Genomic DNA, 144,179 nt, shown 5'->3' with positions numbered 1-144,179 from the left:
AGTAACGCTGCATCTACTAAACTACTCCACAATGGGCCTCATTATAAGTGTGTCGGTCCAGAAACAACAGTGCCGGTAAGCCAGAGGCACTGTTGTTACCAGACCAGCACACTAAAGGTCTGCCTGGCATGTCTGACCATGCCGGGCAGAGCAACCACGGTAACCAGACCATAACGGAAGCACCAGCACAGTTATTAACAGTGTTGGTGCCTTCGTGGTCCCCGCTCCCATAGAGTCCTATGGGACCCTTTGGAAATTGGGAGTAACAGAATTACCGGCGCCTGACTTCCTGGCCACCGGGGTTGTAATACCCCGGTGTTACCGGGGAGTCAGGCGCTGGTAATCTTTTTTGGGTCTGGCAGCAAGCTTACTGCTAGACCCGTAATGAGGCTCAATGTCTCTCTGGCATTCTAACCATAGACCCTAGAACTTGAAGTTGTTTATCTCACCCATCAGACTAATAAAACCACCTTAGATCAGCATGGGGACCTGCATGGAGAATGTTCACTCAGGCTCCTGTCATGAATATGCACCCTTTTCTCTATTTAGAGGAAGCCACAAAATAATGGTCATGTCCCCATGCTGTGGTTGAAGGCTTTGTATGACTTTGAAGGGGATTGGATGCAGCATTTTTTAGGACACAGAAAGTCTTCAAATTATCCACCAGAGTAGCAGGACTAACATTGACAAAACTCCCAGGTCCAGGCAGTTTGACAAGCTTTTTAAAGGTGTCTTTTGCATGATAAGTTACATTTTATATCCTATATTTAATAGCATCCTAAATAGTTATTAAATTTCAGACTTGTGTAGAGGAAATACAATGACTTCAATTCAAAAAAGATGCTGCTCACATAGATTATCTTTTTAGACCCTTTTATTAAACCTATCCTGGCAGAGTTTTAAGTGTGAAAAAGTAAGAATCTTATTCAAGTATAAAAAGCATGTTTGCAGAATTGCTTTTCCAACATTAATTTTATTTTATTTTATTGTTTAAAGCACAGACCTAGCTTGAGAGCAGCACAAGGCTTCAGGACAGATTGCACAGGAGCAGACAATGCAGGCTCATAGGGGTCTTCTAAACTGGTTTGGCAAGTATGGTCAGAAATTCATAAAGTAGAGAGAGCCACTACCTGGGCTAAGTTAGAATCTTGAAGTATCTTAAGGGGTCTATTTATAGCATAACTGTATCTCTCCACTTAAATAACTACATCCAAATTAAAAATACAAAGCATGGATTTTTAAACCTTTGTTTATCTGTCAGGTGTCACTAATTAATTGGGTGAGGACTATGTTTTGCCCTACATCTTGATCACTTTTCCTGACAGATTTTACAAAATATTTGCTTAGATAGCAGGCTCATTATATACTGATGACATTGTCAATGTGTATCTATTATTTTGCAGAGGCAACTATGAATATAGGTAGAAAGCATTCTAGAATATTGGGGTCAGATGCTGCTTATTTAAGAACGTACCCTCAGATACCCTAGAACACAGTTTTGTAATACCAGCAAACACACTACAATGTTGATACCTTATTATCAACCTTCAACCAAACCATGAAGGAATTGGTAGATGTAAGACTATGTGAAAACAAGAAAAATGCTGGTAAAAACATATAAACCCGAGGACTGCTGTCATGACCACTGTCAGGGGCCACAAACTGTGCCACAAGCAAGCTCCCACAATTACTCTAAGGGCCTCAAAGTTCAGCAAAAAGGCTCCTGGAGCCAGTCCTGGCGCATCTGGCACCAGGCTCATATACTGTAAGGTGATACGTACCAGGCTTACTTTCAATTGACTACATGGGTCTTTGTATCCAAAATGGAAGCACCCACACAGCCTAGTTCTAAGAACCAAGCCATGCGGTCTAGTGTTTTGGGTGTGGCAGGCCTGGAACTACTTTCCCTGGTACTACTTTACCTGGGCTATATAAACCACACCCTGCCTGCAGAACACGCTTCGCGTTATTCTGCAACCAGCAGAGTGACGCTCACCGTGTCCAGCTCCTGGTCTTCCGCATCTTCCTGTAGTCCTGCAAGAACAAGAACAAGATTATTCTGTCTTACTTGAGAAAACACCATCCAGCATTCAGCATCTCAACCGGGCTGCAATCTGTGGAAACCGAGAGAAGAAGAAACATCACTCACCTGTGAGTACTAGCTTAAGGACTTCTGGCGAACCACTACCACAGCTGCTGCTCGAACATCGCGACCTGCAATAACGAGAAAAGGAAAAACAATATTAGAACGCGCGCGCTTCTAAAACATCGAATTCATCAGTCTTACCTGAATTCCATCGCGCTACGCCGCGCTTCCATCCGGAGAACCACAGCAACATCTGCAAAGGAAAAAGAGACATATTCAGGGTCGCTTCAATATTAAATAACCGCACAGCGATGTACTTACCTTAACGGATTCCGAGGGCAAGTTTTTCATCGCGCTCCCATCCACTCACAGCACCACAGCGGCCTCTGAGGAGAAGAAGAAGAAAACACAGGTTAGATTTAAAAGACAATAAAGGCGCTGCGCTTCTCGCTTTCTCTTACCTAGAAACGTGCCTCCCTATTCGGCATGTCAGCATCAAGGCCTTCACATCTGAAAGGAAGGAGATAAAGACATTAACAAATTCCCACCATAAACAGAACAGAGACGTACAATTAACAAACCTACCTGCCTACCAGCAGATTCAGGGTCAAAGCAGGCCTGGGCCCAAGGAAGGTGTACTGCACCAGTGAAGCAACTCGGGCAGCTCGCCAACAAACATCAAGTGCCCCTGCACAAGAAACGCAGGACGGATAGCTCACCCTACAAATAACTAAGATTCATTATTCAGCACTGGGCAACTACGCATCCAGGTTTCCAGATCTCAGAGCCTTCCAGACGCCCCCGGGGATATCTGGTGAGCGCAACAACCGCCTCACCTTAATGGCATGATGTTGTACATGCTGGGAACTCATCACTGAATCGCAGAAGCTGCTAACAGGAATCAAGCTCTCTTTGTGCCAGTCAAACACTGTTCCAAGACATTGATTTACCCAGTAATTGAAGTTTTCACAGAAAAATGTAACACAGTTAACACATTTTCCATCACCAACATATATAAAATCAGGCAACATATCGCTCACGATCGGCCCTCATGCAACACATCCCCAGACATCCTTCGCAACCCTTACTTACAAGGACTTCACTGATACTCTTCCATCACCAACATTGGCCTCATACGAGGACCATCCTTACCACTGCCATCATGAACTGTTCTCAAAATCCACCCTTACTCCAGACTCCAAAAAGTCAATGTCTCACTCGATCTGGCCAATTTCCTGGGCACCTTAAAAATAGGGGTAATTTGCCCAATCCCTAGAAACCCCACTCTAGACTCAGATGACCTTGCTAAATACAGACCAATCAATATCCTTTGGGTCATTGGTAAAATCATAGAGAAGGCAGTTGCCAATCAACTCTATAATTGGATTAACCAATATGACCTGATACATGACTACATATGTGGATGTAGTCCTAGTTGTAGCATGGAAACTTCAACATCCAGGTCATTCATGATGCTCTCCAAATCACAAATAAATATGACTCTTGCCTCTTGGTTTTCCTAAACCTCTCTGTCTTGTTGAACACGGTTGACCATTGCAAACATACAAGCCTACTCTTAGATAGAATGTGGTTCATAGGGACAGTGCTCAACTGGTTTGTCTCCTATCTCTTGGAGAATACATAGCAGTTCAGATGTGTAACTTCAGTTCCGACCATTACCCAGTCACCTGATCAGTACTACAGTGATCAGTACTTTCCCCTATCATCTTCAGTTTCTGTATGGAAAACTGTGATTGCACTCAAGAGATGTCATGCCGCAGAATTGCCTCAACACCATCCAAGTGTGAATAACAAGCACCTACCTGAAGCTCAGCCCCAGCAAAACTGAATTGGTACTATCCATCTAAATAGGAGGTCATCCAAGGGTGGACAAATGAAATGCACCTTGATGTATTCACACCTCAGTTGGCCCCATGTGCAAAATCACTTTGGTTCATTGACAGTAATCTCCTTCTAGAAACATATCAACTGAAAAGCCCTAAACTGTGTGATATCAACAAGCACATCTCCAGAAGATACTTTCCTTTCACCTGACGATTTCAGAATTGCAGTCAAGACCATAGGTACCTCATGTCTCAGTGACAGAATCCCATCTAGCAAGGAAGGGATAGCCTGAGCCATTTTGATTTTTATTACATACAATGATGCAGGTAATTCTGTTTCTGAAAGGTAGGTCTGATAATCTGACCAACTGCTCTATTCTAAAATGATAAAGCAAACATGTGTATTTGCTCAAATAATCTCCTGACACCATCAGCCCCAGATTCAGGTTCAAATGTCACAAGCGCATTTGTGGCAGCTGTTGGAACACAAAGTGGCAGCTGGTAGAGGTGGCTGTTTAACTGCCTGTGCCTTTGATACACATTATAATAATTTTGTAACATACGCAGCCTGATGGCACATTAAACTGGCACATTAAACTGTAAATTTAATCCATGCATAATTGTGTCATGGAACTGCTTCGATCACACATTTATACAGCCACAGCAATTTGATATCATACTATTGTCAATTCTATGAGCAGGGCACAACTATGACAGAGCAATGTGTGTTTGCTGTCTGGCCTGACTGTCTCTACAGCGGTACCTTTTGACCCTCTTACTGAAGGGGTAACACTTTCCTTCAAGGTACATAAACACTTGCGGTAGAAGGTGCTTGAAAGCCAGCACTGACATAACAAAGCCACACTAACAAGGGTTTGACCGCTGGAGTCCCATTAAAGTCAAGAGATATAGGAAGGGGTCTGTCAAACACCACAGTGTCCACATGGTGGTTGCAATGGCATCTAGCAGATCGAGTACAGAACAGCACAGTAGACTACTTTTCCCAGTTTCCCAAGCACGCCGCACATGCATCAGCTGATGAGCTACATTGTGTCGGCCTCGGAAGGTGGAGGGTGTGGCCCTGGCTGCTTCTCTGTGCTCCTCAACTGTGCTAACAAGTATTGAGTAGCTGGTGAACAGTTATTTTTGGTTTTTGGATTGTCTTTTGGATTGCTCTGACGCCTGTTTCCTGCTTCCTCGAATAGTTTGGATCAAAGGACTTGGGTAAAACTGGATGAACTCGGATTTCTGCAAAACAAATTGAACTTTGGAACACCCTCTTCTGGATTTGGTGCTTTGGACTGTTTTTTCTTATGGAACGGTCTGTGGGTTCTTCAATATCTTGGAAATGCCTTCTTGGTGACTGTTTCTTGCCTCCTCCTTTTTTTCCCCTTGTGTAGTGCATCCTCGTGCCATCTGGGTTTAGGTCGCTGCCTTTTTTATTCTTTTCTGGGTTTCTTCACTCCCAACACCCTCGGTCAATGATCAGACTGTTATTTTACTGGCCAGACCTGCTCCTCACCTACTCCATGTATTTGATAAGGGGACTGCTAGTTCATGCTTTATTATTCACAGTATATTTTGTTTCATTTACAGCTTGGAGAGAGCTGGGTGGTGCACCTCCTTAACTTCCTTTTGCTCAATCGCTCGGTTAGTGGAGTTAGTGGCATTCTCCCTGGCTAATAGATTGAGAAGGTGGCCAATCACTTAAACTGGGACCTTTGTGCCTAACAGATTGAGGAGCCTTTTCCACATGAACTGATAATGGAGGCCATATCCTCACTCATACAGGAGATGCCCTGATAAGGGGAAATGATGAAGGTATCGAAACCCATTTCAAGGCCCAAGCCTGTGACGAGGGAGAGTCGAGATCGAACTGCTGCCCCTCACCCCAGACAGATGAAAAGACAGAGCAGCGGGGAGAACGGGGAGCGCGCTCATCATTTGCACCAGAATCCAACGCACCTAAGGGTGACAAATATGCTGAAAAACACCCACTTCACCAACATTGCAACTTCCATGCTACATTATAATCAATGCAGCAATACCAGAATCTACAAAACACAAGAATCCCTGTTTAAAGGCTTGCAGATGCCTATATGAGTTAACCTGATCTAATTGCACAGTGTAAAGCCATGTTTCAGGAAGATCACAGCCAAGTGCATTTGTCTCACTGAACACCAGCCGCAGTGGGGATTCGTGCTGACTTCAGCAATGCTCCTCGCAAACCCAGGAGCAGCCAAGGTCGTACAGTAAGATAAGATTGCTTTCTTTGAATGACAGTGAACTCTGGCAGACAGAACATCCAGAGCCCAGTGTTTTTTCCTGGGAACGAAAGACATTTTCGCAAGACTCACACACCATTTGAAACATAATTGTAACAGGAATGGCTCAGCTCTGGCCAATGAACACTGAGAGCCCAGAGGCGAAAAGCCTGTTTCAGCTAAAAGTGATGGGAACAGATTCATACTGCAACAATTTTAGAATTAGGTAATGGGGGTGGCGCAGCTAAACCAAACCACTGACGCAAAAGTCCTAATGTCCAATGGTCAGGCTTCCTATAAGGGCTACATAGGTAACCTATCACTTAGCAGCCAATAGCAGGACGAGATAGGTTTCTGGGAGCTGGTCCAATTCTGTGAGGTCAGCCGGCAGTGTGTTACAAAGCTGGCTTGCAAGCCAGCCCCGGGGGAGACGGAGCCTGGGTCTTTGCTGTGCACAAAGCTCTCTGTGTGTTTTTCTTTTCTCTGCTGCCCAGAAATAAACGCAGTTTGGAACATGTGGCTGCCTGCTTGGGACTCTGCTGCATTTCTTTGGTCAAATTGGGAGGTGTTGGGGTCTCCCATAGCCCGGACCCCCAGAAGCCCGGGTGGGGGTCCAACTTCTCCCCAACACCCGAGACCTGGAACTCCTTGATTTGACAAAGGGCGACACCAGTGTCCTAGATTATACAATATGTTTCTATCGGCTGGCTGCAGAGACAGCTTAGCTAGAACAGAAAAAGGCTGCCGTCTTTTATAGGGGTATCAAAGATGGAAATGAGGACCTGTTATCAGTGGTACTGCCCATCCCTACTTCCTATCTGGATTTGGTAGATGTGGTCCCCCAAGTTGATGCCGGTCATACTGAGAGGAAGAGGGAAGTACAATCATCCCTTCTGTTTGACCAGTTGCGGGAGTCCACACCTTACTGAACCACCCCCTGAGCCCATGCAAATAGGAAGAATTAGTGGCTTGTTAACCGCAGCTGTGAAAGAGAGAAGGCACGCAGCCAGCACCTGCTATTATTGAGGGAAAACTGGACATTTCATTAAAGAATGTCCACAGAGACCCAAAAGACCCAATGGTTTTTCAGAAGGCTCATTCATAAACTGGGTGCCTGGATGAGCCTAACTCTTGTTCACCCTCATCGTTCTAGAAACCTCACGTCCTATGTTTTGATCGTTTTGGTTCTTTTCTCATTTTCTTCACTCCCAAAATAGTTTGTAATCAGTCAGACATTTCTTCTACTAGCCTGGACCTACTCCTCACCTATTCCAGGTATTTGATAAGGGTACTGGGGAATTAGAGTAATAAGGGGACTGATATTTCATGCTTTATGATTCCCCATATATTTTGTTTCCTTTACAGCTTGGAGAGAGCCTGGCAGCGCACAACCTGAACTTTCTTTTCCCCTGTCTATCTGTTAGTGGAGTTAGTTGCATTTCTCCCTGGTTGATAGATTGGAAGAAGGCCAATCAGTGCATCTGGGACCTTTGTGCTTAACAGGGACAGAGTTAGAGTAGCCAGACGATAGAGGGGGCAGAGAGATGGGTTTGACCATCTTGGTTTCTGTCAGGGCTCCCTACAACTTCCTGTCCCCTTATTTCTTGCTGGACAAGGCACTCTGGCTGTGATGGCAAAGGACACTTGTTACAACAGTCTGCATTGGGTCCCTTACAGCAAGCTTGCTTTGAACCAATCCCCGGTTATCTTTACATTTTAAGGAGAAGGGAATCCATCCTTCTTTGCTTCATCTTTGGACTCTAAAGACAATAAGAAGGATTCAATTGACCTCTGTTGGGAGTACAGTCTACTGCAAAGTCCTCTGCCAAAGAGGTACATTCAGAAGGCATCCAAGGCAGAGGCAAGCTCTGACCCCTAAACATCCATGAAAAAGTGAGGGTTAACTGCTGAGGCCTCTCTGCTGCCTGCACTGGAACCAGTACCCTGTTCACTGGAGATGAAGGACCCAGTGTAGGTGGCAGCCCAATTCCTGCAGTGGAAGCGCAGTATTAAAGGACTCCCCTTGTCCCGGAGAAGCTGTAATGGGCCTTCCGTCAACCCAGAAAACCAGTAGCAGCTTGAAACCCTGTTTCATTGCCACAAGACATCTTCAAGTGGATTGTCTATACTCAAGGCCCTTTGAACCTCCACAGGATCCACTGTGCTGCTTTGGGCATTCCATGCAACTTCCAATCACTTGTAGCACTTTGAGCCATCCTGATGCCAGCTCGACCCATTGAAGCAGACCGACTCATTTTGACCCAATCGCAGACTCAACATCATGAGAGCAAGTGACTCAAGTGCTGACTTGATTGCTGGAAGCCATCAACTCACCTGTTTCAAATGTCCACTCAACCCAGCATAGTCAACATCGTTATGCCGACTCAATCACCACCTCCAAACTGTTGCAAGCCATTGTCTCAACCGTCTCGAACACCAATGCAAACAGGAGCCTACACCTTTGATCCCATACAATACCAACTGGTAGTTGGACTCCATTGACTCAAACATCTCGACATCGGCTAGATTGCACCGAAAGAGTGTAGAAAATGTAAAGGTACCGTGAAGAGACCCTGTCTCCATGTGCAACCTTTTTGGATGATAGTGACTTTTAAGCCACTTTCTCTACCTTTTTCTATATGAGCTTACCCTTGAAAGTTGGCATTTTTAGAAACAGTAAAACATCTCCACCGTAAAACACAGCCCTACTTAGCATTATATAGTGGTGCACAATGTGTAAGCGGGCTGCCAATTCTAAGGGAGCTGCTTTCACATGCTATGATGCTGCAAGCAATATTCAAAGACTGCCCAAACATTTGTAGGTGATGTCATTAATATTGGAGTGCTGGACAATTTCATAAATGTATAGTCAATGTGACAGCATTATCAGAATGTTTTTTCTGTCTAATGGTTGTCAGATTGTCAGAATTTACTTTTCTTTTTAAAAATTCTTTCATTGGGAAATTCACTCCATCTACCCTCATGTGGTGTTTCCCTTCTCAAATGTCTTTCTGGACATTTTGATACATTCTCTACATGTCAAAATGCAGTGTCAGGGATCTCTTTATCCTCACAATGTCTCTTGGATATCTCAGTACCTTTACTACATTTGCCAGATTGGACCATCACAGCTCCCAATATCACAATGGGCCGTACTACAAGGTTGGCTGCTAAAACTCAATTACTGTTACCGTCGCTTGTAATGTTCATCCTCCTTGAACTTTCCTCTGCTTTTGACACAGGCAATCACACCATCCTGATCAATCGACTCAGTGAGAACCTGGGCCTCACGGATCAGGCCCTGGAGTGGCTGACCTTTTTCCTTCTGGACTGACCATCACAGGTCCAACTTGTGTCTTTTCTCTCCATCTCCTCTCTCTCTCTCTACATGTGGTATCCAACAGGGCTCCCACCTCTCACCGTGGCTCTTCAATCTCTACATGGCCCTTTTGGCCCACCTAATCTCTACCTTCTGCTCCAACTTTCAGTGTTATGCGGATGACACGCAGCTTTCTTTCAGGCTCCCTACAGCCTCCTCCCTTCTCTCATGCATTCCTGACTGTCTATCCACGATTCAGGAGTGGTGCGCCTCTAATGATCTCTGCCTTAATGCCAGTGAGACTGAGATCCTTCGCATCTCGATACCTGCTACCGCTTTTCCTCTCTCACTCTGGCCGCCCTCTTTGGGCCGTCTTCCTTCACCTTCCTGTGAGGCAAAAAACATTGAGGTCATCTTTTACTCCACTCTCTACTTCTCTCCTCACATCACTGACCTTTCCAAGAAGGCTCATTACCAGCTGCACCTCCTCAAAGGTACTCTGCCTTTTCTCACTTTCCCAAAGAAGCTCATTGTCGCCAGAGCCCTGGTTCTCTCTAGGTTGGACTACTATAACAGCCTCTTTCTCAATCTCCCTTCCTCTACTATCTGCCCTCTGCAACTAATTCAGAACAGGACTGAGAGAATTATCCTTGGTCTCAAGCGCAGGGACCATATCTCTCCAGCCCTGACATCTCTCCACTGGCTCCTGGTGGCTGCAGGGATCAAGTTCATGACCCTCTGCACCGTCCATAAGGCTTTCTGGAGCCGGGGCCTGCACTACATCCAAGACTCTCTTCCTAAATATCTTCCTTCTCAAGCCCTTCGCTCTGCTGCCTCAAACTCTCTGAGGGTCAGGCACTTGTCCAGGCAGAGGGTAGGGGAAGATCACTTTCCTATGCAGGTGCCTCCCTCTGGAATGGTCTCAAACTTGAGCCGGACCACCTGAAGTTCCAGAAGCAGCTCAAGACTTGCCTTTTCTCCTCTGCTTTCTCTCTATCCATCCCCTGCTGAACTCTCTCCCTAGTTGCGTGCTGCGCTGATTGGTTGCTTGGATACCCTCAGATTCTAACTGGGTACCAGGATCTGGTATGACCAGTCTCCTCAGCAATGCCTGCGGGTCTGTTGCGCACTATGGGCTGTAACTGTAACCTCTACAGTCCCCTGCCTCCTTGCACTTACCGAGAGCCGCGCTGCCCTGGCTGCACTTGGTCAGACCACAAAAGTGATGGGTGGAAGGTTTTGAATGACCCTTAACCACTGGCATTGCTCTGGGCAACCTTCCACACCACTGTGTTTTAGCCCGACTGCGCCATTGCAAAAGGGGTCCAGCCAAATGCAAATCAGTCAGGTACTTCCACCAATGGTAGCAGCCCAGCCCGAACTGCTAGGCCATGTCCCCTCTGCATGGAAACACAAGCAATCCCAGGCATGTTTCGCCCTTGTTGGGCCTCCTCAGTGAGGTGCAGCTTGGTTCCCTATGGCGCAGCGAGCAAGTGACCCACGTCTGGGCATACCCTCTCTCACATAGTGAGACAAACTATAACCACAAAAGTGATGGGTGGAAGGTTTTGAATTAATCTGTCGACTTCTGCTGGCCTTTTTCCCCAAAGTCCCGTTTCTCCACCACCTCCTCCTCCTCACCTGCAGTTCCGGAACCTGAACTGGAGAATGACTGTGTTCTTCGGGCATTGTAATCTTTCGCCTGTTTTTTTTAGAAGAGAGTGTCTCTCCCGAAATTAAGCCACAATGGAAGCTTTATGAACCAGCACCCCTGGTGACTTCCTTCCAGAAGGAGACAAGAATAAAGGGGGAAAAAGCCTAATCCGGCATAAAAAACACCTGCGTTGGAAGGATCCAGAGTAATTCCAGCTGAGAATCGCCACGAAAGTGAAGGGTAGATGGGCTCCTATGGCTGTGAGGCAAAGGGTAGCCAGTTGAGTGGTCAAGGCAGCAATGACAGGACAGAAACTCCTGTAGAGACACAGCACCGTATCGGGAGGAAGCAAGGAGACCAGAGAGATAGGAATGCGGAAGGCAAGCAAAAACGCTACTGTGAGGGGCAGCGAGATGGTGAAAGAGCCCACGGCTCAGAAAGAGAAAGAGAGAGAGAGAGAGAGAGAGAGAGAGAGAGAGAGAGAGCGGCGGAGAGCCGCGGAGTATGCTGGCCGCCACCAGGAGGAAAAGGTAAGGGACACAGAACCACAACTGCAGGGAACAGAAAGAATAGCAAGAAAGTGAAAGATAGGTTCCTATCAAGGAACAAGAGAAAACGTACGAGCGTTGTGCACCCGAGGCAGTGAGGTGCACAATGGGCATGGCTAAAGTACGCATCTAGTGTGTGTGGAAAACACTAGACCGATGCTTGTGGCTGTGGTAGAACGTGGCAGGAAAACTAATGGCCACCCAGACGCCTTCTGGACCACAGGTGCCATGGCAAGAGGCACATGACAGTATCTTAACCACTGGCAGTGCTCTGGGCAACCTTCCACACCATTGTTTCTTTAGCCCATCTGCGCCATTGCAAAAGGGGTCCAGACATATGCAAATCAGTCAGGTACTGCCACCAATGGTAGCAGCACATCCTGAACTGCTAGGCCAGGTCCCCTCTGCATGGAAACACAAGCAACCCCAGACACATTTCGGCCTTGTTGGGCCTCCTCAGTGAGGTGCAGCTTGGTTCCCTATGTCACAGAGAGCAAAGGACCCACGTCTGTGTCTCACATAGTGAGCCAAATATTAACGACAAAAGTGATGGGTGGAAGGTGTTGAATGAATCTTAAACACTGGCATTGCTCTGGTCAACCTTCCACACCATCGTTTTTTAGCCCATCTAAGACATTGCAAAAGGGATCCAGCCATATGCAAATCAGTCAGGTACGGCCACCAATGGTGGCAGCCCAGCCCGAACTGCTAGGTCAGGTCCCCTCTGCATGGAAACACATGCAACCCCAGACATGTTTCGGCCTTGTTGGGCCTCCTCAGTGAGGTGCAGATTGGTTCCCTATGGCGCAGCGAGCAAGGGACCCACGTCTGGGCATACCCTCTCACACATAGTGAGACAAACTATAACCAAAAAAGTAAAGTGATGGGTGGAAGGTTTTAAATTAATCTTAACCACTGGCATTGCTCTGGGCAACCTTCCACACCACTGTTTTTTAGCCCATCTGCACCATTGCAAAAGGGGTCCAGCCATATGCAAATCAGTCAGGTACTGCCACCAATGGTTGCAGCCCAGCCCAAACTGCTAGGCCAGGTCCCCACTGCATGCAAACACAAGCAACTCCAGACATGTTTCGGCCTTATTGGGCCTCTTCAGTGAGGTGCAGGTTAGTTCCCCATGGCGCAGCAAGCAAGGGACCCACGTCTAGGCATACCCTCTCTCACATAGTGAGACAAACTATAACCATGAAAGAGATGGGTGGAAGGTTTTGAATGAATCTTAGCCACTGGCATTGCTCTGGGTAACCTTCCACACCACAGTTTTTTAGCCTGTCTGTGCCATTGCAAAAGGGGTCCAGCCATATGCAAATCAGTCAGGTACTGCCACCAATGGTAGCAGCCCAGCCCCAACTGCTAGGCCAGGTCCCCTCTGCATAGAAACACAAGCAACCCGAGACATGTTTCAGCCTTGTTGGGCCTCCACAGTGAGGTGCAGCTTGGTTCCCTATGGCGCAGAGAGCAAGGGACTCACGTCTGGGTATACCCTCTCTCACATAGTGAAACAAACTATAACTACAAAAGTGATGGGTGGAAGGTTTTGAATGAATCGTAACCAATGGCATTGCTCTGGGCAACCTTCCACACCACTGTTTTTAGCCTGTCTTCACCATTGCAAAAGGGGTCCAGCCATATGCAAATCAGTCAGATACTGCCACCAATGGTAGCAGCCCAACCCAAACTGCTAGGCCAGGTCCCCTCTCCTTTTTGGTTTGCACTTACTCAGAGCAATGCTGCCCTGATCGCACTTTCCCTTTCCCTCCCCCTTGCACGATCTGAATGACACAAGGCCTAGTAAGATCGCTTGTCTTGTCTTCCCTCTGTGCCCTCCCTTGTCTTCTCCCGCCTAGAAACACATGTGTACAGGCGTTATAAATGACTTATCATATCATATCATACTATGAAATGTAATTGTACTTAATTTATCAACCTCAGAAGAATGAACTGCTGGTTCAGCCCTGCTGAAATATGAACTTGGAAAGTGCAGACTGGCAAATGTCAGATTTGAGCTGTTAACCAATTGTGACACAGTATGCTGTTTAACCCACTGGACAGTTAAAAAGAAACATGTATTAGGATTTCTAACAAGCACCCTCTCCTGCCCCATCAAGTCCTTTTTTGAAACAAAATGAAACAATAATCTTATCATGTTTACTAGTGGGTCATGCCATTTTCTTCCTTCTAATCACTGTAATAATAAGTCAGAAATATATTATAAGAAAGCCGAGAAGCTTAAGTGCTCACCAATGGGATTTATGTGTAGTCTAAAGGGCCCAGGTTTTACTCCTATAACCACTCAAATGCTCCTACATTGCATAAAGGAACTCAAGACTCTTCGGAGAGTACCCAGGAATTACTTCCAACCTGGTATTGTTAGGTATATGTCACCCCTGTAGTATGGAATAGCCAGTCTACTATATAACCTGTAAACTCTCCTTCAGCCAACGTATGTTAACCCCAGATTAATTCTAGATCAGCTCTTGCCTTTTAGCTAGGTTCGTGCTATATAAATACATATACAAATACTCGCAGTGCACTGAATATGATATTCATTTGAAAAAGGCTTGACCCATGTGCCAGGGTCAGTGATTAGGCATTATTAATACATATGATGCAAAATGTGCAGGTACTCCATGAGGATCAAAAGTGAATAATAGTAATTATTGCAATGAGTCTAAACAACTCAGATGGTCTTCAATATCAAAACATATACACCCTACCTAAGAGCAGCTGTAAAAATCCAGCCATAAAAAGTCACTTGCCGCCTCAATACTTCACACACGCAGGGCACACCATTTCTTACTTGCCAAGGGTCAATAATCACTAGCCACTGAAAATGTTGAGCCCTGCTATGAGGCTCTCAATATATACATACATTCTCCCTGTATTGATTCAATATAATTAAACAAAATCCATGAAGGTAATGCAATATCATCTCTTGCTACCTCTATAGGGATTTCAGTATCAACTTAGAACTTTAGCATGAACGGAATTATCATGCCTGTAGGTTGCTCGATAATAATATAAATTGCCTATGCCACTGTTAATATAATCCTGCACAAGAGCTGTGATGGTGACACCAGTATAATCACACATCATCCGAAGGTCAAATAATCACTCATTATCCTTCATGGATAACAATACACATACAAACACAAGGACTAGTAAAATGATAATATCATCACAGAGATCTGGGGGGCTTCAATAGCAACACAGAGCATTCGCATGTTGACCTCAAGATCATCACATACAATCCCTGTGGGAACTTCAATAACATCAAACAATTCTTCTGGGTATTTCAAGATCATCCCACACCCCATGCTTTTAGGGTCTTACGCATCATTACACAGCATCTCTTTGGGATTTCAGACCAAACACCATCCCTATAGAATTTTCAATATCATCTCACATCATTCCTGTGGGTAGTTCACTAGGGCTCCAGTATTATCACACATTCCACACAGGGATTACAGCATAATCACACACCATCCCAGCACAGACTTCTTCATTGTCACACAACTTCCTTGTGGGGACTTCAACATCATCCCACACAATCCCTGTGGGGACTTCAAGTACATCAAACAATACTTCTGGTATTGCAAGATAGTCTCACACCGATGCTTTTAGGGTCTTAACCATCATTACACACCATCTCTTTAGGGATTTCAGATCAAACACCATTCTGATGGAATTTTCAACATCATTGCACATCAGTCCTGTGGGTAGTTCACTATTATCAGTCAACATTCCTGTAAGGACTACAGTAACATCACAATTTCCACTCAGGGATTAGAGCATTATCACATACCATCCCTGCACCGACTTATTCATTGTAACACAACTTTCTTGTGGGGACTTCAATATCATCACACACCTTCCTTGTGGGGACTTCAATATTGTCACACACCATAATTTTATGGATAAATGCATCATCTCGCATCATCACTTAAGGAACTTCACGTCAGCTGAAATCATCCCTCTGGGGTCTTCAATATCTTTACATATCCCTTTGCTTTGTGGGAAGTTCATTATCAATGATCATGAACCATGAGTGTTAACCTTAATATTGTCCCATTGAAGATCTGTGACAATATCAGTATAAATACTCAAGAGTCTAGATGTATGTTATCATCTGGCGCCTTCCTTCATTATCATCACAAACATTACCTTGGAAAACAAATATCATGAATTACAGTCTCAATGGGACATCAGAATCATTACACACTATCCCGGCAGGGACTTCATTATCATTGTACAGCATCCCTCAGAAAATTACAAAATTAATCAAACACCATCTCCTGTTGAGTTTTTAATAGCATCCCTCTGTTTACGTCAATAGTATCAAACAACATTCCTGTAAGGCCTTTAGTATTGTGAGGAGTCAGTAATGCGAGGCGGACAACTGTTTGAAGATCTTTCAAAATATGCCATTTTATTTTGAAAGAAAATCTATTAAAATGCCTCATTTTCCCTACTCTGTTGAGGAATTCCCTGCCTATTCTAAAAGCTAAGGGAACACACTCTTAACATAGGGCAACTGGGCCTCACACTAAGCAACAAACATAAATAAAATGTACGGCAATTGAACAGGACATGAATTATATATCATGTCTTCAAGGACCTTCTAGTGTGCTGAGTGATCTCCCTTCCCCAGGATTTAAAGTCACTTCATGAAATTGTTCAATCATAGAAAGAAAATGTCTTGGGTTATTTCTTGATGATTTTTGAAGTCAAAACAAAAGTTCATCAACAAAAGGTTCCAATAGTAACAAATCTCATGAATTGGGTAGTGTTTTTCACTTCTGGAAAAAATAGCCACAATGGAAATCCTGGCCACAATACTTTATCACTCCCATAGGTAGATTTGCCATGCTGTTAATGTTACACAGTTCTTGATTAACAATTAGGACTTCTTGAATTATAGCCTTGATATTGAAAAGGGCATGCTTATCAGAATGCCTTTTCAATACTGCTACTTCTACTTCAACAATGATTCTTCTACTTGCTTTACCATGAGAACAGACACCTCTTGTTCCACAGTATTTCACCTTGGCTTCAACAACTGCATCATAGCATCTACTGACAACCAGATAAACCTCTTTAGTTCTAGGGCTTTGGACTACTGCGACAGCTTCAATGACTCTTAAACGCAAGGTTATTGCATCCAAAGATGGCCGCCGTTCATTCCATCTGACCTGGAGATCACCTCACTACTTGCTGGGCATGCCGTCCTGCTAATTGGAACTTGCCACCATAACTACCAATCAGGCAACGCCGGCAGGTGAAGTCGTCCTCTCCCACAAAGGTCTCACAACTAAGGCTACTCATGTCCGATCCTGTCGAAGCCTGGAGAAGCGGAGACCGAAGGAACTCTGCAAGGTGACTTTCTCATGCGTGTCTGTGCTCTTATCACTCTGTGCTACTGTATAGGCATTATCTAACCTGTGTATACGGGACACGTTGTAACCAAAGACTCACATGCCGGTATTACACCTTTCCTCCCCAGGGCAGAGTGCTGATCACCTGAAACGCTGCTTTAACTTGGCCATTGCATCCCATCCTGGCCCAATACTATGCACCTAGCCCACCCGAACCTCGTACTTGTCTTTATGCTATGCGCTGCAACCAACCCACTTTTATATGTATTGCAACTAGCTTACGCTATTTACCAGGTACAGCACCTAGCCTCCCTGACTTTGTGCATCGTATCTAGCATGACATAATGTTATGCACTGCTACCTGCCTGCTTCATCTGAATCTCTATTAAGCAAAGCCTGCCGTATATCTTGCGCATCTCACTATCGCACAACTGCTTTGAATCTTGACATTGTACAAAAGTGTTTGCTGCTTTACTTGCTCAATCTTTGCGTACTATTGCTTTTTTGAATCCTGACACTGCTGTTGAAAATGACTGCTGCCTTAGTCCATTCTAGCAAAGTACATTTAGCCGCATTGCTACCAAATCGTTTGTATGATTGGAGTTGCATGCTAACAATGGAAGCAACCATCTGACATCGTTGTTACGAGTTATTACTCATTGCAGACCTACTTAAGTTGCCTCACACTCCACTAGGATGCTATATGTACCTCCTCCTTACACGACTATCGTTTTTACTGCCCAACCTGTACCTATTACATAACTAGTCGCCTATGTATGCGCTTAGCATCCACTCTTCCTTTTATAAGAATAACTCTTAATTTTGAATTGCCTTATCTGTATGCTCAGCTGCTCAAATTTGAATTAGCCTATTTGTATGCAAAAGTGCTCACTGGCCCACTGCTTAATTCTGAATTAGTCTATTTGTATGGCGTTCTCTGACCCACTGCTTAATTTTGAATTAGCTTATTTGTATGGTGCTCTCTGGCCCACTGCTTAATTTTGAATTAGCCTATTTTCTCCCTGCCCTCACCTTATCCACTGTAACCATCAGCACCTCTACCAGCACACCACTGTAACCACCTTTCATGCCCTATGTGCTACCACTGTGTCTCTATAGCACTCCATGCACCTCGCCAGAGTGCCTGCCCTAATGCAAACACACGCCTCGCCTTGCATTGGTGTACACCCTCCCAGACTAAGGAGCCACCTAGCAATAGGTCTGGGCACCCACACCCTAGAGTCCCAACCTCAATCTACACAATCTTCTCTATCCTCAGTTACTTCCTCCTACTACATAGTGCCTAATTTCACCAAATTATGACCGCCAGCGCCAATAACACCAGACCCTGCATTACTACTCCTGGTCATCCAGCAGCCATGCCCATCAACAATACAGTTTGTTATAAAGGTGCATTCATCTTCCTCAAGACAGGCTTGGCCCGGCTATACTGCCCCAGACACCACCCCATGCCCTGACCCACGCCATTCCTTCCCAGCACTCCAGCCTTCCTGACCACACTACATCCCCACATCCAAACACTGCCGCTACTAGGCAGAACACACTGCACACACCTCTCCTCCAGAACTACACACAATATAGCCCAAACAAGACCCATCATTGCATCTAAATGAAATGACAGACTCTCAGCACTCACCCATCACCCACACCCCCACATCAAAATCCAGCACACCCCTCCTTGCCCCAACTCCACTACTATGCCTAAACCTTAGGTGACTCAGGAGAACCCCGACATTAGCTCTACTACCTCTAATGAGACCCCACAAAACGTACTTAACACCACAGCGACCCTCCGTCAGACCAATCTGACCCTGCCCTCTAGCTTGCCCAAAACGAGTCAGCTTCTATTAGGAGCCCTACTAAATGTCGGGTCCCTTAGTGCTTACCGAAACATGGCTACATACTGCCTCAGGCCCACAGATCACACTAGCAGTCCCCTCTGAGTACACCCTCCTTAGAGCAGATCGCTTAGATGCGATAGGTGGTGTAGTGGCCATTATCCACAAAACCTCACTACAATTTAGGGAATGTAAAATGGAATCACTTGCTGACTGCGAAGTCCTCGCTCTTGAGCTAGAAATCGGCCCTAAGGTAACAATTAACTTCCTAATAGTATACAGAGCACTCAGTGCCTTAAACAATCCAGACATAGACTTACCTCTCTTAATTACACCCTTTCTCAAACCCAAAACCAAGTACATCCTCCTAGGAGACCTCAATCTAGGTTACAATGACCCCATAGACAGCAAAGCAACAGACTGCCACAATGCATTCAGAGAGATGCAATTCACACAAATTTTGAATACCTCCACCCACTCCAAAGGTAGAATTCTCGACTGGGTACTCACCTTGAATACCGCAGTAACCATAGTAGACATCTTAAAGATGCAATGGACAGACCACTGCTTAATCAAATTTAACATAAACCTAGAAACAGACCCAATAGCTAAAATATGTAGCCCAGCACCCATTCAGGTCAGAAATGCACGCAATCTCACCCCTGAGAACTTAAATCTGTTACTTAACAACCTGCTAAATGCCAAACCGCTAGACAGTATTAATACAGAGAGCATCTCGGATCACTACCACCAATGATTGAAAACTGCGATAGATGAAGTAGCCCCTCTCAAAACCAAATTGCCCAAGCCTAAACGCAGTTCCCCTTGGTTCAATGACGAACTCATGGAACCCAGAAGGGAAAAAAGAGCCCTAGAACATTGATCCAGGAAAAACCACTCCCCAGAACTCCAAATCAAACTGCAACTATCCAAAGCTTATAATCATAGTGTACTCTCCCATAAAGCTGAATCGTTCAATAAACGTATCTCCAACACAAAAGAATTATTCACTATTATCAGAGAACTAGAATCCCCCATCATACCGACCAGCCCCATTAATAAAAGCCTGGTGCACCACCATTCAGGATGCTCTGTCCTCTAAAATGAATACACTCCAAAGCAAAATAGCCTTGCAAAAAAAGCTCCTAGAGCTCACAGCCGATGCTTCTCACCCTTCAGTTAATATCACTGGTCTGATGTACCCGAATTCCACTTCGCTCAAGTTACCAATTATCAGGTCCTTAAAACAGTAGCATCTCTTAAGCCTTCTAACTGCAAAGGCAACAGTTTTCCTGCTAAAGTAGTCAAAGACTGCGCCACCACACTAGCACCTATCCTCACCGATTTTGTTAATGAGTCTTTCAATTCTAGTGAAATACCAGCATCCATTAAAGTAGCATGGGTCACACCCCTACTCAAAAAACCTTCATTAGACCCAGCAATCCCCACGAATTACAGGCCCATCACAACAGTGCCATTTCTCCTCAAAATCATTGACAAAATAGCATAGACCCAAGTACAAACCCACCTAGAACAGAACACTTTCTAGGCGATAGACAATCAGGATTCCGTTCCAGTCACAGTACTGAGACCGCCCTTCTAGATTTAAAAAACCTTATGGTCTATATCAGGGATTCTGGTAAACTGTGCATCTTACTACTTCTAGACCTCTCTGCGGCTTTTGATTTAGTCAACCATGACAAATTATGCCAAACCCTAAACACCAACTTTCACTTCTCCAAGAAAGCCACTATTTGAATAAAATCCTTCCTATCTGACCGCACCTCAAGAGTCACCCTAGGGGAAGAAGAAGCTGATCCCATCCCTGTACCTTTGGGAGTACCACAAGGATCCTGTCTCTCCCCTACGCTTTACAACCCCTACACGAAATTACTCTTTGCGCATTCGATGCTATGGGAGTTATTTATACAAACTTTGCAGATGACACACAAATACTTTACCCATTACATGTAACCTCAAACAGGACACGGTTTGCATTAACAAAATCTACTCCCTCATCCAAAATTTGATGGCTAATAATAGTCTCTGCCTCAACAGAGAAAAAACTGAGATCCTCATAGTCGGCTCCCCAGCCAGACTCAGCAAACTCCACCCTGACTACACATCCATAAAGATAGACGGCACACCATCACTTATCTCACAAAGTCAAAACCCTAGGAGTTCACCTTGTCTCCAATCTCACCATAAATAACCATATTAGCGCTCATGCCTCCTCCACGGCATGTACAGCCAAACTCATCACACTAAGCAGGCCTCTCCTCTCCACTGAAAACTGACTGACACTTGCCAGAGCCCTTATCCTAACAAAGATAGACTTCTGCAACGTTCTACTGTTAGGTAGTTGAAAAAGGAATTTAAACAAACTGCAACTCCTCCAAAACAAAGCCCTTAGAGCAGCTCGGGGTATTAACAGAAGAAAGCATATTTCTCAACACAGAAAAGATTCTCACTGGCTTCCAGTACAAGCGAGAATTCTCCACAAAACTCTCACCATCACCCACAAATGCATCTCTGACAACGCCCATATCTATCTCAGTCGAAGCATTTCTCGCAAAATCACGGCCAGAACACTCAGATCCAGCACCAATGCACACCTACACATCCCACGCTTCACAATATCCAGAGCAGGCAACGCCAGCTTCCCCATAGCAGCTCCTTGCATCTGGAACTCGCTTCCCACCCACGTTAGCAACGAAACGTCCTTCCCAAAGTTTAAGAAACAACTAAAAACCTGGTTGTTTAACAAATACTAACAGCGTAAGTGCAACACAGCATGTTTCCTCAGTCTTTATGCTGCCAAATCTGCATGTACCTTGCGTTTATTTTGTGGAACCCACCTATCCTCTTCATACCTATGTAAATGCCTAAGATTCCCAAGATTGATGTAAGTTGCTCAAGGCACCTAAGATGTTTGTAACTGCCTAAAATTCCCAAGATATTTGTAAGGTTTTGATGTACTTTTACAACATGTGTACAAAGAACCATGTTGGTGTTATGAATACATGTTTGATTTGCAATTAAAAAATTATTTTATGTATATGTTTCACCTTTTTTTGGTGATTGAATCTTTGAAGGGTAGTTACTAACCAGTAAAGTGATTACACTTAATGAAAGATAAAGAAATAATAAGTCTATATGCCAGCTTTTTAGGCAAGGATACATATGTGAAATATGAAACTTTTTGTGGGACATTGATTCCCTTTGGAGTGCATTTGGGCTCACTGTGTAGCAATACATGGTTCTGGTTTCATTTAATTATTATCAAACCATCTTTAGAGGGCCTTGAGCACCCTCACAAATCATACCCTTGGGGCCTTCACATAATCACAAAATATGTGGTGCCTGTATTATATAATCCCAGGATCCATGTTGGAGGTTCCAAATAAATGAAGATCATCAACCCTTTTTCATCTTAATATTATAACACACAAACTCAATGAAATTAATAGTATAACTCAATGAACATGTCAACATATGTACATACCCTCTCAGATAGACTGTTAATATAATCATCATTATTTAGGACATTTTGGGCCCGATTCATAGAATCCAGTAGAGAAGTAGCATGTGCGCTGCATGCCGAGAAGGAGCTTGTGCCATGTGTGGCGCAAACCAGCAACTGCACGCCACACGTATTCATGGATTTCCCAAGGCATCAGTAGCCGTGGTGCAATGAATAGCTAGTAGCACCATTAACGCCTCCAACACAGCCCTGTGTGCAGGAAAAAGCCAGTGAAATGCCCAATGCGGCGCAAGGCCCTGCACCATCCATGGCCCAGGACACAGCCCCCCCTCGTAATCGCGTGAAAAATCAGAGCTTATCCAGCTTGTGGCAGCCAAATCATGTGGAAAGGGCCGCGCGTACCCCGCTCGTGCCAGCCAAATTTCGTGGAAAGGGCCATGCGTGCCACCGCAAAATCACGTACCCCGCTCGCGGCAGCAGAATCGCATGGAAAGGGCTGCACATACCCCCGTGAAATCGCATACCCCGCTCGCGCCAGCCAAATTTCATGGAAAGGGATGCGCATACCCTTGCAAAATAGTGTACCCTGCTTGCACCAGCCAAATCACGTGGAAAGGGCCACACGTACCCCCGTGGAATCACGTACCCCACTTGCGACAGCCAAATCGCATGGAAAGGGCCACGCATACCCCAGCCAAATCGCATACCCCGCTTGCGTCAGTCAAATTGCATGGAAAGGCCTGCACGTGCTGCCATCTGCCACGAACACACCCCGCAGGCAGCCCACACCACAACTGCCACCCCAACACCCGTGACCATACCCCACAGGCAGCCCACACCACATGGAACCCCCATCACCTGACACCATATACCGCAAGCAGGCCACCTGTGACCATACCCTGCAGGCAGCCCACTCCACAAGGGTCCCCCCAACACCCGTGACCTTACCCCACAGGCAGCCCACACCACAAGGGCCCCCAACACAGTTTACCTCCCTCTTTTGGCGAGCGCTCACGACAACCCTGGGTATTGACGGTAGATATTCAAGAGCCTACCACCCGCAGACGGATGGACAAACAGAACGCCTGAATGCTACTATGGAACAATATCTACGCTGCCTTACCAACCAACGACAGGGTACTTGGGTTTCTGTCTTAGTCTTTTTAGAATTTGCATACAACAATTCATTGCATACTGTCACCGGTATGTCTCCGTTTTATGCCATGTATGGTATGAATCCACGTTCCCTTCCGACTGAATTATTGAACTATCCTGCAGCACTTGCATGTGTGAGGGACTTATCGAGATGCACAAGATTGTTAGGCAGCATCTGCTGAAGGCTCAGGTGAGGATGAAGGAGTCTGAGGACACGCACAGATCCCCAGCCCCGGTTTAAAAACCGGGTATGAGGGTTTGGCTGTCCACACATAATCTACGATTGCCTGGTCGCAGGGCCTTGCTTCCACGGTTTGTAGGGCCACATAAGATATTGGATATTATCAATCCGGTGGCCACACGATTGGAACTCCCGTCAGCCTGGAAGATTCATCCGGTGTTCCATGTGTCTCTTATTAAACCCTGCCATACTTCTACCAGACTTCCATCTCGCCCACCTCCCGTTAGAGTTCATGGTTCTGATGAATACAAAGTGAACGCAATTCTGGGGACACAGATATGTAAGGGGAGATGATTTGACCTGGTAGATTGGAAAGGGTATGGTCCGGAAGATGGTACCTGGGAACTCACGGCTTATGTGCATGCTCCTGCTCTCTTGTCTCAATTCTGGTCTGCACGAAGGGTGAGGGCCTCTTTGGGGGAGGATACTGTCAGATCTCCATACCGTCTCACTACGGCATTAGGGAGAGTGCATACACCTTTAAAAAACAAGTTTAAGTCTGCCCGTAATAAACATACGTTTACTAGCAATCATGATCTGGACCGAAGGAGCAACAGTGATTGGTTGCTGAGGACGCAGCCAGTTGCTTGGAAGCTGGCCTGGCAACGCTGGCGTCCTTTGCACCGTAGGATGTTCCGGCCTGCGCTGAAAGCAACACGCAATCCAGTCACGTGATATGTTCCTCATAAGCTCCTCCCATCGACTCCTTCGGCAATTCTGAATAAGTTTCGGTGGCGTTGTAAGAATATTGCAATTCTGTTTCTTGGAAATTCCACTTCCTAGTTACCAGGACCTTTCCTTGCCCCTCTTACTGTTCTAGCTGTTATGACCACAGACCGCTCCTGAACTTGCCTTGGATTATGTTTGTACTTTGCTGCCTGCACCCTGCCTGACTACGGACCACTCCTAAACTTGCCTTGGATTATGTTTGTACTTCGCCGCTTGTACTCTGCCTGACTACAGACCGCTCCTGGATATCCTTTTCTGCCGGCTTTTCATCTCGCCATTCATAACAAGCAGCACAGACCTTTTGTTCTGCAATACTGAGCCACACACGTGGATATGGGAATTTTGAACCTTGGTTTTTCTTTGTTTTTTGCACTCAAGAGTACACGGACTAGAGACTTCTGGGTGTACTAGATTATTTTGTTATTCTGCTTTCCTCTGGATACAGACTTGGACTTCTTCGTGCCATGTGCTACTGCTGCTCTTTCAACTCTTCATTACCGTTGGACAGGAGTCCTTTATGGTAAGACATTTAACCTTGTATCAGATGACTCCTATTTAGCCAAACTCAGTTACTCATTCTGGTTTTCTCTTCACAGAGAAGATCAGGTGCCTGCTTCCCCTAACTCTCTTACCTTGATACTGCCATATTGTATGAATAGCAGGTTAGTGAGTGCAAAGTTCTGATGGTATATTGAAGTTTGCCTGTCTATTTGGTTACTGATAACATGCTTTGTTTTCAGTTTGGTGGTGTCTCCTTCTGCCTATCCTGTGTCCAAAACCGGCAGTGCCTGTGTCACCGGGCTCCTGTCTTTTCATTAATAACCATTCTGGTTGTAGTTTCTTAATAATCAGACAGGTACTTTAGTTGGAAGACTTTGTCTCCTACACGACAAGTCAACTCGCTCCATTTTTCAAGCATACGTGAACTCTGACAGACTCATAGGATGATTTCCGTGTCCGGAAGTCCAAGACACGTGTGGTGCATGTTGCTGTCACCAGGACACGTGGATCTGCGGCAGCAGTGTCATCAGCTGTCCCAAGCAGCCTGGGTGTGGAAGCTGCATGGCAGCTGCTGCTACCACCACCCTGGCTCAGGGTCACCCATCCAGGACTGGATTGGTCCCAGCCATTGTCAGCAAGCAACCAGCTACCAATACCTGCAGTCCGACCTTCGGTCATCACATCAGTGCCTCATTCCATTGGGCAGTCCACCTGCGCTTCAGCCCATACTGACCAGAGCGGCACAAGCCACTCAGGGTCCGCACCACCTCGCAAGAGGCAGAAGCATGCTCCAGTGGTACTGGCTGGTACCCCAGACACAGCTCAGGAGTCCCACACATCAAGGAAGAGGAGTTTCTGTGATGAGGAACTGGACGCACTTGTGGACTACGTGTTGAATCACGGCCGTGTCACGCTGGTGCAGTCAGGGAGCATATGTGTTGGCTGTCAACATTGTAATACCTATGTGTGTGGTCTATGCTGTTGACATGTGTGTTAATGTCTTCTTTTGATTTTCTGCAGGTGATGAGGAACTGGATGCAGTGGAGGAGGACGTGGAGGAGAGGGTGGAAGGGTTGATGGTTTCAGAGCCCCAATCAGGCACCAGTGGAGGCCGTGGTGTGGTAGCCCATGAAAATCCATTGGTGCTCTAGACCATCCTGGCCAGGGGTGTCTCTGAGTGCACCTCTGAGGAAGCCTATGCCTCTGGTGTGGAATCAGACATTGAACCCTCATTGCTGTCACAGTTGAGTGATCCTGCTGTGTATGCTGTTCTGTCCAACACACCTGCAAGGGGGGTAGACCCCCCATGGGGCCAGTCAGTGTTGGTACATCCATCTGTGGTGGTTACGCATGGAGGGTCACACTCCACCCTATTTGCTCCTGTTCCTGGGGCAGCTGAGCAAGGGAGGAATGCAGTCCTACAGCCATAGGCAGCACCAGCACAGCAAGGGCCAGGTATCCTTGGGCCCAGCAGGTTTGGTGTCCGGCAACGCAGTGGCCGTGTGCCACCCGGGAATTCTGTGAGGGAGAATTCCATGTATGCCATTGCACAGCACAAGGGGGCATCATGTGAGATATTGGCTCAGGGCGTGGAAAGGGTGGCCAATTTCATTCTTCCCTCCGAAAGGCAGATGGAGCTCCAGCAGCAGGCATTGCGGTCCACATGCCGCTTGCACAGGCTGGACATTTTGGCCGGCAACAGGGACTGATGGGCTGAACTGGGGGCTCTGCGCAGAGCCATAGAGGCAGAGGCCCACAGGGATGCCCTGAGGGAAGAGAACTCCTCCCTCAGATCTACTCTGGCAGCACTTGAGATGGCCTGCAGTAGACGGGCAGAACAGCAGATGGAGCAGCTGACACACAACCTCTCTGCTGATCTCCGTGCAACCCGGGAGGTCTTGCAGGCAGAGATCGGTGCATCACGTGAGGCCTTGCAGGCAGAACTCCGTGCATCATGTGTGGTGCTGCATGGGGACTTCGGTACCATCATTATGCAGAATCAAACCTTTCAGGCCTGCATGCTTGCTGCCATTGAGGAGCATACCAGGGCTATGCGTGGTCAACCTCCCTTACCACGCACACCTTCTAATGTTACACCAGAGGGTGCCGACAGCAGTGACAGCTCTTCCACTATAGGCTAGCCGTGCAGGCTATCAACCCATTGAGGGTTCTTTTTTTTTCTCAACATCCACACACGTGAGTGTTGAGGTGCACCCTGCACCTCCTCTCACCTGGGTGGTCCCCACCCCCCGGTCCACCATGGACATTTTTGATATCTATATTTTTTTGTTTGTTTGTTTCTTTATTAATGGGGATTCATGATTGTTTGTCCAATGCATGGTTAGCATGCATTTTGGTTTGTATATTAGTAAATGAGCATTTTTTTTATGTTACATCTTCATGTTTTACCTTGCCTATCTCCTTTATTGATGCCCTTCATGCTGTATGCATTACACGCCCCCTTTAGCTAGCAGAGACACACTCAAGATGGAGGGGTCCATGTGGTGGCTTTGTCACATTGAGGCACTTGTGCTATTGTGATTGGTCACTGTCTAACATTGTCACTGTTGGGTCCTGTGTTTATGATATGTTATGCTGGTAAATGGATGATCCTGTGTACGGCTTCATTTTGATGTGTCAGAAGGAATTGTTTCTGACCTATTTCCATTTGTCAAAGTGCACTTTGTGACAGTTGTGTCATGTGTTGTGCATTTACTTTGGACTTTTTACATTGTATGACATGGCGTGGTGTGTCGGCTGGGTGACATGGGTTGTGGGAGGGTTTAGGTGACATACCAGTATTTGGATGTGCTGTTTTGCATGGGGTTAGTGGCATACTGCATCTTGAATGTGTACCTTTTGGTCATACAGGATTGTGTTGGTTTAAGTAGCTAGGGATGCACACAATGTAGCACTTCCAAGAACACATTCTCAGGGTGGTAAGGTTGTGATAGTTGATTGCCTTTTTGTCATCATTGATTGTCACCTGGAATGTGGCAGGCCTGAGTGCACTCCACAGGGGTGGGATTTTAGGTGAAATATTGTGCCACAAGCTGGGTACGGGCTGCCTCACAATGTGCTCTTTTCCCTCCTGTGCACAGCGGGTGTGCATGTGGTTGGGGATGTAGGGGCACCACCATGTCCACCAATACGCCCTGCGGTGTTGCAACGTTGTGCAGGACACATGTTGCCACAATGATCCTGCACACTACTGGTGGTGCATATAGTAGCTGTCCACCAGAGAGGTCAAGGGAGCAGAAGCGTGACTTTAGCACTCCGAATTTGTGCTCCACTATGGCCCTGGTTTCAATATGGGCTGCGTTGTATCTTACCTGGGGTGGAGTGGTGTGGTTCCGTATTGGCATCATCATGTAGCTGCACTGTCCCCTGGGGAGGTGAGAATTGTTGTCATTAGTTGGGTTTGTCTATTTGTCTTTGTGTGACATGCATGCATGTGCACAGGCATTTGTACTCACCAATGAGTCATGTGTTGCCATGCCTCCCAGCTTCCAGGTCCCGGTGTAGGGGTGACATTCTGAATATGAAACTATCATGGGTGGACCCTGGATAGTTGGCATAGACAGAGGTAATGACTCCCTTGGCATCACATACAACCTGCATGTTGATGGAATGCCAGTGCTTGTGATTACGATAGATGTGCTCAGTGGCCGTAGGTGGATGTAGGGCCACATGGGTGCAATCAATGGCACCAAGCACCTTGGGGAATTGTGCCACCCCGTAAAAGTTCTGGACCACGGGCTGCCTTTCTGCGGGTGTTGTGGGTATGTATACGTGCCTGTGGACTGAGGTGCGTGCAGTCATGATTGCCAACACCTGGTGTAGGCAGCGTGACTGAGTGGGATGTGAGACACCCCCAACTATGGCAGTTGTCTGCTGAAATGACCCAGTGGCCAAAAAATGCAGTACATTGAGCACCTTTTCCAAGGGGCTCAGTGCTTGTGAGCACAGGGTGGGTGATGTGAGGTCATCCTCCCATTCAGTGACCAGGTCTAGGATGAAATGAGGTGAAACCCTATACCTGCCATAGGCCTGGTCATCAGGCATCCCAAAAAGGCTGGTCGTGGGTAAAAAAATGCGGGACCTGACTATCCTCCTCCTCCTCCTGCGGTGTCCCACGATCATTGCTGCAAGGAATGGTACATTCATCATAGCTGTATACGCGTGTTTGTGTTCACGCGTGCTTTTTATGCATTGTTTTAGATGCGCAGTGACGCTTATGCCTGCTTTCGCTTGGCGGACGTGTTTCTGGATTAGCGCGTCTTTTCTCACGCGCAGGAGAGCCCTGTTCAATTCCATGAATACGTGTTGTTAGCGCGTGTGTGGGCATTGTGAGTATTTTACAGCGGTACTTCCCACGTAATACCCACATATACGCTTGTTGTTCCCCATTCCACATGTTCCATCCCCTCTTTAGGTGTGTGCGCTGGACGGTGTGCGCCTTCACAGGGAGTCTCGCGCAAGGCGTTTGTGATGTCGCAGTGACGTGCTGGACCCATGCAGATTCAACGCAGGTCTCAAGTAAGCCACGCGCATTGTGTTCCATAAATTGGAAAATGGGCACTTGCGTGCGTTTTGCACGCATGCCCCCCGTTTTCGGGGCACATTTATTCCATGAATCACCACCTATGTATGTATCATCACAGATACCTGTGGGAACTTCCACATCATCAGAGCTTCAGCATCGTCAGAACACTGGCATCACCAGACCTTCAATATCATCAGTTATGTGATGACATCAACATTATCACCACACACCAGCCCCTAGTAGACCTCAATATCTGCATACAAGTTCCCTGTGGGGACATCTACAACACCACCATTCACCACTGAAAATATTAGTGTTATCAGACCCTATCCCTGTATCTTGCTTCAATATCATCACACACTTGACACCTTAAATATTAACACATAACATTACTGCAAAGACTTCAGTATCACCATGCACACTCATTGTGGGGGCTTAAATATCATAACACAAAAACCAGGCTGGTTCTTCATTAGACATCTGCTTGGGGTACTTTTTTTACAACCCCAATGCATATGGTACGTAACTCAGTATCATCACACATAAGGCATTTAAAGCATACAATCTGTGGAGACTTTTGAATCATCACACACACAATTGATGTGAAAACATCAATAGCAGCAAGCACCCCTTTGGTGGGACTTCAACTTAAACCTAAATATCACAGCACACCATATCTAGGGGGACTTCATCGTCTGTTTTATCCCCTCTTCATATTGTAGCATAATTGCAGATGTGTAGTGGTTAGACTGTTTTGCCACCATGGGAAGCACATTTTGAATCACAAAGAGAATGTACTTGTTTGGGATAGGTACATGGGAATGTGCAATGTATGGGAAGGTCATATCAGATGCTTCTATGTATATTCATAAAGCAATACATCTGCAGTGTAATTGCTACTTTCCTGCTAGTGTTTTTAACCCTGATACAGTGATATAATTTTGGTTTGGCAATTATCTACCACATGTTATTTAACAACCATCATAGTGAAAGGTTCTAGCAGCAGCCACTTTGGTGCTCTGAGCTTCCGAATAAATGAATGCTAACATGGCATAACACCACCTGTATGGAAAATCAGGCAGCTAAACCAACTGCTGATTTCAAAAACTGCAGTGAAGGGAAAAAAAAGTCACAATATTACTGGTTTTCTGTAGCTGCACCCAATCAATATACTGCAATGTTTAAGTATAGAATTCTTTGCACTAAAATAACACAGTTAATCAAATAGTTTATAATGATATTCTAAAAACAGCTAAAACGAACATTTGGAAAATAAACCATGGGCAAAAGTAAGAGCTTCATTTAATTTAATTAAAAGTACAAAATTGCATTCCATCAAACTTTGTATTCATCTAAAAGCACTTTTTCTTTTGAAAATATTCTTCTGCCTACTACTAGTTTGGGTGTCAGTTTGCTGAAGTGTATTTAAATTCCTGTGCGTTGAAGACTGCAGTACTGCCTCCGGTCCACGGGGCAGACCTGAATAAATAAATTCACACATCAAACTATACACAGGTCCCCAAAAGGCAATTTTTTCAAAAGTTTTAAAAATTGGCACATGTCTCTTTTAAGTCATCTTCAGTCATTTGGAATACGTTACCATGTGGGGACTTGCGTTTAGGTCCCCACAGTGAAATCAAGTCCCCACAGCATGTGCGTGTTTTCAAGAGGATAGTAAAAAAAAAACAAAAACACACACACACACACATACACCCTACCTGTACAGAGACTAGGAAAACAAATAAAGTCATAATAATCTACACCTGAAAGGCTTTCAGAGTGTCTATGTAATACAGTACAGCCCTTGATTAACTGCTGCTATATCTTCATTGAAATATCACTATAACAGTGGATGATGTCTCCCATGTCTAATTTAAGAAGAACAAATCAATTAAAGCAGCAAATACGTATTCAATACGACTTTTCCAACCTGAAGATAATAGTCATCTGCATAAATGAGACAGGATGTGAGAGGCTATTGAACCCAAGGGGACCTTTAAGGCGAGGTGGAGCTCTTATGGGAAGGATGGGGATGCAGCAATTACTCAAACATCAATAATAAGGTCGACTCAGGAAGTTGGCAAAAGGTATGCTGTTTTTTTTTAACAATTATCTAAAACAGGGAGTACAATGGACATCTATGGATGTCAATAGTATCAAGCTCAAAGATTTTCATAAAAAACATTCTTCTATAGTAAAACCTTGTCATCATTGACGTCATGCTATGTGGCAAATTGTAAAAACCTATGTGGGGGTGTGCTTGGGTAATGGGAAACATCTACATATACTTTCTTTGGGGTTTCATGTGATTGGGTCTCTACTATCAGGTGGGCAACTAAGCCCTCCCCTAGAGCAATTCATCCTCATAGTCACAAAATAAACGACAATCTATTGGTTGGCAAACTATAGGGCTCTTTGCTATGTCACCCTCTATCATAGGTTGGCACGCTTGTACCCGTCTGGAAAATTCCACTCGCTAGCAGCGCACAAGCTGCTACTCCAGGTGCTGGTGGGTTGGTCTTTACCAGGCCACCCGACCCAATTAGCCCAACATCTATCATCACTCAAGCTGTCTGTCATAAAATTAGCCTTTGAACATGGCCTTGTAGGCTCCACAAACTCATGGGAATAATAGGGAGTGAGCATTGTCTTATCCTCTGGTCGCTTTCTTAGCTATGCTCATGTCTATTTTCATCTAGGTCACCTGTATGAAGACCACGATTCGAGCATCAATTCAATATTAAATGATATTAAAACGAATGAAACTTTGCATTCATTGTCTCTCAGCTGCACCTTGGCCGTAGTTTGACTCATCTCTTGCATTCATTGTATCCTTTGAATATACAACCCGTTCTGGGCTGCACTGGCCTTCTTGACACTGGGCCAGACAATCCTCCTTGATTCTTTCTTGCTCATCAGCTAATAGTTGTTAACTGTGACACACTTCAGGCTTCCTGCTCATGAGATCCCAGTTTGTGAAAACACGATGTGGAATATCCAGATTTCTTATGCTTATATATATATATATTATAGATACCTTGGCGGCACCGCCTGCAGTCTATTATACTACGTATAGCTAGCTTCTATGATCACTTAGTCTAGTTGTGCTGCTGGTTCTGTACATTTATAAAATGATTTGCATTTTCTTCAGTGCTCTTCACACATGTAATCATACTGTGCCTCCTATACTGTATGAATATATGTATATTGGCCTAAGCCAAGTCGCTCTGTGAAGAAATCTGCGTTGCAAGGTCTTGACCTTAGATCAGTGTTATCCGCCATTTTAGGGTTATCCGCCATTTTTGATTCTCACTCTAAAGTCACCCTGTGTTCTAAAATGGTGGGCAGTGTCATTCTGAATGTTACATGGCCGTCTTGACCTCTGTGTACGAGTTAATGCCTAAACTGCCTGCAGGCCAAATGTTAGGGTCATGTACTGAGACCTTGTCCTTCGTTGACCTGTGTATTGAGGATTACCTGTACCATCGAAACTAATCCATGAACATATATTATGCACAATGCTGTTCGAACATCTAACGTGAACACTTGTTTTATTATATTGTCCAAGATGTGTACGAAGACTCTATGTGAAATCCGAAGAGACACTGTTGCTATTGTAACCTGTTGGCAAATGTATTAAGGATAATCCATATATGTATAGATGCATAAATTAGGAATTAACTCAGCATGAACCTCTAGCCAAAAGAAATGGTTAACTTGCAAGTGGGCTGAACATCAGATAACATACTGAATAAAAGGCACAACTATTCTGATGTACAGTCCTACTCACTTCCCACACCGAATGGGCTGGTATTCGCTGTGGTGAACTGTGGGCCTGATAGCTATTCGATACTTTGTTTCTTTGAAAACTGTTCATTTTCTTTGAATAAAGATCTGTGTATCTCTATAACCCATGGTTGGTGTATTTCCTTTTGGGGTATTCAGCCTCGATATCTTCTTTTTGCTTTCACAGTAACAGGTTTACTCGATTCTTTACTTCGCCATCGGATTCTATACGTTCTCTTTACGTGCATCATTATCTCTTCTCAGTGTGTCACGTTACATCATGTGATGTCACCAATCTGCTCTTTCATTCATCTTCCCCCGCTCTTCAGCCGTCTCCGTGATAACCTGGTTATCACTGATCAGGCCCTGGTTTGGCTGAACTCTTTCCTCTCCGATCGACCCTACCAGGTCCAACTTGGGTCCTTCCTCTATCTCTATCTCTATCTCTATCTCTATCTCTGGTGTTTCCCAGGGGTCTAAACTCTCTCCCTGGCTGTTCAACCAATACGTGGCACTTCTTGCCCACTGCACTGCCGCTCTCTGCTCAACTTTCAGTGCTATGCGGATGACACTCAACTCATTTTGAGGCTAACCTCTGCCACTTCCTGTCACACTACCAGCTGCACCTCCTCAGGGGTATTCTTCCTTTTCTCTCCTTCCCCCAGAAGCTCACTGTCTTCAGAACAGTGGTTCTCTCTAGGCTGGTCCCTGTCTCTTTTAGAGCTCACAGACACCATGCTGTCTTGCATATATGATCCACCCAAGACACAAAAAAACATTATTGATGGTGACTCTGTGCACTATATGTGTTAGATATGTTGTATTTGCTGAATGTCTGCCACAATTATGTTTAACAATCACTCTTTCTTTTCTAATACATTTCCAAAACAAAATGAATGTATTTTGATCTAAAATGTATATTATGAAATAGCAGTATTTCCTGAAAAATTCTAAATGTGTAAAATATGTTTGTGCACCTATTAGCATTAGCAAAATAATAAAAGCATGCTATGATGCACTCTTGAAGGGCTTTTCTTGCTCGTCTTTTTAGAATACCTATGACAGTTAGCCAAATAACAAAGCCACTGCCATACCTAACATGCGAAAGAATTTAGCCTTTACCAAATCACATAGGTAAACGGCTCCAAAGGAAATGGCAGGACGCCTTCCCACTTGTTTCAAGTATTATTAGCTCCTTAGTCCTTCCACTTGTACATGAGCTTACCCTTCAGTTATAAAAAATGGACAACGACAACAGCCTCTTTCTAAATCTGTTAGCTTCTACCCTCTGCCCTCTGCAACTCATGCAGAACAGGACTGTGAGACTTGTCCTTGGATTCAAGCCCAGGAATCGTTTCTCTATAGGACTGAAATCTCTGCACTGGCTCCCAGTGGCTGCGATGATTAAGTTCAAAGCCCTCTGCATTGTCCACAAGGCCTTCTAGGGCCTGGGGACTCAATAACTTCAATTCTCTCTTCCTAAATATCTTCCTTCTCGAGCTCTTCGCTCATCCGCCTCCAACTCCCTCAGGGTCAGTCGCTTCCCTAAGAAACTAGTTGGTGGAAGATCTTTTTCTTCAGCTACATTCTACGGTAGAAACTACATCCCTGGCATTCTCTTTTATCCTTGTTGCTAATAGACATAGCTCTCAACTCGCACGCTTTTGGCGGGTGTCACCCGCCTTGTAAAGGGCTGACTCACCCGCCAAGCCTCCTGCACGCCCATTCATTCCAATGGGCCTCTCACCTGCCAAAAACAAAATTGGGTGATTTCACCCGCCTTTGCAAGACAAATGGTTGAGAGCTATGAATAGATCGTTTTTACTGTGTTTTTAAATATAATTACATTTTAATTGTATTTTGGCTCTTAAATTGCTCTTAATTTGTTTTTGAAGTCGGCTGTACCTTCAGTAAATCTCCTTGAAGTCTTAGTGCTCAGTGCGAGTTAAATCAGAAGCTTCCCGCTTCTGCACACGCTCTTGGGTGTAAAAACCACAACCCCCAGCATTCCTGTAGTCCAGGGGCCTTTTTCCATCCAAGATCGGTGCAAACGCGCCGGCGTGAAAGCGTTGAGCCGATCTGTGCTGGTCCGGTGGTAAGGGGCTGCTTATTTTGCTGGCTGCTTTCCTAATTTTAGGTAAGTAACATGAGTGTTTTTGCAATTTTAGCTTTAATTGCAAAAGAAAGAGTGGACACCGAAAGGAGGACCGCTCATTTCTTCGAAATAGTAATGGCTACAGCTGCCAAACTGTGCACCCAACCCTGTGTACTCCATCGAATCTGGAGAAAGTTTTTTTTACTTCCAATAATGATAAACATATACAGGACCTGAGCACTGATATTATTCCTGATAAGAGGGACGCGTCGGCTATGGTTCCTGCGCTTAATAGCGTAGCAATGTCCGAAGCTTCCTGCCTGCCGGTTCCACTAGCTGATTGAACCCCGTTTAGTTTGTCAGAACAAAACACGAGGAACAAAAGAAGACTACTACCTCTTACACCAAGTTAAAACCCTCATTGTGAGCAACGTTAACCCCACGTACAAGCTAAATGCTTACTTCTTGACACCTGGTCCTTGGTGAAACATGCATCAGAGGTATCTTCTTATTTCACCTCACACAATATTGACATCTGTGCTGTTACTGAAACTTGGAACCTGTAGCAGCGGCTCCTATGCTTGCCCTAGCTGTGCCCCCTGGGTTTAATATTCTCTGCCGGGATAGGAGTGAAGTGAAAGGAGGAGGAGTAGCACTAATATTTAAAGACACACTCGATGTCTGGCGTATGGATATAAACTTAGACAATTGTGGAATTTTGCATGCTAAAATAAGAATTAACGCTGAAAATACTGTGAATGTTGTTCTACTCTATCAACCTACGCTTTTAATAAAGGATTTAGTAATCAGCTATCTGGTCGTCTTTTAACATTTTTAAAACCCTCTTCTAAAGTCTTGCTTTTGGGTGATTTTAGCTACTGGTTAGGAGATACTAGTGATGTGCAATCCAAATGACTGGATAGGGCCCTAACTAATTTACCCACACATATGAGAGGGAATGCTCTTGACTGGTTGTGGGGGCCTTAATATCACTCCTTCCAGCTTGGCTGTTAGTCATTGCCTTTGGTCGGACCAGTTTTTTAAAATTTATTTTGAGATTATCTCTGAAAGAAACGTTATAAATAAGAAACCTGTTCTCTCTACCATTCGCTGTAGAAATCTTAAAAAACGGACTCCGGCTGCCGTTGACCCATGGGTTCGTATCCTGAAGGAAAGGATTAACGATAAGTCTTCCGTTGATGAAATTACACTCATCTATACTATAGCACCATGGCGGAATAAGAAAATAGTCCGAAGAGTGGCTAACCCCTGGCACTCCCATGAATTACAGTTAATGAAAAGTAACAAAATTAAAGCCCTTTATACTTGGAAAAACTCACTTCTGGATTATGATAAAGAAACTTATAATATACTTGTAAAAAAAAATCAAAAATGCTGTCCTTTTAGCCAAAAGAGCCTTTCTTGATGACCAAATTGCTAAAGTTCAGTCTCAGCCCAAGGAGCTTTTTAAAGTGTTTAAAGAACTGGAAACGACGAAGAATAATAACAAGGACACAATTATCCGAGATGTTAAATCCAAGTCGCCATGCATGCCAAACTCTGCAAAATCAAAGATGGGATTATGCTGTCAAAAAAAAAAAAACCTTAACACAAACTGATTTTAATATTATCACCCCTATACCTAAGAGTTGGAAAGCAGATGAGCTCTTCTCGTTTAAACCCATTTGTGAGGCTGACCTTGCAGGGATTATAGAGAAGCTAAAACCTTCAAACTGTAAGGGGGATGTATGCCAGGCACTAGTGATCAAGGCATGCTCTGCCTCTCTGATCAAAACAATATGTAGGTTTGTAAATACCTCATTTAGAGACTGCTTGGTGCCAGCTTGTATTAAGCAATCCTGGGTTACCCCGCTGCTGAAAAAGCCTGGCCTTCTACCCAGTGATCCCTTAAACTACCAACCCATTTCAAATTCTCTGTTCCTGCTAAAGATACTAGATAGGGTGGTGTACATACATGTGCTTGCACATCTCGGATCTGTAGATATCTTGAACCAGAGACAATGTGGTTTTAGAGATAAACATGGGACAGAGACAGCCTTGTTGGACTTAAAGTCCAGACTTCTTTGACACATGGACCAGGGTAACACCAGCATGTTAATGGTACTTGACCTGTCTGCCGCCTTCAACGTGGTGGACCATAGAGCTCTGGTCACCAGGTTGGAGGAGGTAGCGGGTTTTGCAACCTTGGCAGCATGTTAGGTTAAATCATTCCTGGAAGGACATCAGTGGAGCGTAAGCAGCAACATAGCTGATGCTGATGCCATAGAGTTGACCCAAGGAGTCCCACAGGGAGCGTGTCTTTCGCCTATTTTTTACAACCTTCTTACATAACATTTCTGGATTTTTTGGATACCAATAGTATTGAATTTATGAATTACGCTGATGACACGCAATGTGTTATCCCCTCACCAGTGTTTTTTTCAGCAGATGAATTAAACAGGATCTACCATCTTATTCAAAATTGGATGTGTGCTAAGGGTCTAGCACTGAACACAAGTAAAACTAAGCTGATGATTGTCGAAAATGAGGCAAAAACTCACAACTTAGATGGACAGTACACGCAACTTCAAATTGAAGGCTGTAGTATAGAGATTAAGAAAAAGGTTAAGACACTAGGGTTCTATCAAGACTGCAACCTTAATATTAAGGCACAGGTCAGTGGTCTGGTGGCTGCTTTTTGTCAAAATCTAGTCAGGAATCCCGAGCACGCTCTTTAATAAGTTCAAGAATAGACTATTTTTGTAGTCTTCTGATCAGTCTATCTAATTGTGACATAAATAGACTGGAAGTTATGCAAAATAAAGCAGTTCGAGTTGTGGTGGATCGCAAGAGATCGGATCATATCTCGAATGCGAGAAGGGACCTACACTGCGAGAAGGGACCTACACTGGCTTCTGACTAAAGAAAGAATTCTATTCCGATCAATAGTTATATAATTTAATTGTATGAAGTATTTTGGTCAGGATACCTCAAGGATGAGTTGATACCTACATTTAGTAAATACAGCCTAAGGTCTAACAATGGCCCGCTGCTAAATATCCCTGTGTGTAGGCTGACTCAGGCAACAACTGGAGCCTTTTATTCAATGGCTCCTATTGCCTGGAATGGATTGGCCATTAAATTAAGAGAAGAAACCTCCATCAGAGTATTCAGAAAGGGCCTGAAAACCTTTCTTTTTAACTAATTCTGCTGGCTGGATTTACGAACCTCGAATTCTTTGTATTGTGTGCAGCCGTTTCATATATATTGTTGTTTGGTTAGCGCCCTTAAGCCTCCGGGTCAGTGGCCTTGCTCTACAAATCTTAAATAAATAAAAGTACACCCAGGGGAGCAATCAAACAATCAGTTGCATGCCTGCACTGCCCCGCACAATGAATGCAGTACTGGAAGGAGTGACAGTTCCTCAGGAATGTAATGTGCCTGCCCATGCCATCAGCAGCACCCATCAACAAAATAAAGGTAGGGAAACAATGTCTATGCACAGTCCAGCCTCAGGAAGAAATTTGAGCGCAGTCAGAAATATCATCGTAACCATCCTCATGTGCAGCTGCTATATGCTAAATTTGCATTCAATTTGCATTAAGGCTGACAGTGCACCTTCTCCCATATGACTTTGTAGGTTTCTCGAGAACTGATGGAAAGTGCTGCTGCCTGTTGGAAAACTGTCAGCCTGGCTTACTTTTCACACAAGGCTGTGCATGCATTGTTTAATGCAGTCATCTTTGGGGTGTGAAAGACAATGGACAGATTAGAGGGTGGGAATGTCCTCTTTACTATGAATATGTATACATGAGGGTAAAATACTGATTATGTGGCCATAAACGTGCATTGTTTTCACCTTCCTCTCTAACAAGGAGGGGAATTCATCAGAACACAGGAGCACACATCTGGTTAGAATGCCCAAATCTCACATTACTTTGACACTCTATGCCGAATCCATGCACAGTGCCCTATTCCGTGTCCAGGCTTCCCGATGTCTAAACTGGCAACAAAAATTCTAACATCACAGTTCTTCCACAGACACACACAAATTCACCTGAATCCAGCAATTAGACCTGGCGGTATTAATGGGGGGATATGGAGAGATTCGGCCAGGCATAGTGGAAATACACACTCCTAATCAATTCAACTACATGAATGGCACAGCAGGATTGCCCTTTCCTGCCACTTTTGAGTGCTCCAGGTTCTCCATCTCTTGGGGAATATTAAGAGTGTTTTCTCAGTGTGTGTCTGTCCTGCCAAAAAATAAAAATAGTTGGGGTTCAGCACTTTCACTGCTATTACTTCTAACCTAAATTTCCAGCGTTTTTTTTTTAGAGTACTCCTCCCCTGTTAACAAAACAACCTATGCTGCAATATGTGGCACCCCATAGCATTGAGCCCATCTTGCATTTTGCAGTGATGGATACATTGTTGAACCAAGCAGTCACAATGGAGTTTATAGATTTAATGTGATCCACAGGGTTTCTTCAACAAGCGATAGGGTCCAGTCTGCTGAGGGAATTGAATCAATGCTCAGGCGAGCCCTTGATGGACTTCATGGTCTTGAGCGGGCAATCAATGATGGTTGTGGTTTTTCCCTGAACTTATTAGATATGTCTGCACCCTTTGACACCATTGATCATGCACGATTACTATAATGCCTCGTGGGGGTGGTTATCAAAGACACAATACTAACCCGGTTAGGGCACTTTCAAGAAAACTGGAACTAGACTGTGTGCCCTTCCTTCTCCTTTATGATATGATATGGCATTTGTAACGCCCTGTCATGCCATAGATTTAGGTGCTTCTTGTAATCTCCAATGATATTCAGTCCGTACATTATCCTCTAACACAAGCTCCTGAGCCCAGTCCTGCTCCAGATTTACAATGTATGCCAATAACAATCTGCTCCGCATGAAACAGGGCTGGAATAAGTTTATAACTTCAAAGAGTGTCTGGTGGCAATTCACGAGTGCGTGAATTTGCAAAGGTTAAAACTGAACGCTGACAGGACAACTGAAATGGTGGCTGATGGTTTCAGCCATCTATGCTCAATGTAATAAGCTTCACGTGTTTCCACTTATGCTTGGGCAAAGAACCCGCTCCTTTAATTTGTCCCAGATTCCAACGCAGCAGCAAGTGTCTGCTTTTCCCAACTGAAAATCGAACATAATATCTTACCTTTTTCCGTCCCTATTAATTACGTTTTGGTTGACAATGTAATTTTCTTTAGATGTTGAACCACAACATTTCACTTCATCCTGGAATGTCAGTGTATCAGTATGTTGAAAATGGCTGAAGATAATTTGGAATGCCACTGCTTGTCTTTTAGCTGGGGAAAAAAGATCCAACCACATTTTCTCCAAAATGTATGGCTTTTGTGAAAATAAATATATGTACCATCAATGGGTCCAGGCTTTAGAGGCCTTTCGGTGATAGACTGCTCACCAACTATACATTTAACACCAGCAGGATTTAGATGTAGTCTTTCACAAATGTAAACGGGAAATTTGCTGCTTTCCAAATCTACAATATGGCCTGAATTGTCAAATACACACACATTCTATGGTAGTGCTCTTTGAGCTCAATGACGGCTTTGGAGGTTTGCACTCCCAAATCCACGGATATGCTCTGGGCTTGTAGACCATCTAAGACTTATTGTGATCTCCTGGGCAGTCGGTCAATGGAGATGCAGTGTGCAATCAATGAAGATGCTGCAGGCCTGTGTATTCTGATCTACAGAAGAGCTGTAGCTCTGATCTTTCTGATCCATAGGCATGCAATTTCAGATCCATTGAGGAGTTGTGGGCTTTCTTGCTGAGGTCCACAGACATGCTGCACCTATTTTAGAATGGATGAATATTCAGACCTTAAGTAGCTGGTTTGAATAATTCTGGGATTAAGGATTTATTTGAACAGAAAAACAAAGGGGGCGTGTTCACCGATGCAAGGAGCAAGGCAATAAAGCTTTTACTGCCATTGAAAGAGAGACTGTGTTTTGGTTTACCTAGTTGGGCTTGTTTCTGGGTCTAACGTACCAGTGGTTATCCTCTCTGTTAATTACGGATTTGATGTGGGCATAATGGTTGTTTGAATTCAGTGGTCTTAATTGGGCCAAATCTGACTAAAATCCCCACCACTTAGTATACTCGTCCTTTTTACATAGACTTCAATAATAGCCTGGCACTTAACACGTGTTGTATGTTGGGGTAGGGTATCAGAATGGTTGGTGGCAGGGTGAGGTGGTGGGGTGGGTTACAGGCGCTTGGGGGGAAACGCCCATTAAAAAAACACAGCGAAACAGCCTGGTCGAAAAATAGCCGCGAGGAAAACATGGGCAACCTCCCCACCAAGGCTAATCAAGCACACGCTATTGTATCACTTGAATCATGAGCTGCCCACAAGTAGAACAGTCCTGATAAAGAGGTGCTAAGAAGAGAAAACTAGTTCAATTAAAAGTGGAGAGACAATTTTGAGAGAAAACTCAGCTTAGCCATCTGTTGAATATAACATTTACTTCAGTACACACATTTACAAAGCTTGTGGAGTAGATGTGCACAGCTTAAGATATTTCTGGATGTCTGCATGTTTTTCACGGGTTCTTGAGGCTTATCAGTAGAATGAATGAGAACTCACAATAATTTGATTAGCTAGAACTAAGTATGCTTAAAGCGGTAGGCAGTGCAGATCTTTGAGGAATGTGCGATGTGGTCAGGTTTTCTGTGTCCTGTGATGTGGAGTGCTGCATTGCTGCATCGTGTTGCATGGCTTTCAGTGTCAGAGTTGTACATATACATTTGAACTCCAAATATGAAAAACAGGAAACGAACACATAAGCAGGCTTGTGCGTCCAACCACAAAGTGCTGTCACATATTGCAGACGTGTTGATGCTGGCCAGGCTCAGCTTGACAGCCTATCGTAGTGGGTAATCTTCTTCTTTGGTTGCTAGGCACTGAATGGTCGGCTGATTGCTGTTCACATGGGCCTGCAGGGCCGGCATTGCTCAATTGCATCTAAGGTTAGATTTTCTCAAGTCCTTAAAAAAAGGTGGAAGGACTCATTAACATACACAATGGGATGTGATGTCACCAGAAAATAGAATATATAGGTCAAATATGCAAATTTCATTCAATTGTCTTTGCTTAACCATACAAATTGCACGGGACAAATAAGCATTTTTCTTTCATAAAATCAAGATAAACAAAAAACCAATTGCGGATACTCTTTTGTTTTATTAGATTGTTTTTATTATTGTTCACAGTTGATGTAAACCAACTTTAAATCAACTTTTCAATACACAGATCATCAAAATCAATCAAGTACATTCCGATAGTAAACAATGTAAAATTAGAACATTCAATAACAGTGCAAAGCAAAAAAAAAACATAAGAAGATCAAAGCACAGGCAACTATTCATCACTCTAGGGATGTTCATTGAAGATATTCAAAGTTAATAAAAACTCCAACGTTGCCAAGGAGACCGACATACGGCCCCCCGAGAAAAACATTTCCAATAATGGGCCTGGGGTTAGATTTTAAAAAATCTTTAAATAAATGCTGTTAAAAAAGATGTCTCTGCACTACGAGCTCTTCACAAGAAACAAGCAGGTGCTTCAAATTTTCTATTTAATTCGGAATTTTGCAGAAGCAGCAGGTCCTTTTACTCTGTGGAATTTTCAGTCTTATACCGAGTACCTCTCTAGTTGGCCATAGATTCAATCAAAATCTTAGGAACAAAGCCCTGTGTTTGACTGAAGGAAATTTGATCAAATATGTGGCTGGCTGATTAAAAGATTTTAGCTCAAAAGTCCTCTTTTTAAAACAATCGTATTCAATAGCTTGTTCCCATGTGAGCCTCCAATCATATTGCCACAATTTAGTCTTGGCTCTGTCATAAGTAGATCTAACAAAATGTCAGCTTCTTTCATTGTCAAGAAGCATCGTTGTTTCCAGGTGGGCAGAGGTCTATCCTGATCAGAACTAAATAAAGAGTACATAGCAGCTAAAACCAAATTGTGGGATCCATCAGACGAATTACATTTCCTCTAGAAATTCATAAATCGCCACATAGAGATGATGTTCAAATCCAATAGGCCCAGTTCAAAACGTATAACTTCAATAGGAATACTAGGTAGTAGAATTAACCATTTCTTCCAGAAGAGACCTTCTAGTCTATTCCAGGAGGGTCCTGATTGAGGCATTTTGGACTCTGCTCCATATACTAACATAGGTACTACCTTCTGCTTATAAAAGGTAAGCACTGGGGTATAGGAAAACATTCCATATTTTCTCTGTATGATGGAGGCTTGCAAAGCAGCCAAGATTGCCTTGTTTCTGAGAACCAGAATATGGGGCTTGTTATCCATAGTATTGTTCATGTTTACACCCAGATATCGATATTCATTCACCAGCTCAAGAGGTATTTTATTTAAAAAGCACTTAAAAGAGCCACTCTTTGGTACCCTTTTTGCTTTAGAAACAAGAATCTTGGACTTCTCTATGCTAGCTAAATGATTCTCAGCGGCAAGCCTCTCGAATGCAGATATGGAATTTTAAAGGCCTCTAAGAGTCTGATCTAAAATCACAAGGTTGTCAGCATATAAAAGCCAAGGAAGGGGAAAAGAACCCAACCTTGCGGGTAAGAAGAAACCTTTCTCAAATATCTTGTATGAGAAGATGGTTTCCAGCCTTTATCAACAAATGATTAAAGCCCTGTGTGTTTCAAACCACTAGCCCGAGGGATATAGTCTGCTGCTTGTCGGCCAGTTAATTCAAAGGCTACCTAATAAATCCTGGTTCCCTGCCCCTTTGGTTGAATGATTTCCAATTGGTCTTGGCCCTTGGGAAGTCCACAAATTCACTCTGACGAGTGTTCTTGAGATGAGTCTGAGAGCAGGAGATTTTCAAAACCTGATGTGTACCTTTGTCCCGGAGGTGGTTATGAGGAGCTCCACCTTGCACAAAATTATAGGGGAAAGAGAAACGTTCCTCCCTCAGAACAAAGCTGGAATGATATAGGTGAGAAGAAGCTGCCAAAAATTCTGACACCACCAGACGGGATAGGATAAGTAATCGGACTCTGCCCAGGTCAGTATCAGATAAGTACTCAATCTGCTCAATGTCTGAGTACCGAGCCTCCACCAGACCAGGAGAATCAAACAAAAGATTCAAAATGCTAGGCCTGTTCAATAACACCCCCTGCACTCTAAAATCAGCGAGTGAAAAGGGGGAGCCCCAATTTTGGAGTCACTGTAGGCTGCTTGCTGAGGGATTGAGGGGGGGAGATGGAGAATGACCACTCCAATCCCCATCCTTCAAATGAGGATACTCACCGGCCAGGTTTGGTCTCTTCCCACTCCTCGAGCCTTACCTTTCATGATTAGCACAATGATACCTTGATCTAGAGTGATCAGACGGGATCCTCCCCGTAGATTTATCAATACATATGAGCCGGTTTCTTCTTTGCTCTAAAGTTAAGAACTCATCCCTATTGGGTGATATGTCTCTAAAAGATGATTCATCAGACATCTCTTCATGAGAGTTTGAGATATTCTTCCCCACTCCCTGGGAGTTGATTTTATGAGGCCGAAGAGGGGTAGAGGCTGTACCAAATTCATTGTGGTATTAACAAGATCAATTGCCTGGAGTAATTCATCCAAAGGCTCAGGATCCCATGAAGAAGGACCCGCAGAAAGCAGCCCCGAGACTATTGTCACCTTAAATTTGTTCCTACGTGGGATTTTGCTTTGCTGGGCCTGCACCTTGATGTCACAAGCTCCTTTTGAGGGGTGGGTAGCGTTCTTATAAGCTTACGCTAGCCAAACAAGGAGGAGCAGGACAAGGATCATTCATTTTAAGATTTCTTCCCAGGTTGAAGTGGTTTAGCAGTCCCCTTTTTTTTGGGCAAAAATGTGAAAAAGAGATTCACCTTCCAAAAGAACAGGGGTAGCTTCCCACTCCACAGGTTTATCAGATGTAATCAGGTCAACCACCTAAACTTTATTCTACATGTTAACACCCAAGAGCCCCCCAAAACTGGCACAAGGCCCAGACCCACATCGTGTGGTCCATCATCAACCACAGATATGTCCTGAATCAGATTTATTGGCATCCATGTCATCAAGGTCACAGGGTTCCAACAGTTGGTACTAGCATTAGTCAAACAAGAATCAATACGACTAGTAATCAGACCAGGAGAATCAAAAGTTTCATATCATTTTGCCAGAGTCATCAGAGCCGTATTCATAGTTCTCAAAGCCACCTCCACCAGAGGATGATGCCCCTGGGTTGTTGCTAAAAATCTGTGAGGAGTAGGGTTAACAAAGGAAACAGATGAAGAGGTTGATGAACTCGGAGAGTCTGGGTACAGAATTTGAGAGTGCAACAAGTGCATAGAAACTGGATGAGGCATTTCAAGCAGCTGTGTTTCAAAAGCCAGAATTTGTCCTGGGCCAATCGTCAGTGAGTTCAATGCATTAGGCTAGAAGGGCCCTCATCTTTGGATGACAACAAAATCGGTTCCATCGGCGTAGTGCATAAATCGTTAACAAAGCGAGCCCTTTCTGGTGACTTACCAAGCATGACTGAGGAGCCCTTCTCCCAGTGTATCATAACAGAAGTCACCTGATTTAAGCCTTCAGCATAGGCAATAAGAGACTTTGAGGTTGCGCACAGCTACATAATTACCGGAATAGGAAGTAGCTCAAGCACTGGGCTACCCACCACCAGCGCAGGATTCGAGATCTCGGAGAAGTCTATCAAGAGAATTTGATTGACTTCAGACGGGGTCAAGGGAGTAACAGCGCTAGAGAAAAGAGGTTCCCCTTACAAGCTGGCTCAGTCTTGGAGCTTAGCAAGAACCCCCTAATATCAGCAGTCATTAATTAAGACCACCTCCCCCACATAGAAAGAGACTTCAGCAATGCCCTGCCAGATCTGACAGCTGGGTGCGAGGGGGAGTTGTAATTGATTTATGGTTATCCTCAGGCAATTTGCCCAGAATTGCTGTTTTCAAAGTGTAAGCGTAGGACATGATTAGACAGTGAGCTAGGTGTTATAAGGAGAACAGAATAAGGTGACTGGAAAATGTTACAAACTCTCCGCCACAATCCCCCCACTGCCCAACTGCATAACTGCACTACTGAAGCACTCCTTCATGCACGCATGCTGATGTCTGTTGTTTATTTTAGAATATACTTTGATCTCAAAATGGAGACAAGCTTGAAAATCCTCAGAGTCAGGACTACGTAACTGCACTCCTGAAGCACTACTACTTGATGCGCATGCCTGATGCGTGCTCTCACTGTATTTAAAGGTTTTTGGCACCACAGGGGTGTGGCCAAGCAGCGGTACCAAATAATTTGATTTGTGTGTTGTCCAAAGTCTCTTCTAATTCAAGCTCGATCTCGAAATGGAGACACGCTGGAAAATTCTCAGAGCCCGGCCTGCATAACTGCACTCCTGAAGCACTCTTTGATGCACCCCAAGGATCATTTCTTCTAATAGGGTTAAAAAGTTGGACGTTTAAAAACCCAAGAATCAATGCCAGTGTTTTCCCTGGAAACTGCAGTTCGGAAATGTGACATTTCACCTTTAGTTGTTCGTTGTTTTTCCCCAGGTTATATGGTGTAGTGGTGAAGTGCCTAACCTGGCGCAACAACAGTTTGAATTCCTAGGTCACGCTTAATATCATTATTGTGAAAAAGACAGTGTCTAGTTTTACACATGTCTTTAAAATACCCTGGGGGATGGCTTCCGCCCTCTGAAAAAAGTGGAGGGACGCCGTCCACCAGCACGTACCCTCGATTTGATCCCAATATGGGATTGTCAGGCATAATGTTTGTGAAGCCAGACACCCATCTGTGTGATCTGTGAGAGCATCCTATGCAGCAGGATATGTGCTGAGCTCCCTACAACTGGCAAAAGGAAAGTGATACAGTCTCTCAAAAAGCACAGCGCACAGGCAAATTATACAGTAATTTTACCTATGCCTGCCTTCTGACTGTTGGGGGACATGTTGTTTCTAACCCTGGTGTTGCCTGATCACTAAGTGCTGGGAGGTGGGGACACAACATCTTTCCACTGTTTCACTTTTAAGGCTGTCTGTACTGGACCTCTGGTTTGCCCGATGCTTTATTTGTCTTTTACTTCTTTGTTTTCTCCTCACATTGATTACCCCGATAGTGCTGCTCTGTGGGTGACTTGGGTCCTTTTTTGATTATAGTTATTTCCACTGTACTGAGAATGCAATGACAAACCCTGGGCTTTGCAGTATTTCTTAGGCAATTGTGCAGTTGCTCTTCAAATTATCTAAACACAAACCCGGCTTCTAGAGCAACCTAGAGTGTTTATTTTCTTCATTACAGCGTGTGACGAATCAACTTGCGGGGCACCAGTGGACCAGGGTTGAATATCAGCTTCTAAACCATCAATCAGCCCCACACCACTAGTACACCAGAAGGGATCTGAACAGATTGGAAACACAAGTCAATTATCAACCTCCTTGTCCAATGTTGGTAACATGGATGGAACGGAAGGCTTATCTCCGCAAGGTCGTGGATCGTTGGTAAGTTTCAACACAGCAAAAGTACAATTCTTATCGAATGATAAAAGGGACTCTCCAGTCAAGGTTGAATACTAATACCTACTTTATTATTAATACAACAACAGACAGTACTAGCACACTACAAAATATAACCCACCCTATAAAAGAATGCAGAGTACAGACAGTTTTAAAGAAGTAAAAGGGATGCACTTCGGATACTGACAGGATTGTAGTCAGTATAGTTATTAATCACAATAGTTCATGGATACTTGGTTTCAACACAAAAGGAGCAAAGGGTTGTAAATTGTCACTAGGGGCCGTCGGAGAAGGACCAGTGGGACAGAAAAAAAAATACCTTGTGCTTGTAGATGTTCTTGGTGCTCGACAGTGTCGAGTCAGTTTCAAGGTGCTTTGCAGCTTCTGCAAGATGGCAGACAGCTGCGCGTATCAGGCGGTAGGCAGTTTGGCAAGCGAGTGAGGCTGGATGGATGGCTGCAGGTTGGCCTACATGGCAGCTCAGGGTCAGGAATCGTTGTCCCAGTGCTGGTTGGCGGTTCTGAAGCACTGGTCGACACTTCTTGGGTGGTATTAACAACTGCGACATAACGGCAGTCAGCGGTCCAGTCATTTACAGCTCAAGGGGCTCGACTGGCTCGAAAATGTCTTTTAAGGCAGAAGTTGGCAGATGCTTGTTGATGCACTCCTCCAAGCTTTGTCGCTGGGCTTTCATCGTCCTTTAAGGCAGACAGCTCAGAGCTGAGGAGAGTGTGGCAGGCAGTCGCCTTGTCCTTGGTTTGTTTCAGAGACTCGCTGGCACTTCCCACCTAAGAAGCTTGCTGCAGAGCCTAACAGGGTGCACTGTATGCTTGCTGGGTACGGGTTATGGAGCTGCTGGGGGGTTTTCTGGATTCAGTATCTCCCTCTGTTACCTGGGAGATATTTTGGGGAGGGATCTTGCTTCCCGCTTGGAAATCCTGCCCTTCCTTCACTGGTGGAAGTTGTAAGGTAGACTGTACCTTCAGCTAGGGTCCAATGCTGAGTTATTCTTGCCAAACCTTGCGAGGTTTATGTTTATTTTTATGTTTATTGAGTTTATTTAGGGCTTTAAACCAAAGCGCTTTACAGAATAACAACAGGTACAGTAATGAATGAAGCATAATTTAGGTCTTGAGATGATCTGCCCAAAAGAGGGGATCAGCCCTGTTTAAAAGCCAAATTGGCCACAGTGATTGGTGTAGGCTAAGTCTACCTTAATGAACCAATCCTGGGTCCACACCAACATTCTCCTGTATGCATGAGGTCATTACCAGAGTGCTTTGCAACAGAAAAGGTAAAGGGGTGAAAACATATAATACAAAGTCCCACCCATATTCCTGTCTGTTGTGGATCAAAGGGTCTCTCTGGTTCATTAAGCTCTCTGTGGTTCCTGGTTAAAGTGATAGATCTCCCTTGAAGCAGCAGTGGGACCAGACTTTCTGGCTGCTCTACCTGCTGAATGGGGTCCCCCTGCACGGATGACTACTGTAAACAGCTGTACCAGACTGGACAGTTCACTGTCCTTGATACTGAGAGGCGGGATCTGGCTTCAGGTTGACACAAATGCATATCAAAGGTTGTTGGGGTTTACTGTCTCCTTTGTAACCTCTGCAGCCAGTCCCCACGTGGGCCTGTTTTAAGTATACTCTATTAGTATGCTAATTATGTTAATCCCTGTCACCATTTTGTAGGGCTCAACAAAAAGACAGGGCAGAACAATGGAGCCTTTGATAGTTAATTAGGCTGGCCATGACAATGTGTGCAGATTAGCCCCACACATTTCCCAGAAGCTGATCTACCATCATTCAATTTTATATAAAATTTAAAAAAGGCGAGGTGAGAGCACACCCACCATGCAAACGGTCGAATTCCTCACACAGTGCCTTAGCACAGCTTAAATGAGTCACACAAGGACACACTTCCTCCACTCTTAAATGGAGGGACAGAGCACATGTTATCTTTCTTTTATATTATTATATTTGCCTGCCGCCTGAGGTGCAAAGCAGTTCAGGGCTTTTTTTTCTCTAACGTGCAGTGTGAAGTTCTCTTCCAGGCAGCTGTATTGGAGCACAGGTAAAGGGCACGCCACAGCTGGATCTATTTTCCACTAACATGTCGCCCTGCCACTGGATGGATGTAAAGACACAGGGCAGAACACAGTGTGTTGTTGTGTTGTACCTCTAATAATGAAGGTCACTAAGGTGTACAAGGCACTGGCAAGTTCCCTGGAACTTATAACAGACAGCCACCAATATCATTACTCTTGGATGATCATCAGAGCACTCATACTGCATATCATGGTCACTGCTTTCACAAAGCGCCTCCACGGCTAATTGGGAGCATCAGTCGACTGGTTTTGTGCAGGGGGCTCCCTGCACATGCTCAGAGGCCCCAGCCTTTTGTCTCTTGTAGTGCCACTTCCTGGCATCACCATGTGTTGGTATGCTTGTGTGAAGATGCACTCACGGTTTTGCTATGGCACATAGCGACTGTGTAAAGATTAGAAGGTGTTGCGCTCTCACATCCCATCTCCTCTACAATAAACAGATGTGGCTACCATCCTTTAATAATTACCACCACAAAAAGTCTTTGAGCCTCTCTGGTGGTGGATTTTGAGAGTCAAAGTATGACACTGTGGTGGGAGCCACCAAGGAATTTGTTGTGCACTCAAAGCCATCTTGCTGTGGTTTGCCCCACTCCCAAGGTTCCGCAGTCCTGACCAGGCGTCTTAGTGATTCGAACAGCGATGTGAGGTGTGGGATGAACTTTCCACAGTAATTCATCATTCTAAGGAAACTGTGCATTTCAGACTGATTTTGAGGTGCAGTAGCAGACAATATATCCTTTCCCTTCTGGGTGTCTGAAGACACCCCCGACTTTTAGAACACAAAGGGGAAAACTTCCAGGCGGTCTTTGAGGAACTCACATTTCTCCCTGTTTAAGGTGAGGCAATGCTCACAAATTCTTTGCACTTGTATCTGTGCAGCCCAATGTGTGAAGAGAACGCGTTATATATGTTGACTCCTCGTGCAGATCTTGTAGATCCAGTTTTGAGAACAACTGCAAGCCTATGAGGTCACTGATTGTGGCAATTGGGTGTCTTTCTCCACTGCCTTGTAGAAAAGCCACATTTTCAAACCTATGTGGACTTGCTCTGGGTTCTCAATCTTTCAGCAACTATAAACAGCGCCCCCATGGCGTGAGAGCTTGTGCTTTTTTCGATTAATCCTGCATCTTCCAGCTAACGTAGTTCCTCCTCCAGGTTGGGGCGCAGGTTCAAAGGAATGTGCCTGTGCTTGAGGAATACGAGTTGAATTGTCTAGTCCATGGGTAGGCGAACCTCAGTGGTGCTCAGGAACCCAATGCCATTGCAGATAGCCTTGAATTCTTGTAGAAGGTCTTCAGAAACTTCCGTGTACATTCAGAAAGGAAACTTGACCTGAACCAGTTCATCTGCCATTTCACGGCTTAAAAGAGTTGTGATGTCAGTCTGTGTGACATACACATTCCATTCTGTGGTCATATTGTCATGTTGAAATTCCAGAAAGCGCTGCGGGTCAAACCTGGCTCTTTTACATTCTGTCGGCGGAGCTTTTTGGAATGGCATCACCGATTAGTTGGGCCCTAACCTAACCTATCTCATCCAGGAGGGTGCTAGTCAATGCCAGCTGGCAAGCCGGGCATGAAAAGCATCAATCGACTCAAGCAAAGTCTTCCAGGCTTTCCTTAGCCGACAACACTACTTAAATGAGCATTTGCTTGAGGGCTGAAATAATTCGCTGAGATTCGTTTGGCTTCTTCATAGGAATGCGTCGTTGCTGGGCAGTCTTTGGAATATTTTGTGGAGGTTGCAGATTATCTTCTCGCATATGCTTCGAAATCTTGTGGTTTCGGAGAATACTTGCAGTCTCTCCACCCACGTGGCTCATTTGGACCCAAAGCAGAGGGTGCTCCCTGTGTATCAAGTTTGTGAATGGGTATGGTGGCTGGTGATCACTTATTCGGCCCTTGTGGCTCAATGGGTACTGTCAGTGGGACGACACATGTTGTGTCCTAGATCTAGTCATGGAGATCTCTTAGGTGTAGAAGGCACTGGCAAAGTCCTTTGAACCTATACCAGGCCGCCCTCGGAACCACCAATCTTGAATTATCATCAGAGCACTCAAACTGCATTTAATGGTCCCTGTTTTCACACGAGCGGCTGTGCAGCTAGTAATGAGCATCAGCTTTCTGGGGTTGTGCCCGGAGCTCTCTGCACGTGCACAGAGGCCCTGGCCATTTATGACTCTTGATGACTCATCCTGGCGTCACCATGTGTTGGATGCGTGTTTGATGGTGTGCTCGCAGTTCACGCTGGAACACTACAGCACTGTGTAATGACTAGAGCTTGTCACGCTCTCACACTGGTGACTGCACCTTGTACCACACTGCTGCTCTTTAGGGGAGGAAGGATAGCTCAGTGGCAACGTGTTTGGCTTGGAAGAAAAACAACGCAGCGCCACACAACTTTGAATCCAGATCCTGCGCTTAGAAACCACCACTGGTATTAAGCGTGTTATAAATGAACAATAATTATAATTATAACAATGCGGTGCAGCACACCACCAGATAACACCCACGCAGCGTGGATTTCTTTGATTCTACTGGATAGGTGCTCTGTGTATTGGCAGGCACAGTGAAGATAGAGGAGGGCCTGAGACACCCACAGAACTCTCTCCCCTGAAGGAATAGACAAGGGAAGGCAACCGCTGGCAGTGGCGTCCAGCTACAGGGCCTACGGCAACTGCTCTCATCGTCTCCGAAGGAAAACATGCTTTGTCCAAACAGGTAAGGTATACAGTTTATAATTATAATCAGGTTGTGTATCACAGTAGAAAACTGCACTGAGAGTTATATAAAACAAGTGCTTTAAATGGTGGAAAAAAGAAGTGCAGGTACTCACCAATCAAGACATTAAGTGGATGGGGGTCTCATCTTGGGAACATCTCAAAACCACTCTGTTGGTGATTCCTGGCCGAGGATCACTGACCAATTTTAATTAATCTCAAACTGTGTGTCCTTCTCCAACTCCCTTTGAATAATTCTCCATTTGTCTCACTTTCTATGCCTTTCTATGCTCGTCTCCCTCTTTGTGTCTCATTCTCTCTGGATGTCCATTCTATATGTCTCACTCCTCACAACCCCCCCCCTTCAGTTATGTTCTCACACCATGTTTCACTCTCTGTGCAGTCGGGCCTTGGGAGTTTGCTTTGCTGAAACTGCTTTTCCAACACAATCTCAGCATAAAAGCTTATTGTTAAGTCATCACCTTTATATTTGATAATGTTTGCCTAATGCAGCCATCTCTCAAAGACGCTCATCCGTCGCAGACTGATTTTGCTGCGATTTGACACCAGTATTGATTTGTATAAAAGATGGCTTTAAGGATCCCCAATTTTTGCAGTCAATGCACAGCGAGATTACATTATTTGCCATGGGTCACACATTTTGGTTAAGCAGTGTAGCAGGGATTCTTTCACCAAACATCCAGTTTGTTGTTATACATTGCATTAAGAAAAATAGAATATCCATAAATCGAGGCTTTCTTTTTTGCATGTCAAAGTAGCAGATATCATAGCTGTAAACTAAGCTTAAAAAGGGGAGTTTTATTGTTGCTCCTTTATATGCCTCATAATACGGAATTTGATAGGTCAATAGGTCAATGGAGCCATGTGAGAGTTTTCAGTCCAAAACATTGACGGTCTAATTCACAGAAGCGCTTTATAATGGCAAAACCCCATTTCCGTATTAGAAAAGGTGCTGCTAATAACAAAGAAACATGTTACAAAAGTAACTGCCCAGGCTTTCCAAATCAATTCCTGCTCCCTATGATGCATAACAGGTGAAGCTCCCTTCTCGAGATGGTGTCCTGCGCGGCCCAGGGGAGTTGCTAGGTCTGGAAAAGACCCGGGGCTAAGCTGATGTCGGAACTGTTGGGACTGGGGGCTAGCTAGTCTTTTGGCTGTAGCTCCTGAGATTCTATCCGGGGCTACAACCAAAAGATCAGGGGCTATAGCCCCCTTAGCCCCCCCCTAGCAACGCCAGGCTGCGCCTAGTGTGCAGAGGGCGCAGAAGCTGCATGTCTTTGTTCTGCAGGGTGGGCGCTGAAGGGGGGGGATTACGGGCACTGCGGCAGGTGGAGAGAGGAGGGAGAGGGCGCTTGTTTCCCAGCAAAAGCTGCAGGAGCTCAGTCCTTCATTGCGATGAAGTGAAATGAAAAGCGTTCATTTTCACCTGCCCACCTGGTTGAGTACTGGTACCTTTTGCAAGCTTTGAGAAGTGCAGGTACTCAAATGCTCGGTAATAAAGAGTCCAGCTACTGAGGGTCGGGTAAGACCAGCTCATTTAAAGCATTGTTTAAAACACTGTAAAACACCCCATAATTAGTTCACAAAAACAAAGTGCAGTACCTTTACATGTTAAATGCAACCAAGTGCGTATGTGATTTAAAATGTGTCTAAAGAAAATTGCTGACATCAAATACATTTATTCTAAGACCATGATGACTTAGTGACTCCTAATGCTATAAAGGGGTTATACCTCCCATCTGTTTCCCTGACAAGGAAGCAGCAGTAAGAACGCATTTATTGTACACAACATAAGTATACAATTGTTCATGGAACCCTGGGGGAGAATATTACAAACACAGAAAGTCATACTCTAAGCATGTCTCTCTAGCACTAAAAAGTGCTATTTATTGGCAGATGAAAGAAGCATCTAAATGTCAAGAACAAAGTCATTATTCTGCTTTCATTCAAGAAGAGGCACTGTGATTCAAGAAATGTTTTTTTTCCCTATGATTATTGATTTTGGAAATGATTGATTTAATTTAGTAATTTTAGTGTTCTGTCTTTTTGTTATTAGATTTGTATCGGGGCACCTGTAGCTTCTCTGCCTCCAAGGGATTCATTTTTTTAAAAGATTATAGGTGGGACTACTGCTTGTCAGTACATGTATACTGTGTCCCTCAACTTTTTCGAGTATATTTCTGACATGTGTCGACCATGCTAAGCTTCTACAAGGCTCTAGGTCCCTGAGACCATTTTGTTTTATCCGACGCCTGAAAATGGGTTTTCAATAGGCATTCGCAGGTTGGCGGAAGCAGCGAGGAAGTCACAGTTTGGCAGGACCCTCTCTGCATCCTTTGTTCCCTGCACCTTTCTGGACGTTTGCGTTATTGTTTGCGTTATTGTTTGCACCAGGCTACAACTGATCTCCACAAAACCTGCAAGCATCGCACTCAGCGCGCAGGTTCAGTGTAAGTGGCGAAGCACAGTTTGGCAGGACCTTCTCTGCATCCTTTGTTCCCCCGCACCTTTCTGAACATTGACATTACTGTTTGCACCTGGCTACAGCTGACCTCCATAAAAGCTGTAAGCGTCGCGCTAGGTGGAAGCCGCAAGGAACTCACAGTTTGGCAGTTGGGCTGCCGAGGCTCCGGGATCTGGTACTTAGGAGAAGGTGCTGTTTTGAGCGTATTTTCTCCTTTTGCATTGCGGGTGACCAGAGCGCCGTGCTTGGGAAAGCAGCATTACACTGTTGATTCCTCCTAGTGCCTTCTATCTTTTTTTTGCAATCTATTTCAAAGGATCGCCCTTAAGGGGGTTTGGAAATCATGCCAGGCAAAGAGGTGGCCAAAAACAAATATTACAACATAAGGAAGAATAAACCTTGTGGAAATGTTTCTAAGACTCTAAAGATGACTGTTGCCTCTCAAACTCTGTTAAATAGTTCCCAAATTGCCTTGGTAGAAAGGCTCCAGGAAAGTCCGGCTAATAACATCTAGCAAGGCAAAATCACCTCTTTTTGTAATGTCTGTTGAAGTTCATGCCTCACCATTGGCACAAGTAGGAGCAGTCAGACCCGACGCCCGAGGTGAGGGCTATCTTGGGGAGTAAGGAACAATCATTACCTATCGACAATTATCTTCTAAAACTCTCTTACTCACTCCAGAGCTCAGCAGCCATTAGGGTGAATTGCCCTCAAAGTATGAGCGGTCCACAAGAGCAGGCAGTAGTTAGTGAAATGGTAAATCGCACTAACCACTCTAACCAGCGCTTATCAACTGCCCCTAGCTTGTACCATAAGTTGGCGCCCTCTCAAGTGTGCACACTCAACGTGCAATGATTTACTCTCGAGCATAGCTACTCTTCAATTTGCAATGAAGATTTTGTTAAAACTTTGTGGGAGCATACATGAAGCTCAGCATGGATACGGTGAGATGATGTGTCGAGTTGAGAGGTTGATGGAAGATCTTACCCACCACACAATGACTGCTATGTCTATGGTGCCTCAGCCAACTTTATCAGCACCCAGGCCTATCTTAGAGTAACAGGCTGCTCCTAAGAAGGCATAGAAGCCTCATGCCAGAGCGAAGATGGCAGTGATTCGAAAAAACAGCTCTACCATATATTTAACTCAAAAACAGCAGAGGCTGCCAAAGTGCAAAGGGACCCGGGAGGGTAAGATAAAAAAAAATAATATTGGTGCATCAAGTCAATCCTTTAAATTCTACTGGCATTTCAGAAATTAATAAGGTCCCTAAAAGAAGAAGGCAAAGGGAAAATTGAAATACGTTGCTTGCCTTAAAGTCAAAAGAAACATTCACTAGTTGGCTTATAAAGGACAGTGGATTGGCGGCACAAGACAAAAATAAAAATGCAAATATTGTGGCGGCCACCTCGAATGTTGATGTTGAAAAGGATACGTGACTTACCTGAGTTGAGTCTCTTGGCGATGCTATTGGAAGATTCAGGACTCTTCCTGGCCCATCTTTGGAACTTGGTTCAGCTACAAGGAGTGAGATAACTCGGGAGCACAAGTGTTTCATCATTGCCTGCAAGTCATCTAAAAAGTCTAAATGGATACATCGTTTCTGATCTGCTTAAGCTAATACATCACATTTTGCCACTTAGGGTTTTGACTTCGGATGACTTTGAATTTGTCCAGCATCTGTCTACGCAAGGAGAATATGATGTATCACATATTCATTGCACATGATTGATACTTGCACTATCATTCACTCCCAGAAAACCTCCTTAATTTTGCTGGGTTTGTCGCTGGATGGCAATTATAAATCTATTCCTAAACTCTGTTCTACGTGTGTGGAGGGATCGGCAAGACTGTCTATTTCTAGGAAATCCCTCCAACCACCTTCCCTTGCAGAAGGAAGTGATAATGTTCGTGGTTGGGAATGGCTACAGTTTCCTCCCTGTTAGACCAACTGTCAAGGCCTGATCTTTTAGGCTGATGTCACAAAAACGAGTGGCCAACGCAGTTTGCTGGGCAAAAGTGTCTCTCAAAAAGAGCTTCTTCGAATGATATTTTAATACTGCAAGAAACGTGACTGATGTCAGCATTGTATACCGATGGTTACACAATCCAGATCCCTGCAAAAAAATGACTTTTGTGAAGGTTATATGTAGGTTTGCTAACTGGAATTAAGAACTCTTGGTCTGCCAGACAAGTTCAGATTGAAAATGAATTTATTCTGGCTGTTGATGTTGTATTGCCTATTAATCTCACTAAACGTGTATGCGTTATAAACATGTATGATGCTCCGGCTGCTACTTACACAGAGGCCACCTTGGACCAGCTCTCCAACCTGTTAATTCAAAGGCACAAGGCTAATGGAAGTGACATGATTTGATGGGTGGTGATTTCAATGCCAGATGTATGGACAAAAGAGCTATAGCCACCTACCCCCATGTCGTGTAAAGAAGCAAAATGCCCCATAACATCTCTAATCTCCAGGGCTGTCATTGGTTGGAATTCTGAAAAGATTGGGCGCTGTGTATGTTGAATGGCAGAACTGTGGGGGACATTCCAGGGGGATGACATGGTCCAATGGCAAAACTTGTGTCATTCTGGATTATTGGTTTATATCTGAAAGCTTGCTGAATGAAGTCCAGCACCTATCTGTGAGTGCCATTGAATGGAGCGAATATGCTAGGGTTTCCTTAACTCCCCCCCTCTTATCGAGATGCCCTGTACTATAGAAATAGGAGACCTGCACATTAATAATGCAGGCAAGCGTGTGTCTTGGTCTAAGGCCAACTTGGCTAAGTTTGGCAACTATTGGCTGGCTACCCAGTTTGAATTTACTTCAGAATTGAGCCATCTTACTTGGGATGAATTAGAAAATTGGCTTCAACAGCTGTCTACCAATTTTGTCTCAATTCCAGGATTTTCTACAGCCCCTCAAGCAAATCCTAGCAGCAAATCTTTTGATAAAACTATTTGGGATGCCAAGGGATGGAAACAAAGAGAAATTTGAAGGTCAGTATGTAATGGTTCCAACAAGAGTTTCATGGCCAAACCCTATTGTTAAAATCAAGTAGAGATATAGAAATTGGATGAAGTTGTGGAATCGCTCTGAAAGGAACGCTCAATGGCAACACATTTTTAGGATCATGACGACAGGCTCCACAAGATCTATATGGCAGGTCCTCAGGGCAGCAAGGGGCCAGAAGGACTTGTAGATGATTAACCCTATGAGCTCAGGATCTTCCTATTCTGGTGATGAAGGTACTGCAGGTAGGGTAATGACAAGTGAAGTGGCTTGCGAGTTGGACTGGGATCCAGATAACATCTTGGTGGCCATTGGAAAGGTACAATGTTCCAAAGGTCCAAATCCAAACGGGCTGGTCAATATCATTTTAAAGAAAGATCCAGAAATATGGGCTTCTATTTTGGAAATCCTTTATGATAAGCTTTGCCAGTCCCTAATTAGTCCTTAGTCCTGGTGTAATGCAATCTTGATCCCAGTCTACAAGAAAAGCTTGCATACTTTACCATCAAATGACTGCCTCCTTTCCATGTTGGATGTGACAGGAAAGATATTCACATCCTTTGTTTTCCTTGAACTCCAGCAGTGGGCTGATATTTTCCATATCCTGGACAATTTTCAAACTGGTTTTTGTCCAGGTTTGTCGAACTCATACAATTTGAGTCTAGTCGACAGTCTAATAAGAAGAGCTAATGTTAGAGGCAGCGCTGTTCTCTATGTTACTTATATTTACTTCTGCGCTGCCTATGACAAAGTTCACTGGGCCCGTCTTTGGCATACGTTGGAGGAGATGGGCTGCCCTGCCTCTCTTTTACGAATCATTATGTTTCTTCATACAAGCAGGAACGTGCAAGTTAGATTACATGCAATAGGCCATTTTACAGATTGTTCAATTTGTATATGGCCGATTTTCCTCAAAGACTGATAGCAGCCGCCATTGTCCCCCCAAGTTCGGTAAGGCCCAGGTATCTTCCTTAATGTACATGAATGATTTGGTCATATTTGACCATACACTTAACAGGTATGCTAAAATCTCTAAAAGCTCATGGTATTTTTGACAGGGAGAACTACCTTGAGATTAATTATACTAAAACTAAAGCAATGTTGTATTCATCCTGCCCTTTATGTAAGCTACTTCTTGTACTGGACCAGAAAGTAATAGAATATGTTACTAGTTACTCCTACTTGGGCTTGGAACTAGGTCCATCCGGACATTATCCTGAATTGCTCTCTACAAAGTCTAGGAGGGCGGGGCATCTGTCAGGTCTATTCTTCAGCTTTGCAGGGCAGACAGTGGTCTATAGTTTGTCCGGCCTTAGGAAACTTTATGTACAGTGTTTGTGTCCAGCCCTACTGTACAGTTTGGAGCCATTAGCACTGCCGACTAGGACTGCCTTAATGTTCTGGAGGGTCGTTTTTGGAAACAACTGTTCAATGTTTTTCAGTTGGTCCCCATGTAAATACTGAGGTTGGAACTTGACTTAACATCATTGAAGACTGTGGCCCTGAAATGCAGAAGAGAGCTAAAGTCGCCAAACATCCCCAAATGCCCTCTTCTGGGGGTTCTGGCAGGGTGTTAGGAGAAGGAACCTAAAACAAAAGGGGTTAATTTTGCACCATTAAACCAAGTCTTTTTGAAATGATCAAATGGTCCCCTGCTCCTTGTAATAGTGAGGATAGAGAGGGCTATTATAAGATTACACATTATTTTAACAATACTATTTTGTTGTGGGACTGGAATCTTAACTTCTCACATTTAGAGAAATTAACTTCTTGTCATATGGTGGAGCAAACGTCATATACATTCCTGACTCCTCAAAAATATCTAATGGAATCCCCAGACCTGGAAGTTAGAAGCTTAATACTAATGCTCCATACCAATCAGCTCCCGGTTTTGTGACTTACTTTACCTAGGCAGGGCCTTCCGGCCAAAAATAGATTCTGTAGGATGTGTAAATTGTGGCATATATAGTAAACCCCTATACATGTGATGACAAGATGTAAACAACTTGGACATGTATACATGTGCAACTTGGGAGCCTTTGTGGGTGAGGATAACGAGATTAAGATTGAGATCTTTTGGTTCTTTTTCATAAACTCGGGTTTGGTGCATTTACAGATGGCTTTATTTCGAATTTGGCCAATAGTAGAGAAACATTTGAACCCCGAGTCTGTACAAGAACATATTTTGGTGAAGATAGATGTTTATTTTTATGATACATTGATGTTATGTATCAATTTGTTTCATGTATTGTATATATTGTATCTGTTTTATATTGGCAAATTTGAAAAAGCTCTTTGTAAGCGAAACACATTCAATTAAATAAAACAATAACACACAAATAAATAAATAAATAAATAGGAATTCTACTTCTCAAAACCAAGAAAACCAGCTGGGGGTCACCAGAGTTACCAGCTGGTACCACTGTCTCCTTTTTTGGTAACCCCTGCTGCTGAAACTGTGACCCCTGGGTCAGAGGTTGCAGCAGCAATGTAAGGCACAGAAAGCAAATAAAGCTGTTTGCAAGCTGTATTTTCGGTCTTAGAACCCTTATCCCACGCCTTCCTATCCAGGAGCTAAGAGGAGGCTGCAGATGCAGTGAAGGTGGGACAAGGGATTGAAACACCCACCCCGTGCTTTGTATTGGCTGCTGAGAGAGAAGGGGAGTAACATGAGATGGGGCTTGCTCTCTGAGAACAACACTAGGAAGGGGACAAGGAGAGACCTGATCCCTCCTGACTAGCCCCACTGGGAAGAAAAGGGCAATTGGCATGAAGGTGTTCCTTGCTGCCTTTACATGCCTCGGTGGCTTGTATTGTTTACCTTGCAGATGGCCTATCCCCGATGTTACAGCACCTAGTTGTGTGTCGAGTGAATGCACCCCTGCCCCTCAAACGCCCCCCCCACAATGCAATCCATTCCCCGGGTTCAGGGGTGGGCTGGTAACCAAAAGAGGCCCTGAAAATAATGTTTAAAGTGCCCCATATTACACATTTTCAGCAAGCCCACCCCTTTTCCAATGAGAACATTTGGAAATAAAATAGGTAACCTAACCACAAACAGAGGCCCAGGGTGCAGAGACCTACCTGGAAATCTCCAGAGTTCCCTATAGGCCAGTCCACCCCTGCCAGGGTTTGCATCTCCTGTCGGTAAGTGGGCCTTGCCTGCCAAACGAGGCAGAGTCGTAAGTATATATTTTGTCACAGGGCCAATGTGGTTGCACCTTGCAAGTGTTGCTCGTCCTTCGATTTTGAAAGCAGTTTTTACAGACACGGAAACGGGCTGACATACATCACATATGCATTTGAGCAGGACGCTATCCGAAAATTATGTACATCCAACACTACTTTGATAGAGTTGCATCGTGTGCATGATACAAACAAGCTCCACGTTTCAATATATTCAATACATGTTTGCAATTCCTTGTTTCATGACAGCCACTGCCAGGGGGATTGTTCCTGCTTTTGCTAAATCCTGCTGTCCAACTAATACTGCTATTGACTGCAGCTGTCCTTTAAATCAGCCATCCTATGGGAAGTGCCACTCCTCGAAGGGACTCCTAGGCCTAGCGGTAAGATCCTACCTACATCAGTGGCTGGAACAAGAACGTGCTGTGGGGGACCATGAAAATGGGAGGCAGCGTTCAGTCATTTCAATGTACACCCCGTCTTCATAGTGCACTACTGGACCATGTTGCTCACTTAGACAGTGCAAGCTAACCTATGTCACATTATGTGCAAGAAACATATTTTGCAAATAAAACCGTCCAGCTGGCAGTTGTGATGTCGGTCACTCACACTATGATATTAGTATAGGTGGTTGGACACTCGTTTTAACCACTGTGGACATGTATAACGAGACCCTTCTTCACACATTTTTGCTCAAATAAACGACATCAGACCGCTATAGATTAGGAGTTTGAGAGGTGTGTCCTTTCTGGCGATGCCACTGAGTTTATTGCTATTCCCCTCATGTTTATATTCTCTGGTTTTGCAATTTCAGCTTCATCTCCCCAAACTTTGTTCAGCAGTGGAGAATCTTGTTTATCACAGACTACACACAAGCCTAGATACCATAATGATCGAGTTTATTCCGGTGAGGATTAGAATGCTCCTGGCGCGAGGGCGATGCTTTGGCACCGGTAAGGAGGCTGGCCTGCATGCCCGACATTTGTCTATGCTCTTAATGATTCTGATCAGAATGCCGGGGAGCTGGGTGTTTAGAATACGCCTGGACAAACTGGGCCAGTATTTCACGCTGCTGTCATTTCTTCTGATACTCCATCTCGGATTGCATTTATGGTGCAGTGGCAAACTTTATAAAGTAATCACTACTTCTCCTGTGGCACATGTGGTTCTAATGTTCATCCAATGATTAGGCAATTCAGAAAAATAAGGTTACTGGCTCATGCTGTGACTACGGGAATAGTTCATTAGGTCGTCTGAAGACATGTCTATTAGACCTATGTTTTTAAGCCACTTTCATTGGGAAATTGATTTGTGCTGCAAAGTGCACAGTATGACCCCATTTATTTAAAAATATTCCTGGGGCCAAATTGCAGTACTTAGACTTTTGATTCTCCACTTCACAAACGTTGACAGCAATCGGGCCTGATAACTGTAACTGGTAGGTACATCTTAAAATGATATTTGATGCCAGCTGTAAGGCATTCGAGGCTGCATTTTACATATGTTTCACTTGACATATAATGTCAGCACCTGGATATCCTATGATGTACCTTCCCTGGGGCAAATGTGGTGGGCATGTGAGTCTATAACTGCATAATCTATCAGTGCCTGGGAGTTTGGCCTTACATTATTACAGCAACATCTTGCTCTGAGGCACAGTACTTTGATGACTGACCATAGCTGTGAAAGGAGGTCCTACCTTGCATATGATGGAAGTTTGTAAGCATTTGAGGGTGCACTTGGCATATCCTGATAGATAGCCAACACCTTGACCTAGAAGGGTGTACCTTGCATATGGTTATTATACCTGCCTTATGAGGCATTCACTGTCACGGGATATCTACACTTGGGCATTTAAAGCTGCATGTGGTACATGGACATGATACATTTGCCTGCCATTTAAATCTATAACTCGAAAAAGCTGGCAATATCTGGCCATATGGTACAGTACTGCCATAAAAGGCAAACTAATGCATTGGCCCCCAGTCGTTGATGGCTCTTCTGTCTGTGATCCTGACAAATAATGGCTACACCTCAGGCATATCTAATATATGGTTGGTGACAGACATAACCTTGAGTGGCATCAATGGGCCAACATGTTCGGTGATGTCACTTCCTGAGATGTTAACAAGCTTGTGTAGCTACAGTTGACCTTTTGGTGAATTGTTGTCTTTGCTCAAAACATTGCCCTTTGTAGTGTGTATAGATGCAGTATTCACTTCTCTTATAGGTGTCTCACAATTTGTTCACATTAAATTGATTTAATTTTGATTTTTTTCATTTCTTTCGCGCACCAAACAGAGAACCTGCATTTGGGCGCATATGTTAACTATATCACAGATAGCCGTAGGAACATGGTTGCGGAAAGGGGTACACTTTTATTTAAATAGGAAGGTTTTGAATCTTTTCCTAAAGATTTCTCAGTGAAGGAGAGGCTCGAATGTGCCAGGGTAACTGATTCCAAATCTTTGGTCCGAACACCGCAAACCTCCTGTCTCCTTTGTAAACCTTTGTGGTCTGAGGAACACACATCAGAAGTTTTTCTTCAGAACAAAGCTTTCTTGTTGGGTGATAGACACAGATCTTTGATGCGAAATACACGGGCGCCAGACAATTAATGCTCCTGAATACCAGGCAGGCCATCTTGAATTTAATACGATCATCGACCTGTAGCCAGTGCAATGATCTGCGCAGGGCGGACACGTGGTCCGTTTCCCCAGGTACCCAATGACCCTAGCAGCGGCATTTTGGGCCTTCTGTAGTCTGTTGATCTGCTTGCCTGGAAACCCTGCTAAGAGGCTGTTTACAGTAGTCTAAATGTGAGTTGGTTAATGCACCTAGTACTATTGCCTGATCCTCTTTTGGGATAAAGGGGAGTACATTTCTCAGTACTCGTAGTGAATAGTAGACTGCTTTAACTTTAGCCCCTACCTGTGCTTCGCCCCCTAGGTTCTCTTGACAGAGACACCCGAGATTTTTAACTTTCTTGGAGTAGCACAGTTCTTGCACCAATGTTCGGTCTAATTATTTTTCTCTATGTGCGGAACCGGTTGGCTGTTGTGCGCACATTATTTTCCATGTGGACAACTGACTAATGAGGTAAGCCACTTTGTGAGCTAGCGTCGCAGAAGAGTTTGGAAAGGAATTTCCTCTTCGAAGCCACTGCAATTCGTTAAAAATCTAACACTTTTTCAAAACTCATATGTGATTATACAGAAAACTCATCAACCAGTCCAAGACTTCAGTATCTGCCAAAGTACTGTGCAAAGTACTTCTGTGCAGAGTTTGGCGGTAAGTGGTAAAGTTTACCACTACACCAAATTATGATTTTGGGCCTGGAGTGGAAGATTTGCCTCCCGGAAAATCGTAGAGGTAAATCCTCCAACTGAACGCCAAAATCGTCAGAATTTATGCTGCGGTAATTCCGCCAAAAAGCCACATTGAGTCCAATGGACCCAATATGGACTCAGTATGAATGGGGAATTACACCACCACCAGTTGTAATGCTGTGGAAATTCCTACGGACCAAGTGGCGGAAACAGTAATTAGTTTGGGCAGTATTCTGGCGGATTTACACCTGGATACCGGATACTGCCCCAAGTAATAAGGAGGGTATGTATGTTTTATGCCGCTCGAAAATCACTCATTTGTATTACAAAACACAAATATGTCTTAGTTGTGTTCCCAGATAACTTGTGCAAACAATATTTATTCTTAAAGAAATGTTTCTTTGTATTCTGATTTTTCAAAAAAGAGAATTTTATTCTTGATGCGATAATCTCATGGTCAGCCGACACGTGTTTCGACCCAAGGGGTCTTTATCAAGGCTGCTGCGTTATTGTTCATTGACCGTTAGGTAGGTTGGCTCTTGGTGATGGGTTGGGGTAGGTGGGTTCCACTCCTTGAATAGGCTGGCTTGTCAGCCTGTTACCTTTGTGGACAACGTCCCTGGCGTTTGTGGCCCTCAAATATCTCTTGTCATAACTGATGTGGCTGTCAAGAAACTCAGATAGAATACATTTGCCGATGGATTAATGTCAATTAAAAGCAATGAGGCAAAAATATGCTGAAAGGAGTTCAAGTGCCACTTTAATGAAGTAATTCAAGTGCCAGGAGAAGATGCTTCTAATAATTTGTGTAAGAATGATAATTGCATCAGAATAACTGCACCTTAGAATTTTATGATCCAACATTCCTGTGCTTCTGCTTACTATCCACATTCCATTCTCCTGTGGGTAGTGATAACACCATCCTTAGAGCTAAGAGACATATGCACCATGCATTTCTACTCCCTAAAAAAGGAAAATGTGCCTAACAAAAAGCAGAAACAATGAACATATTGCTTCAACCCACAAAGCTCCACTGAAATGTTTTTGAATTAGTGACCAGTAGAGCAGTGGCATAGGATGGAAGGAACTCTAATAATATTAATGCCCGAACTCAAAAGGAATTTTATATGGGGAAAGAACATATTTTAATAAGCAGAAAGTATATTTTACTCCCTGAAAAATCATTTGACTCCAAGTAGGGAGCACAATCTGATTAGAGCCCTGCTTGCACCCCTGTCATAGGGAGTGAAATGGCATGGCACATAATAAAGTGTATAGTTCTGCCCACTTGTGTGCACCACAGCCTAGATTAAATTAAACAAGAGCCTTACTGAGGTTTATTATGGAGCCCTGTTGAAGAAAATCACACATATATGACTTTTAAGTTAATTGCATCAATTCATCAGAGATACAACTGATTTAGTGCATTCTTCTTTAACTATGGATCCCTCATCTGTAAGATGCAGGGAGGTGCTAGAGACTGCACACACAGAACACATGGTTATATTGAAAAGCCCCCAGCAGTTAAGCATAGAAAGAAAAAGAAGGTTCTGTTGTCTAGATTCATACTCGAATTTCCGATCCTCAATGTCATGACTCTGCATGTACACAATTCTTTTGCAGTGCATACAAGATTGTTTGCAATATACCCCACCCATATATCATTGTGTAGGATTACACAAGTGCTCAGTGAAACTGTTTTGTATAGAAGCGAGTTACCATACAATGTATGATGGTCTAGGCCCAAAGGAACTCTGAACACTTGGAAACAATGCAGATTGTGTGAAAAGCATTCTCCTGTCTGAATCCCTGATACTATGGACGAGTAATCCAGGCATAGTCCATACCCATTATCCCTTGTAGGTTAAGTAAATGATATTGCAATGTTGCTCTCCACTTATATGGTAATATTAGTAATGCTAAAGTAGGAGACGCTGAGCAACACATTTGTCTTTTCAAAATCTTTAGAGGGCAAATTAATATTTGCGATTTATAATGTGTTAACTTACAAGGGGGCTGCTTCAAAGCACTTGCGTTACATATGTACAAAGAAGAGGAAGTGTGGGATTTGGTTACACATCCCATTAGCCTGCTTACCTACAGTCAGTATTCGATATTTGAGCTTGTAGTTCGATTATATAGTGTGGGTGATGCTTTTGGTAAGGCACAATGAGCAATAAATTCTGACGCATGAACGTTATTCATGTTACAACACACATAAAACAAGTGGAGTAGCTACACGTTTGCTAACCTTTCGCAGAGCCGAGAGAGGAAGAGTCAAGGTTGTCCGTTAGCATCTTCATGTACTCATAAGGTAAAAGTGTGGTAGAGTCATGTTTAGGAGTCATGAGTGGGGAGGGAAACTTTTTGGATTAATGTGTGCAGGCATATCTTGGTTAGATTCTTCTGTTCATGGAGGCAGTTTTTCATATTCGTTTTTAACCTCTTGTGTTGTATTTTGCCGTTAGGGATTTTAGGTGCATAGTAGTGTAATGCAAATTAGCAGAATATCAAGACAAGGTGCTTATTTTAAGAGAAAGAAAATATCAGGTAATTGCTGTGGCTTGTGCCTTATTAAGTCATTTTGAATAGGTGAGAATTGTCTGTGTGCGCAGCTAAAAATCTTCTGAGCGGCCCCCAGAAGGAAGCTGGGCAAGTGCACATGCGCACAGCTTAGAGGGAACATTGTCTTCCACCAATATTCGCGGGGTGCATGTTTCTCTTGAGTCAGTTTTCTTTCAGGGCCAAACAGTATCAGTTCCGTTTGGCAGCATTTAGCTGCAGTTGATGGCCTACCATCAACATCTTAATTTCTACCATGCATTGAATGATTTTTTCAAATGCATCTTTGAAATTATCTATCTCGATGTAGATTTGGGTATCGTCTGCGTAGGAGTGGAATCGCAGCCCAGGTCTCCTGAAGATGTTGAATACTAGGCGAAAATAAAGATTAAAATTCAGAGGAGACAACGATGATCCCTGTGGGGCTCCACATTTCAACCCGATTAGCTCTGAGAGAAAACCTCCTAGTGAAACCTGTTGTGATCTATCGTTTAGAAAGGAGCTGAACCACTGTGTCACTGATTCAGATGCTCTCCCAACTTCCCTTATCCGTTGGAGTGCAATTTGATGGTCCACCGTATCGAAGGCAGCGGACAGGTCCAGCATCAGCAATGCTGTGGCCTTCCCTCTGTCTGTTGCCTCCAACAGGTCATTGAAAGGCAGAGAACAACTATAAAGCTAATGGGGAAAAAATTGCACTTGGCAAAAAAAAATGACATTGATCCAAACTCATGTCCTCTGCCAAGAAAACAGAGGAGACACCGAATAAACTGAAAGATTGCTCTCATACTTCAAGTTAAATGTCAATTGTGCTAAAGCAAGATAAGGAAAATAATGGGACTTGTTAACCTTCCAGCTGAGCACTTCTCTGAAAAGAACTGTCAGCAGCTATTGCCAAACCAACGGGAAATTAAATGACCCAATTTTAGATTTTATTGTATATTTTTTTTCAAGTCTATAAACCAGAAACCAAGACATTTGTCCTCACATTTGACTTGACTGGTTATGGACTGCGACAAAAAGGCTTGAAAGGCGTGTGGAGTGAAAATGTAAAACTGAAAGTCATGCTTTATTATAAGCAAAATAAAACCATATAACTTAAGTGGAAAAGCCTGGAATTTCTTTTATAATGTTTATATTCCGAAGGTACATTATCCAGTGTTTAATCGCCTAAGATGCTTATTACATGTTAAATTACACAGAGAAACTCGACACCATGTTTAAAATTAAGGTAATTTGGGAGTAAAGTTATGACTAAATTCCATGTTTGTTATATAGATAGTATGATATTTTGTTCGGTGTTTACTGCTGAATCACATCATAACTTGGCCTCCTTCGTGATTTCATTGCATCACTGCTCGCTTGTGGCAGATGTTTCCTTCTACCACTGAAATCTTATTATTTTTCTCACAATATTGTTATGGAATACACAAACTGACAGTGGTCTAAATTACTTCCCCCTTGCTCAACTTAACTCTTGGGTCCCGATTCATGGAAAAGTGTGCATTTATCCCAAAAAGACAGCGCACCGAGAATGACTGCGCGAGCCTGCGCGCAGAATTAATTATTTGCACTCCGCAAATTCATAGAATTGTTTGCGCAAAGTAAACGTATAAGCAAGTCGCGGCCAGAACGCTCCAGATACACCCTCACGCAAAACAAACAGCCAGAACAGCTACTTTTGCATGCTTCCCCGGGTGCAAATACAAGCAACCTTCAAACAGTGTGTGGGATCTCCCGCAAGCAGGCCTGCATCTCGGGGACCATGCACGGGATCCCCGTTGCTGTTACCGGCACCCCGACAACATGCTTACGATTTATCGTCATTGAGGTAAAACTCAGAAAACCTGCGTGCGAACCCCCGTAAATCGTTCCTCCACCCTGCTACACTACATACCTGCACCACTATGTCAGATCGGAACCATGGCTATGCGCAAGTGTCTGAATGCCTGCCTTTGGGTGGCGGATAGTATGAGGGCTTTGCGTGGCCTTTTCCCCGCGAGAGGTTGCGCACTCAGATCCATGAATAGTGCACACGCAACGGACTGCCTGGGGGACATCCCTTGTAACGCCCACATTTTGCCTCATTCTTCCTCATTTTCCATGTCCCAATACCCTGCCAGTTGTGCAAACCATGCCCACGCTCTCGGTAGTGTCTTGCGCAAGGCACTCAGCCTCTCGCAGTGACGTGCGAGCCTGCGCTAAGTCCCCGGCAAAATTTGAAAAAGTGCTGTGCAGTCAAATCTATGAATCGGCAAACATGATTTCACAAGCAAAGCCCCAATTTTCCGCACAGATAATTCCATGAATCGGGCCCTTGGTATTCAATGGAGATTTGCAAAGATTCAGGAAGGATCTCCTTTATTTTGCTAAATACTAAAGCCCCGAACTTGGTCATTCCCGGAAGTAGCACAACTGTTTGAAAAATATTGCCTGAGCTGTGGTGTTTTGAAATTCCTTTCCTTTTTTCAGTTTAGTAGTATAGTTTATAATTAAGATTCCCAGTGAATTGGGAGGGGGGGGAGGGTTTGCTGAGCAGCCTGCAAAATGGCTGCGCTCCACTAGACCTCTGCAACCACTGTTTGGCTGATCTGTCCGCTCGCCGAATAACTGATAGCTGGATCACGTTGCTCTGTGAATTTCGGCGTGTGAACGGCACAGGTTTAGCCACGGACACAATCACTCGGGATGAAGATATTGTCGGTGAGGCCTGTGCTGCATTGGTGGAGGAAGAGATCAGCTATTCACCTGTAATAGGCCTGTGTGCGGGAGGCAGAGCTGCTGCCTGCATAGCAGCTTCGCGAGTAGGGGAGCTGACTACGCTGATCCTGGCTTGCCTGTAGCAGCGGGCAGAGTGAGCGGAGGTGCCAATCTGTGCGCTGTGGTTGGAGACACTGCGTGGCCTCTGCCCACCGCTCGGGTGAGCACCATTAGGGAGTGCTGCTGCAATTCAAGCTACATCACCTGTACTACACGCCGAGACATGCTTTCCTTGGACTGCCAGATTTCGACTTGCCAAAAGCCTGCAGAGTGAAAGGGCTGCATTGTGTGGGCACAGAGTGCCCCAGGACACTGTATATTGTGCGCTGTTAACTTCGGAGATAGCTGAACGGCTGTAATATTTAGTTGCAGCCCGGACAGGCACTGTGGTGCCTGATGGTGGAGGGGGTGCTCTCAGGTGGTCTGGAGCGCCATTGGGCCCCGGGTCAAAGTTGGTACAGTTGGAAAGAGGACCAGCCCATATAGTGGGGGTCAGGGACATACAGCAAAATATGAAATACTCGGAACAAGATATTAACGGGGTGTTCACACACTTCTATAGAGCCCCATACCAGGCCCACACTGCTGATGGGGGAAATGCGGTGCATGCGCTATTAGACTTAAACCTAATGTCACTTTGCTCTGAGAGTGCCAGAACCCAAAGTAATACCCCCTTCACGACAGAGGAAATAGTAAGGGTAATTACAAAAATGCAACAAAACAAGTCCTGGGCTGCTCATGGGTTTACAGACACATTTTTTATGGAGTATGGAGCTATCCTTACCCCTTCCCTCTTGAATGTGTGGGAGAAAGCCATGCAGAATGGACAACTCCATGAGACGCTGCGAAAAGCCAATATCATAGTACTCCTGAAACCAGGGAAGCCAAGTGAGGATTACAGCTCCTATAAACCATTGTATGCCACTGATTCAATGGAGAGATCCTGCTAAGGACTCCTGGAGGTAATCACCCTGAGACCGATTGGTTTCTCCATATAGAACTGGATGTAGTTTTGGAAATCATTAAAGCCTGCAAACGTTCTAGAGCTGCAGGCACAAATGGATTAAGAAATAATACGATGAAAGCTGACCCCATTAATTGGGCTAATGCACCAACCATGCTATTCAGGAGCATAGTATTACAGGGGAAATTTCCGACGTCTTGGCAGACCACCTTTGTTATACCGATTTACAAGAGGGGCGCAAGGACTGAACCAGAGAATTACCCTCCGATCTTTCTGATCGATGAGGACAGTAAGATCTTTGCGTCCCTCTTGCTCCAATATTTATAGGAGTCGGCAGCTTCTGTATGTAAGCTGATCAAATTACAGACATTATTTCGTAAGGGTCACCCCAATAACATTAATGGGCTTCACTTAGGGGCAATTCAGGAATTGGCGTGGGAGGATGGTACTCCGTCTTCCTAGGTGGCATCAATAGACCTCCCGCCAGCCTTCCACAGAGTGGATAGTAGAAGAGTCTGGTCAAAGTTAGAGGCATGGGGACGGCCGCTGTGCCTAGTGATACTTGTTAGGTGTCTTTATCAGAATTCAGGCATTATGATTCGATTGAATAAAGAGGGTGGAATGTCGAGCAGGATTGAAACTAAATCAGGTCTGAGGCAGGGGTGCGTTTTGGCCCAGTGCCTCTTTAATTTATATGTATCCGACATTAATGAACATCTAACTCTGTCTGCTTTCATCCCCCCTAAATTAGATACATTGAAAAATGCAGACAATTTCTTGCTTTTCGATAATTCTTGGGTTGGGCTGCAGAGGCTTTTGACCACTTTTTCGGTATATGTGAACGACACTGGCCTGCTAAGTAATCTGCTGAAAACTAGAATTCTTCTGTTGTCGAAAGGCAAGAAATGTAGCAGATTAACATGGTCTTTCGATAATATTGCAACCAGATGTTCTAGCGGAATTGTTTACTTTAGTTTCCACATCTCCGCTCAGCCAGTTTATGGGAATTACCGACACTCCCTTATTCAGAAGTCTTCCATTATTTTGAATCAATGGATAAAGATTGACTGGAAATGTTGACGTTTTTCCATCAAGCCAGCTGTTAATTGTATGAAGGGAAGGTTGTCCCTAAATTAATTTATGGATTGGAATTATTTGCTTCAGTGGCCATGAAGTGGTTGGATTCGCTGGAAGCTTCAATATGGAGGCAATATTTGAAAATTTCCCAATGCTGTTGCGTTATCTGCAACTAGATTCGAGCTAGGCTTACTTCCTCTGAAGGTCCGAGTGCAACGGAGATTGTTATGGAACGTAATGGTTCAGTGGGAGGTGGGACAAATTATGTGGCTTATCTAAGAGGGTTGTGGGTAATGGTTTTATCCGAAATGGGTCTGGACTAGGGTGTACTGATCCAGAATGGGGATAGAGTTAAACATGCTATCCTTGATAGGGATTGGATACACACAATTGAGCGATTTCATGATTATCTCGCAAATAAGTATTTGGCTCATGTACATAAAAAGGGAGGTTACATCGTGCCTTTTTTAATTCAGTTTCCGAACAATTTTTACAAGACTATCCTATTAAGATTTTGCGGAATCTGCTATTGACAAAGGAAATTCTCCTGAGGAGGGAAAAGATTACTGCAGATGTTGCAATGTGCAGATTCTGTAAAAATAATGAATAGGTGGAAACTATTAAACATTTAATATTGCAACGCAGTGCATTGAATGAGTGGAGGCAATAGAAGGGCATCAAGAGGAAAATGTGTGGAGACAATGTTTGGGTAGTCATAATACCAAGGATGCGCTGGCCGTAGCTGCATTTCTGAAAACTTTGCACTTGACTACTTGTTAGCTAATATTTCATTGATTTGTATGTGTTTTTTTAAGATGTTTAGCGTTGCGAACAATTTTTTTATTGGTGGATATAGATAGAATCTTTTACTAATTAACTGTGCTGATTATTTCTGTCTCAGGTGGTGGGGTACTAAAGGTAATTACATTTAATACATTAACAGGCCGATTCATGGAATTAATGTGCGCTGAAAAAACGGCGCACGCGTGCGAAAACGTTCGATTCGCAGTGAAATAGCGAAAATCACAGTGCAAGTGCGATTATCGCATAGAAAACAGCGCACATCTATTCATGGAAGTCCGTGCACGAGCAAAATGTGGGATGTGCGCTGAAAAAGTGAGCGGCGCACACTGGCGCACAGGTCATCAAACGCCGTGCGATAAGGCCACAGCGAATTCGCACATAGCGCGGCGCACATAACAAAAGTAGGCGTAACACGGGACGTTACACGCAGAATGGGGAACAACTCGTGAAAATGTGGGCGTCACGGGGGAAGTACAAGAGGCAAGTGCGCGGAACGCCCACAAGCTCGCCTACAACACGTATTCATGGAATCGAATAGGGAAAACCAGCGCACGGCCAAAGACGCGCACAGGCCCATACATGTCCGCCACACGAAAGCAGACGGTAGCGTCCCTGCGCAGGAAAAAATGTGCGCCAAATTGTGCGCTAACATAAAGCACCTATATACAGCTCTGATGAATGTCCCATACTGGGCCCTCTTGGACAAATGACGTGCAAAGGGGTACGTGACAAACACGGACACCCGCTGTGTGAATAATAGCGTGTGCGTGTATTTCGGGGGTGCGTGAGAAGTTCTACACGCGATTGTGCTGGGTGCGTGGATTTCAGAGGTGCGCGAGAAGTTTCACACGCGATCGGGCCTGGGGGAGCATGTGCGTGTATTTCAGGGGTGCGCGAGAGGTTTTACACGCGAATGGCTGGGTGCGTGTATTTCAGGGGTGCGCAAGAAGTTTCACACGCGATTGGGCCTGGGGGAGCGTGTGCGTGTATTTCAGGGGTGCGCGAGAAGTTTTACACGCGAATGGCCTGGGTGCGTGTATTTCAGGGGTGCGCGAGAAGTCCCACACACGATTGGTCTGGGCGCGTGTATTTCAGAGGTGCGCGAGAAGTTTCACACGCGATTGGCCTGTGTGCGTGTATTTCAGGGGTGCGCGAGAAGTTCCACACGCGATCGGGCCTGGGGGAGCGTGTGCGTGTATTTCAGGGGTGCGCGAGAAGTTTTACACGCGAATGGCCTGGGTGCGTGTATTTCAGAGGTGCGTGAGAAGTTTCACACGCGATTGGTCTGTGCGCGTGTATTTCAGAAGCTCGCGGGTGGTTTTACACGCGATCAGGCATGGGGAAGCAGGGTACGTGTATTTCAGGGGCTCGTGGGTGGTTTTACACGCGATCGGGCCTGGGGGAGCGGGGTACGTGTATTTCAGGGGCTCGCGGGTGGTTTTACACGCGATCGGGCCTGGGGGAGCAGGGTACCACTCACCATCTGCCTTGCGTGTAGAAGAAGGCGTAGCCAACACCCACCCGCTGTGAAGTAATAGCGTGTGAACCCCAACGCCTACAAAACACACGCACCGCACCCCACGAAAAGCACGTACAGAGCAATGGAAATCCACGTGGGATCTTCAAGCCCTGCCAGGGCAACGCCCGTGCGCGATACGTCACAGACGCGCATACGCGCTAAGGGCCTTTCCTCGAATTACATGCTGACGTGCAGAATTGTCACGTGCCAAATCACTCCGTATCAAGCTGGCCACGCGTAAGCACACAGAAGACCACGCTCCTGCCCAAAAGGCCGAATTACTGCCCCCCAGAGCCCCGAGCAGCCTCCCACGAGCCATCTGCTGCTGCCTGCCTGCCTGCTGCCACCGTGCCCTGCCATTTGGTGCCTGCATATCAGCCATCTGCAGGGGTCCAGTTGCTGTGTCCACCCCTGCTGGAACAGAACACTCCCGACTGGGATACCATCGCTCCACAGCCCAGCCCCAGGACCCAGTTGCCCACCCACGCCTGCCTCGGGGGTCGCCATGTCAGGGCAAACACCATCCAAGACCACTGGCGACCCCCAGCCAGAGGGGCAGAGGGCCACCAGCTTCAGTCAGAAGGAAGTTGGTGTCCTGGTGGAGCTTGTCCTGGGGCATTATGATGCCCTCTTCGGATCACCACGCGCCGACAAGGAAGGACGGGACAGGATCTGGGACGACTTTGTGGTTGCCATCAACGCGGAGGGGGTGGCAACCCGCAACATCAAGCAAGTCAAGAAGCGCTGGGAGGACTTGAGGTCCAGGACCCTCATAAAGGCCCGGCGCTTCGTGGAGGGGGGCCGGGGCAGCATGAGTACCATCCAGCTGAGGGTCCTGGAACGCGTACGCCCAGCGCTCCATGCCCAGATCCTTGAGAGGCAGACCCGTCTGGAGTCGTGCGGTAAGTGGCCAAGCATTGCTGTGTGAGACAGGGCATGTTGCAGTGTGCTGGTTGTCTGATATTTGCCTGTATTTGTGACATAGGCCATGTACGCGTGTGTGTGTGCAGGGACATCATGGTCATTCATGTGAGACCAGTAATGTGTGAAGCACACGGTTGGTGTATGTGTTTAAATGCAACATGGGGAGCCCTATGCAGAATGGACACATGAGAGCATGCCAGTCTCTGTTCCTGGACATGGGTCGGGGTGAGGGATGGGTGCTGATGCCATGTACATGTATGGTGTCCATGTCTGTGGTTCTGACCTGCGTGTCTGTGACTTGTGAATGCCATGGATGCATGACACATGTCTGTGACAATGTTCAGAATCACTGATGCAGCCTCGTTATCCTTGCATCCACTGTGTCTGGGGTGTACGAGTCCAGATGGATGAAAGTACGTTGAAGTGTGTGCATGTGATAGGCATGACCCATGATGCATGTGAGTCCAAAAACAACATTGTATGCTTCAAGTGTTCCTTGGACATGTTTGCTTATGTCCATAGCATGCGCCATGCCTGTTACTGCATGTGTTTTGCCTGCACTGACCCATGTGTTGTGGAGGGACATGATGGAAGTGATCTTTGACAGTGCCACTCATCTGCTATTGGTTCCTGTCTAGGGGACCATTGTACAGTACCCTGATGCTTGTGTTCTATGTCTCCCTCTACACAGTGCAAAGTGAAGAAGAGGGCGGAGACGGCGCTGTGGAGCTAAGCGGCGAGGATGCCCCCACGGCAGCAGCGGAAGGGGTGGGTGAGCCCCCACAGAGGCTTGCAACGGCGGAAGACGGTGTGGAGCCATCCAGGTTGGTGGTTTCCACAGAGGAGGAGGAGGCCGCTACTGAGCCGCATATGGGGCCTGGTGGGGGCATCCCTGCTGGTGCAAGTGGTGCAGTCCAGGGGCAGGGGCAGGAGGCAGCACAGGTCGCCGTGGAGGTGCCTGTGCATGTCACTGTCCCTGACACTGTGACTGCACCACCATGCACCAGCAGGGATGCCCCTTCCCAGGCCCGTCCGCAGGTAGGGGGGATGTCCATGTCATCTGACTTCCCTCCACCTGTGGACGAGGGGACCCCTGGCCGTATGGAGAAGGTCCTGATTGGTGTTGCGTTGCGCACGGCTGTCATTCGTGATGAGGTGCATGCTTCCGGGGGGGACATGAGTGGGACATGAGTGGGGGCCTGCTGGCAGGTGCCCCGCAATGCTGTGGGGTGGGCGTACAAGGGGACATGAGTTGGTGATCAGTAGTGCAAGGAGACATGTGCCTTTGCTGGGGGGAATGCCCATGTTGGGTGGGCTGCCTGCGGGACATGACCAGAAATGCAGGGTAGTCCCCTGTTGTGTGGGCTGCCTGCAGGGGCCGTGGAGGGTGTACAGGGAACACCTGGAAGAACCCACACTGCCATATCACATGTAGGACTCCCCGGCACCCCTGAAATACACGCACACGCTCCCCCAGGCCCAATCGCGTGTGAAACTTCTCGCGCACCCCTGAAATACACACACCCAGGCCATTCGCGTGTAAAACTTCTCGCGCACCCTTGAAATACACGCACCCAGCCCAATCATGTGGAAAACTTCCCGCGCACCCCTGAAATACCCGCACCCAGCCCAATTCGCGTGTAAAACTTTCCGCGCACCCCTGGAATACACGTATCCAGCCCAATCGCTTGTAAAACTTCCCGCACACCCCTGAAATACACGCACCCAGCCCAATCACGTGTAAAACTTCTCGCGCACCCCTGAAATACACGCACCCAGGCCATTCGCGTGTAAAACTTCTCGCGCACCCCTGAAATACATGCACCCAGGCCATTCACGTGTAAAACTTCTTGCGCACCCCTGAAATACACGCACCCAGGCCATTTGCATGTGAAACTTCTCTCGCACCCCTGAAATACACGCACACGCTCCCCCAGGCCCAATCGCGTGTGTAACTTCTCGCGCACCCCTGAAATACACGCACCCAGCCCAATCGCGTGTAAAACTTCTCGCGCAACCCTGAAATACACGCACCCAGCCCAATCGCCTGGAAAACTTCCCGCGCACCCCTGAAATACCCGTACCCAGCCCAATTCGCGTGTAAAACTTTCCGCGCACCCCTGGAATACACGTACCCAGCCCAATCGCGTGTAAAACTTCCCGCGCACCCCTGAAATACACGCACCCAGCCCAATCACGTGTAAAACTTTCAGCGCACCCCTGGAATACACGTACCCAGCCCAATCGCGTGTAAAACTTCCCACGCACCCCTGAAATACCCGCACCCAGCCCAATCGTGTGGAAAACTTCCCACGCACCCTGAAATACACGCACCCAGCCCAATCGCATGTAAAACTTCCCACGCACCCCTGAAATACATGCACCCAGGCCATTTGCGTGTAAAACTTCTCGCGCACCCCTGAAATACACGCACCCAGGCCATTCGCGTGTAAAACTTCTCACGCACCCCTGAAATACACGCACCCAGGCCATTTGCGTGTAAAACTTCTCGCGCACCCCTGAAATACATGCACCCAGGCCATTTGCGTGTGAAACTTCTCGCGCACCCCTGAAATACACGCACACGCTCCCCCAGGCCCAATCGCGTGTGAAACTTCTTGCGCACCTCTGAAATACACGCACCCAGCCCAATCGCGTGTAAAACTTCCCGCGCACCCCTGAAATACACGCACCCAGCCCAATCGCGTGTAAAACTTCTCACGCACCCCTGAAATACACGCACACGCTCCCCCAGGCCCGATCGCGTGTGAAACTTCTCGCGCACGGGTGTTCCCGAAACCCATAATACACATTCTCTGCTTTGCATTTGCTGTTTGCCAGTCCGGTAAACTGGTCCAGGGTTGGCGCAGCCCTTTGCAATGGTTTTGCGATCTTGATGGCTTTTCCTTGCGCGAGGGCGTTCTTGGGGGCGTAACTGGCGCTGCTGCAGGGTCGCTGCGCCACTCTGCGCTACGTCTGCTTTTGGAGGCGAGAATCCATGAATACGCTGTGCACGGAAATTGATGTTATCGCACGCGGCTGGCGCAGACATTCGCACAGGCACGCTGTGCGCCAGCCGCGTGCGACACTTTTGTGAGGAATTACATGAATCGGCTTATAGATGGATACCCTGTTTTATGAATGAAGACATTTATTGTATATTTTTCTAAATATGTAATACTATTTATCGTACTTTGTAAAGGTTTGTTTAACCATATACAATAAAAATAAAATTGAATATTCGTCTTCCCATGATAATATCTGCTCAGAACATCTGTTTCTCTTTCGTGATCTTTACCTGGGAACTAGAGTGTTTCCCAGATATGTTGCAGGGTGGCTGATCTCTAGCATAGGAGTCATCTCCCTCCCCATCAGTGATAGGCAAACAAGATCCCCCCTCTTTATTACAATGCCTCTTAATTTGTCTGATCCATTCATGTTTTCAATTCTGGGGAGGCATCCCTTGGTCCCGTGGTCCTTTTATCCTCCTCTGGTAATCCTTTGTGTGCCTGTTGAGTGTTCTTCTGGAACAGATTTGAGTAGGGGATCTGTTGGAATCTAGATATTGATCTGCCTCAATGTTGATCGTATTTACACGAATATTTCCTGCCATGTGTCTTCAAGCAGACTATCTTGTCCATATGGTCAAGGGAACTTCGAACTCTAGCTCCAACTGCAAAAGCTACTGTTTCCGCTGTATCAATACAAACTTACCTGACTGCTGGCTCGCATCCATGAACTGTGGCTGAGTAATCTTTACCCGCGCACCTTGTCACCACTAATGCTCGTGGAGCTGCAAAGTGCATTGAGCCAAGCCCCAGTTGTGTCGCTTGCACCTTGTGTTGGGAATCACCACCACCCGCACCATCCACAGATAACCAGGAAATTCTGGGCTCCACTGTGCTCATCGATAACTCATATCTCATTCACCTTCTATGAGGCCATGCAGGGACCGTTGTCTTCTGCTTGTCCACATTCCACAAAGAAAGGCATGATCTTCATGTTATGTAAAAAAAGATATAGGCATGACTACAATTCCAGTTCCCTAGTTTACCTCACCATAGAGCAAGAGGAGCTATGGGGAATGTAGAGGAGTGGAGAGAGAAGAAAGACCTTGATGAGCAGTTCTGTCATGAGTTAAGAGATATCCCACATAAAGTGAACAAGGGACAAGGCAGTGAAGTTGCTTGGCAATTACTATATCATTAGCGTGCATGGCTGATATTGGCAGCGATTGCACTTTTAAAATGCTCCACCTCCGAAGCCGTTGCATCATGGCAAGTAGATATGGCATTCTCACAACCCCCCGCGTAGGAGTGCTGCAATTCGTCGATAGTGGAGGGATACCTCACAATTCACAGCACTGCTCCTGTCAGCGTGAGAGACAAAGCTTGGCAGACGGTTGGAATCGCAGCTTTTGCAGTTTGCGAGAGCCACGCTGGGAGGTAGGGGGCAGGTAATGTTAATGTTAAAGGTATTTGTACCGCGCACCGTCACAAACAGAATTGGTCCCCAGGCGCTCAGGTGGATCTGCAAACAAGAAGGCAGAGTGGGTTAGTCGGGTGAAAGGGAATAGGAAAGTGAGGGAAATAGTGTGCTGTTGGCAGCTTCAGTTCGGTTTTCACTGTGCGCTGAGCTTTGGTGTGAATATCGGACCATTGCGAGACCTTGTGTGCGTTGGTGCTGTTTATGTGTTGTTTGGTTGTAGTTGTGGTGTGGTGAAGTGCGTGCGGTTTGCTGAGTGAGAAGATGGTTGTGTGGATTTTCGTGTGAGTTAGGTATGCAGAGATTTGAGCATAGGGTTAGTGGGCTATATATCTCTTAGTCCTTATACATCTTGTTCTATGTATCCGGCTGTCCTATAGGTAGGCATATTTTCCACTTTTCTTTCCTGTCCGTCTGATTGTTATGAGTGGTGGCGTGGCAAGTTCCCAGAAGGTGGGGGTAAGCGACAGGACTCTATGCACTTAATGTTTTCATTTGGGAAAGAGGTGATGGGTTATTAAAAGGGAGATGGTAGGAGGATAGTGTTATGGTGTTTATCACGAGAAACTCGAGTACCTGTTGGTTTGATTGTAGATCTTGATGTGTCAGCCAGACTGACAACTGTCTCCAGACGGACGTATGACGCGAGGAACCGACCCTTCCACCACCCAAAATGGTACTGGGTGAAAGATGAACCGACTCCCAACGTCACAGGGTGCTCTCTCTTGATTAGCGTGACGTCAGGACAGTGCAAGCACTGACAGGAGAGGCAGATGTTCAGTGTAGTTGAATGTCCGATGAGGTTGATTGCCGGAGTGGGATTTTCAGCAGAGCAAGTCGAGGAAACAACGGAACTGATGCTGGGAATGGTCGTAGTTCCAACGAAGACCAAGGCAACGTAGCTGAAGAGGTAAGGTCAGGCCAAGGAAGGCAGCCAGAGGAGATTCCAAGGGGTACAGGCTGACAAGCAAGAGGGCGAGGAACTGATACAGGAAGGGGGAAACCAGGCAGGAGGGGAAAACCCCTAGGAGAGCCCAAGAGCGAGACCCAAAGGGAACTGAGGAAGGGGAACCCCGGGGGAAAGGCCACGGAGGGAGACCAGGGAACCCCACAAGGAAGCAGCAAGGAAGACAGCCAGGACAACAACCAGGACCCAAGTAAGGAACAAGGTAAGGAACAGGAAACAGAGCAGAACGCTCGGGAGTCGAGCGAGCAACGCGATAAACAAACCGCGTTGAGACGCAACTAACCCTCGCTCTCAACTCCTCTTATGGGCCGTCAGTAACCGAGAGGCTTGAGGTGCAAGCCGTCTCGTTGCCTGGTACTGACGAGCCCAGAACAAGCCCTGGAACGCAAGCTGCAGCAGCAGCGAGGGCCCAGTCTACTGCGCATGCTCGGAGCCGGGAGCATGGTCGTCCGCGCATGCGCAGAGACACACCAGCTCGGACCCCCGAAACTCTCCCGGCAGCAGACCCCCAGGTGCGAAAGCGCGGGTAGAGCGGACTGGCATAGAGGATCCCGGTCTCCAGGTAAGTGGCGTGACAGATAGGTACAATTATTCATTTTTCGGGTGCGGGACAAGATGCCACATGAGGGGGTTGAGGAGGCTGGCAGACACCAAAAGATGTACTTACCTGTTTGGGGTGGAGAGGAAGATCTTTTTCTGTTGCATGTTGCTCCTCGAGCCTCCCCTTTCCACCCCTGAAATTCTGATCCAAGGGAACATTGCAGTGGGTGAAAGGGGCACAGAAGGGGGCCATAGACGACATAAAACTGTAGATGGTTTGCAGTTGACTCCAAGATATATTCTACCTTGTGAGCACGAGTGACAGATGTCCTTCAGTGACCTTCGGTAGTTTTTATTCCACTGTCTGAAAGCTATGCATCCATAATTCTATATATTATCTTTGTGAGGTAGATAATCCATGTTCGCCTATGAAACTGACGTGCTTTTCCACACACATAGTTGCAAACGTGGCAGATGAGGAGATAGATTCACTGGAGAGTTGCCATAGTCGAAAAGCTTCCCATAATGAGTAGGCAAAGCCGGCAGATAATTGTGGAGCAGTGGAGCCAGCAACCTGTATTTGCGCTCTATGTCTGGGGATTGTGGTAATTACCTTATTGCAAGAGATAGTAAACACGGGGGCCACAAGGGAGGTTCAGCCAGGTGGAACTCGTGAGAAGGTATATTTCCACCTGGTGAGAGGTTACTGTCTGGCATCACATACAATCTCCCCACACTCGCTCACTGACTATACAATCTTTCTTTTTTTAATCAACTGAACTGTAAAAAATAAACCTTACATCACTTGGATACCCCATGGCTTTAGCCTCTGCATTGAGTGGGATGAAACACATTCAGGGAGAGTCAAAAGGATCATAGCTTAACGTGCAAGAGTTTACACAGCTAAATAATAACTTCAGTATTGTAGCAAGCTTCATGAGATGAGCGGCAACAGCCTTGTAGCCGGTTTAGAGTTTAGAACTCTTGCCATTTCACATGCAGGGCCTGAAATACAAATGGGTTACAAAGGCGTAATCCAATTGAAAAACGCTTTGTAAATCAGGCACTCAGTGGTTACTTAGTTTTGATTATTAAACTCGCTCTGTATAAGTCAGCCTGACAGTAAATGAATAACAGTAAAGAAGGCGTTTACCTTTTTTTGTAACCTTATATAAAGCACTTATTTCTTCTAAAGGCCAATTGTGAATGAGCTCACAAGTTTGCCACATAAGTGCATTGAGGCACACAGAGATAAGATGATGTGCCCAAGATCACAACAGTTTGGTGATGGTTGGTCCTGGTTTCAAATTCCAAATCTTCCACAGTATTCCGTTAGTCAGAAAAGGGTGGGCGTGGCAGAGGAATTTAGGCGGTGGCTCAGCACGAGATGCCAAGGGGTGGGGAGATGTCCATTGTTGAGGAATAATGTAAAAAAATATCCCTGTGTAAAAGACACTGGAAATAGGAATTCTCGTGCACATCTGAAAAGATAAACGATTTAGCTGTACTTGGAAGTAAATCGATTGAATTTTCTTTATTTCAGAAATCTTTATTTCAAGAAAGCGAGCAGTTTTTAACAACAATATACGTACAAGTCATAATCACATATACATTTACAACAACGTATGCATGTATGCACATTTGAGATCCATCAAAAATAAATGGATATGTTCTTATAAAATTGCTCAGAGAGGCATAATTGTTTCACACATTTAAAAAAGTCTTCCATCAATGTGTGGGACACATAAAGCACACACTTATAGCTGGGAAACAACAGAGTGCTGCACAAGGACAACCCACCCTTGGGGGTTACAAGCAAAGTGCAGGAGTAGCAGATGAGCTGGGATGGGTAGCAGGACCTACGAATGGGGCGACACCATAGGGCCGGGGGGCATCTAAAGTGTGTACATTGCACGGTTATTCTAAACTGTCCTGCCTTAACATAATCATATATTGTGCCTGACATGGGAACAGCATAAAAGCCCCACGCGGCTGATAGTAAACCTTTTTTGCCATCATGTTAGATATTTTAAAGAGAACTGAACTTCAAAATTACTCTATGGAAGACCATGACACCATGTTGCAATATTATGAAGTACAAGGTTGATTATTTACACTGAGTGCAGGAACATTCTTTTAGCAAAGGCATGAGTGCTTTGGCTCCCACCCCATGTAAAATGGCAAACGAAGAATACATGGACTATGGACTCCTGTGAACCTTGTGTCACAGGAACCTATGCATTCAGAGAACGTTGTATGCAATTCACAGAATAAATCCACGTATGACTCAACTGGTGCAGACCAGTCATTGCCCACTCCAGTGTTAGTCAGTGTCTCTCCCATTTCCACCTTGATTATTTTTCAGGTATTATTTAACGCTGCCTTGCAACTATTACACCATCATACTATGTGTAGTGACCGTAGGTGCTTCTCAGCATAAGTAAATCAACCGTGATCTGTGTCAAAAATACACATGGATTGGACCATCCTTAGAACCTCATTTCAAGAGAAAGACACCTGCAGTACAGTCTGTCTTGCACAGTAAAGCTGAAAGGGAAATCAACCTTCACGATCTAGAATACTGTGCATCTAATTTGAAAAAGAAAGAAAGAAACCTTCACGATCTAGAATACTGTGCATCTAATTTGAAAAAGAAAGAAAGAAACCTTCACGATCTAGAATACTGTGCAATTTGAAAAAGAAAGAAACCTTCACGATTTAGAATACTGTGCATCTAATTTGAAAAAGAAAGAAACCTTCACGATCTAGAATACTGTGCATCTAATTTGAAAAAGAAAGAAACCTTCACGATCTAGAATATTGTGCATTTAATTTGAAAAAGAAAGAAAGAAACCTTCACGATCTACAATACTTTGCATCTAATTCAAACTGGGGAAACAATACGGAAAGTTAAAGAAAGGTCAAGTGAAGGATATTGCAAGTTGTGATTTACAGGAGAGATGTAGGCAGTTTTACAAATTACTTGTCCTTCATTACTTTTTGACCGTGCAGTGGTGATGAGGAGGCACACTGTGAATGACCCATGGTTAAAGCAACTGAGCTGACAGTTGCAAGCATGATGCAAAAACAAGGAGAATTCCAATAACAGTGACTGATGCAGTAGGCATGAAATGCATCGTAAGACAAACACATGTTCGACAGCGTCGAGAGGAACCTCAAGTTCTGGCTTCTAAAAAACCCCATTACCCTGCCCAGTTCATTGAGATCACAATATCTGGTTGACGCAGAATGTGGATGGACCCCACAATTGGTGCAAGAAAACTTGAAGCCACAAGATGAGTTTAGAGATGCATGAAATAGTCGAGGTAAAATGCCAATAACAGATTTACCACCATTTTTCCATACCTTCCTGCACTGCTGAATTCCAACCTCTGCAGATGGATCCAATGAAATCCTCATGGAGTCTTACGGATTCCAAAAATGTGGTCTAATACAGACGTTGCCCCACTCATAATCTTTCAGTGAATGTGTGGGAGCAAGTGGCATAGCACACACATTGCTGCCAAATTCACAATGAGGCCCTTTGTATTGTAAATAACTTGTTCTGTATATCAGGAATGCACTATCTATGCACTAGCTGTGTGCATACAATACTGCTGCCCTTTTCTCTGTTCCCTTTCTTGACTCACACTTTTTGAACACTAAGGGCCTCATTATGACCCGTGCAGTGTCGGAATGAAGGGGGCCGGTACGGGACCGGCCCCCTTCATTCCGACAGGGCTGATTACAAGCTTCCCATCGCGGGACGCGGATCGCTCGCCTGGTAAAACCAGGCATGCTTTTCGGGTCCCACGAGGGGAAGAAGGAGGTTACAACGGGCCAGTTGTAATCTGCCTATTGTTACCTCCATCCCCATTCCCATTGAGCACTATGGGGGCTCAAATGGGAATGGGGAATGGTTCCTGCAAGGAGGAATGACCGGGTCCTCCAATGTTGGAATAACCCGGTTATTCTTCATTGCAGGAACCCGGTAAATGAGCCCGGTTTGGTGGCAGCCATGGAGCTAACAGCTCCATGGCTACCGCCAAACTCGTAATGAGGGCCTAAGTCATTGTGTAGCACAATCCCAACCCCTCTCCCTACGCCCCTTCCATTTCTTTCCTCCTACTTCTGTCTCGTTTAGTCCTACGGCTTGCAACCTTGGGGTGATTTTCTACCACGCTCTTACCTTTTCATCGCACATCACCACTATGACCAAATCCTCCTACTATCAACTCTGGAACATCCATAAGGCTTGGCCTTCCTTCTCCTTTCAAGCTACCAAGCTCTGCTTCTCCAGTCTGATGTTCACCCACCTCAGCTATTGCTCTGTTTTATTTATTGGTGTGCCATCCTACTGTTTTGCTCCTCTATGTTAACTCGCTATTCGCACACTCTGCCTGCTCCTCGCCACCCTGTTGTTCCATCTCCCTCTCTTTCCTCCCCCTCTCATAGCTTAACTTTGACAATTGATTGCTTCTTAACCATTATAAAGCTACCCAAGGTCTTGCCCCTACATAGCTGCCCCCCTTACTTTCGTTCTACTTTCCCCCAGTGCCCTCCTTTCTGCCAATCCATTTCTTCTCTCTTCTCTTAAGCCCAGTGGTCGAGGTGTACAAAAAGAAGTAGTGGAACTATGTTCCCTACTGGCCTGCACCGCTCCCCACAAACCCCATCGCCATGCACCCTCCCACGCACAATACAAACCCCAAAACACATGCTTCTGCTGTTTAGGGGAACGCTGAGTGCAGTTCACTGAAAGTGAAAGTGTTCAATACTTCTTCCTACACTTTTATTTTAAAAAGAAACCGTTCCGGAACGGTTTGGTTTTTAAAATAAAAGTACTTTCATACTTTCAGTGAACATTATAGGAACAGTAACACCTAACTAAAAGAAGTAGAGGAGCACTGCTCCCGACTGCTCCTGCCCACTTCGACCACCGCTTAAGCCCCTCTGCACACAATCTCGCTTTCGTTCTTTTTCTCCGTTGGTCCCTAAACTGTGGAATTCTCTTCCACTCAATATCAAATCCTCCCACTCACTGCACCTTTTTCGCATTTGTCTAAACATTTTTTTGCGTGCTTCGCCCTGGTAACTTTGACTCTGGCTTTCGATTTTTGATTTCTCTCGATATTCATGTATTATTGGCCGAAATTTGAATTTGCTCTGTCTGTTGGCTCTGTATTTCCAGCGCTTTGGTAAAAACGCACTATAAATCAATAAATGACAATACAATAAACCTTAAAAAAACAAAAAAACTTTCCCCTCTGACAACTGAACAAGTGAGTGGTCTCAAAAGTGATGCTAAAAGCTCCTGTATCCATATGACCTGCTTCCTGCTAACATCTTTAGAGAACAATCTTTTAACTTTCTGATTATTCAAGTACTTAAAGCATCGATTTTACCTATATGGGGGTCCATTATCCTGTGCTGAAAATACCAAAGGTGGCAGATCTGCAAGGAACCCCCCTCTGAACATGCCGATTTAAGATATTGCCCTGCCCAGCAAATGTACTCTATTGAACAATGGCAAAGCTGTGTTGAAACACAACATTTCCTGAATGATTCACAAATAGGCTTCAGAAGAGGCTGGGGACAGGCACAGTTGGTTGGTCGCAATGTATGAGTGGAGAAATGCAACACTGAACGTAGAGCTAGAGAATGTCTACAACTTATGATGCGGTGCACAGATTAGTTAGGCTTAAAATAGCAAAAATAAACTTTGTTGTCGATAACATCAGATTAAAAAAATGCATATTTAAATTCGATAGACCAAATACAGTAAAACAGTATATGAATCTCAAAAAGAAGACAGGGAACACAAAAGTGTGTAGCGCCCAAGTAATCTGCTAAGTGCAAAATAGTGACTATTGACCTTCGTTCTGTAGCTCTTCTAAATAGAGTCAAATATGATTAATAGGGAATGTATTATTTACAGTCTCCTAGAGATGCAGCCTATAATGTGGTAAACGTTTTTTGTGCTATTTTTTGCCTAACTAATGTGTGCACCGCATCATAGGCTGTATACATTCTCTACCTCTGTGTTTAATGTTATGGTTCCTTAACGGGAAGAGGTAGAGACCGCATGTTTAGAGTAATAAACTGGTGCTTTATGAGTCAGTCCTGGGGGTATGCCACAGGTGCCTGTTGTGAGGCACTACACCTGAATACAACAGAAGTGGGATTGTAGTATCCGAGTAGGGTATACAACCTAGGGCTTTGGGGATATACCAAGGTATCTGCCCCGTAGGCTCAAGCTGAGAAAACCTGAAGACTAATTTAATATGTGCTTCCGCTCACGAATGTAACTTACTTTGAATGCCAATGTGTTAAAATAATCTGATTACAATAACCACTGTGATATGCAGTGATCTGCACCCTCATTATAAACTTCAGAGAGATCAACATACAAACAGCACCGTTCACCCCATCACCACGGTAGTAACAACCCCCTACCACCACAAACACATGAAGCCCACCATCGGTTCAGTGCCCTGAAAAGCAAGTCCCTCAAAACATCTGAGTTTGAGAGTCTAGGGTGCAGAGGACCACTGGAAACTGCCCAAATAGCAAAGGAAGAGTTCTAGGTTTTTAGTGAACAAGGATAACAGGACAATGGTGAAACACACTTTCAGATACAAACTGCAGAGTGTAAACAACATTGTTGCATGCATGCTAAACTATACACAGACACATTATATCTTACACTTACTCCGAGTGGTTTTCTACAAACTCTACCACTGCTGGATGGATAGCAAGTGTACTGGGCGGGCCAACAAGGATCAGCAGGGTCCCAGAAATAAATAATCTGCCCACCTTTGGTGATAGGATAACGTGGGTTCAAACCGCAATGATCTGTCACTTGAGCCTGCTTTGCTCTGGTGTAGCATCAACAGGGAAGACCGCATTACCTTTCCTCTCCATGTCACAGGCCCGGATGGTGCGGTTTCCCTGAGAGGAGTTCCCAGGTTCCTTTTATCAGGAAAAAGCACACCGAAAACCAGAATTATCAAACATTAGTATCCGACACGCGTTGCGCACCGGGAATACAACGTGTGGATTGGCTCTTTTCCGAGCCATACCACACGATATTCCTGTGTAAGCCGTGCGTGCTGGGTGCTCTGTCCCCGGCAAGGGGCGTGGCAGCCCCTTAGCCAATGAGGAGGCTCGAAACAGGGCAATCCCCGCTCCGAGCCTCTCCATGGCTGGAGGCTGCCTTCGTCCCCTGCCGGGGACCCAGGTACGTTTTTTTTTTCCTCCACCCCCTCCCTCGCAAACTAGCCCTCCCCACCCTCCCAACCCCACTTACCTTCTTTTTTCTTTTTTTCTTCGAGCGAAAGCGCTAGAAACACTTCTATTCCCAGCGCGTCCGCTCCCGATGGCCGCCATGGAAAGAGAAAACGGACTACGTTTTCCCTTTCCCGGCGGCCATTTTTTTGAATTTTTTTTTTTTTCTGTTTCGGAATGCAGCAGCGTTTCAAAACAGAAAAATAAATGCCATTAGTACCCCGGTCTAACGGGCCGGGGTACTAATGGCTATAAAACCCTCGGAGGCGGGCCAATAACACCTACGGTAATGCCCCCGGGGCTTCATTAACATGTAACTACGGCCCCGGGGGCATTACCTGGGGCGGTATTGGCCCGCCGCCGCGGGATTTATTGCCACAGTAATGCTCTTCTCTTATAACTTTCCCCTCCAATGAGGGACTGTCCATTCTAGCCCTAGTCGCAGGGGACATCACATTCTGACAGCTTCCAGTCGGTTCCAAGTTTCCTAATGCAGAACTACATTATCGTGTTAAGTGATATGCCCTGAATAAGCTTTTACACCTGTTCCTCTGTTCATATGCCAGACTATGCATTTCCGTTTTAAGACACAACCCATCCCCCCTACTGGTAATCCTCATCCACTTTATTTTTCTTCTAAGTGATCACCCCATTGTATTTTACATTAAGATGACCCGCCACTGTAATTTGCATCAGATTGGTCACCCATTGTATTTAACAACCGCTATATTTTGTAGTTATGTGAACCAAAATTGTTCGCTCCCCTTGCTTTGCACCTAGTTGCACCAACTGTAACTGCATCCTTAGGCGTCCCCACTGTGTTGTTATGCCGCATCACCATTTCTATTTGCTTAATACTACACTTGCTCCTTGTTTTCCCAATTGTGTTCTGTTTCTCGGCAACCCCACTGTGATTTTTCTCCTCAATCGTGCCCCCTACATGCATGCTGCCTACTGTATTTATTTCTTGGCTGTGCCCCGTTACATTCATTTAGCCTGCTGTGATTTTGCTCCTAGGTTGTGATTATTTCCTCTCCCCAACAAGACGACTGTAAATCTCCTATCAACGTACACTACGCACACATGCCACCTTGTGCATAGTAACATAATTCCTACCAAATGCTCAACAGAGCTACGCCAAACGTCATACACCCCCAAGCCAGAGGCTCACCTAGCATCACAGCACTATGATTTAGCAGGTCTTGGGCTTTCTCCTCTACATAAAACACATACCCTGGTTCACTGCCAAACCACATAAAACCACACCAGCGCAGTGGACTCAAGGTATTTAAGGCCTGCAGTCAACAACACCACCTGTAATTTTATGAAGCTTGTTTATTTCTAATTGTATTGCAAACTTTATTGGTGAAAATAAAAATGATAAAACATTTTTTTTAAAAAAACACCTCAGTTCTTACATATGTCTTTTGCTCTTTCTCCTTAACAACTCTCCCTAACAACCATTAGCCCCCCACACACACAACCAGGCTGCCAAAGTGGCAGAGGTGTCTGTACAATATCATTATAAGAAATATAATATTTGAATTTCATTAACTGCTGCCCTCTCTACATATCAGAACATGTACACATTGTCAGGGAGACAGTGCATTTAGTAATCAAATTGAGAAACACTTATTGGTAATCATGTAGCCAGGTGTTGTCAGCATACTTTACTCTTAGATTAATCTTGGCCATTGTATTCACCATGCAGCCTTTCAACCTCACAATGTAACATGTGGGCTGATCGATGAGGGCAGGGCTGCAGTCTTGCTCTTCTTACACATAGGTTCTCGGAGAAAATGTATGGTGTAGGTCCAGTCTAAAAATCTGCAGCCACACCATCTCACTATCTGGATTCTGGATGAGCGAGCAACAACACCCCCGCCCCAACCCCCCTAATATATCAGGCAAGAATCAAGATTGTTTGCAACCAGAATTTCTAGATTTGATTATATTGGACAGATTAATTAAAATGGCATCAAAATACAACTGGAATGCGCCTACACCTTAATCTTAACCAAGTATAATATTTGACTTCCTCTATATGTAGGCAGACAACTAGACATGGGTATTTGATCACAGAAAAATATATCAAGCAATCTACATCAGTGAATTATGTTACTTTAAACCCACAACCCTGTTGAAACCAAAAGTGGAAGCACTACTCAGAATCAGGGATACAACAAAGCAGTTGACACACTCTAAAATGTATGACCGACAAATTATTCCTACTTTGGGCATGTACACACTATGATGTCAGTCTTGTTGCCAAAAATTGTAAAAGCTTGGACTTCTCAGAATGTCTCTTGCTTTTAGAATGTGGGACAGTGGGTACTAACTTACTTACTAATTTCAAGGAATCAGGTTCACAATTAAAGCAACACAGTTCAATCTGTTCACTAAGAAATAGATAGTAATGGCTTTTTGACTATGGCAGACTTCACTCATAGAGCTTGTTTTATTCCACATTCATTCTGAAATGTCTGAAGCCTTCAGAGAACACAAATTGCAGGAGAAATTCATAATATGTTACTGCTACCTAGAATTTCAGTTTGAATTATAAATAACAAAACACAAACACCTTGCACAATGTTGCCTTTTTCAGTACTATAACCTTTAAACAGAGCTCCCAAAATACTTGTAACTCTTATTGGAATTAAATTATTGGGAAAATGTCTAAATATTTTTGTGCCATATTTTAATTACGTTTTGCCTTTCGTTCAAATGACCAAGAGTGGTAAGGACACCAACTGTCTTTAGGTAGCACCATTGGGTAAGATCTCCCTTTTGTCTGTGCACTGGCTCCAATATCCTATTCAGGTAATCTGGTCCTGCTTTACAAAAAGGCTTCTGATTCAGTCCAGTCTGAATGAGGCCCTATGAAGAAATTTCCCCATCAGCTGCAATCAGTTGTATTCCTATCTGCTGTCGCTCATTGCGGAACCCTGTTGCACAGGTTCTCTAGCTTTTCTATATTTCCCAAAACTCTCCTTTTTTCCTATGTGTATGATCTTAACCACCGAGCACACGGCAGATGTGATGTCACATGCCGCACGTGTTGATGTCACCCACAATATATATAAATCTCTCCAAAACGGTGGTGCGTTATACACACGGGACGCCATTGCAACGGTATCCACGGTCATGTGCGCTTACACACTCATATACATTACGGTGAGCAGGAATCAATGTCAACTCCATAGATATTGCTGTTTTGCCCAGAGAATAGAGATTTTATTAGGTGTTTACTCCTATGGCATATACAGGAATTAATTGGAAAGGATAGTATTAATCCTTCCACTCAAGACCTGAAGCAATAACAGCCATGAGCACATACGTATTGTATTGACCATATAAGTTTCAAATTGGAATTATATCCTAGAATCTTACTAATTGGCTATCTAGATACCCCCCTATAATTTCTTTTGTATACAGTTTCTCGTCCAGGTCTTATTTTTTGGAGCATGGAAAAGAACTAAGAAACTAAGTAGATAAATTCAGAGATTGCAACAATAAGGTTAGACATTACCTCCTGGCTTTCCTAAAAACTGTTTATCAATCATGTTCACCAGTGCCAATGCACAAGAACAGGTAGATGTCACTGTAAAGGTACAAACTGCCCCTATAGTGGGAGTGTGCTTACCCTAGTCAGCGGTGGGTGTCGCCTATCGTTTCACCAAGATAGGCGGCACACCAGCGCCAACTAGGCTAAGCACACTCCCACTACCGGGGCAAACAGCAGGTTATGTTTTCTCTCTCTCTAAAGTGTTGGCAGTACGTATTTTAGGCACCAGAGAGAACACTTTTTTGCCCAAAAGTCATATATAGTTGTTTTGCCCATTGCACGAGAACACCCATTAATATTTATTTCTTATTCATTTTTTCTGTCTTGTTTTCCTTTTATTCTCTATCTCTCATATCATACATACTTTGTATCTAATCAGATTATCCATAATGCAATGAACAACAATATTCAAGGGTACTAACAGAGCCAAGCTTAGCATTGACAAAACCCTGTGGGTGAAACTGATGGCCTTGCAGTTGGCGTATGTTTAAATATGCATAATTGTGCACCCAATTTATGCAAACATTGTAACATATAGTTGGACGTTTATTTCTATATGTAAAAACACTGAACATTGTAATTTGAATGCATATGTTAAGGTTTGGAATACCCTGTGCAGCAACAAGGCACACCCGCATTGTCCTACAACCCAATTCTTAAATGACTTTGTGAAGTAACAAAGCACTGTATCAAAATGAATTTGAGTATATTAAAAAGCGTTCACCCAACTCAGGTCAACGAGAGTCTGCATAAGGAGCGCCTGCACAGGAGATCACACTCGTTAGCACCAAGCTTGCTTCCTGTCTCTCGTGGCAGGGAGGATGAGACCTGTATCATGTTCGTGTCCATAGTACAAAAAGAATGTTCTAGACTATGGTGTTCTTCGACCATTAACCTGAAACCACCAATGTTTTGTTTCCCCTAGCTCTGCCCTTACAATTCCTCTAGCAAAGTGTTTCTCATTCATGTAACTCTGGGTGGTATAACTTTTTGTGATGTACCCTTTGTCTTGGCCACTCTCTAACACTAGAACACCGTGAAGCACAACATGTAGCTAAACAAAACTACATAATAAAATATATTCTATAAAATCACTTGAAGTTGAGCGTGTGGTGACAAGGTTTGGGAATGTCTTTGCCACTCAGATATGATAGGTTATTTATAACGCACTTAATACCCAGAGGTTTTTTAGCACTGACCCGGGAATCGAACCTGTGCTGCTCCAAATCGTCTTGCTTCCAAGGCAAGCATGCTGCCCCTGAGCTACCCTCCTGAGACGTGACGTTATGTATTTTAAAAATTGAGCATTAGGGGTCCAAGCAAGATGTCATTTTAAAGGGGTGCAACAGGATACGCTTTGGGAGGAGCCAAGAGAAAAAAGGTTTTACTTGGAGAAGTGTGATGGTTTTCGAAGGCGGATATTGATTCATCAAAACAGAAAGGGATGGAGTGAAGAGAGGGGAAATTCATGCCACCAAAGATGCTGATGAGAACTTTGACCATGTTGACTTGTGTGGACAGCCTAGGTATACAATATACAAACAAATGAATGAAAGGGTAAAGAAGGATTTCATGTGGTCATTGATGGATGAGGATGTGTACTGGGAGGTCAGAGAATAATGTGCTAGGACAAAGATTTACAAATACAGTGTGTGCCTTCAAGGCCCAGGAAAGGGGATTGGTAAATGTGGGAAATAGTACTGCTTGCGCTCCAGCTGCCAGCCAGGGGTTTCATTAGCATTTACACCATTGGTATGATGGCATATTGTGCGAACCAGATTGACCTAAATTAATGAGTGTGACAGACACCGAGTTGGATGAGGCATCGATGTTGTTCTTTCTAAAGAATGGTTGGTTAGGTTGCCACAGAAAGTGAGCTGCTACTTAAATTGGTGAAGATGAAGGAGAGGGATTCTGAAGCAGAGATCTACATTGGTTTATCATCCACAAGCCAATCCCCAACCCGAGCAGGTGAAGCAGGAGATTAAATCAGGTATTGAGATTTCAAGTAGAGTTGAAGTGCTGTGGATTAATGCATTGCACAGTACTCTCACTATGTTACTTTGAGAAAAGCACTTTAGAGGGAGCTTTTTTCACCTTCATACCCAAATGCAAAATTAATCTACCTACACCCACACCACATTATACCCATCAATGGTTTAAGCAGCCTTAGATGTCTGCTTACCCATGACATAATAACTTGCACTCAAGGTTATCATCACTATCACCAGACAACCCAACTAACTACTAACCTGCACAGAGAATAGGCAATTTGCCCAAGTGCTACAACTACAAGTAAACATGACCAACTTCTGCATTCAGATCGTGGTCATGTTTCTGCTGAACATGATCCGGCCTACCCTGTTTCCATTCTGGCCAAGTGGGTAAAGTGTAGAGATGCACACTTGGTGTATAACAACACCCACTTGTTATATCTTTTGTTGCTACACCAACTTTAGAGATCGCACCCAAACTCGCATTCAGTAATGTCATTTTCAAAAATTGGTTCGTTAACCACTAATAAAGCTGAAACATTGGCATTCTCTGAAGAAGAAGCTGCAAAGATTTTGAAATTAATCAAACATACTGAACAAGACTTAGGGGCATCGGCAAAACCTGAGGAGTTAGTATATCAATTGGAGCGATTAATCAGACGTGAAATCAGTCAAAGACTCCATGCAACCACGTTATCTCAATATTACAAATCCCAACGCATTCCACGAGGACTCAGAATAGACTTGGAGCCAACTCTTTGCAAAGAGAATCCTGAATTTGTTAAACGGTGGAGACTTATATTAAATAAGTGTTCATTAGATCTTATCATTTTAACCATTGAAGAACTATCTAGATCTCTTACAACCATTGAAGTTGACCTAGAGAATACTAAAAAATCCTTGGGCACCTTTATGACAAAGGATGAATTAACAGCCTTACTGGCGGAAATAGATAATAAGCTCGATACATATAAAAAAGAAATTGAATCCAAAAAAATTAGAAAATTCAGAAGGGACACATTAGACTATAAATTGGATATAGTCTACACTTGGAAATCTTATTATCAAGAAAAAGACAATCAAAGGATCTCTAGACCAGTCTGGAATAGAAATAAAAAACAAACAATTCCAGGGTCAGCACCGACATCATCAGACGCCTCTAGTGCGGAAATAGATAACACTGAAGTACCAATTGAAGTCGAATCAGAAGAAACAAGAGACGCCAGAAGTGAAACAAGAGGATCCAGTCAAATCCCAAGCACTTGGAAGCCTTCCGCTGAAATTACACCTGCCACGTATTCTGTTTTAGACAGAATAAGACACGAAGAGGGAAAAAGAAAAAATCCAACCAGAAAAGTGAATTACCCAGTAAAGAAAACCTAGTGGTGAACATTTCAAAATATAGACTTTCCAATTTCGAATGTGAAACACTACAAAAGGGCATTTCATTTGTACCTCATTACAATACTACTTTGTTGAAAGAAAAAATAGCCTTTTTCAAACTAATGCGCAAAATGAAATTAAAATTATTCTTTGATGTTATGGATATTCCTGAGAATATACGACCTTCCAAATACCTGGAAATGAAACCAAAAGGCACATTTACACCGCCGACTCAGAATGCAATACTTGAGTCGTTTCAAAAATTGGTACTAAAAGATTTGAAAAAACTTAAATTCCAAAGTAGAAGGAAAGGGAATTTGACCCATAGAGAAAAACAGGCATTAGAACAACTTTGGCAAAATCCAGACATCATACTTAAACCTGCTGATAAAGGAGGAGCCCTTGTCATCATGGATACAGAGAAATATAAGATGGAAGTAACACGACAATTGGAAGATCAAGATACGTACCTTGAGATCTTTGAAGATCCAACAGAAAGAATCAGAACAATAATTAACAGAATTCTAGATGAAGCTATGGAATCAAATATAATCACTGAAAAAACAAAACGATTTTTGAACAATCTATATCCAATAATGCCGGTGATTTATATATTGCCGAAAATTCATAAGAACCTTCTTAATCCACCAGGACGGCCAATAATCGCAGCAAGCAATAGCTTACTTGAACCAATTGCACAGTTTATAGACCAAGTTATCCAGCCTTTGACTCGGACCAGCAGTACCTACATTCAAGACACGAATGATTTTCTAAGAAAGCTTGAAACTGTTACATTCAATCCTGAAACAGATCTTTTGTTCACAATGGATGTCACAAGCTTATATACAAATATCACACATCAAGGAGGACTGGAGGCAATGGAATGGAAGTTATTGAAAAATAGAGAACAGGTGAAGAGTGATCCTTTATTTATTCTCAAATTACTAAGTATTGTACTTGAGAATAATTTTTTCTCTTTTGAAAAGCGATACTTTATTCAAATTTCTGGAACCTCAATGGGCGCAGCCATGGCACCTAGCTATGCCAATATATATATGGCTTATTTGGAAGAAACAGGAGTTATTAATTATCCAAGATGGAATAACAAATTGAAATTCTTTACTAGGTTTATTGATGACCTCTTTGGAGTTTGGCATGGGACTGAAGACGAAATCCATGAATTTTTTGCTTACATGAATGGATTGGCGCCAAGAATTAAGTTTACTCACAAGATCAGTAAAACTTACATTGATTTTTTGGATGTGAAAGTGTATTGGAAAATTGACAAATTGGCTACAACAATCTACACTAAGGAAACAGACAGGAACAGTTTACTTTTGGCCACAAGTTTCCATCCCAGGAAAACCATTGCAAGTATACCCTTGAGCCAATTCTTACGCTATAGGCGTATTATTTCTGACGAAGAAGACTTTGAGAGAAAATCGATGGAATTAAAAAACAAATTCATTAAAAGAGGCTACAGCGAGCCAGTTCTTTCTGAACATTACTCGACGGTGAGAGATATTCCACGGACAGTGGCCCTTGAGCCTAAAATAAAAGCAAAAGAAGATGAGTTAGTGTATGTCACTACTTACTCCCAACAAAGTGGTAAAATAAAAAATATCATCAAGAATAACTGGAACGTGTTGTCATTAGATCCAACACTTGAAAAACTATTCCCCACCCCCCCACTTTTTGCTTACAGCAAGAGCAAATCGCTGAAAGATTACTTAATCAAATCTGATTTCTCACAAAAAACTAAAGTGGAACAAACATACAGGGGCACCCTAACATGTAATAATTGTAATTGTTGCAATAACGTACTGAGGGGAAATTCTATCTGCCATCCTCATAATGGAAAAAACATCTCATTACTGCATACATCTACCTGTGATACTAAAAATGTAATATATGGAATAAAATGCCCTTGTGGCATATATTACGTTGGACTCACCAGTAGAAAAGCTAAAGTGAGATGGGGAGAACATAAGTCAAACATAAGGAATTGTTCTACTAAATCACCTGTAGCAAAACATTTTATGGCAGAAAGACACACCATTGCACAGATGAAATTTGTGATTTTAGAATCAGTTAAACTCCCAAGAAGGGGGGGGGGGCAATCTGATGAAATTATTACAACAGAGAGAGATCTTTTGGATCGAGAAACTTGATACTATGTATCCCCGTGGAATGAATATTGATTGGGATTTGAACTGTTTTTTATGATATTTTAAGTGGGGATTGATGTGAAAATGCAATTCTGTTGAAATTAGCGTTAAAGGGATTGAGACTCTCTTTTTCTGATGTTAACATATAGGTATATTACACTACTGTGCCTTCTTGGAACAGTGTACCCACATTTAGGAAGTAGTATACACTGTATATTTCAATGTGTTTATGTATTTGGAGATGGGTTTTTTTCAAATTAGTAACCCATGTTGCTACTAGCAGTGTTAGGATGTATTTTTCTGTTGTATTGATGTTGAATGACCACAATCAAATATAAGTTATATTTTGCACCGCTTATAACATTGTAATATTCTCCCTTAACCTTGTTATCATTACGAGCACAAATAGACCAGGTAGAAAACTAGATGTACATAGCTAATAGCGTCTTTATCCATTCTAAGATGGCGCCCGCGCTCGAGTAGCCATAGAAATAATAGAAGGACGTTTAAGGTAGAAGCATTACCATGGAACCCGCGTTTCTTCAATTGAGAGGGCGGAGGTAAACAGATATTGGGAGCGTGCAGAGAGAAGAATTCAGAGTGGACTTATACGATTAAGGTATTTTCAAGTTACGAGATAGAAACCACACATCTAATATTATGGCCATATTTATAGTACCTGCATATCGCATACTCTGTTTTGGTTTTCACAGCAGAGACTTTTTCCTTCAATTCACAAACACGAGTGAACCGAGGGATCTTGCCGTGACTCGCATCAAGCTAGATGGTACACGGTACGCTATTCTCGAGACAGGTAGGCTGTCTCTCCTTAATTACCTACTACATACACATTGAAATATGTTAGTAAATCCTAAAATTTAGTATATACTATATGTTAGAGGTACGGTAACAGAACTCAATCCAGCACATTGAGAATCTACCAAGTTTCCTCTACCGACCTAAACAGATTGATTTTGGTCACATATAATTTTTAGGTAAGATTTAGATTGTTTTCATTTGGTACATCTGCATTGTTTGATTTAATCATGTGTGGCGACAGGGGGACCCAGCGCTATCTTGGCGCTTGCTCCCCCTGAGCCACACTTTATTCCTTTTCGCTTCTGAATAACACGGATATACATATGTTTTTCAGTTAATTTACAGTCTACCAGAATGTAAATATTTGGACTTAACTCCAGGTCCACCTACAAGGTTAGTTCCATGTTATACCGTTAAGTAATTCAGTATTATTACTCATGTACTTTAAATTACAACTCCCATTGAAACACTTTTGTAATTATTTACAGGAGGGATTCAAAGAACCTTCACCCAATATATATAACCTGAAGAAGGGCGTTTATCGCCCGAAACGCGTAGTTAAGAAGAGTGGACATTTGTTATACAAACATCATACAATTGAAGTCAACTTATATATTGGGACTTGATTTGATTTTTTCGATATTTGTTTGAATCTTGTTATTGAATTGTTATTATGTTTATGAAGTTACATTAGAAGTGCAAAACACATTTGTTACGTGAAGGACTTAGTTGTTTCTTTCACTGTTGTCAGAATTTGTATTAACAACAGAACCTGTGTATGCTGAAAAATACTAATTTATGTTCTCTATATAAAATTTGATACTGAACAGTGTATTCTACACAATTGTTTATTATTTGAATTACTTTGATTACATTATACTCATTGATGTTTCCTTACATATAACTAAATCATTGCAACATAAGTTGCGTATTGCTGTGCCTCAGTTCATTCACCGTGTATTTGCAGTGAATCTTCCCAATTTCCATTCTGGCCAAGCCCAGCACCCCCTTCCTGCTGCCAGGCTCCTCCTGTCCCAGGGTCCATCCCTGCCTTATTCACCCCCACCCATCCTTACTGCTGCTGCCACCTCTCCCCCCCACAATCCTCCCCGTTCATATTTTTTTGTTTTAGTTGCAAGCACCTTGCACTTCAATGTCCAATGTGTGCTCTGGAGAAGGGGAGGTGTGAGTGTCCTTTCGTGGGGGGCATCGCCTCCATGTCCATCATCCGTTTTCTATTACTTGCAGGGGACACCCCTTAACGCCTGTTTGTTTTTGTATTTGGGTTGTGGTAATGTGGTAATGTGGTCCACGAAATTGCGGCCGTGAAAAACAGAGCCGCTCTTTCGCATTCCCTGGAGTCATTGCTGAACTTCTGCTTCCCTACAATTGGAGTCGCTCGGAAGTACAACCTCCAGAAAAACAAAGCAAACTATGATGCCACAACAGTGGCAGGTCTGTCTTTTACAGATGCCTAATTACATTACCAAACAAAACAACTAGACATGGACAGAGGATTGAAAAGCGCCCCACTGTTCATGTCACTATAGTGAAATGTTTGGATAATGGTTAGAACTGGAAATGAGCGTTTTGGGAGCATAGGAAACACATGCTAAAAGAAGAGATGGAGGCGTTATACATTTCTGACTCCTTTCGAGAAAAATCATGCACACTGTCTCAGTGATTGCCTAAGAAGATATTCAGTGTCCCTGAATCATGGAAATGACATAGGTATGCTATACAAATCCCACATAACAGAAGAGACATACAATTTACAATTCAGAACAATCTTATAAACAGCTATTTATGACATCACAAGTATCTTATTATGATACACACATCATACATTTTTATTTACAAGACACTGCTCCACTCTTCTTCATGGCCAATTCCGACATAACAAATATTCTTTTTTGACTTGCTGAGTACATCAGACAAGGACCATCCCTGCTTGTGAAGAATTCGACCATCCGCACGGGGAGTGCTCATCTTGGCTTTTTTGAAATTTTGTAATAAATGGAATAATGGGCGATCAAATGCGTTGGGCTAATTCACACACATTTTGCTATGCTCACCGCACAACAAACACATAGTGAAGTGTACTCTGGGGGGGATGCAGCCTAGAGGTGCAGTCCTCCCTGTCATGTTTACCTGGAATGTGACAGCCACGTGCACATCAAAGCATCTTAAGAAGGGGAAGGTGACACCTTCCTCCGGCCATGGCCAGCCTAATTAAAATGTCAAAGGCTCCATGGATCCACCCTGTTCTATTGCAGTTCTGTGTTGTGGCAGTGCATACTGATGAGAGTTAATTGAAGAAGACCTGCACAGGGGCTTTTCACAGAACACAAGGGACTGGAAACACCAACACCTCTTTGATATGCAATGTGTCAACTTGAAGCTAGCTCCACCTCTCTGTATGAAGGGCAGTGAATGGCATGTCTGGGACAACTGTTTACATTATGCAACCCATGCAGGGAGTCCCCCTTTCAGAGGGAAGAAGTATGTGACTTAATGGAGGCAGAAAGTCTGTTCTCGCCACAAACTTCAAGGGAGACCTGTGCTTTGATTACACAACAGACAAGAAGATGGGTGGGATATAGTAGTACATGTTGTCACCCTTTACCTTTCCTGCTGCAAAGAAATCTGGTTATGACATCACGCATAACAGAAGATTGTTGGTGGGGACCCAGGATTGTTTTTTTAAGGTAGGCTTAGCCTGCACCAATCACTCAGCCCCATTTGGGTTTAAAAGAGGGCTGAGCCCCTCTTTGGCAGATCATCCAACAGCTTCAGATGGAGTAAGAAGAAGGACTCATCTGGACCCTGCCTCAAGGTACAGTCTGCCTTATAGCTTCTGTCAGTGAAGGAAGGCCAGGATTTCCAAGAGGGAAGCAAGATCCCTCCACTAAACATCTCCCATGGAACAGATGGGGATACTGACCTCAGAGGGCCCATCCAGCAGCTCCAGAACCGGTAACCAGCCAGCACACAGCATGCCTTGCTAGGTTCTGCCAGGAAGCTTCCTCGGTGGGAAGTGCGAGAGAGTCTCTGAACAAAGGACTAGGCCATTGCCTGCAAACACTCTCCTCAGCTTTGGGATGTCCGCCATAAAGGACGACTCAAGCCTCATGAAGAAACTACGAGAAGTGCCACAACAAGCATCAACAAGCTTCTGTCTTTTAAGGACATTTTTGGTGCAGTCGAGCCCCTCGAGCTGCAACCAGCTGCACTACTGACTGTTGTCATGGCGCAGTCACCAAAGCCAACTGAGATGCCTCGACCAGCATTCCAGATCTGCCAACCAGCAAAGACTCAACAATTCTTGACCCCGAACTGCAATTTAGTCCAGCCTGCAGCTGTCCATCCAGCCTCGCTTGCCAAACTGCCTGCTGCCTGATACCCGCAACTGTCTCCTGTCTTGAACTCTGTTGCAGGAGCTGCAAAGTGCCTTGGAACTGACTCAATGCTGTCAAGCATCAAGATAATCTCAAGCACCAGGTACATTGTGGTTCTGTCCCCCAGGTCCTTCTCCGAAGGCCCCTAGGGACATTTATGCCCCTTGCTACCTTGGTGGTAAAACCAAATAACCGTGAACAGTTAAGACTGATTGCTTTACCGACTACACTCCTGTCAGTATTCAGAGTGCATCCTTCTCCTTCGTGAAATTCTGTCCTCTGTGTTCCTCTACAGGGTGGGTTGTATTTTGTAGTGTGCTAGAACTGTTTGTTGTAATAATAATAAAGTAGATATGTGTATACATCCTTGACTGCACAGTCCCTTTTATCATTGGGAAATAATTGTATTTTTGCTGTGTTGCAACTAACCAATGATCCATGACCTTGCAGAGATAAGCCTGCCATTCCGTCCACGTTATCAAAATTGGACAAGGAGGTTTATAATTAACTTGTGTTTCCAATCAGTTCAGATCCCTTCTGGTCTACTAGAGGTGTGGGGGTGATTGATGGTTTCGAAACCGATATTCAAACCTAAACCATTGGTGACCCGGAAGTTGATTTGTCACATTGGGATCAGTTGGAGCCTTGTTCACAGCTTTGTCACCCAACAATAAAAGTACTGTTGCAGGCAACGTTTATTCACTACTAGGTATTAGTCAGGATTCTTGACATGGAAACTGTAAAAGGCAAGACCAAGGATGTCCTGCACGTCTTATGTCAGGAGAGGGGACTTCCCCACAGCACTGAGGTTAATAAACCTGAGTTGCTGACCAGCCTCCAAGCTTGGGTAGAAGTGAGGGCTGTTTTGGAGAAGAACCCAGGGGATGGGCTAGGCCCTGTGTACCCGAATGGTCAAGACCTTCCGGAGGTGGAAAATAATGAGGACAACCGCATGAGCAGTGTTCCTTGACAATCATCCCAACGGGAGGCAAGTGTGGCTTCTCAGCACTCGATAGTGTCAGTGATGACAGGGGCTAGTGCGGCATTCACAGGGTCCCAGGCCTCAGCACAGTCTCTAAGTGGACTAGTAAGTATTCTGACTGTGAATGATGTGGCGGCTAGAAAGCTCCTGCTCAAGGAGAGGAGACTAGTGCTAGAGGAACAGAAACAGCGGGACAAGGTCATCATAGAGCTGCGCAAGCTGGCACTTGAAGAGAAGAATGAGGCCAACAGATCCACCTCTTGTGAAAGCAGTCGTAGTGGCTCAAACCAGAGTGATCAGGATAAACCCCGGCGGCACATCCCCAAAGACTTAGTGCAGGCTTATGCAGTGGGGAAGGATATTCTTGACTGATTTGAAGTGCTCAAGATGGCTTTTCAGCTACAAAAGGTGGATAAGGTATTGTGGGGTGCAGCCCTGATGAGTTGGTTACTGACACCAGGCACTGATGCATTTCTTCAGTTAACACCTGAGGAAAGGCCTGTTTATGAGAGTATGAAGGCAGCCCTCCTCAGGAAGTTCTGTACAACCCCAGAACAGTATCTCAAGAGCTGCAGAGAGCTTGAAAGGAAACGTGGGCAGATATTTGAAGCATCCACACACTTACATTAGAAATATCTGAGCGGGTGGGTGGGTGTCTGGCAACAATGTTGACACATTTAAAGGGATGTACAATTTGATTGCGTGCAGGCATATATTCAAAAATTGTGAGGTTGAACTAAACCAGCATCTTGTGGACAAGGCTATCACAGACCCTAGTGAGTTTGGAAAGGCTGCCGACATGATTGTGAGTACTCAAGTCCAGAAAAAGGCTCAGGTGAGCAACCCCAAACTAGAAGCAAAATTGGCGGACAAAAAAGTAAACAAGGATGGGAAGAACAAAGTTCCAACTAAATTCTATTCGAAGTCAGGTCCCCAAAAGAACGAAGGGAAATCCCAAAACAATTGTTCAGCCATGCACACCGAAAAGAAGAGCGCAGGCACCCTAACACTGGGACACTTGCATTCTCAACACCCAAAGGTTGTTTTGTGTGTAAGGAGCTGGGCCATAGAAAAGGGGATCCTGCTTGCAACGGCTTACCCAAGCAAGTCATAGTGAATGTTGGACTTTTTGAAGAGGCCATCATTAGTGTGGGCCTCTTAGTGGAGGACTTCCCACTAGGCCAAGGAGTGGCTGAATCTGGATTGCTTACACTGAGTGGGAACGGTACCAGGTCTCCAGAAGAGACCCCAGTTCTCAATAGTACTCAACTCTATCGAGAGCATGTGTATATCAATGAACACAAAACTCCTATGGTCCAAGACATAAAAACAGGTGTATTTGTAAAGTACACATTCACCCCCAAACTTGCATCTTGGCGCTAATAACAGATATTTATTGTTACCCAATTTAATGGTACTCGTTTTATTGATGTCGGAAGGATAAAGGGCTGAATGGACCTGCTGGGATTCGAACCTGTGACCATGAGGTCAAACACAGGCCCCTGTAGTGGATGCATTAGTCCACTGAGCCACAGACTCGGGCTAGCATCACAACTGTCACCCGGCAGTGGGTACATCCAGGCCACTATATTGATGGGTCTGATTTGTGCATCAGTGGGTATGATGGAATGGGCAAGTGCCCCTTTGGCGATAGAAGAGTTCAGCTGGCGAGGTGAAATGAGCCAGCGCCGGGTAGTAGTGAATGCCTCCATCCCTGTCCCATGTCTGTTGGGTAATGATCTACCTCATTCCAAAATAGCCACAGCGGCTACCCGATTGGGGGCCAAAGAGAGCACCAGATTGAACACTCTCAGAGCCTTAGGGCCTGGAGTGCTTCCAGAGGGCTTGTTTCGAGGGACCGTCATGGCCGGTAGCCCCTAGTCCAGTTCCACAGACTACTGAGTCACCTGCTCCTGCGGGAGAGGGGCTAGTAGCCACTGAGGACCCTACATTGGTAGCAGGGGACTCAGTGACTTCAGAGTTTCTTGGCACAGTGTAGGAACCTGAGGCAGAGGACCAGGCGGGCGCAGATCTGAAGGGCTTGCACAATCTGGATGCGTTCGCATCAGCTGGGGGCCCAGGTTAGACTGACTTCTTCACAGCCTAGAAAGAGTGTCCCACTCTGGAGGGTCTGCAGAAGCAGGCAGAGGAGCAGGCTAAGGGTGAGGCCCCTGGCCTGTTCAAAGTGTACTGGGAGGAAACGACTCTGAGGGTGAAGGCACTAGGAGGTTGGTGATTCCCCAATGCCACAGAAAGTTCCTTTTGGATTTGGCTCACCAAATTCCTTTAGTGGGTCACTTGGGAGTGACTAAGACATCAGACCGGTTGTCTGTATACTTTTACTGGCTGCAGTTCAGCATAAAGGTTAAGGAATGTGTCTAGTCCTGCCCAACCTGTCAATTGTCTAGCAAGTCAGGGGGTGCCACAAAGGCCCCCGTAATTCCACTAGCCTAGGTTGGGTGGCCTTTCGAGAGAATAGGCATGGATGGTGTGGATCTTTTGGATCCTCAAACCAGCTCAGGGAACAGATATATCTTGGTGGCGGTAGACCACACCACAAGATAACCTGAGGCTGTTCCTCTGAGGAGCATCAAAGCCCCATTGGCTGGGATAATCTCCCATGTTGGATTCTCCAAGGAAGTTGTTTCTGACAGGGGATCAAACTTCATATCAGTGTATATGAAGGCCATGTGGCAGGAGTGTGGAGTAACCTATAGGTTCTCTACATCCTTCCATCCACAGATAAATGGGCTTGAGTGATTTAACAAGACCCTGAAAGGCATGATAGGTGGCTTGGAAAAGCACCTGAGGAGAAAATGGGATTTTCTTCTGACATGCCTTCTGTTCGCCTACAGGGAGGTGCCACAGAACAGAGTAAGGTTAAGCACCCTTGAGCTTCTGTTTGGACACCCTGTATGAGGTCCCCTCTGTCTAGTGAAAGAGGGATAGGAATGCAAACCCTCATCCCCTACATGAAATGTGGTGGACTATGTACTTGGCCTTCGGTCTAGAATGGCAAAGTACATGGAACAGTCGACAAAGAACCTAAAGCCTGTCAGGAGCTGATGAAGCACTGGCATGACCAGAAGGCCACAGTGACAGTCTATTCTCCTATCCAGTGGGTCTGGATTATAGAGCCTGTCAAACCCAGTGCCCTTCAGGACAAGTGGACTGGGCCTTACTGTGTGCTGGAAAATGTCAGTGAGATGAAGGATCTCATTGATGTGAAAGGACATAAACAGTTGAGCGGGGTCTTTCACATCAACCGGCTAAAACCCCATTACAGCCGGGATGACTTGGTCATGGCATTAGTGACTGACAGAGAGACTGACGAGGAGACCTATCCCCTCCCAGACCTCTTGCACACTGAAGCCACAGATGGGTCAGTTGAAGCTGTCAACCTTGCAACTGATCTGCCAGAACAGCAATTGACAGACTATTGCCGTTTACTAGAACAGTTTGCAGGTTTGTTTTCTCTGACGCCTGGTCGCACAGATTGGTGCAACCATGAAGTGAACACTGGAGACAGTAAGCCAGTGAAGAGTAGGATTCACTGGATTTCTGATAAAGTCAGGGACACCGTCAAGGGGGATGTTCTAAGATATTGTCCCTAAGAGTGATAGAACCATTCCACAGCCCCTGGGATATCCCAGTGGTACTGGTCCCTAGACTGAAGTCCGCTTTTGTGTGCACTAACGGGGGCTCAATTCTGTCCCAAAGAAAGAGATTCACCCCATTCCTCGGGCAGATGAGCTCATTGAAAATCTCAGCGCTGCCAAGTACATGAGTACCTTTGATCTTACAGCAGGGTATTGGCATTCTCAATCTTGACACTAATGGGAGGCTAGGGTGGATATTCTGGTTGTGCACTTGAGACATCAAGCCAATCAGAAGGCCAATCCAGTAGAATATTCCTGATCAAATTACAATTCTGTGGGAGGAGTAAGGGATTTTAAAAGCCAAAACTCTATGGGAAGTGGGAAAGATCCTTTTATTCCTGCAGGCTGACAACTGATAATTTGATCAGGGAGATGTATGCCACATGTGCCAATAGGGAGCTGGGGCATTGGACTCCAGCTCACAGAAGGATTTGCCTATAAAGTCAATTCATACAAACCTTGGGATACCTTGTTACCTGGAAGCAGAAGCTGAGTAGTGGAATCAGATGGCCTGTTGTGCAGGGATGTTTCTCTCCATTCAGGACAGATATAAACCAGCACCAACTGGAGGTTCCATTGATATTAATCCCTGATGCTGATTTTAAAAGGTTTCTATTCACCAACTAAAGTATAAGTTAAAGAAAGCCCCTTTTGTGCATTGTTATTCTGAAATCTTTTAGAAAAGTAATATTGGGAAAGTGAGGGCGTTTCTATCTTCAGACTTAATAAATAATTGCATTTTCTTAAATTGGTTCAGAAAACACGTTTATCCTGCAGTCTCTGGCCTCTGGTGTAAAAGGAGCCACTGATTTCACTAAAGAATTTAAATATTCTTGGTACTGCAACATCCTCATTTAAAAAATATTGCAAATTAAATTCCCCTTTTCCAGTATTAATAACATTGGGGAGAAGGATTTGTTGATAAAATAGGACTGAAAGGAACCCGTGATTCAAATATATTCCCCTCCTCACCTACAATTTACTCAAGAAACACATCAATTTAGAATATTCTTATACTTGTCCTTATTCAGATATAGACATTATGTGGGTCAACAGATTCCAAACCTTAAGTATGAAAAGTGATTTTTCTCATCTACACCCTTTCAACAATCTTGGATGAATTACATCGTATTTAAGACCAAGAAACAAAATAATACGATTGCAATTCTCCATAAAGGCTAATTTGCAGTTGAACAGTGAGATGTAATTTGACTCCAAATATTGATGTCTCATATTCTGATGTTATCCATTTTTATGACTGCCATGATTGCTTAAAGTCGAATGTGCTGTATTCAACTTTCACTATACAATATTTGAAAGTTTTGATATGTTTGTGCTTGTCATTAAAGTATTTTAACTACAGTGATGTAATGTTTAGAATAGCTATTCACTGATGATAATTTATTGATGGATGTCTATTTGAATAAGCAATGTTATTTCTGTATTCTATGTTTTTTCATTAGCAAGAACAAATATATGCAGTGTGTATTATGATGACATATTGCACTTTATGAAACTCTGATTTATTTGTAGTAGTTTGGTAAATTCTCTGTTGTGAAGATGGGATAACTTGCATTTACATGAATTTAGTCCTCTAAAATAAGAACAAAATATTGTAATTCAAAACAGCCTTTGTCTTCCTACAGATTGTAGGGATTGTCTCACATTCATCATCCTCTGTAGAACTTAGATGGAATGTTTGCAAGCACTTAATTTCAGGGAATTGTGTTAATCTGCCATGGGGCAGGGTGTAGACTCAATAAAATTGGTTGATCCACGACAGCTCAAACCTTCTCAGAGACCTATACCCCATCACAAGGCTGGCTCCTGCACCTCACCAACCTGCCCTCAAACATCTCTACCGTTGCATTTTGGAATCTCTATGATCCCTTTGCAGTGGATTGAGTATGACGTTGCAAGCAGCAAGGGAGTCTGGTGCGGCTTGACGTGCCAAACTGTAAGGTCCGTTCCTTGAGGTCTCGAAGCCTGGAGCGGATTGGTGTCAGAAGCAGGTGGAAGCACAACAGGTAGCATTCTTCAGTTGGCACACCCGGAGGATTGGGGATCTGTGGGATCAAAGAGCAAATCACCTTGTGGGTCGAGTAGTGGAAATTAGTCGGCGGTGAGTGAGTGATACACTGGACAGGGCAGTGCCGGTAAATCTGTCAGCGGTTCCCCCTCAGCTGTCTAAAAGCTTACCTGATCCGCTTTGCTCATTGTCTTTGTGTTATGTTTATGCTATCACCAGAGCATTAGATCATCAGAGTGGTACAATCTGATTAGATCACATCACACACCCTCCACTTTTGTCAGAGTATGCCACTTTCTCATGGAACTTTTGGATTGCGGTACTTCGGAAGCGGCTGAGCACTGCACTGCATTGTGTTTGTGTGCTACATTGTGGCTTGATGCTAGCTTGATTATCTTCCTATAACTTAAGAATGGAGGTCTGTGTGCCTTATTAAATCATTGGCCAGTGCTTTATCAGAGGATGGTCTCTGCAGGAGCCGGATGTTGGCTGTGGTGGGGTCCCTCAAGGCTATCCCGAGCTGCTCCTTTTGCCTCTTGGTGGTGGTTTAGCAGTAAGTGCTAATAGCTTTGTAACTAGCAACTAGTGCAACTCGACCCATCACCTGCGAGTGGACAGTCTACCTGGCCTGTTGTTGAATTTTACAAGCTCGCTGAATTGAGCAGCCCAGCTGAATCTAACTTTATTTGTGAGTGGTGATATTCCTTGCTGCATGCAAATAAAGCAGCAAACTGCAGACTTGCGCAATCTATAATGGGCGAAACAAGTGATGCAAATGGAACAACTAAGAAGGTCTTGCTACCCACCAGGAGTAGATAATGTCCCAGGCGTGCAACGGGTGCTCTTAGTCAGATTGGCAAACAAAGTGACATTTTAAAGCAGTCTACTATCAAGTGGACCTCGTGAATTAAGTCGTCATTAATCCTGCCCAGAGCCCTCAAGGCTCTCTGCTCTGACGGTTACAGCTAGCCCTTTTAGGTTAACGGCTGAACTGCCTCTTTTATCCGAGTGTTTGGATGAGTCCATTTAACCCTGTATTCAACAACCCTCCCGTCTATCTCTCGTCCCATGGAATGCCCCAAATGAAGAACAGGCTCAGCATCGTGCAGGAGAGCATGTGGGCTACAGCCCGGGAGACATACAATCTGGGAAGTGTTTAAACCCATCAAAAGTTTTAATTACTTCAGCTCTCTCTCTCTGCGATCTTCTTCAGAATTGTCAGATCAAGCTATCCTCGAGGCTTTGGGGGCATCAATTGATCACCACTATGAGAATTGCGTGCGCAGGCAGTCTAGTGACTTCACTAATAATGTATGCAGAGGAGAGGATGAGCGGGATGACTGGTCAATCACGGCCCTGGGCTTGGCAGACAAATCTATATCAATAACAACTACCAATGTAGTACTTCCGTACTCTCTCCCTCTTATTGTTGGCCCTACGCTAAGTGTGGCAACTTTCCCATCTATCCCTACCTTTGCCATCATCATTGTGGACCAGTTTACGGCACTGTCTGTGAGCACCCATAACAAGTCTCAAAACGTGTCAGCTGCTCTAGATTCCGCTCAACCGCAATCTAATGTTCAATGTCTCACCACGTGACAGAATTAAACATTGTTTTCTGGCCCATCCAGAGCAGCAGGACCGTTGTACAGGTAACCCTGGAGCCCACTTTTTTGCCGTTGATACAGGATGTGCACAATGAGTTATTGCACTCTGCAAATTATTTTATTTTCAAATTTGTTTATTGGCATTTGTTATGTAGTACATTTACAGGACACCAGGCGTGTCCGCATTTCTAGGATAATGAGCATTTCAGAATAAAACATTTAACATTTAACAAATTAACATTACAACATTCAACTATCTCCCAGTGTTTGATGTTAAGGTGAAGTTACTTGGTGGAGCAGGGGGGGATCGTGATGGTCTGGAGGGGGGAAAAAGGAGGGGGCCCATGCCTGTGAAAGCCCAGTGGGGTGACAGCGTGGTGGTCACAGGTCTTGTCAATTCAGTTCATGGGTCTGTTTCAGTGGGTTCATACCAATTCATGGGGGCTTGTCATCTGAGGGGTAGAACAGGGAGTCTGTGAGTTCTTTCCAGGCCTCAAGGGTCATACTAGAGTCATCTGTGGATATGGCCACACTGTCCTCCCAGGCCGTTGTTTCTGCTTGTACCCAGCGTTTCAGTTCAGAGTGCCAGCTTTTCTGTTGGGGCCCAGTCGTTTTCTTCCAAGACATTGCCATGGTCCTCTTTGCCAGTATACACATAATATCCATTAATCTGGTGAGGTGCTTGAGTTTGGCTGGTCTGGTGTATGTGCCGAGCAGGCATTCCTCCGGGGTCCATTTGTATCTAGTCACCCCCAGATTGTCGCGTGTCTGCTGTATGGCGGACCACAGGGATTGTGTCTTAATGCACTTCCAGAACACGTGGATCAAGTCCGCATTGCTCTGTCCGCACCATGTGCAGTTAGAGGGCAACGTGTTTTTGATTTTTGCCAGCCTGTATGGAGTTAGATATGTTCGGTGTAGCAGGTTGAGTTGTATTTGTCTGAATCTGTGGTTCCTGGAGACAGACTTGGGGAATATCAAGGCCCTTTCCCATTCTCCATCTGACAGTTCCCGGCCCATGTCTGCTTCCCATTTGCCTCTCAAAGCGGGACCCCGTGGGTTGGGGATGTCGCTCAGGTGGGCATAGATCTGGGACACCGGCTTCCAGCCCTCGCCTAGAGCATAAAGTAGTGTGATCAGGGGGTTTGGTTCCGGTTCTTCCGGCCATGACGACCATTTGGTTCTAGCTGTGGTTCTCATCCTCTGATACCACAGGAACTGGCCCGTATGGACTCCATCTACTTCCTGAAGTGTTTAAAAGTCTTTAAAGGCCCCATCCGCAAACAGGTCCCCCCATGAGTATATCCCGTTCCTTTCCCAGCGCCTGAGGTGGTGCAAATCTGCTACTGAGCCACATAGGTCCGAGAGTAATGGTATGTCCGGGGAGTAGTGAGGCTTAGAGCAGGCGAGGGTTACTGTCCTGCGCCATACTTTTTGCCCCAGGATAGCCATGGAAGGGGCATTTCACATTAGGTGGGAGGGGGCCCAGATGAGTTCTTTGATATGCAACGGGGATACTAGGGTCTGCAGGAGGGGGGTCTCGGATGTGGCTTCATCTGCTAGCCATTTAGTGACAAAACTAAGCTGTGCTGCAAAGTAGTACTTTTCGAAGTTCGGGAGTTGGATTCCCCCTTGGGTGTACGGTAGCATCAGGGTGGAAAATGCTATTTTGCGTCTCCCTGACCCCCACAAGAAGTCCCGGGTTATCCTTTCTAGCAGGCGGAAAAAAGGCGCATTAATGTAAAAATGTATGTTCTGGAACCCATACAAGAATCTGGGAAGGACAATCATTTTAATTATAGCAGCTCTTCCCATCATGGATAGTGGGAGTTTCGCCCAAAATTGCATGGATTTTCTCAAGGCTGGGATCGCAGTCTTCGTGTTGTGTTCATGCATTAATGTAGGGGTATGCATTATGTGTATACCTAAATACTTAAATGAGGTCAGCTCCCAGTGTATTCCTACCGCAGGAAGTTCTGCTATGTCTTTCCCCTTGAGGCCTGCCAGAGGGAAGAGGCAGGACTTTGCCCTACTAAACTGTATACCAGAGAACCTTGCAAAGTTGTCTAGGACGTCTAACATCGTGGGAAAATTATTTTGTGGGTCTCTGACGTATAATAGTACGTCGTCTGCGTAAAGAGAAATAATATGGTTAATACCCCCCAGCCGTATCCCAGCATCAAAGAATTGTCTTCGGAAGTATATGGCAATGGGTTCCAGTCCCAGTACGTAAAGCATGGGGGAGAGCGGGCATCTCTGCCTAGTGCCCCTGCGTATGTCCCAGGCTTCTGATATGTGTTTCCCTGTTTTTACTCTGCCGTAGGTCTGTTATAGAGTATCTTGATCCATCTAATGAACCTTGGGCCAAAGCCGAAACTCAGAAGAACCTCCACGAGCCACTCCCAAAATATAGAATCAAACACCTTAATGGCATCCAGGGACAGCAACGCATATGTCTCCGTATTGGCCTCTGTCTGGGCAATAACCTGTTGCACTCTACGTAGGTTCATGGTCGTGTTCCGGCTTGGTATGAAGCCACACTGATCCTCGTGTACCACGTCCCCTATAGTTTTCGCCAGTCTGTCTGCTAATACCGTGGTCAATATTTTCACATCGCAGTTAAGCATGGCTATTGGGCGGTAGGAGTCGCATTTATCGGCGGGCTTATTTGGCTTGATGATTGGAATTAACAAGGTTTACCTCATGCTGTCAGGAAGTAACCCTCTCTCATGTGCCTCCTGGAAGACCTCATGTAACAAGCGTGTTAGGGAGGTCTCATATGCCTTATAAAACTCAGTGGGCAGTCCGTCACTCCCGGGAGTCTTAGCATTGGTCAGTGACTTGATTGCCTCTGCTATATCCTCCGCTGTGATAACTGCGTCAAGGGCTTCAGCCTGTTCAGGGGTCAATTTGGGGAGCCCTATTTCCTCCAGGGTGTCTATAATTTGGTCTCGGGGAACCTGATCCTTGTGAGAGTAAAGGTGTTCGTAGAAGCCCTTAAAGGTTTCGTTTATATCTTGCTGTGTCTGTACTATCTTACCTTCTTCAGTCTGTATCATGGTAATCGTGTGCTTGGGGTGTTCTTTCCTACACAACCAGGCCAGCATTCTGCTAGGTCTATCGGCTTCTCTGTGCGTTCTGTTTGTTTTGGTGGCATAATCAAACTTGGCTAGTCTTTCCCAAGCCTGGGCACATTTAACCCTAAGTTCCTTAAGGTTATCTTCCCTTTGGTGAGTATTCACCGGGGTAGATTCAAGCTGCTCAATCTGTCGTTCCGACTGATCTAATTCACCCCTCAATTGTTTCCTGATGCCCCCTGCTTTCACAATGATTTCTCCCCTCGCCACTACTTTGAGAGCGTCCCACATCGTGCTCAGGCGGGCAACGCTTCCCATATTCCTCTCAACAAAACTATCTATAAATTCATGCAGTTCTTCTCTGAACACCGGATCACTTAAGGCGTCTATCGGCATTCTCCACATAGGGATAGGGGGTCTGGGGCCCGTTTGATTCCAATCTATTAAGAGCGGTGAGTGGTCTGAAATGGTCCTTCCCAAATATTGCGCTTCTTCTATTTGTGACGGGTGTTCTTCGCCTACGAAGATGTAGTCTAACCTCGTGTGAAGATCATGAGGGGAGGAGAAGTATGAGTACCCCCGAGAATCAGGATGGCGCTCTCTCCAGACGTCAGCCAGGTTCAACCTATCTGACAATAAGGACAAGGCTGTGGTTGCCGCTGAGGGCCCTTTCGGGTGGGGCTGGGACCTGTCAAGGCTTGCATCATGGACACAATTAAAGTCCCCCATAAGAAAATACCATGTCTGTAAGGTGCGATTTTAGCATACATGGAGTTCAAGTGTGCTGGAATGTTAGTATTGGGGAGGTAAGAGTTCACTATGCATATTTCATCCTGTTCCAAGCGGCCCCAGAGAATTACAAACCTGCCCTCAGGGTCTGTCTCAGACCTGGTTAGGTGGAAAGGGAGTTGGGGATGGATCCAAGTGTACACACCTCTTGCATATTTGGAGTAGGTAGTGCCCACGCCCTGTCCCCCCAATGTTCTCCCAGTCTAGCCAGGGAGTCCGCCGTGCAGTGCGTCTCCTGCAGCAGCGCTATCTGCACTCTTTCCTGTTCAAGTAAGACTTGATTCTATTCCGGCGTAAGTAGGTTCCCAGGCCCCTCACATTTAGTATTAAATGCCATTTCGAATCAATCGAGTTGTCAGTGAAACAGTCCGGCACCTACCAGTGACTTCCGCGGCATCCCCTGGTCCATGCCGTCTCCCATCCCGTCCACCTTCTCCAGCATCGCTCATTTCACTCGTAGGAGATTCCGTAACTTGAGTAACTCCCATTGCCTTGAATGGGGAAAAACAAACAAAACAAGATGAACAGTCCCTAGCAGTTGCTCCCAACTTGCAACGCTCAGGGGGTCCCGAGCCTTCCAGGCCACTCCTGGCCTTCCGGATCAGGTTGTGTGTGGGCAGGCTGCTCACACAGTTTTCAGTGGGGTGTGTTGCCTAACTTCACTCGTTTGGTCCTTTGAGCTCTCGTCCGATATAGCTTACTTGTATAGCTTACTTTACTGAAGGCTTGCATTGGATGGTGCTTGGTTGGGGTCGGTCGTTATGCAGGGAGTACCCGTTTCCTTCTCTTTCTGGCAGGTTCCCAATCTGCCCCGGTCCGACTTTGAAGGTCCTGTTCCATCATCTGCCAGGTTATGTTCTAGCCACATGTTGGCCGCGGCCGGAGTCTCTAGAAATATCGCTTTTCCATTATAGAGAACCTTGAGGCGTGATGGGTAGAGCAGCATGTACTTTAAATTAAGATTCCTTAGGCGGGCTTTTACCGGGATAAAGGAGTTCCTTGCTCGTTGCACTGCAGGGGTATAGTCGGGGTATATAACTATTGTTGCATCTTTCCTCTTTATCGCCCCTCATTCTCTGGAGTATCTCAATATGGTTTCTCGATCTCGGAAATTTAAGATCTTAGCTATAATTGGGCGTGGATGGGATCCGGGTGGAGGATGTTTCTGGAGGGATCTGTGGGCCCTTTCCACGGAGAACCCTTGGGAGAGGTTACCCGGTCCAATTTCCTGTAGCAACAGCGTTTCGATGAAGTCTGTCGGGTCTGGGCCCTCCGAGTCCTCAGGGACCCCTATTATACAGATATTGTTTCGGCGGGCCCGTCCTTCGGCCTCCTCGGAGCGGGCCTCCAGCCTGATCACTTTCTGCTCCAGATCCTGGATCGTCCTCTTCAGGACTTGGGTGTCCTCTACGTTTTCCTGGAGGGTGGTCTCTGCTACTGTGACCCTTTCCGTTAGGTTGCGGGCGTCTTGACACATAAGCTGAATGTCCGATTTCACCTCTTCCAGTCTTCCTTTCGAGTGATGTGCGGAGGGCCGCTATTGCTTGGAGGACTTGCGCATGTTTGAGATCCTCTCCTTGTTGGGGCAGTTCCTCGACAGGTTCTGGGTCTTGTTGCGACTGTCTCTGGGGTCTAACTGTCATGAAGGAATCCATGGTGACCAGTTTCAGCTTGCTCTTGGGGGGAGACATTTTTGGGGGGGGCTCCGGGTTCGTTTCCGCGCACTGTGTAGAACGTCCTAGTAGCCCCCTCTTTTCGGCTGATGTGTTAAAGATATCGAGTTGCCCTTGGCAGCTCCGTATCTGGCGACCCAGTTGCGGTTTCGCGAACACCCCTCTCTCGGTTCCAGGGCAGTTGGGTGGGGTGCTGTCTCTGTTCGGACCGTCTATACGGCCGGGCGTAGGCCCCGGCTGCACACCGGTTTCAGGGTCTCGCCCCGCCTTTGCCACTGTGTCTAGCAAGGAGCTTCCCTAGGGCCGGTCTGCAGACTCTCGGCTCGTGAGTTTCGAATCCAAGATGGCATTCTCTCAGAAGCTTATTTGGGATTTGGAGGGGCGGGAGGGGTCCACCATCTATGTCGTCGCTGGATTGCCTGCGGGTTCGGTGTTTCCCGGCCCTCCGTTGCCAGGGGGCTTATTGTCCGCTCCTTTTCTAGGAGCTTTGATGGAGGAACCCCGGGTCTATCAGGCAGGGTCCGCTCCCTCCTCCTCACCTGCTGCGCTCTTCCCGGCTCGGGGCGAATTTCTCCGCTTCCACCTTGATCGCTCCGTAGGCCCGGAGGGTAGAATCCCAGACTTCTCCGCTCTTCCACGCAGTCACCAGGGCAGAGGCGAGCCGGAGCACGATCAGTTAGCCCCAGTGGCCTCGGTACCAGCGTACGTCTCGCCCTGCAGTATGTCGCACTTGGTCACAGCTCTAGTCTTGGCGCGCAACGGGCGCCGCCATCTTCCGGGCCTCAGGGGCTCCAGTTTGGGCTTCCCATTTTCTGGCTTTGGTTCTCCGATTCGGGCCGGGAGTCAGGGAGAGTGTCGGGAAGTGGTTCCCCTTCTGTTCTGTCCGATCCGGTCCTGGGTTACCGACCCGTTACCGCGATATTCTTGTCATGTGGAAGGATCACGGGACGGAGCTCTGCAGGAGCCTGTCTTTACAGCATGCGCGCAGGCCACGCCTCCCTGCACTCTGCAAATTATAGTGGCCCGGAAAGAGTTTTGGGCAACTCCAACTTTTTGGTCGACTGTGTTATTTACCTAACAAATGCCTATTCTGAGATGAATATTTATTTATGAACGTTGGTTAAACTGAGAGCGAAAGATGTTGCCTATAAATCAGACTTGGAGTGGGTCCAGCATTTTAGGGCCATTATGTTTGAAGTTGGTGCACCTCTCAACTCCTTACCTACTGATAGTTCAGGTCTTAATTATTAATAGGTGCAGCGTTCAATTATAGGTACTAAGCCAGGCAAAGCACAGGTCAGGACGGCATCAGACCGGAAATATACAAGTGGTTTCCTGAATGGTGGACACCCATCTTGCTAATGCTGTTTAATTTGATTGCTGCTACACTGCCTATTCCATGCTCCTGGACGCTGAACCTAATCAAACCGATTTTTTAAAACGGCTCATGGTCGGATCCCCACTTCTACCGCCCTATATCATTATACGATAGCATGCAAAAAATGTTCACTAACTGCCTGTTGGTCAAGCTTGAGACATGGGCTCAGGAAAATAATATGCTTCTCATTTATCAGATTGGGTTCAGAAAAGGTTTCTTGACATCTGACCATGTGTTTGTGTTTTCAACCATTATAAACAAATATGTGAGTTTAAGAGGGGGTGTAGTATATGCCTGGTTCCAGGATTAGCCAAGGCCTTCGACTCTACTGATCGCCCCCCTTATCTGGAATTTACTCCAGAGAATGGGCGTCCCCTCCCCCTTCTTCAACTGATCAATAGCCTATATATCTATACTAGGGCTTCTGTTAGTGGCCACTCCACAGTAGGGCCAACTAGGGAGTGTTTAACTAATGAAGGTGTGCACCAGGGTTGTCCACAGGCTCCGCTATTATCATCTTTTTATCAGATGTAATGTCTGTTACACCTTCATCAGGCTCAAGTCCTCCACATATGAATGGGGTCATGCGTTCTACTCTATTATATGCAGATGTCTCCATACTATTGGATTTGACGCCAAAGGGACTCGCCAGTAGCTTGAACTATGCATCTGGTTACTTCAAAGCTAACGGCTTAAAATTGAATTTGATGAAAACCAAGATAGTGATAGTGATAGCTTACACTAACAAATGTAAGCATAATTGGTTTATAATGTGAATCTAAATGTGGTTGAATCATAATGTTACTTGGGTTTCACGTTTTCCAGTAACTGCTTGTGGGCTGCTGCTTATCTAGCCTTATTAGAAAATCGTTTACGGACAAGCCTGGGTGGTATTAAAAGATTTTATCAAAAATATGGCAGCTTCCGTTTCGATGAATGCATTCTGGTGCTGGAAGCTAAGGTTTATTCTTTCATATTGCATGGTAGCGAAACCTGGGGAAGTGTGAGCTGTACTTCCTTGGATCTCATTTTGCATATTTATCTGGGAAAGTTGCTGGGTCTGATGCCTGGTACCCCGGGGCTTCTTCTTGCTCTGGTAGCTGGGGTCCTAAACGTTGGCGTCCGGGCTCAACTGAAGTTCCTTGAGTATTTTCGTAAATTACACTGACGCCCTTTGATTAACCCTAATATTGTGAACCTGATGGAAGAGTTAGCAAAAGCCGAGACATATGCCACTTACCAGTGGTGTAAGAAATGTTTCATCTTGTGCAGAAAGTGGGGGATTGTTTTTTATGATCTGAGGGAGGGCTTGATGACTAAACAACAGCTGTATATGAAAGCCAGAAGAAAAGATATTGATCTTACTACAAACAGCATGAAAAACCTATGCTTACTGGGAGACCTAATGGTGGCACTTTGCACTTACTACAGGAATTTCACAGTGAGTGTTATTTGAACAGTGGCACAGAGACGCATTGTGGCCATGATGCGACTGAATGTCTTACCACTAAGGGCTCAGATGGTGTGGCAGTTCATTACCAAGCATTCCACCTTTGGTAGTGAGGCTGTAGAGGACTTAACTCACTTTTTAATCATTTGTGGATAACTTTTATATTTGAGACGCCAGTGGCTGAGAAGACATTTTATTGCCGAAAATACTAGATTTGTCTCTTGCACTTTGAACTCTGTCTTGTCCTGTGTTGATGCTTGCTTTTTTAACGATTTATGCAAGTATATTATTTCCTCTTTTAAGTACATGGCGAGAAAATGTTAAGCTCATGATCTTCTCCTTTTATTAATACCTGCATTTAATATTTTATTATGATTGTTTTATAATTATTCCATTTGTATCGTGTTGTTTGTGTTTGTTAATGGTGAGAACCGAAATAAAGTATCTATCTATCTATCTATCTATCTATCTATCTATCTATCTATCTATCAATCACTAGGCTCAGAATTAGAATATTATATCAAATGCTCGATTATCAAAAATTCTATAATTAAATCCCAATATAATACTTTTTTAATTTTTTTGTTGATATTATAATGAATAACATACCATAGAAATGCACATGGGTATGTCACTGCAGAGTTAATATCATTATACTACAACATTGGAGGTAATTATTATTACAATAATTTTTATTATTAAAGAGGTGTTATACTGAAGAATGTACCGAATAGATGCTGCCTTGTCTTTGCAAGATAATGTAATTATTTCCATGAAGTTGTTTGAAGCAGCAAGGGCGATCAGATGATGTGTGAGAGAGTGAGGAGAGATGCGGTTCAATTGGTTTTTCAAATTAGTTCTTGCCAGTTAATTGAAACAAACAATCCATTCAAAGTTGAAAGTAATAACATGTATGGCATTATTTTTGAAACATTTCAAAGTTAGGCTGATCTTGTGTATTCTCATACCATTCTCGATCCAATCAAAACTCCCCACTCAACTGTTTCTAATGTTTTCCTGCATGTAAATATGAACATTGTTTAGAGTAGGAAGTGACTGTGTTTCCTGCAAACAATAGGGCTTCATGGGTATGCAAATGTTGTTGGGTGTCCTGACCCACGTTTTTTGGACTATTATGCTGCAACGTTTGGTGCTGTGGGCTTAGGAAATCCAAGAGGGCGGAAAAGCCCACATTTGCGCCAGAATCCTGGAGAACCGTGCAGTTTTGCGCATAGCAAAATGGTCCCCTGACCTGCCACCCACCAGTGCGAGCGTGAGGGGCCAGGAGTGCCATGAGTGAAATGTGTGCCAAATGAAAAACAGCAGTGCTGGTGGCTAAAATAAAAAAGCGGTTGAAATCACCTTTGTTTCTCTGAAATGCAAGCTAAAAATGCCTATTTTAAACATTGCAAGATATTCAAAAATCTCAATGAACACCAGCAGACATTTGGCAGAATGTAGTCTTGTGTGCATACAAAATCTGGAAAGAGAAAGAGCCCAAAACAATGTTTATAACAAAACTGGCTGAGCTATGGATGTCAGCAGCTGAAGTGAAATTGGACTGGAATACACTAAAATCTAAATGTTTAAAATAAATGAGTGACCTACTGTTGAGTGTAACATAGTTTGCAACTGTTGAAATGTCATAGTTTTGAACTTAGAATCAGCGTTCTAGCTGCATGTGTAAAAATTGTCAGTTTGATTTGAATGTAGAAAACTGGGTACCAAAGTGACATTTAGCTGAAGCCAGCTTAAAGAGATTGAATTCTGCCTGACAACCACACCCGACAGGAGTTAAAACTTGATCAGCAGCTCTGTTCCCAGGCCTGGCTGCATTCTGCTGCCCCTGCCAAAAGGAGATGACACCTCTCTGATTGAATTAGGAGAGGAGCACCTGGGGACTACAGGAAACTAAACAAAGCACTGCCCTTGGCCCAGGCAAATGTTAAATTAGGGGGGTCGTAAATGGCTTCCTCTTGGAAGGAATCTGGGAGGGGCACTGCATCTGTGAGCCATCTGAGCTTGGGGGAAGTGGATAAACCAGAAATTCCACCATGTGCTTTGGAAAACCACACCCCTTTGGGGCCAGCGCATAATTTTAAAAAGATGGATAATTCATAGTGCAGACTTGTAAAAATTATATAAATAACATCATCATTCTTGTGATTTTTCTGTGCACATTTTAAGAGGTGTTAGGACCCTGTGGTATGTTCTTGGGGATAGTAGCGGAAAAAAGGTTGTTACTCCAAATGTATGCATGTTAAAAAACGGACACTTTATCATCTGAAACCCATATCCCTGGTGCACATTTGTGTAAACTCTGGAAAGGTTTAGAGGTCGTTATCAGGGTGAAAAGGGCAGCATTCTGTCCTAAGTGGGCACAACACCTTACAAAGACAGGGATCGGATGGTTTGGTACTACAGAAAATATGTTAACTGGACGTATAATATTAGAAAAATGATACATAGATAAATATGTATTTAGATCAGACATAGATTTGTGTGCAATTTGACAAGGGGAGGATCCTCTAACCATAAACCTACCTCATCACTCTGACTCACAACCCAGTTCCCCCAATCAAGGGAGAGAGGAGGAACTGGCCAATGATAAGTTGAGAGGGTTGGGCATAGAAGATGAGCCGACCCTCCCACTTTCTAAACACATAAAAGGAGACTGTGCAGGACAGGTAGGGACATTCACTTCCCACTTCAAGCTGATTTCTTGTGGAGCTTTTTGCCAGAAGACACCAGATCCAGCACTTATACTTCAAATCCAGACAGAGACCACAACTTTGAATTCAGACTTCAGAATTTGTCAGCAGGCCTCAAAATCTTTTGCGAACTGATTCACCCCAGACTTCCAAGGGGCACATCAGAGTAAAACAGCCGGGCTGAGCTGTTTGATTCTGGCCTAAAACCCTGTGCCAGAAACACCCAGAAAGCAGAGCTGTACCCGGAACCAGAGATTCAGACCACTGTGCAGTGCCGCTAGCAGAGCTGACCCAGATCGCTGTGAGCAGAACCAGGCAGAGACCGTCCGTGGTGAGAGAACTGCAGTCAATCCTGACCCGATCTGTGACGAAGTCGCATTCCAGTCCAACAGATAGTGTGAGTACCCAGCCAGGACTGTGCAAAACCCAATCTCTTAGTTTAAAATAATCTAATTCAAACTATTTTAACCTATTGAGAACCGCATCCTAGAAATCTTGTATTCCTTCTGTGATCTCAAACCTGAAAACTGTCATCTGTCATTCTGAGCTTGACTTTTCTTTTGAGAATCTACCTTCACGAAATTGTCCGTATCTCCGGAACCGTTTGTCCTAGGAACGAAATCTAACTGTAATTTTAAAGCTAAGATTCTGGGCTTTCAAACATACCCAGAACCGACTTTCTATTCATTATACTTTTTTCCGCAATCGCGCTCGACACACTCGGAATTATTGCCGCGATTTGCTATTTGTCTCAATTTCTTCACTTGTCAAAATAGCAGCTCCTTGCGTTCCTTTGCTGAAATTTCTTTGCAACCTGACAATCATTCATAGAGCATTGCTAAAGTGATCCTGAACTAATTTAAAGTAGCTATCACTCACCCTGAACCTCTAGAGGGAATTAAAATCATGTTAGCATATTTTTCACTTCTTTGCATACCACCTTTAAAGTACTGTGCCTGTGTTTAAAATCATCCCTGTTTATCTAAGCTTGCTAGGGGGGAACTGAATTGGGATTGTACTTTGATTGTATTCCTGAAGAACTGTGTGTGTCACTTCCACCTCCTTACATTGCATAGAGGAGGGGGGGGTAAATTGCCAAAAGGGGAAAAGTGATTATATTATGTTTTGCTGAAATCATATCAAGTTTATTCCTGTGTTGCTTCTTTTCCACCTTGCATTTCCTTGTACCATATAAAGCATTCTCTGATACCTTATTCCCCTGTTCCTAGTCATAAGTCACCAGAACTGTGCGTTTGTAGGATTACCTATTGCTGATTACTGCTCATATTCACAAGTGTGATATCAATTATTAATTTATTATAAAAGTGTGATATATATATATATATATATATATATTGTTTAATTCTCAAATGGCTCAGTGGGGTCAGGGGAATTCTAAGAGAGGGGTGTTATATAAGGGTTGTCATCCAGAGTACACGAACTGTACATAAAAATATATAAATAAGGGCTTCCCTTGAGCAATCCCAGACAAGGCACTGACTTAGTGGGATTGCTTGATTGGAGTCTTTAACAATGTCTTGGTTGCTTTCTGGAACAGGCATGATAGGTGCTAGCTAGATATATTAAAATACAATTAAGGGCTCAGAGCAATCATGACTATTAGGCAAAAAATATGAGTTGGAATCATTGTGGATTCTCTTAAGTGGCAAAGTCATAATAGCAAGCATTGGCAAAATCAATATTTTTAGAAGTGCCCAGATTCAGGTTAAGACTTTTTTTGTTTTGTGGGGGCTTTACAAAACGAGCGTAGCCTCTACATCAGTGGCCTGCAACCTGCAGCCATCCATATGTCTTGGATTAGACTCCAACTCCTGTGAGCCCCCACCAATGACCAAGCTGTCAAGATGTGATGGACGTTTTATTTCAAACCATCTTGAGAACGACAAAGACAGACACATTGGTTTTGTTAGGTCTTGTTTGACCATTGTTAATCTCTGGTGCTGTGGTAAATGGATGCCAGACTGAGTGAGTCCACCTTGTCAGGATTTGGACATGTGACCTTCAAGACAAACATAGGTGTTAGGTGCTATTCTAAGCAGCATTGGAGGGGCTATTACTAGTTCTATGACCAAAGACCACTTACTACGTTCTTCTCTGTAGCCCCCTTGCCAGAAGTCGAAGTGGACAGGAATTAAAGGGTACGACGTTCTCTTACTTTTTGGGGAAATCCATTATCATTCCCTTCATGTGATCTGGTGTACAGTTCTAGGACTGGCAGGCAGGGCTACCTGTACTTAATATCTTTTAGCTGCTCCCCTGCTAGGAATTCGAACCTGAGCGCTGCTGGTAGTGCCTAGATGCTCACGGGCCTTCGTTTTTGCACTTCATAAATATTGTACCATACCATACCAACAAGGGAGTGTTACAGCCCACTGTACTATCTCTCAGGTGCTAGATTTTGTTTGTTTATTTGAATAGACTGGTTGGGACACCAAGCCCTTTCTCAAGCAGCCAAAAAGCCCAGCTCGCAGCGCTCTGCGTTTCAATTGCTGTAGGCACAGCAGTCTTTGCAGGTAAGGGGGATGTTGGAATAGTCAAGGGCATGCGCTTAAAAGCTGCTAATGGTGGGTGATTGAAAGGAGAAGCTGCACAAAATGCCTGCTGTGGGAGACAATGGCACAATAATACTGCTCATTTAAATGCATTTTCGTTCATTATGTTTCATCAGTCTTGACAGGGCTATTTAAAACAGCGTTCTGAGGAGGAGTGGACGAAATGAAGGACGCAGGTATAAGGCTTTTAATTGGTGGGAGGTGGGAGTGATGGTGAGTATGAGCTGGTGGGAGCAGGGGAAGGGGGCGGGCAGAGGGAGCACTGTTCCGTTACATTTGTGTTTACACTTCACCCATTGCTCTTGCTCAGCTCACAAAACATACATGCTCCATTGCAATCCCCATTACCTCCCTCCATGCACAGCACACATCACGCTATTTGGTTTGTCCTACCTTCAATTCCATCCAGCAGCCACTAGGTGACAGTGCTTCGCCAGTATATGTTTTTTCTGATGCTGAAGTTAGGGAGTAAGTCGCCAAGATAAAGTTGTATGGTAAAATACTATTGGAAGTGTTTACAGCACGGAAAAGGGGAAAGAATCCTACCAATCGATTCATTTACAGAAAATCGAACAGAAACTCTTATGTTCTGAAAATAAATTGAGTTTGAGTGTTTTCTTAGCCTAGCTCAGCGACTAAAATACTTTTTGAAACACAGGTTAGTTCTAACATTTGAAGACTCCCTGTTGTGCTATCAAACGTACCCGTTTCTTGGGTCTATTTACTTCGTGCATGGTCGGCTATGGTCTCCCAATTTAGCTTGTTTAAAATAAAAGCCAAGCTATTCCGACGTTCTAATGTGCGTGTGGTATTCTAGGCGCAAGCCTCCATACTGTAAACAGCGTGTGCCTGATTCCAAAGGATGTGCATTGGGGCCAATCAGAAGATACCCGTAAACATCTCAAATCTGCACATGACACGTGATTCCAATCTGTTAATCGCAATCTCGCCGATGTTTGACCCGAGGCACCTGCCGTTTTCAGAATTAGGTACGTGGTAAGGTAACACGTGCACGCCATAGATGGGCACGCGCATCCGTACGTCGTCCAGCGTACTGATTGTGATGTCTGCCCCCTATTCAAATGTCCATTAAGATATTGGTGTTGTGTTGCCGCTATGCAGATATCAGATTATGGAATACGCATGTTGTTTTCAGTGGTAGCCAGACTGCAGTGTTGGCACCTCTAAATCTACTGGGACGTGGCACATTTTTCATTCGGTATGACCAAGTCATTAAGAGCAATTGGCAGGTAGAAGAGTTACTTAACGTATTCGTAAAAAAAGGAAAATGGCAATGGACATATTGGTATAGTTCTGCCGCGCATAGAAGTTCTGATGGATATTTATAACTTTCCTGCCTAACCATGCAGTGTGGGCGCGCACAGTCTCAGCAACAGTGGAAATTAACAGCCCCGGGCAGTGTGCGGTCTGCAACACTCGCGCGCTGTGCCTATTGGAATGCTCCCAGGCCCTCTGGGAAAAGTCTCACATCTGTAACTAAGTGCGCTGTGTGCTTATTTAAAGGAGGCGGGTGTTGCATTAATTACATGGTACTCGGGAGAAACAGACGCAAAGCTCTCTCGTTAACGTTGTTGGCATGCCTTCAAATGTAACCTTCCAGTATGTAGGTCTGTGTGGAGAGAGCTTTAGCTGTCAGGCAGTGCGACTGTAGACTAACACAAACACCTCACAAAAGGTCTCCAACGTGCCAGGAAGCAGTCACACGATGTCAGCAAATGATATGGCAATTTCCATTAGTTGAAAGGTGTTTTCATGCAATGAAGAAGTCTATGTAGAAGTGTAAGGAGGCTGAGGAAAGCTGTCACTCATGGCTTTTCCAAGGGTGTAACGGTTTATTGAGAGACTACCCTGAACAGCGAGTTTCTTCCCTCCCCATTCAAGATGTCACACAACAAACTGTTTGGTGGTTTCTTTGCTCAGACCTATTCCAGATTCATATCGTGCCCCGAGGAAACCCTCCCCCTGTACCACCAATGACCTAAACCAGGCCGGTGAACAGAAAATATGTTTATATTTATTTGAATTATAGGTAATGGAGATTGCACTACAACTACACATGCCACCTTCTCTGTGGCTCACAATTAGAGTTCTTTTTACAGAAGTAAATCACACAAGTTGCAAGCACTTCTCCCCAGTCTAAAAAAAACTCCAGCATCAATTACATGCAGCACCCATCTATTTAAAGGCCAGATCTAGGAAGTGGGGCCTGTGAGGGGGAAGTTGGATGGTAAAATGGGGATGATTTAGGAATATTGGATTTTCAACACCCTCGACTTAAAGACCTGTGTTGGGGAAGTTGGATTTTTCTAGTTTAGGGACACAAACACCCCTCTTCCTGAAAAAAAGCCTGGGTCTACAGGACAAATATGATTACCAATTACATTACTACAGGCTATAGTCTTCAGCGTACACTGGGAATGAACTTTGTTAATTTTGAATGTTAACAAAAATCATCTGGGGGTGTTTTGCGAAATGGGAATTAAATTTATATTCAGTCAAATAGAGTAATGCTCTACATAGTTGCCCCCCCACCCCCACTAATGGTAAAGAATCCACCAAGGAAGGGGAATGTGTTAACTAAATAGATCCCCCACTGACCTTTTGGTGGACAAGCTCTTACTTTTAGAAATGTCTGGGTTTGGCATTCATGGACTGGGCAGCTTCGCTTGTAGGAGAAAAACAGCTTTCTAGACAGCACTTGAGTCAATTGGATGTCACAGCACTTCTCTCTCTCTGGCTCCAGTGAAGAAAAACAGCCTCTGCTTTCTAGTCTCCCCAGCAATAGAAATCTTCAGCCCTTACAATGGTTCCCCCGATGACATTATCAGTAGATATACTTTGGTAATTTTGGGCAGCTGTCCTTCTTGGTAATCTTTTCGCAGCTCTCCCTTTTTTGATTTTTAGGAGCTTTCTCGTTCGTAATTTTGATCAGCTCTCTCTTTCCCTCATACTGCATCCACTTTATATACCCGTGATGACACCATCAAGATTTTAATATGGACAGTGCCCTGCAAAAATGCTTGTAACCTTGATTGGTCCTTCCCGTTTCTCTCCAAACCCAAGCCCACTCACTGTCTAAGGATTGGTTCAGGAGCCTAGAACAGAAATATGGCAACTCCCATTTGAAATTCCATTTTCTTTTCTTATGTTAACTCTAGCCAGAAAGTAGCTATATGGCAAAACTTCATAATTTATTTGTAACTGCCATAATGTATATATATTCCACTTCAGCTAATCTTGAAGAATTCAATAAAATGACAGCCTGGTCAGCACCATGTTGCACGACCAGGTGTAATTTTCCCACCATTTATACAAAAAGCATAACAGTTATGAACATGCAATTCACTCTCCAAATACCTAATTTTACCCTCCACCAGATGGGCAATTCCTAAAATCAGAACATGTCCAGAGAGGCCAGAAACACATTTTACCTTGCCATTAAAATTACCTAAGTCACATGTGGACACATTTTATTTCAGCAAAATCGTCTTGAAATGATCTTAGAAATGACACATAAGTGGATGCAGTATGAAGTGTTGTTGCTGGGAAAATGCATCCGTTATGATAGTTCATTTAAACTAATGGGACATCTTTGTATGAATGCAAATCTTCTCTCCTTTCTTCCGACCATTTGCCATTCTGTTGTGTGAAGTTGGTAGGCTGCCAGTTGTAAATAGTCGGGATGCAGCAGCTACCCATTTAGACATCTGGCATTCTGTCCTGTTATCTGAGGCCTGATTATGGACAGCATTATTAACAGCAACATTTTCACTATAAGTGCTGACTGAACATATAGTTTACACACGCAGCACCTCGCATCTTCATTTATAGATGCTGATCGAATATACTCGCCTTTACAGGTACAATATCTCTATGGGCTATGTGTTTTGCCTGACAATATCATGCACATTTCCTTGTATTACATGGCTAAAACGCCACATTTGTCTTTCTACAAGTGGATGGCGGATTAGACTTCATTTTTATGCCGTGGCTCTATGCTAAGAGTACTGGTCCAGCAAAAACTAGGACTATTCAGCGCAACAATATCTACAGAGCCAGGTATTATTTTCCTTAGTATTTTTAGTGGGCAGCTAAGCTTTGAGCTGTGCTATCCAACTGGTGTAATATTACTGTGCTTCTTCCATTCTCTCAACATCAGGAAGTGTACCAGGTCCTCTATATAATCTGTGCATGGTGAAACATCCGTACAGACCGTTTATGCTTGGAGAAAGCTAGAATTCACCTCTACCTTTCTGTCTATTAGCCAAAGTGACAGGTTTAGGTGAGTGTAAATCGAGATAGACTAATAGTCTATGATGATAATTGACAACATTTTCCTGCATGAGACTAATTGTTCAAGGAACATAACATATGATGTGACCCTTTCTTATAATTCTTTTTCAAAATACTCTATTTAAATGTCCAGCCATCTTTAGAAGTGAAACCTTCATCTAGTGAGGTTAATTAGCCTTTTAATAAATGGTCTGAATTGAACCAAGATTTTCTTTAGAAACCAAGAGCTGCATCCTTCCATTAACCACTGTGATGTTAGAGCGTAGTAGCTATTTTGCTAAATAGATTGTGAATCATAAGCAATCTAGCTGTTTAGAGGATCTAATGACTAGCCGTCTTGTGAATCTAGGGTTTATTTGGACATCTGCTGTCTAAACCTCACCCCCTTCTTCTTTTTTTGTTTCCCACAGGTACAAACACTTTTCTTCTCGTTTGACCAAAGCTAAGAGAACTGCTGCAGCAGGAACGAGCTGACTGCCGCTGTTCATCGGCAATATCTACCCAGCAATTCACAGCTGGGATCGCTATAGATGAGACTATTTTAGTCATTCAATAATATGTTATATCTCTTTGCAAACTGTTTGTAGGTGAATGAGAACGTCCCTGAAGAATCTCCCTAGATTTGTGTGTGATAGAAATGTGTGAGGAATGAAAAATGTTGGGCTGAATGGGAATGAAGTAGTATATCAGTTATTGGTCAGTTGAGGTTTTAGTATGGTCTCTGGTCAAGCCTTTAATTTCTAGGATCGACCCAAGAGTGTGTCAAATGTGTAAACCTTCTTGAGTTCGGTTTACATATGTTTTATCCCAGTGTGTGCTTTTTCTTTTTTCTTTTTATAGTTTGTTAATTATTTTAGGAGCTATAACAAATGTTGAACATTCATTCTAGAATTGTATGAGTATATACATGTATGTGAAACTATTATAATAAACTTTTTATATTTTTCTACTCTCTGTGTGATTGAGTGGTTGGCTTAATTTCCCCCACCACATAACGGCTTATTAACTTCACAGTTGAAGGTCTTAGTACCTTCCTCCTCCTTCTTTTGGTTGGGAAAAGTGAGAGGAGGGTTTCCACCTGTGACCACACACTGCTCACCATTATTTTGTATCATATTTAATGGGTTCCCTGTCTTTGGGGAGTATATTTGGTGAAGCAGTATAAATACACTTTTTTCCTCATACCTCCTTTGTGTCATAAAGATCTGAAGTTGACCATCATTTCGATCTGAAAACCTTCTATTTTCCTCTATTTTTTTCAGAGTTCAGATTCTCTTGATTGCAGCCTCTCCCCACATTCCAGACATGCCCTGCACAGGAATGAGCCCTCAGAGACAGGTTTTCTTGCATGAGGGCAGGCCGCACTTTATTGCAGTTATGAATAGCTGCAATGCAAGAGCAGGGCTTGCAGTGGGGGAAGCCTTTTCTCAATTCTTCCCAGAGACCCCCTGTTGGTCATTTGCTGAAATGAACTCACTTATTGCTTTCCCTAACATCAGCCTTTATTCTTTAGATACTGCGTATTTCACTGATCAGGGATCACTTTGCTTTTGCACCAATGGAATTCTTCTTTCTTTTCAAACAGCATTGGTTTTTAAATAGGACAGATGAAAGTACAGAGCAGTTTATTGCAGTCATTAATACAATATATTTTACATTTTCTGCTGTTTGTTTTTATGCTGAAAAGAGGATCTGAGGTGCCATAGTGCACCACCTTTTGATTGGTGGTCGCTTCTGTGAAAATGCTGCATTTATCTCTCAGCCAGCAATGGAATGTGGCTTTCCACTCTTCACTGTGATTATATATTTTTTTCTTCAGCTTTCTCTGGATTTCAACTGCAGAAACACACCCACATATTCTACCTTAATAGGCTAATTTTAAGCGTGCAGGTTTTTGAAGGCTGCCAGCAATTTTTCCCGTGGGCTTTTCAGTTCTGTTTGTTTTGGCCTATGAGTATACCCCACATGCCCCGCCCCCCAGGTTCTTCCATGATTCCTTTGTGGGGACGAGCAGGGCTGAGTTAGGTTTCATCCAAAGCCCTTTCTTATATTTTTTCTTTTCTTTTGGAGCCAATCTGGCTCAATTTTCTTCCTTAGGGAGTGGGAACTCTGGCCTTCACTTCCGTCTTCGGGTTGGGGATTGTAGCACAGCACCCCCTTTCCTTGCTTCTCCCTGGAGTCCTGGGTCATCCCCGGACTCCCCTCTTGCATCCAGGATGGAAGTGAATAAAGTTAGTTTTCTAGCAATAGAAAGAAAAGAAAGGGTCAGTATTTTTTATACAACATATTTCCCCAGAAGATGGACATTGCATTTGAGATAAAAACATTACATAACAATCAATATAACATTTCAAACCATCAATTTGAGAGAAAAAAAGTATCATATACTTTCCCATTAATTCTTCCAAAGAATATTTGATTAAACTACTCACCTGGTATAAGTCTCCACCCAGGTTTTTCCCTCTTTGACGGTTCCTCTGCCCGTCTTTCATTTGTCTCCTCAATCAGGCATAAAGCTTTTGGGATGAGAGCTTTCAGCTGATTGATGTGGACCCATTTGTCTTCTGTATGTTCTCCTTTTGGGATGCAGAGCTTGTAATTAACAGGTGATGTTTTATCTACAATTGCAAAGGCACCACGCCAAGACAGGATACATTTCCACTCCTTGGTCTGATCCCTTTGAAAATTGAATGAGTAAACCTTGTCCCCTACTTCATCCTCTTTCTTGTTGGTCTTTAGATCATAATAGGTCTTCATCCCTTCAGCTGAATTGTCTAAATTGCGCTGAGCATAAGCAAAAGCATGTAGGATGTGCTTCCTTAAATTTTCAGAGTACTCATGAGTGGTGGACGCATTTATTAGTGTCTACTCCTAGTTCTTTGTAGACATTGTTGTTGCAGAAGTTATTGTAGACATAATAGCCATCAGGACAAGCAGTAATTGGATGTCCCAACTGGTTCCAGCATCTGCCACAAACTGCTTTAAGATACTCACAATTATGTTGCTGTCTCTCTCAACCCGCCGGTTGAGGCCCGGCGGTAGGCAATGTGGCGTTTTCTTTTTACTCCTAGAATTTCCCACATCTTCGCCATCACCTCAAAGGTAAAATGACTTCCTCAATCCAACTCAATTATTTGCAGGAGGCTGAAAAAAGAGAGGTTGTGGTTTATCCTTAATGCGGCAGCTTCCTCTGCCTTACAATCAGGGCTGGAAGACACTCAACCCACTTTGTGAACAGGCATGTCACAGTCAACATGTACTTGTTTATTCTAGAGGAGCGAATCACTGGCCTTAAGATATCGACTTGCAAATCTGACCAAGCAGTGTCATTCCCCTTTTCTGTAGGTGGAGATCTGTGTGTGAGTGAACTGGGTTGAAATTGAGCACAAATTGAGCACAAATTGAGCACAAACAATACACCCCTTTAGGTAACTGTCAAGGTTCTGGCCCATGTATGACCAGTAGGCAAATGTGTTCAAGATTTCCAATATTGTATGAAACCCCCTATGACCAGCAGTGGCCGCATCATGGGTGTGGTTCAACATCAGGCTTAGGAAAGAGGTAGGTATCACCCACTGGTCAGAGGCAGACAGGGCTCTCCTTACCAACAAGCTGTCTTTCATCCAGAACATCTTGGAAAACTTCATCAAAACCCCAGAGATCATTTTTAGTTGCATATTCTGATTCTGTCAGAGGAAAACTCACAGGGGTTTTGGATGTGTCGATAGAATTTTCCAATGATCGGGTCCCCTTCGTGTACGGTTATGAACTATGCATCTGCGTTATCTTTACTCCACTGTGCAGTCGAGAGTTCACTGTTAGCACAGGTTTGTGACCTGGTGACAGCGGCCCTGGCAGAGTTCTGGTTTTAGTCAGCTGGTCAGCCAGATCATTCCCAATCTTATCGGGCCCCTCTATTTTTGAATGACTCCCTATTTTCTTTTGATAAATGGTAATCGCATTGGAGGTCAAAAAATCATCAATTGATTGGATCAGTTTGGCATGCTTTAAGAGTTTATTGTTGGCACAAAGCATGCCCCAATTCTTCCAGTTAATCAAGTTCCCCACAAACCCATTCCTGACATAATCAGAGTCAGTGATAATGACCAGTTTGATGACTTGATGGTGCACTGCGGTGAGGACATCTTGATGAACGGCCATCAACTCTGCAATCTGACTACTTTGGGGTCTTATTTTGTAACCAGCAGAGGGTTCCATGGTATTATTCACCCAAGTATTCCCAATGATAGCCACTAGTTCTTTTTCCCTGTTGTTATGATTATGGTAGGAGCACCCATCCACATATACTGTGGGTATCCCCTGACATCTGTCTTCTTCATAGACCATGTGTGAAGAAGTTAAGTATGCCTCCATGTTGTTGCCGGTCATTAGAATTTCATCCTCAAGACAGTTGTTTTAGCACAATCATGCAAGTGTGCCAGCCCTTGTGCTAGGGCACTCTTCCTGTTTTAGCCATATCTGACCTCCATAAGAAAGCCTTGATTGGACAGAATCCAGGAAGCAATTCTGGAATTGCTAATGTTCCTGCCCAGATTCTGTCCCTTTGGAGATATTGCAAGGGTTGCTGAGGAGTCTCGACAATGGTGTGCTCCACCGGGATAAACGGGCAGACATTTTTCAATGAGCACACCATGGCCAGGACTGCCTCTGACAGTCATTGAATTGTTAATCCATGTAAGACAAAGTTTTGCTTGCATACAAGATGACTTTGTTGACCTTGTCATGCTTTTGAAACAACACCGCTGTTAGGCAAGTATATGAGAACCCTGTCTCCAAGATAAACTCCTTGTTCTTTACGGGGTAAGCAAAACAAGGAACCTGGTAAAGGGTTCTTTTCAGTTGTTTAACTGCCTCAGCTTGTTCTGGACTCCACTCCACTTGACTCCACCTTTAATAAATGGACCAATGGTTGAGAGACCTCTGTGTAGTGTTCAATGAACTTCCAACTATAATTTGTGAGTCCAAGGAGGCTTCTTAATTCTTGCAGAGTAGTACGGTCTTTTAATTTCATTAAGGCTTTCACCTTCTTCGCCTGGGGATTCCAACCCTCAGGGGTGATCTTGTGCCCTATGAGGTTCACTCGGGTCTTTCACCACTGTGCCTTCTGAAAGGAAAGTTTTGCTCTAGCTTTCTGCAACTGGACTAGAACATAGTAGATATCAGCTATATGTTCCTCCACAGCTGAGCTCTTGATCAGAATGTAGAGGAGGAGCCAAGAGCCTCTACTGGAAGTCCCGCCCCTAAATTGCCTATATGTTGGGAGCTGGAAATAGTGACAAGCACAACACCTATAAGGATGCCCATAGCACGAGCAGCCTTTGAAGCAAGGTATCATTGAGAAAACCATTCTTTATGTATCCACAAAAAAGCTGAAAGCCTCTTGGGAAAGCTCCCTGAAGAGCATGTGAAGACAGATGAAAGTAGAGACTGGTGACGTCACATGAAGAAAAGTGACACACCTCAGAAGAGATGACAAGAGAGAAGATGGATAGACCATATAGAATTTGATGACAAAGTGAGAATCAAGTAAACTTCCATATGAGGAATGAAGATCGCACATGTGAAAAGAACGGCATGACATGAAAACTATTTTATAATTGTACACATGCAGTAACACGAGTAGACAAAGTAATCATAAGACTGGCTACGTAGTGAATAGATTGCGGCGATGCGCCAAGATATATATATATGTATATATATATGTATATGTATATATATATTGATAAGCAGGGCGGACGGACTGACAGTCCAAAAATAGCAGCAGCACTCAGGCAATGAAAGATGACACCAAGGCAAATCCCAGATGGGAAAATCCGCTGCAAAACAGTCCTTTATTTTTCATATATCCATGGACAGGAGGGCAGCAGAAAATGCAAAGCAAATGACAACGCGTTTCACCCTTGCAGGCTTCGTCGGGTCTAACATAATAGAGAGAGGACTTGAGTATTTATGTGGTGAAAAGGTATGTAGTCCTGCTTTTATGTTGTGTTGGAGAAAGCTACTGCCTTTTCGTGCCACATAATCGCCATCTAGGAACATAGTGCAAAAAGACATTAATGTATTTGACAAACACGCATTTCATGGTTGCTAAAAAGCACATTCGAATATAATGCATAGAAATACCAGGTTTTTTCTAATAAGCATTTGTTAATTAAAAGAAAGGCATATTGTAACGTGGCATAATATTTTAAAGTGGCATCATATTTTATTTTATTTTAAATTTTATTTTAAATGGGGAACAGTGGTCCATCCCGATTTAAATAGAAGGGAACATATAAGAATCATTTATAAATGCCTCTTAGTAAATGCAAAAGGCTATCCAATATGAAACCGTACGAATATTTGCCGCAATTCTTTCAACACTATAACACGTTTGTATACTACCACTATGTATTTCCAAATGTGTGTATTTGTATCATAGCAACTAAGAAGGGAGAAAATAGAAAAGCATTCACCCAAGTTGGTTAAGGGAGCAATTTGTTAATATATACATAATTGTATACACAATTCCATTTGGATAAAAAATCCTCCCTATGGGGTGCAGGGCCTAGTCAATACATTATATATAAAAAGTGACTAGTGCATGGTGCTTCTAAGCTGTCTTACTGCACTACTTGATCTCTTGGAACATTTAGTTGCATTGATGTTATACATGATGTGATGCTTTGATCTCAGTAGTACCAATGTTCCAGATGGTATGACTGGGCGGTTTATGTGGGCATACGATCAAATCTATCAATGGGCGTCAGGGCAAACTAAGGAATAATGTCATATATTGAATCTAATCCGCTCGACTTGACTGTGAAAAAGTGTGGTGCATAAAGTGCATAATGAGTATATAAGGTGCAAAGTGCAAATTGCTGGTATTCAAAAACTGGTATAGTACGTGGCATTTCCATAAGTGCTCATTTTGAAATCCATTTACGATTTTCGTTTGATCAATAAAAAAGTGTGTCAGATGATCTACCAAGTTGCATAATGGTATTATTCTGAATATGCACAAAGTGTGCCAAATAAAGTGCAAAGTGCTAATCTTGTATTCAACAACAATTCAAATACTAGATAGTAAATGGTGGACTTTAAGCAGGAAATGGCACTTGATTACTTGTCATAATGATTAATGCTACTATCAGTTATCTGTAAAATACTGAAAGTGCTGTATTACAATCTGCTAAAGTGCCTACAAATATAAACCTGCTCGTCATCCCAATCATCAATTTGATTATGATGTTAAAACCCTGAGTTCATGCCTCACTAAAACCGGTTAGCTCCTCTACTCTCTAAAAGCTACATGTTAAAATGCGATTCATGTAATAATGAAATAACAAACAATTGTATAAAGTGCAATGTGCGAAAAAGCTAATCAGTGAAATTACAAAAAATACAGACACACGGATAATACTAATATTAAAAAGTGCAAGACAATCCTACAAAACTATATGAATGTCACAGTTGTAAAATAGATGTATGTACACATACAGGATAGCGATTAGATGTCAGGCTTTTGTAGACTCTTTTAGAAAAATGGGGGAAGTGACTCCTCATTTGAAGATAGTAAGAGAGAGTGGCTTTGATTCAGTTTATCAGAACAACAGAACAGAAAAGCTCCTAAAGCAAAAGATAATAATAATAATAATAATAAGCTTTAGAATAATTCCACTCAAAATAAGCCAAAAGACACTAATCGAGCAACAGATGAATACTGGTTGGTTCACAGTTAGTCTCCTATGAATACATACAGTTCTTCATCTCGATTGTGACCCATCAGCGTTTTTGTATTATAATCCACAATATAGCGTGATTCTAATTGTCTTAATCTTCCAAGTCTGTCACCTCCTCTTGGGTGTAGGTCAACTGTATTGATTACAAAATATCTGAAAGAAAAGGCATATCCATGGTGTTTATCCTCAAAATGTTTTGCTAATCGGTAATTCATGTCCTTATTTTTGATTGCCCGTAAATGCTGTAGGATACGCAATCTTACTTCCAGTTTTGTACTTCCAATGTACCATAAGTTGCACTGGCAAGTGATCACGTAGATAGCAAATGGTGTAAAACATTTGATTTCTTTTTTTATCAAAACTTCTTTAGTTGTTCTTGGATGGTTATATTTTGTTGTTTTCAATCCGAAACGACACACCTTGCATTTGGTACATGGAAAGAAACCTGGTGTTTTCACAGGAAGCCAGTTGCCTATCATGGTTGTTTGTACATTTTGAAACGTGCTAGGTGACAATTTAGTTTGCAAAGAGGCTGGTTTCCTGTAGGTTACAGTTGCATGCGGTTTGAGGAGGTGACTAATGTCATTATCCCTTTTGAGGAGATGCCAATATGCTTAGAATTCTTTTTACATCTTTTGCTCCTGAGTCGTATGTAGTGGTAAATCTGATCACTGGCTCATCTGTGTCTCCTGGTTTTCTTTGGCTAGTAGATGCTTTTGTTAACATTTGTTCCCTTGTTGTGCTGCAGCTGCAATCGTATGCTTTATTAATAGTACTTTTACGGTAGCCTCTCACTAAGATTCTAGCAGCAATGTTTTTGGCATTTTGTTCCCAGATTGCATTTTCGCTGCAGTTCCTTTTAACTCGAAGGAACTCACCATACATATATATGTATATATAACACAGCCACAGTAGTGGCTGTGTAGTTATGGTTAAGTTGCTGTTTTCCATAGGAAGAATACTTTTTGGGCAGCTTATAACTCCGCTCCCCCTGGACGAATCCACATCAAACTTTGCAAAAAAAGTATATGGGCCATCAGTGATGTCATGAATGATATATGTGATGTCATCTTTGATGTCCTGGGTGTTAGTGTTAGCAGTGCAAGGTGGTGGCGCGAATTATGGTTGCTTAGTTTACCATAACTGGCGAATTTAAAGGGTTTTCGGTTTTACTTCGAACCATAACGTCCCGTTAACAACATTTTTTTTGTGAATATATATATATATATATATATGTATAGGAATCTGGAAGTTCCATGGGCTGAGAAGTGTGGCACAGCAGAATAAGGCTGGCTGAAGATGGAAGGAGAATCAAGGAGGCCTGTCTGGCCCAGTATGAAGTGATGAGGCAGCCAAGAAACTAATTATCATGGAAAGATAAAATGAACGAGAAGGCGAGAGCCAAGCTTCTGTTAAGGTACGACGGAAGGACAATGAGTGCCAGGTTTTATTCATTTAATACCACTAAATGCTATGAAAGAGCCCAGAATGTGTTCTCCATTCACATGGTCCGATGGAAATAGACTTCGGGCAAGTTACACTGAAGCCAGAAGATAAAGACATGCTCACACTCCCTTTTATTCACAGGGACAGTGATACTTGCAAGGCCAAGTTCAAACCACTATGCTCATGGCAAACAACTTGAGTGATGATGGATAGTGGGGTAAATGGGTGGGGAGGCATGGTCAAGTCCAACCTTTCGGCACCTGGGGTACCAGCTTGCATGCTACTAACGAGAGGAATATTCCAGAAGGGAACAAGCGTGCCAACCAATTATAAAGGGCCACGTATCAAAGAACCCCATAGTTTAGAGATCCAAAAGGACATTGGGTCTCATTACGAGTTTGGAGGTAGCCCCAAACTCAGGTCCGGGTTCCCTGAATGGGGACATACTGGGCTATTCCGACCTTGGAGGGCCCAGTATTTCCCCATTCAGGGAACCCGGACCCAGACCATCCCCATTACCAATCGAGCCCCCATAGGGCTCAATGGGAATGGGGAGGATGCAAACAACGGGTACGTTAATAACAGACCCGTTGTTTGCATCCTGGTCTCCTTGCGGGACCCGCTAATGATGCCTGGTTTTACCAGGCATCCTTACCGGGTCCTGCGAGACCTTGTAATAGGGCGTTAGGAGGTTAACGGCTCCAGCACATTTACCAGCGCTGTTAACCCCTTACCGCCCATCATGTAATGAGGCCCATTGTGTATTTGATGACGCTCACCATGACTTGCACTAGAGGTGGGCAGAGTTGTCCACCTGACAGTAGAGATCCAATTACAACACATCTAATGAAACACTTGTGTATAGGCGCGTTATAAATGCCATATCATATCATATCATAACACCAACCCTCATAGAAAGTATACCTAGATGTTTTCTGTTAACCAACCACAGTTTCACATAAGTTGTCTCAGTTATGCCATGTGGCATGAAGTCAGTGATGAGGAGCTATTAGCATAAAGATGTATTTTTATGAAAAGTGTTGAGAACTTAATGCTAGACACCGTTGATGTCCATTGTACTCCCTGTTTTACATTATTGTTATTAAAACGGACAGAGTCTTTTTTGCCAACTTCCTGAGTCAGTTTTATTATTGATATTTGAGTATTCTCCATCCCCATCCACCATGTAGAGTGTTACCTCGTCCTCAAGGGCCCTACTCGGGTTCAAGAACATCATCTACATAGGACAGGTTTTGCCTTTCGGCCAAATCAGGCTTGGCCTCATGTAGAAAGATGTTGAACTAATTGCTGGAGTTTATGTATCCAAAGGGGGTTCAAGTCCACATGTACTGCTCACCCCGAATGTATAGGTCTTCCCTACTCAAGGGTACTTTCCAGTAGCCTTTGGTTAGGTCAATGGAAGTGTACACCTTTGACCCTTGGATCTGTGCCAGCCCTTGATCGATGTAGGGAAGTGGCCATCTTGACATGTGGACCCATTTGTTAAACTCCCTCTGGTCTGCACAAAGTCTCCATTGGCCATTTGGTTTGAGTATCCCCAGTACTGGGTTGTTGAAAGTACTGTGGATTGGACAAATTATCCCACAGGACTCTAAGTTCTTAATAATCTCAGTGAGTCACTCCATGGATCGATGTAACTGATATTGTTTAACAAATATGGGATCTGTCTTGGGGTCCGTGGGTATGGTGGTTGAATGAATAGAGGTGCGTCCACAGTCGTATGAGTCCACTGAAAAGATATCTTGGAATTCCAGGAAGCCTTTTTACAGCTTTTGTTTTTTCTCCTCGGTCTCACAGGCATCAGCAAGATTGATCCTTTCCTCAACCATCTACTTGAAACCTGGAAAGACCTTGGGCTTGGCAACCTGCGTGGTATCCTCCAGTTGTGTGTAGAGATCCCTTTTTATGGTGTTGACCAGGACAGTAGGTTCCAGGGGTTTGAGGAGGAGGTCCATGACTCTGAACACTACATCCTCCCTCTTGAGGTCACATGTCACCTCTTCTACCAATAGGAGCAGGAAGAGTACACCTTGAAAATCCCCTCATGCCTAGTAAAAGTTATTTCTGGAGGAATACTGTTGCTGATGTTGGAACAGTCATTTAGGATTGGTCCCATGATTTTATTACCTAAATCAATAGAATAACATTGGGCATGAACCGCCATTCCAATAAAGGTGTCTGTGCCCAAAGTGCTACTTTGAGGGTCACTGGTATCCACAAAAATTCGAATGGTGTCGTGTTCTAGGTCAATGAGGAGTGTCAGATTTAACTACATACCTTGTTGTTGGAGATGGGAATTTTAATTTATATAGGCATCCTAATGTTTGAGGTTCTGTCCTCACTTCATTTTGAAGGGAATAGTATATTGTTGCACCTGTCCTGGGATTGTAACCTCTTCTCGCACCTTAACTTCAACCACATAAGACAGCAAATTGAGCTGACCGGAATAGACTTTCTGTGTTGTTAAATCCCATGGGGTTTCCCCCAGTCGGGACCAGGCTTTATCATTAATTAGGTCCAAATTGATTGCAAATCGGTTGAGAGTGTCACTGCCTAAATAAAAGGCAGAAGCGACACCTTTCACAACCCAACAATTATGCATTATGCATTTATTGCCAATGGACATTTTTAGCATACACCTGCTAGTCAGGAGATGTTTGGAATTTGAAGTTTCCAGACCTACTTCCCATTTGTCAATCAATTTAAATGTGGGAATGTTCTGATCTTTTGGTAGTTTCCTGAATAATCCTTCGCTGATGAAGCTCCTTCCTTTATCGAGAAATACACTGGCGAGCACCGGCTCCTCTCCCTCATTTAACTGAGTGGGAAAAAACAACTGTTTGCCCCTTTTCTGGGTGTCTGTCAGACTTTGAGCGGGTTCTTCTTTGTCTGGTTTCACAAGATTTAAGGTTTCTTCTGAGTTTGTACTGCTGTAAAACGTTAGGGTGTTTCCTTCCAGTGTGGTTTTCCTCTGAAAAACTGAAAAGAAGGTTGATTTTCAAGAGTGGAGAAGGGTTCCCTTCACCAGTCTGTTCTCCGATAGAGATAACAGTGATATCTGGGACTTGATTATTCTTGAATTGGAATTCTACTTTCTCAGAAAGTTGATCAATTAAATGACAGGTACCATTCATGATTACATAATTGGTATTCATTTTTAATTTTATAGCTTGGTTGGTCTGGGTCCAGAGGACCTAGATTGCACAGTAAATCAGAGATGATAACCATATCAGGAGATCGTTCCCCAGAAAACAAGGTGTGACTGCTGGAGTCACGACTATCACCGGATGTTTTAATCAATGTCTCCCAATTTTGATTTCCAGATCTGCAGTCCCTTTGACAAAAATGTCATTCCCATCAACATTTTTAAATTGTCCGGGAAGTGGTGTGAGGGGAATTTGGTGCCCTTCCCCAGTCCTGAATTGAGTTGATCGAAGGCTTTTTTGGACAGGGGGGTAGATTGAGATCCAATGTCCACCAGAGCTAATTATTCACACTGACCTTGCACCTTGACCAGTGCATAGAATCAGCCTTCATTCTTCTCCCAGGTGCAAAGAAAGTGTGAGATATTTGCCCGCTCAGTGGTCATTTTCTAAATATTGAACTCTTACACCATGTGATCTTGGGCAATTTTCTGTGGTGGATATCAGGAATCTGTAAAGAACATTTTGCAACTAAAATGGGCAGATATATGGGAATCCTCTTTCTCTCCCAATTCTCTGCTGTCCCCCTTTACCTGGAGGCAGTTCTCAGAACCTGTTGGGTGAAGGACACCTCAGTTTCTATGTTGTCTGGCTCACGTTTTTTTGGGTTGAATAGTTTCTTGTTCTGGGTCGTTCTCAATACTTACCCTGTCCTACTCATGGTCTTTTGGGACCCATTTTTCTTTGAGAGGGATTCCCCCATTTCTGCAAGAGAAGGCTTGCTTATTTGAATCCTCTGGGGAATCTTCTCTCTCAAAGGGAATGATCCTGAGTTCTTCCACAAAGTGGGTTCTTCTTTGGCCTCTACTACTTACCCTTTGCTCTTTGGGTTCCAACTTTCCGGGGGTTGAATAGTCACATTCAGGCTGAGAGGTTTCTAGGGTTACTGTCTGCGTGAGAATGGAAGCTTCCTCTGGGGCTTGGCATCTCCCTTCCACCTGGGCCCCTACTCAGGAACCTGTGGTTTGTCAGATGTTATGACTGTCATGTCCCCCCTGAGGCATTAGCCCTGGGAAGCAGGGTTAGGTTGAGGATTGGACTGAGCCCTCATCATACACCCCAGGTCATCTGTCAGTTGCTGGAACTGACACTCCAGCTGCAAGACCTTTTCTGGGTTGTAGGGGGGTATCAAGTCATACCTCTAGTGCTCCCAAAAAGGGTTACTGTCCAATCTCCCGGGGTTGCTTGAGTACTGGAAATTTCCCCCATAATTTTCCATTCTGAATCTCCCTTCTCCCAGATAAAGTGATCTATTGTCCTGCAATCGGGGAGAGATGGGAGGATTATTTTGGAAGTTCTGGTTAGGGGTATCTGGGGAAAAAAGTTAGATTGGGAGGTGGAGTTATACTTCTCTCCTGAGGGAAATTCAGAGGCAGGTTTCCTGGGGCATTACTTGCCTTATTGGTCCTCCGTCCCTGGCCCAGGAGAGTGTATACATACCCCAGGATTGGCTTGGTACCATTGTAGCTAAGGCTTACAAATGTGGCAGGGTCGAGGGATAATTGTTCTGGACCTGACTATCATTCGATTGGGCCGAGTTGGGAAGTCTCTTCTGCCTTCCATTTTGCTTGTTTGCAGGAGGGTTACCTTTAGACCCCCCCATATCCAGGTCCAAGAGAGGGGTAGTTATCAACTTTGCCACCTTCGCAGCAGCAGGTGTATTAGATGGCTTGGGGATTTTGGGAGTGTTTTTATTCTCAGTGGGCTTCTGGAACTCATAGATCCTGTTAGCTTGTTCAATTACCCAATCCAGGGTCCTGTGCTCATGAAAGTTGTGCAGTTGTGCACTAGCTGACTAATTATGTATTTGGGGAGTGCATAGAAATAGGTGGAAACAAACTCCCTACTATGTGTGCTGACTCACCAGGAAGTCTGGGCAAATGCATGCTTTAGCTCCTGCACAAACCTCTTAGGCGACAAACCTCTTAGGCGCCAGATTCTCCCCACATTGCAAATTTATTGCAGCCTTACGGGCCTCTGGTGGGTTTCTGTGTGAGGAGAAAGGTTTTAAAATGGCTGCCTTATAGGTGGACCATTTATAATGATCCTCATCCTCCAGTCATGCAAATAAACTGGAGTACTCAAATGAAAAAGTCAATTTCGCAAATGCGATGCAATTCACATCATTTCTCATCTGATGCCATCATCTGCTCATAAAGTACAAGGTGCTCCCATACCAAATATTTGGCATTCTTGTGGTATGTGGTCAGGAAGCTCTTTGGGGCCTTGGCCTCTTATTGGGTCTTTCACAAAACCCTTGCTCTGTTTCCCTGCCTTTTTCTTTCTCTGCACTTATGTCCATTCACCTTCTGACTCAGAGCTGCTACTGGCACTCCATTTTCTGTCTTCTAGCCACTCCATATTTCTAAGAGACTGGGAATGTCTTCCAGAATGACAGGATCTGGTCTCCTCTTGCCTGTGCCACAGTGAGTACTCAGGGTACCTTTCCCTTTAGTTACTTTTTAGCACTGGATTGAATACATTTTCATCACCCCTCCTCCCAGGGAGTCTGTGGAATTCTCCTCCTTCCTATGCTAAGGGTCTGGCTTTTCTCCTTCGGCAAAGCGGGCAAGGTGGTCTCTTTATAGTCTCATCTTCAGACAATTCCTTGACTTTCTCCTCATAGGAGTTTTCATGTTCTGAAGTACTCACAATATACCTTTTCAGTCTCCCAGGATATACTGGTCTGAGCCCCTTTCCTTCCGTATGGTAGCAGTGAATAAAGTGATCAGTGTTGATGACAAATATGTCACCGAGCGATTGGCACAAGCATCAATCTTTGCAGAATAAGGTGAAGGGTCTCTTGTTTCTAATCTCAGCAAGTGGGACGAATTATTACAATTAAAAAAATGTCTCATTAGAACTGAGTTACATGGGTCCATAATGATTGAGTACTTAAGAGCCGGTACCCTCCCACAAGAACTAGTTGTTTAGAACGAACCCCGACTATTTCTGAAAAACAAAGACTTTATTATCAAATGGAGTTATATTGCCAACAAGTGTGGGAGGGACTGGATAATACTCATCTAAGACACTGCCAGCAAAATGTCTAATAAAATCACAGACGATTTACTGGCAATGGAAGCAGAGATAAAACAAAAAGTCCCACTCGACACCTTCAAGCTCAGACTAGACGAGATTCTGAAAGAAATGGAGGAATTTAAGGACTTCACTTCAAGAGAGAGAATAAAACCTATGAAAAAAGAACTTACAGATTACTCTCATGAAAAGGCCTTTAAATATACACAATAAGGATATGATCCTTTCAAGAACCAGGCTTGACAATTCTAAAAACAGTGAAAGGTCTGCTTCGGGTACACCTCCTATTCATCAGGATCCTCAGGTGATGAAAGCACAAATAATGGAAGGGGTCAGA

General features: G+C 44.3%; 2 long non-coding RNA genes across 2 annotated transcripts; one reads left to right on the top strand and one right to left on the bottom strand.

Annotated features, from left to right (window-relative positions):
* Window positions 1-35,473: 35,473 nt before the first annotated feature.
* LOC138473727 (uncharacterized) lies at window positions 35,474-129,340 on the top strand. The gene is made up of 4 exons (XR_011268881.1): window positions 35,474-35,546; window positions 47,874-48,073; window positions 58,312-58,405; window positions 128,802-129,340. It is a non-coding gene; the product is annotated as an uncharacterized lncRNA (long non-coding RNA).
* On the bottom strand, window positions 42,006-84,949 carry LOC138473728 (uncharacterized). The gene is made up of 2 exons (XR_011268882.1): window positions 84,902-84,949; window positions 42,006-42,544 (listed from the first exon to the last, which is right to left on the bottom strand). It is a non-coding gene; the product is annotated as an uncharacterized lncRNA (long non-coding RNA).
* Window positions 129,341-144,179: the final 14,839 nt, after the last annotated feature.

The sequence above is a fragment of the Ambystoma mexicanum genome, chromosome 8, assembly GCF_040938575.1.
Source record: "Ambystoma mexicanum isolate Mex_15411 chromosome 8, UKY_AmexF1_1, whole genome shotgun sequence".
NCBI classification, from domain to species: domain Eukaryota; kingdom Metazoa; phylum Chordata; class Amphibia; order Caudata; family Ambystomatidae; genus Ambystoma; species Ambystoma mexicanum.
Note: the sequence above shows the minus strand (reverse complement) of the source record. Positions and strands in the feature narration are given on the sequence as shown.